The 127,246-nt window shown below is 33.1% G+C and overlaps 2 protein-coding genes across 2 annotated transcripts; one reads left to right on the forward strand and one right to left on the reverse strand.

Annotated features, from left to right (window-relative positions):
- Positions 1–18,961: 18,961 nt before the first annotated feature.
- On the forward strand, positions 18,962–56,951 carry LOC129221488 (ras-related protein Rab-11A-like). The gene is made up of 5 exons (XM_054855970.1): positions 18,962–19,551; positions 20,248–20,443; positions 29,506–29,699; positions 46,517–46,597; positions 55,433–56,951. The coding sequence occupies exons 1-5, from the start codon at positions 19,512–19,514 to the stop codon at positions 55,573–55,575; spliced, it is 654 nt and encodes a 217-aa protein (XP_054711945.1). The 5' UTR covers positions 18,962–19,511; the 3' UTR covers positions 55,576–56,951.
- Positions 56,952–59,732: 2,781 nt separating this feature from the next.
- Positions 59,733–115,301, reverse strand: LOC129221487 (uncharacterized). Its single transcript, XM_054855969.1, has 13 exons — positions 115,174–115,301; positions 84,909–84,970; positions 84,775–84,831; positions 81,677–81,731; positions 77,929–78,020; positions 76,817–76,930; positions 71,319–71,472; positions 70,454–70,506; positions 68,513–68,639; positions 68,333–68,418; positions 65,337–65,450; positions 64,471–64,572; positions 59,733–63,574 (listed from the first exon to the last, which is right to left on the reverse strand). Exons 1-13 carry the CDS (start codon positions 115,226–115,228, stop codon positions 63,521–63,523), a joined length of 1,125 nt encoding a protein of 374 aa, XP_054711944.1. The 5' UTR covers positions 115,229–115,301; the 3' UTR covers positions 59,733–63,520.
- Positions 115,302–127,246: the final 11,945 nt, after the last annotated feature.

The raw sequence follows: 127,246 nt of genomic DNA on the forward strand, positions 1-127,246 counted from the left end.
TCCTAGTAATAACAATGATTGAACTTTGGGAACTATAAAAAAAAAAAAAACAAAAAAATCAGATAGCTAAATTTAAACTTTGAGTCATAAAATACACGTTTGTTGGAAATTTTACATTATTTTCTACGCTCTTTTATTTAAACCTAACTGTTGACACTTGACCCAACTTTTATTTTCGAGGTGGACCTGGCAACGCAGTTAGTAAATACATAAAACATTCGAATGTTATAAAAAATCCAATTGTTTTCCCCAAATTTTCCATGACCCATTTTCCTTGATTTTGTTTAAAATTTAAAAAAAAAATCATTTCTCGTGTAAAATTTCCATTTGCATGCGTATTTTCGACTTTCAATACTTGAAATACGCTTGTAGGAACGAGATAAAACTTTCTGCTGGAGTTGGAAGCTTTCACATGACTTCTCTGATTCCTTGAAACTGCGATCTTACCGCATCTAATTTTCTCGCTTCAATAATAATAGGTATTTTCTTCCCTTTTCTTTTTTTCACACTTCGAGAACTTATTCACTCCACTAAACCGTGCGTTCTATTTTGGTGAGGATGAGAATAAATTTCGATGCTCATTTTCCTGCTAAGCAACTGGCTGGACTGTTGTCTTTATCCTTGCGATCTAGGTGTCGTCCAGACATTGCCCGAGGAATGAATGTTTTCTTCTTCATAATTCAAGTAAGTTTAACTTCATAGTTGGTAAGCAATAATTACTTTATTTTGCAATACATTTAAAACATTATTTCTGTTTTTTTTTTCTTTTTTTTTTTCTTTTTTTTTCTTTTTTTTTTCTTAACAGGGAACCACATAAATAGTGTGATAACGGAAAAAAATAAAATAGGCAGCATTCGAATGAGCACATTAAACTAATTTTTTCCCCGAAAGATAATTTGCCCTCGTGCTCCGTTATCGAAGTATAAGGTCTTAAATCTGCCGAAATTTTAAGAAAAACGCAAATTCAAAGACTAGTCGAGTAATTGAAGGTGATCCGTGCATTCACCGTCTGTATGTGGCAGGAGGCATTACATCCATCTACAAAGTATGTGAAAGATGTCTTTCAACACTCACCGAAACTTACTAAATTTGGCGACTTTTTTAATAAAAATTTCGGCAGACTATAAGACTTTATATTTTGATAACGACAACGGGCACACGAGGGCAATTTATCGATATTTATGTGTCCAGAAACACGTTTTGCTATGCTCTTTTGCTTGCTGCGTATTTAGATTTTTTTTCATTACACCATAACAGGGTCGTCGCTAGGTCAAAAAAAAAAAAAAAAAAAACTGGGGGGGGGGGGGCGGTGGCGGTACGCATTTGGCGTACCGCCCTTAATTATTTCAAACGCATGTTAGAATATGCAGAGAAAGAGAGTGTAGATTTAGGTTCTGATTTAGCAAGGATAGACATATTACTAGACCTTAGTCTAGCAATATAAATTTAATCGTAAGGATAATATTCAGTCAGAAATAAAGGGTGTCGGTGGGTTTCCTCCTCGCATTTTTCCGAAATTGAAAATATAGAAACGTAGATTTAGACCATATTTTAAGTTGGGGATAAAGGGAAGACGAGATCCGATAGCCTTCCCGGATAAATCCCCCCCCCCCCCCAATTTTAGTTCCCAAAATACCATTGTACGTTATATTTGATTATGTTCAGGAGAGGGGGTCCGGGGCTCTCCCCCGGGAAATTTTCAAGATTGTTAGTTGAAAAACACAGATTTAGACGATGCAGCAGTTCCCAACCGGTGGTTCGCGACCCCCACCCCTGGGGGTTCGCGACCCCCACCCCTGGGGGTTCGCGAGAGGTTTTCAGGGGGGGGGGTCGCGAAAAAAATATTGTATTGTTTTAGTTTTAACATGCCTGTTTCATTCATTCGGTTTCAAGCAAATTTTGCTCCTTTTTTACTTCCTTTTACAAAAAAGGAAGTATTGTATTCGCGAAAAAATTTTCACTCAAAAATCGCCCTTAATTTCCATTTTGCTCACCCCCAAATGAATGTTGAGTTTTTTTTTCGATTCGACCACATGCGGAAAAGTGCCTAAGAATGTATAGACACGCGAAATATCCATTTTGACCATCACCGAGGTAATTACAACGACTTTTCTCGTGACGTCTGTATGTATGTGCGTATGTGCGTATGTGCGTATGTATCTCGCATAACTCAAAAATGGTATGTCCTAGAAAGTTGAAATTGGGTACATAGACTCGTAGTGGGGTCTAGTTGTGCACCTCCTATTTTGGTTGCATTCGGGTGTTTCTAAAGGGGTCTTTTGCACCTTTTTGGGGGGAAATCATTGTTAATTTCGATGCAAACTCAAGTGGTGTTATAATTTGGCGGTCACTTGGCGATATATCGCCAGTCTTTTGGTTGCCAAGTTTTGTCGCCAACTTGGCGAAAAATTTGGCGATTTTTTTTTTTTTAAATCTGCTTTCAATGTGGCCATTGCTAGTGATATTTAAAGAGTTAGAGAGAGAATCCCATTAAAATTGCAATAATAGGGAAATAGCATTAAATTGGTGTAAAAGGAAGTCATGTGATGCACACATCAGCTCGTTTATTTATTGAAGCAGTAAAAACGAGATTTAAGACATTTTTCGATGATGTTGGCCCGCGAGAGAGAGGAGGGGGGGAGCTCTCTCTCTCTAAAAATTTACGATCTGTAGAAAATGCAGTTTTAGTAGAATTTTGGTAATGTTAATGGTTGGCGATATTAGGAATCTTCCCTTAGAAAATTTTCAAATTTGAAATTCAATTAACGCAATCGTAGGCGAATTTCAATACTGTTAGAGGGGTAGGGGGTTTGGGAGATCTTCCCCGAAAAATTTTCTGAAGCCTTAACAGTGAAATTTTTGAGGACCTTCGGTAATATTAGGAGGAAGACAGGTTCAGGAGAGAGAGTTTCTTAAATAAAGGCCAAAAGACGAAATTTATTCGACGGTGAATGATGATGAATGATTAATTGAGAAAGCGTTTCTCGGGGATTACGTTGGGAGCACTCTCATGGTTTTCGAAATTGCTGTCCCAAATACTCATGTGCATGCCATCTTTAATGACGTTAGGGCAAGCGATGGGGTTTGAGAACGTTTTCCCAGAAATTTTTCAAAACCTAAGTTTTAAAAACTCAATTCCAGCCCAGCTTTGGAGATGTAAAATAAAGAATTGGAGTTCTCCACTCTACCCTCAGTTTGGCTACGTCCCTATCTTCCTTTTAAATTTTAATTATTGATAAAAATATATTGTGGTAATACTTTCTTCCAATTTATTTTTGCCAAACACAATTATTTGCTTGGATTTTTCATTCTCAATTTCCAGCCCAATATTTTTGTTTTCTTGAAATACACACGCCTGTGGCCCCATAAAAAGAACTTTTAACATCTTGAACGGATGTGGTAATTTTCTGTGATACTTTAAGTCCTATTTATTCCACTTCATTTTATTTTAAATGTTCCTTCCACATCTCTTGATTAAGTTTTGCTTTACTTACGATTTTTACGTTCAAACATTTAGAATTTCTGGTATCAGTTTTCATCACAATACTTTAAATCTCTCTTAGCATTAAACTGTTTTTTTTCTCTCTCTCTCTCTCTCTGTTTTAAATATATTTCGGGGACCCATTCATTTTTCTCCACTTAGAAACGATTTTCAGGACAATATTTTTCATCAAAAAAATTACCTAAGGGAATGTTTCGGCTGCCCCAATGAAACCATCCTATTTATTTATCTTTTTTTTAAAACTGAAGAACCACGAAGCATGGTTTTGTATAACCAGGGCCACCGAGAGACAAGGCGTACGCGTTTTGTCGCCGGTCCTCCATCCCAGTATGCTAATTTTATTCTATGCACAATACTTTAATTTGAGTCGGGCCCAGAGTTTCCGACTAGGCAGACATACCCACTCTGCGGCCTTGTAAATAGTAGACTGAATACTTTTTTTTTTTTTTTTGCATTAAAAAATGTTTGAAGCGTACATTTCCGCAACCCTTACTTAGATAATCTTAATAAAAGAAAATCATGGATGTTCCTAAATTGTATTTTAAGATTGCATTTTCCATTCAAATTTTACAGAAAAAATACTTTTTGTCATTATTATTTCAATTGTTCATTTATATTTACTGTTTTATTTTTTTAAAACAACAAAGAGTTTTCCTTTTTCTTCGTTTGTTGCATCACTAAAAGGAAATTGGCGGCCCCATTTCTGAAAAACTGAAAAATTTTGTCCTCAAAATGCCCGTCAAGCTCCTCAAAAATGTTGTTTCGGAAAGATTCATTAAACTTGATGAAAACATTACATGGATTATGCAATTTGTGTAGAAAATTTCTCTTGTAGTAAGTGAGCTTAAAAATATTTGTTTCGTTGAAAATTATCTTTTGTGTGAAAATTAGATTAAATGTGTGTATTGAAAATAGACCCTTCTATTATTTTCAATATACGCATTTTACACCGCGCTGATAGCATACTTACAAGAAATTTTTTCAACAATCTAACGATTAATGTCTGCAGTATATCTTTATCAAACAGCTAGGATCGTAGTCCTGTTTAAGAAAACTTAAATAACCTAGAGATCTTTCTCGTTTTACTGTAAGAAAAAAGTTCATTTAGTCAATCTGAGACAGTTCCCAGAAAGGTATTTTAAATGTCATCCTTTAATTGACTTCTGATTTAGTGATGATAATACAGTAAAACCTTGATACAACGATATTTCGGGGACCAAAGAAATATATTGTTTCGGAAAGATTCCGAACAATATATTCCGAAAGAATGAAATATATTGTTGTTGAAGGATACATTGGTTATATCGAGGGCCTACATATTTTGGGAATACAATGGGTTTTTTTTTTTATTTTAATGTTATAGTATATGGCGGGGGTTCTCAAACTGGGTGCCACAGCACCCTGAGTTGCCGTAGGAAGAGGTGACGGATGCCGCGAAGTTTCCGTGGTATCAATATATGTGTGAGGTGAGTTTCTACATGGTTCTCTGAAGTTTAACTAGAATCGAAAAAAGTTGCGTACTGTTCTCGAAACCTAACTTATGTAGTTGACGAATTCAAAAAGGAAAATGTCATTACGTGCCGTCATTTTTCCCGAAATTCGATAACCTAGAAAAGTAGATTTTTGCGAATCAAATGAGATTGCGAAGCAATCTTCGGGGGTTGGTGAGCGTCAGCGAGCAGGGAGTGGAGACCCCTAGTTTAAAAAAAAAGAAAATATTACTGAAATCGTTTACATTTTATTCATAAAGTGTTTGAACACAATCTATGGATAACATTGTCGCAAGTTTACGGGGAGGGGGGGGGGGTCATGATCCACATGACCCTCTCCTTGTATCCGCTTCTAGAGTTTACTTGATTATATAAATTTGAGCAGAAAGTTTTTCAGTCAGTAACTTACTTTTTTAAACAAATGTTTTTCCCCCCGAACGTTTTCATCTTTACCGCTGGAAATAAATAATTTTGCACAAGAAAAGCAACAATAAAATAGGAACGCCACAAAATGCCATACAAAAGAGCTATCGCTTGTGTAACAAATCAGAACAAACGACGCAGTAAACGTCCGGAACAGAACTAACTAAAAAAGTTGGTCGTAACGCCGAATGACTTCGTTTTTAGGGCACTTTCAGAAAGCTTTGAAGTAAGATTCAGGCATGCAAAGTTGCTGAACCTGTTTTGCTCTTGAACGAATTTTGTTATGCATTTTAATTATTTCGAAAAAAGTTTTTTTTTTAATAATTTTGCACGGTGTGTGTAAAAATAGATCGGATTTGAAGTTAATTGAGGTCAAGTTAGAACTCGTTTCCCTTCTTTAAATTTAGGTATAGAATGAACATATTGAGTTCTTCTCTATAACCAGTAGGGTGGAACGAAAAAAACAAAGTTTTTATTTTCGAATTGTAATAGTGCAGAAAAGTTGCGATTGGTGATGACTTACAAAAATAAACAAAAATTTTTTAAATCGGATAATATCTTCCGATCCCGCAACGAGCCTAAAAATTTGAAAAAATAGAAAATTTCATGTGTTTTTAGCAATTTTTTAAAAACTTGGCTCCAACGTTTCTTTTTAATACTCTAAGACAAAAAAATTACGATTGCTGAAGCCTTTAGAAATTTTAAAAAACATATTGAAATCAAATAATACCTTCTGATCCAGGAACAAGCATGAAAAGTAAAAAAAAAAAGGGAGAATTTCATCTTTTCTTAGTGATTAAAAATAAAATTGTTCTTCTTGTTTTTTTCCCCGGTGTTACAGGGAAAAGCCTTTTAAAAAACCTTATATTACACATAAACATTAATTTATTTCTTGACTTTTAAGGTATCTTCTAAACATGCAAAACTACCATTCTTTACAACAAGGAAACATTTTCAAATAATAAAAAGTTATAAAATATTTACCAAATTTACAATCCAGTATACAAGTTTTTTAAGTGTTACTTTTTAAAGCTAATTTATAATCAGATTTTTTGGAAAATTCGGGCGTAATTGATCTAGATTTCAATGTTGTTCTTATGTAGCCATCTCTTGATTTAAATCCACACATTTTGAGTGAAGCCTCCGTCACTAGCTTCACACATCTTTCGACAGCTTGCGTATGGCAGGGGAATAGTTTTATATCCCAGTCGGGTATAGTGCCTGTTGCAATAAGATTTTCAATGTCTTTGTTAGGAACTTTTCGAAGAAAAGGTGGAGAAGATAGCTTTGTCGTGTTCCAATTAATAATATCTGTGTAATCTTCTGCTTCGAAATTTAGAGATGAAATGACAAAGTTTCTAATGCTTTTGCCTTTAGAAACAGAGTCCCTGGCTTTTAAGACGTTTTTAAACGCTAGTTCTCTTATGTGCCTCCTTTCATCAAACACCATTGCCATTAATAAGTTTTCCGGATTCGCAAAGAAAGTTTTTCTTTCAATGACAGGGTAAACAACTTATTTTAGATTGTCAGGCAAGTATCGACAGGTTTGAATTGTTCTGTAAACATGAATGGCACCGTCTGTGAAATTTTTGCGGTTCTTTATTTCAAACCACACCGGCATGTAACATCTCAAAATGAAAGTCGCTATGTCTTTTAACTCACCTGATGGGATCGATACACTTACGTACAGTCTAAGGACTCTATTTGCATAAGTGAGCCATCTGGAATGTGAGAATGGGCCGGGGTTACGATTTGACAAATCAATTGGGCAACTGCCACCCTTTATTGCCTGAGATATATCCAAAAGATATCTTTGATCCTTGGTCAAGCACTTTCAGTTTACATCTGGAATTGTACAGTCAATTGCTTGAAAATCTATTACTGGCAGTTTTTCGCAACCTCCGAGTTGTTCTCCTATTGGTCCAGAAAACAAATTTGGGCTGGCGAAAAGGGTACTCAATGAAATGTAATAAACAAACAGCCCATTGTCCCAATAGTCGTCCCAATAGTCGTCCAATATAAATTTCAAATTGACGAATCGCGCCACTTTTCCACCCAGAATTGATTTTAGTACCATCGCAACCTACGATGGCTAAATCATCCAGTGAAATTCTTTGTTCATTTAGATATGAAACAATGCTATTCACTATGTCTTTGGCTGATCCAGAGTTTGGAGACACGTGGCCAATATAAACGGAATCATGTTCTTTGATAATAGAATAATGCTCTTTTTTCACTGTTCGCCGAAATTGCTTTGATTCAATCTTATCTATATATAAAGTATCATCTTTTCTTCCGCAAAATAAATACCCCGAACGGAGTCTTGTTTAATGCCACTTTGCAGATCTTTTCTATTTTGGCTCTTTTCTCTCCTAATTTTTTGTCTATCAACAATTTTGGAAGTATATGTTTCAGTCACTAAGCCAACGTCTTCAAGCACACTGAATGCTATCGTTTGACTTGTAATCATTATCAGTTTCTCTCTTGACTGAACAACTTGGTTGTTCTTCATTTGAAAGATTACATTTAATTTTTTGCGCCACTATGTCCTTAACAATGGAAAAACTCACTTTCGTGTTATTGACTTTTCTAGCTAACTCAAATCTCTTTTGAAAGCAACTTTCAAGTACATTTTCATAAGTAGGGAGCTTATTTGTTCGCAAATCTCTCGGGTGGCCAAATATAGGGCACTCAAAGGACTTTCTCGTAATTCTTTTCTGCAAAGATGGATTCGTGTTTGAAACAGTTTAGCAGAGCAAATCGACTTCACACGCACATTAAAAACATGGAGAAATACTGATGCCAGCACGGCTACTTTATTCATTTAAGTAAGATACCTATAGACACAAGCCAACTAACAAGCTCATAAATTCAAGATCGTGAGGCGCTAATGGGGCGTATTTGATACATACACTGTACTGAGTGGCATAAAAAAAATATAAGTCTCGCGGGAATGAAGGGCATGTGGACAATTTCACAGGCAGGCTAATACTAAAATATCACATTTGTCTTATAAACAAACGTTCTTCCATTAGTATTTCATACCGAACTTATTAGGATCGTTAAACTAAAATAAAAAAAAAAGCTGAAAAAGGGCTTAAAGTTTACATTTTTTCAAACATGTAGGTTCGTTGCACGATCGGAAGATATTGTTTTATTTTAAAAAGATATTTATTTTTTGTTTTGAAGTCTTCACTAAACGTAACTTCTCCGTTCTGTAGCCTGAAAAAGTACATTGAACCAAAAATGTTAAAAATTCGGAAAAAAAACCTGAAATTCTCAATTTTTTCGATTTTTTAGGCTTGTTTCTGGATCAGTAGGTATTATTCGATTTCAATTTTTTTATTTTATTTCTGAAGGCTTTACCAATCGTTACTTTTCCGTCTTAGAGCCTTAAAAAGAAATATTAAAGCAAAATTTTTGAAAAATCACTAAGAAAACACGAAATTTTCCATTTTTTTCAAATATTCAGGCTCGTTGCGGGATCGGAAGATATTATCCGATTTTTAAAATTTTTGTTTATTTTTGTAAGTCATCACCAATCGCAACTTTTCTGCACTATTACGATTCGAAAATAAAAATTTTGTTTTTTTTCGTTCCACCCTAATAACCAGGCTTAGTTTGCATAGGAGCTCACAACAGCCGAGATCCTGCATTCATTTTTGATTTTAGACGAATTTTAACATTTTTGACGGAAATCATGCTAGACGTAAAAAATGAAATGTGGGGACTAAAGGGCTCTTGCACTTTTTTTGGTAAAAATCGAGCCCGGTGTAAATGAGTTCCTCTAAGGGAGCGTCAGCTTTCCCCAAGATATATGGCCCACCTTTCCACCCCCAAGAATAAAAGCCCCCCCCCCCCCACAAAAAAAGAGAAAAACCTTAGAACACCCCCCTAAAAGTTTCAATGGCGCATTCTGAAACATGATTCCTCCTACCCCTTGTCGGCACTTCTCTTTTGCAAACAATCATCGACCAAATAACAATAAAGAAAGAAAAAAAGAAAAAGAAAAATATTATTGTTTTCAAACAATGATTAGTACCTAAAAGAGAAAGATGTACTGGTTGGTATGTTATATTCCGATTCCCTTTAGTGAAATTGTTCAATATGACTGGAGAGTAGGGTTGCCAGGCCGTCGGTCTGTTTCAGTCCCCCCCCCCTTTCCTACAATAACTTTTGAGTTAATAATGCGATGCGAACATTTTTTTTTTTTTTTGTTTGTTCGAAAGATCTCGGCGAGGACACATCATTCAAATATTTCATTTTTTGTTTTAAAAATTTTTTGTTCAATTTTGAACAGTTCAAAAAGACATTAGCGCCCACGGAGAAATTCAAGGCAATTCCAAACTTAGAGGTGAATTTCTTCAAACAAACTTCGTAGGAAAAAGTTTTTGAAGAATAGCGTGTATGGAAAATATCTTTTTGACTCGAACGATCTTTCGTTCAATTTTGAACAGTTCAAATCCTTTAACATTAGTGCCTACGTCGAAACTAAAAGTCAATGCAGATCCCAAACTTAAAGGCAGATTTACTTCAAACAAATTTTGTTGGCAATAGCTCTTTATGAGAAACTTCCTGCTCCGACTCCTGGAATGTTGGAGCAGTCTACTCCAAAGCCGACTTCTGTACCCGAAAGTTAGTCGGACTCTGACTCCACAGCCCCGATTCTGACTCCTTAGCTTTAGCAAAAATTTAGAAATGGAGTGGAAATGACTGACTCCCACTCTTTCAAATTTCGGAGTGACTCCTTTGTCCCAAAATGAGATTGACTCTGACTCCGCAACCATGGTCTTTACTGTTAAATAATTAATGTTGATATATGATTTGTTTTTATTTTCACTCTAAAGTTTCAATCTACGTATTCAGTTTTTGGCGAAGAAATTCGGAGTCCTTTATGTTTTAACAAAGATAAGCGCAGACGATTTTTTTTAATACTGAAAATTGACACTTTATTGCTTAATTTTTGAAAGTACATTTATTCTTCTTAAAAAAATATTCGTTGGCAACAGGGGAAAAACAATCGATTTTTTTTTTCAGCAATCCCGAATTACTTATTATTTTCATTTGACAGCCGTCCTCTGCAGCACTGCCGTCAACCGGACCCTCCCGCAATGCTGCCCCTCTGGCTAAAATCGTCTCCAGATTGCGTCCATATCCTACACACACACACACACACACACACACACACACACGGGCGGGCAGTGCATATTTTAGTTCTTGAAATCAGCTTAAAATGTTAAGAAGTTATGTTCGAAAAAAATTGCAGTTTTAGCTAATTTTGAGAAAATTGATCAGATACTAGAAAGTCTGTATTGGTATTAGGGAAAGTAGTCTCGTTTAGTTCTGGACGGAACTTCTTGTTGTTTTTAATATGTTAACTTTCCTACAAACAAATTTCTGCAAATAAAACCAAACAGTTTTTGTACGGATTGTTTAACTTCAAACAGTTAAATTTTATTCGTTTGGGAAAGCCAATGTTTACACGGCGGATGGACTAGTTTCATTGCACGTAAAAACCGACATGAAGGCTTGCAATGTAGTTTTCCAGTCATAATACTAACATTACTGAGAAAACAACTTGCGACATCCACAAGGAATTTTTGACATGTTGCGTGGACGGCATACGTTATAAGGCGACATTTTTATCTTTGTTGAAACTATTCAGCGGAGAAAGTTAAGTAAAAGAAAGGTTTGCAATAAGTAAAAAATAAATAAAAGGAATTTAATATTAAAAAAGTCTAAAAGTGATATTACTTTTTAAAATCAACTAATTTTATTTTTAAAAGCCAAGGGCTGAAAGTGCACTCTCTTGAAGCAGCCCACTACCGGTGTTCATGGACATGAAAGTGAACCATATTTCTCTTGATGTATTTTGTAGTTTTTCCTAACCAGGAAACATCACGAGTTCAGTAATCACGAAAAAAGTTAAAAATGGTCGCATTCGAAAGAGTATCTTTAGAAAAAAATTTGACCCAAATATTGCGTGCCCTCGTCCTTTTGTTTTTGAGATATGGGGGGTCAAAGTCTGTCGAAATCTTACAAAAATTCGCCAATTTTAAAGACTTGGCAAGAAATGGAAAATACCACGTGATTTCATCGCCTGCGTCTAGCAAGACTCTCATTTCCATTTCTGGTCATCTGCAAAGCGCGTAAACGATGTTTCGAATTAACCCTTTACTTGTGGGGGTAAAATTAAAAGGTAACTATGAAGCCTGTGAAATGGAAACTAGAGAGTTTTATCCAGAGGAGCTACAACTTTATAACGAAATTGAACGTAGGATTTAACTTTGTAATCGTGATAATAATGCATTTCAGAATTTAAGTGCATTTCAAGTGTGTTTTACTTAACTAATTTAAGTTTGTATTCTTGTAATGAAATGTGTTGTAAGTAATTAATAATTATGTACGAGAATTAATATGAATAAGTAAAAAAACGAGCTGATGTGTGCATCACATGACTTCCTTTTACTTCAATTTAATGTCATTTTCTCATTATTGGCAGTTTTAATATAATTCAATAGTTTACTCTCTAAATATCACCAGCAGTGGCAAAAATTGAAACCAAATTTAAAATAATAATAATAATAATAATAACAAAAAAACCGCCAAATTTGTCGCCAAGTTGGCGACAAAACTTGGCGACCAAAAGACTGGCGATATATCGCCAAGTGTCCGCCATATTATAACACCACTTGAGTTTACATCGAAATTAACAATGATTTCCCCCAAAAAGGGGCAAAAGACCCCCTTTGGAGCATCTGAATGCAACCAAAAAAGAAGGTGCACAACTAGACTCCACTAGGAGTCTACGTACCAAATTTCAACTTTCTAGGACATTCCGTTCTTGCGTTATGCGACATACATACACACATACGCACATACATACGTACATACAGACGTTACGAGAAAACTCGTTGTAACTAACTCGGGGATCGTCAAAATGGATATTTCGGGTGTCTGTTAGTTCCTAGGCACATATCCGTGTGTGGTCGGGTCGAAAAAAAAACTCAACATCCATTTGGGGATGAGCAAAATGGAAATTAAGGCCGATTTTTGGGTGAAAATTTTTTCCCGAATACAATACTTCCTTTTTTGAAAAAGGAAGTAAGAACTAACGTAAAAACCCTAACCCCCCCCCCCCCTAACTTCGGTCGTAAGACCAACTGGAAAATGTTTCTCAAAAAACTGCTTGCGCCAAATAATTACTGAATTGGAAGTACGTACATCATTTTAAGCCTAACTTGCATTGACGGCGTAATAAAACAAGTTGGCGAAAAAACTTGGCGACCAAAAGCTTGGCGATACGTCACCAAGTGTTTACCAAATTATAACACCACTTAAGTTTGCATTGATATTAACAATGATTTCCCCCCAAAAAGGTGCAAAAGACCCCCTTAGGAACATCCGAAAGCAACCAAAAGGGGAGGTGCACAACTAGACCCCACTACGAGTCTATGTACCAAATTTCAACTTTCTAGGACATACCATTTTTGAGTTATGCGAGATACATACGCACATACGCACATACGCACATACACACATACGCACATACATACAGACGTCACGAGAAAAGTCGTTGTAATTACCTCGGTGATGGTCAAAATGGATATTTCGCGTGTCTATACATTCTTAGGCACTTTTCCGCATGTGGCCGAATCGAAAAAAAAAATCAACATTCATTTGGGGGTGAGCAAAATGGAAATTAAGGGCGATTTTTGAGTGAAAATTTTTTCGCGAATACAATACTTCCTTTTTTGTAAAAGGAAGTAAAAACATGCTTATTAAAGCTTATATATTGAAAGTAAAATGGATAGTTTTTGATGTTGAAAGAACATGATCATGGATTGTAGTATCCCAGCTCTTATTTATTTTTTCAAAAGTTATTATCATTCATGAAGTTTTATTGTCTGACCACTGCTAGCGAAAATGTTTAATTTAAAATCGAAAAAAATAATAATTAAAAAAAAGAAAACAACGGATAGTAAATGTCAAAAATTTGCACAGCAAAACTAACGATGTCGGAAATTACTTCATAACAGATTCTTATCAAAAATTTTATAGTCGACGTTCATTACAACAACCCCTGTAGTTCGAAAAAGTCTGTCACTGCAACTGAAAAAGTCGCTATAACGTAAATGCACATCATATTGCATGTTATTTAGTCATTTTTAAAAATACTGAAGTCACTTTTACCAATTATGTTTCACGTTAAAAGGGAATTCAAATACGAGCAAAATAAAAATTAATACAGTTTTTTTTTATTTGACTTGTTAGAGGGTTTACACATAACTTGAAAACGATACACATAACGAAAAACACACTGGAAATAACTGACAGAAATCGTTTTTTTTTAATTTGAGAACAGAATTTGAAATCTTTAAAAATGTCGTTTTCTTCGTATTTAAATACTGTTGAAGACTTCAGATTTACGACTTTTCAAAAAAAAAAAAAAAAAGACTTTAAAGTGTGTTTACCGTTTCTCTACGGTTATCATATTTTTTTCAAAACAGTTTCATCATCGAAGAAACTCTTTCAGTGGAAATATTTCACCCGCAGAAGCATAAAAGTTTTAAACATCAGTTTTTTAACAGTCTTAAGAATAACAAAAAATTCCATTGTTTTTACAATAAAATAAAACAAATATTTCGGGCTGTGGCGTTTTCCCCTATACAGTTGCACGTTAATATACCGGAACACAAGCCCCTAAAAATTTCAATGCCGCAATCTGTGCCACGACACCCCGCGCCATGGTAGTCCCCCCGAGTAAAGAATTAATGCGATATTTCTCACACGCTTTGGTGGTGACCAAATATGGAAGTGAAATGTCTTGTCAGATGCAGATGTTGAATTCGCGCCGTACCTTCCATTTCTGAACAAAACTCGCTAAATTTGGCGACTTTACTAAAAATTTCGGCAATTTTTAAGACATCATATTTCGATAACGTGGTCACGAGGGCACGTAGTTTCAGTTCCATAAACATGTTTTCCAATGCTCTTTCGAATGCCACCAATTTGGAATTTTTTTGAATTTCCTTGATCGTGATGTTTCCTGGTAAGTATTTGTAGACCTTGTTTAATTAATTTTATTTTATTGTTAAAAGTTAACGGGAGTAAGAATGCGCTCGTTGCTTTAGCTCATAGACATGAACATGAGTTTAGTAATTTTTGTGATGTATTTTGTAGTTTTGTAGTTATGATTCTGATCCTTCTCCATGCTTGACGAGGAAGCAATATTCCCTCCCCCCCAAAAAAATTACATACGCCAAAACTTGTCGACCATCCCCATTCCCGATTTATCTCAAAAGCAAAGCAAAAATTGAAAATTATTTTAAAAGCCTTGCTTAAAATAATTGCAAACATTTATTTGTTAACAAACACGAGGTAGCAACAGTTAAAAAATTTAAATCATCGCGATTATCTGGTCATCTGGTGGTTTCCAACAATTAAAATCACGAGAAATACGCAGACGACAGTCTATTATGATTTATCTTTCTTATTATTGCAGTTATAAACCTATTTTTATTCACACAAAAAAAAAAAAAATAAGAATCCCCATGGAGCGATTGGCGCCAAAATTGAACCAACGCCAGTTTACATATGGATTGACATTTATTCCAAATTTCATCCAGAACGTAGCATTCCTTCTTGAGATATGGCACGCAAAATGGAAAAAAAGAACGTTCGAGTGCGTCACCCCTTTTCAGCTGTTGACACCAAAATAGAATCAGCTCTTATACCTTCTATGGGCTACTTGTTGATTTTTTTTTTTTTTTTTTGATTTCGTTTATTATTTCTTGAGATACAGAGCAGTCACATTTGACGACAAAAAACGTTCTACAGCTCAACCCCCGCTTGAGCTATTGACACCAAAATGGGATCAGCACCTGTACCTGTTAGGGGAAATTTATGGACCAAATTTTGTTTGATTCCACCAGTTACTTCCGGGGGAATAGTTGGCACGCATAACTCAAAAAACGTCCCATTGCTCCACCTCCCCTTTGGAGGAATTCACGCCAAAAAACAACGGGCACAAGTTTACATCCCAGTAAGCAAAATATCTTGCCTCAGTATTGCATAAAGGTTGACATGCAAGAAAAATCATCTTGCATTAATACTGCCTCAATGTTGTTATGTTACTCCCTTTATGCTGTCAGCAGGCTGCCACAATATTGACTGACAAGGTGTATGCAGCATAATATCAGGAAAATATCAAGGTAGGCTGCTTTTGTAACATTGCATACGTATTGATATGACAGGATAATATCAAGATGTTGTCATGACAGCATGAAATCAAGGTCTAGGCAAGATGATCTTGCTTTTGTAATCTTGCATACGTATTGATATGACAGGATAATATCAAGATGCTGTCATGACAGCATGAAATCAAGGTCTAGGCAAGATGATCTTGCTTTTGTAATATTGCATACATATTGATATGACAGGAAAATGTCAGGATACATTGACATGACAGTATGAAATCAGCACGTTTGCAAGGTGTTTTATCCATTTATTTATTTGTATTATTTTCACTTCAAACTCGAGAATTAAATTTCAATCTTTAATTATTTCTGTTATTCTTCAAGATAGTTTTCTAGCCTGAGAATAATTTCTTAAAGCTGACATCTGATCGGAAATTCATATAAAGATATTAATAGTACTCACAATTTAATTTAAAAAATGAAAGTTTCTTCGTTTTGCGTAATACTTGACTTATTTTTTAAATTCATGCTTCTAATTGTATTATAAAGACATAAAATGCTTAGTTAGGAATAATTGCGGAAGTTTTTATAGCACTAAAGGTAGCAAAATAATAAATAAATAAATAAATACAATAAATAAGTACATTTTCAAATGGATGTCAGCATTGAAAATATCCCATGGACAAAACATATAAATTTATCTTAAAGAATAACATAAATACCATTGAATAAAATTAATCTTACGTGAGATTGAAGTGATAATACGAAATTCTGGGCTTCATGTCCTTTGTTTCAAAGTCTAGGGACGAAAAAAGTTATTTTCGCCATTTCTAACATTGATCGCACATCGTCTGCAATATGACTTGTTTAGTATATATTAATAAACAAATGCAGTTATCAGTCATTCATAAGTTTTCCTAAAACAATACTATTCCAGACTAATAACTAAGCAACCAACTTAACGAAGCAAAAGAATGCAACGCCACGTGCAGCATCTCTGAACCGATTGAGGTCGAAGCAGGAAGAATGTGCCAGCAATGCGAGGGATGCTGGGTAGAAAGAACTGTGCGCATGCGCAAGTATCAACGAAGGTCCACCTGTTCTATTGTGTACTAATTACCTTGACGGCGACAGCATGAAATCAATATCATCTTGACGGCGACAACATGTATGCAATGATGTTATTATTGTAAGGTAATATCAGTATTGATATTTTAAGATGAATGCAATGTTGCATACGTGTTGTTATTGTAATATTGCTTTTTAACCTTTATGCAAGCTTTATGTAGTATGAAACACGTCAATATTGACGCCGTCAGTATAATATCAAGATCTGTCAGGGTTGATGCAAGAAATTTTGCTAGTAGGGTAGGGGCACATAAGTGTAACGAATTTCGTTCGATTTCATGCGGATGCTGTAGAGCGGTCACAAAAACTGGTCACACACATCATACGTGACACACACATAGACATTTTTCAAAAATGGTCGAAATGGACTCACACATCTCAAAACGTTCGAATCCGTCAAAATTCGAAAATGTGCACTCATCCAATACTTTCTTATATATATTAGATATAGAAGAAAGTAAAAAACGAAGAGGCACAGGTTTAAAGGGGCACATGTTCGATGGCGCAGAGTAGGGAGGGTGATCAGGCCGAATAGGGGGCGGGCCAGCCCATGCACCGGCCCGCGGGCCAATGGCGCGGCAGGGACAGTCCGCAACTGATCATGGTGTGTACGTTCTTACGTGATTGCAATTTGTCCTTTGCTTAACATAAATTAATTTCTTTTTTATTTTCGAGCAGTCACATTTCTTATTGTTCTCACTTGACTGTTTTTAGCGTTAAAATGATTTTATTCCCCCCCCCCCGCTTCCCTCTGCAGCACCACCGTCGACCGGCCCGTCCCGATGCTGCTCCTCTTGCGTCCATATCCTGAATGCACACGCATACATACACACCTACACACACACACACACACACACACATATATATACATACACGACTTTTACACATACACATACCAACACTCATGTCTGCACACAGACACAAAACACACACGCCTACACACATATACATACACACACGCCTACACACACATACACACACACATACAAACACACGCCAACACACACATACATACACACACGCCTACACACACAATATGCACACACACACACACTCGTGATTGAGAAAAACATAAATTGAATTCATGGTGTAAAAATTCAAATTATTTTTTTTCTTAAAACATTAATTTAAATTTATTGAAAAGTTTCAAACTAAAATGTATTAAAGATAAATTCCTCCCTCTCCCTCAAAACCAGGGGGAGCAAAGCCACACCCTTAAACTCCGAAATGGGAAGATTGGGCACCGGGAACATTTGGCGCCGAGCATTTTGGGTGCCTAGCATTTTGGGCGCCGAGCATTTTGGGCGCCTAGCATTTTGGGGCGCCGAGCACTTTGGGCGCCGAGCACTTTGGATACCGAGCATTTTGGGCGCCGGGAACTTTGGGCGCCGGGAACATTGGGTGCCCCAGAACATTGGGCACAATGTGCTCGGCGCCCAAAGTTCCCTGCTCGGTGCCCAAAGTTCCCGGCGCCCAAAATGCTCGGCGCCCAAAGTTCCCAGCGCCCAAAATGCTCAGCGCCCAATCTTCCTAGACCGTTAAAATAGTTACTAGCAGCACATATGCCTCGTACCCAGCATTGGCCAATGCTGGCGTGTTGTGTTGGCCAATACTGAACTCATTTTTGGCCATTAGATAGGCCTGCACCAAATGGAAAACTTTTTCAAACATTGGGCGATACTTGTGCGCAGCATTGGCCAATGCTGCCGTGCTGTGTAGGCGAATACTAATACCCATTTTAAGCTAATCGTATAGGAATGAGCTTTTCGTTTCATTTTTTCCATTCAGGGTCATTTGTAGACAAGGCATCTGAATATTAAGACCCGACTATAACTTTTGAGGACGTTGTGCAGTGCACATTTTCGCTTTGCGATTTGAAAACGAGATGAAAACTTTAAAAGAAAATTCAGATTAAGAATTTACAATTCTGCGATATGAGATAAATTCAATTTTTTAAGTCTTCAGATACAGATTTGGTGCCTAATTCAAAATGGTTAGATTTAAGAAATTAGAATAAAATTTTAGATCTCCCAATCTCGTCCTATGACGAAATCCAACCAAACTGAAAACCGGAAGCTACGTCATGAAATGTCAAGCTCTTTTCGAAAATGTATTTCCGTTTGCCAAATCTTATGTGTGCGTGTAACCATAAATAGTGTCACTATTTTGACAAAACGTAATCCAAGTTAAAGTTCTCTCGATTTCCTATTCTGATACCTCGATACATTTGTATGTTTTACAAGTTTTGAAAATATAATTTAATTCTTCCGGTGGCGCTGCATCTGGGAGGTGGCACTAAAACATTTCTTGGGGGCAGCCATATTGATAAGATACTAACTGCGCTGTGAATTTTACAATTACTTTAAAGTTGACGCAATGATAAGTTAACTCCTTCCGTGGTTAAAAAAAAACCAGAAAATTAAATCTTTCGCTGTTCTGGATGCGGTGCCCACTCGTGGACTCAAGTTAGAAACTCGCAATGAATTTTCAACTATTATAATTGTGATAATTATAATACAAGTTGCCGGAAAACAAGACGGTACACGGTTATCGCTCGTTGAAAACCTTCAAAACGCCCAGAAAGTGAATTGAATAATTGGAAAAAGTTCTGACTAACTCTTGCAGTCAGGTTCTTATCTTCCAGTGTTTCTCTTCTTGATAATTTGCAGTCCTCTGTTCACGCCTTTCTTGACGGCCTGTTTTAAAAGTTAATTCTTCCTACTTTTGTTTATTTTTTACAAAGTGAACATTTGACGTAGCGAAATAACAATGGTCACCAAAGATGATGAATATGATTACCTATTTAAAGGTAAGAAAGTTCAAAAGTTTGTCATTGCTTTTTAAATATTTAAATGGTTTGACTCAAGAATATTGACATGACACGTTATTATTCAACTAATTATTCACATTGAAAGGTTATTCTGCGTAAGTAACTCATAATACGCAGTGCTGTGCATTCATAATTGAATTACGTATTTCAGTTCATAATTTGCGTGATTCTTTTTATGATTGTATTACGTGCAAATATTATTATTATTATTTATTTACAGTGCAACACTAACATGTCATTTTTCGAAACCTTTAGCGTTTTGACCTAAAATCGTCGATTTTTGCTGGTATTGTAATTTTGAAGATTATCTTGCATCATTTATTAAGCATATGAGTGATGTTTGCTATTTGAATGTGTAGATGCGTCAATAACTTATTTCTTTTCTGTGTATTTGTGTGTAAGGTTTAACTTCATTGCATGAACCAACTAGTTTTATAAATGTGTTTAAAATGTTATACAGCTATAAAATAGATATATTTAGTGTCAATGTTATGCTTGTTTAAAACTCATAGGTAATAATTTAAAAAAAACTATTTAAAGGAAAAAAAAAAGCTCTTATTTTCAAGTTCATTATTCTTTGAATAATAAATACTCGAATTTGACTATATTTTTTTTCTTTCAAATACTAATGGTATTTTTTTGCTAGTGATTTTTATAAAGTTTTGAATTTTTTAGTGGTGCTGATTGGAGATTCTGGTGTAGGAAAGACAAACCTGTTGTCAAGATTCACAAGAAATGAATTCAGTTTAGAAAGTAAAAGCACAATTGGTGTGGAATTTGCAACTAGGAGTATTCAAGTTGATGGCAAAACTGTTAAAGCTCAAATATGGGATACTGCTGGACAGGAACGGTATCGTGCGATTACCAGTGCGTAAGTAACCTGCATTTATCGAATTTAAAATATTATTTTCATTTGCTTCAGTTTCTTGATACAATGAAATTTTTATTTAATAGCTGTTTGCAAGATGAAAAAATGAAATTTGTACTTCTACAGTAAATTTATTCTAGAGTTCAGTGATACAATATAGCATGAGTGGAGTGTTATCTGTACTATTCCTTTTAACGCCATAGCCTATGAAATTATAAGAAAAAATAATAAAACAAAATAAAAAAATATAAAATTCTGTAAGGTTTTACTTTTTTCCTCCTGGCATGTTCAAAGTTACTTTTTTCTTGCATTGTATATGGGCTGTTTCCACACATTTTACTTTTACGTAACAACGTAAAATTTTCGATTCCTTTCAGGAAACATTCTCTTTTCAATATTTTATCAAAATTTTTTTAGTTTCTAAGTTCTTACTAAGGGGCTGTCCGTAAATATTGCACTTTTTTTTTTAGAAGTTTTTGACCCCCTCCTTGCCACTAAGGATCACATAAACTTACCCTTTGTCATATGTCACACTATTTCCATAAACATATTCAAATTTTAAGAATCTTACTTATTCCCCTCAAGGCATGACATCCACTGTGAACTTCTCCTAAACTAATAAATACACTATTTTCAAAGCAGCTGGAAACTTAATTCAATGAAAGGATTCAGCCAAATGTTTAGCTATTTTTTTTCCCTGAAACAATTAATGCCTTGATAAAAAGCACTGATAACGTGTGTAAATAATTGCCAATAGTTTAATGATCTAGTGCAGGGGTTCCAAACCAATGAAGTTGCGGTACCCTTTTGAAGAATTAGAATTTTCTCAAGGTACCCTCGTATTGATCTCTTACATATATTTATACCATGGACAGGTCGTGACACCCCTCGCCTCTTCCTATGGCAGCCAGTTTGGGAATCCCTGGCGTAATGAATTAGAAATGAGACATCAATATGTTAATTTTGTAAACTGCTAATAGTTTTTATTTTTATAATCATATGTATGTCTACTTGACACAGCTAGACATTGTCTAGCTCAGAGGTTCTAAAGCTTTTTAGATTCACAGCACTTTGTGAAGAATTAAAATTTACCCTTGCCTAGTTCTATTATATACATATTATTGTTGCAATGGACACTTACCAGCACCCCTCATCAGACCCGGATAAAATTAACTTTCTGTGAACTCAAATAATTTAAAAAAACATTTCTGCATAAAATAAGTCTCAAATCATGTAATATATATCTATACATAAAACAAGATGTTTGTGTGTGTGTTTGTGGCGCGCATCCTGGGAAAACGGTAAGGCCTAGGAAGATGAAATTTGGTACACAGGTGCAGTTTTTACTGAAAATGTGCACCTCGGTCTTCGATTTTTGATATTTTAATTAGAAAAAAAGTTATTTAATGTTTTATGTTATTTTTAGCACTTTTTAGTACTCTTGACCTGACAGATCCAGAACCAATCACGCCAGACGGATATTTTTTGTACTATTGTGTAGGAAATTTAATTTTAAATATGATGAATGAAAAAAATTTTGAAGATGGAGCAATTTTTGTATTTTTTATAGATTTTTGAAAAAACCTTTATTTTACATTTTTTTCTGGGTTTAGTTTTTTTCGAAACCCATCCTGCGACAAGTATTGAACCCTCAATTCTAAAATTTTAGTTGGTAATAGTAAAAACATTCCGCCCCCTTCAGAAGAAAAAAGTTTAGAAAAATACGCAATAGTTTTTTTTTACAATTTTTTTAATGGCAGAACACAACGCGAGCTGTTCGCTTGCCTGCTGAGTTCTGAGCTTACCTCATCACGTGATCCAACTGAAATCGTTTGCCTTCTCTTCACCTTTTTTTTTTTTTGCAAGCGCTACTTTTTGAACACTACGGGGAACATAGAGCCTTTGAGGGCTATTTTGATTAAATAAATAAAGCCCGCGATTTTTTGCATGATCTTAGTTTCTGTTACAAATTGACGGTTAGGTTAGGTAGATACAGAGATAGATAGAGGTTGAGTGGACAAAAAATGTTTTTATTTTCAAATTAATACTTATATAAATAGAAAAACATTGTACTGTCAGGAGGTAGATATGCGCAGATCGTATAGATTGATAGATAGACAAATATAGAGTTCGATATAGCAGATGGACAGCAAGAAAGAGGCATGCCCGTCATTTAAGGAATTTCAACGGGGTGTCAGTGCCCCCCCCCCCACACCATGACTTTGAAAAAACAATGCTTTCACATAAAAGTGGAAGTGCTTTTTGTTATTTTTCGACAAAATTTGCATGAAGAGTACGTCGTTTGTGTCTCCCCCTCCTTTAAAAATATTCCAAACGACGGAACTGGAGATAGATCTAGAAAATATTTTATTCAAACTACTAATGATATACATAGATATAGATTGATTGATACCGCCACGAAATTTGTTTAAGCAGCCGCCGAAGGCGGGCAACATCGGTGTGAAAAGGCGAATGCTAATATTGAGAAAAAAGAGAAACATTGATTAATACCATCGCTAAATTGTCTAAGCAGCCGCCGAAAGCGGCAACTCTGGCGCAAAAAGGTGAATGGCGTAAAAAGGCGGACCAGCTGGTCGCCGCAGGCGGCTAGTTTTCAATATTATTATTTGGAGGACCCTCAAAATTGGTGACCAACTTTAGTGATTTGCCAAAATAAATATTTGTTTAAAAAATATCAAAATTGTCTGCAAACTTTAAAAATTTTCTGCTAACAGCATTTGCGTGTTCGTCTCTTATCTGGGTCTGCCCCCTCATCTCTTCCTGTAGCTCCCCAGGTTGCCACGCCACTCAGTTTCTAGACCCCTGGTCTAGCTGTAATGCCTGAAAATCGAGAAAAAGAAATTTTTCGTAAATGGGGAATGTCCATTAAAGAAGTTTTTACTTTGTAAAACCTATTATAATTTGCAATGAAAGCAGAAATAGCTCCAGTTTCACTGTAAGATTTTTATTTTATTCATTCTATCAACATTATAGAAATTTTGTTATACCCCTTTGTTTTAACAAATTAGTCTTCTATAGTTATCTAGGATTTGCAATTATAATTTTATGAATATGTAACCATGGGTGCAAGACCTTCCGTCTCAGGACGGATTTCCGTCTTGGACAAAATTTCCAAGACGGAGGTCGGGACGGAAAGAAATTCGATGACTTTCCTTCAATTTTTACATAAAAGCATTTTTTTCAAACTTAACTTTTCTTTTTATTACTGGACTGTGGGTCGTTCCATAACCACGAATTTACATCGACATTCTGGATTGATTGCTCAATTAAGGGATGTGCATAGAGTGATTTTATCTTCCTATGTGACGGATATTCTCTTGCATGATTCTGCCCCTGTGCATTACAAGATCTAGAATTCTATTATTTGAAGACCATGTAGTTGCCCGCTATTCTCCCTGATTTTTCGAATTAAGTCTCTACATTAAAATTTTAGCCTTTTCTCATGCTATTTTTGATCATCCTTTCGTTTTTTTTCCCATTTGCGTTTTTTTTTTTCTTGCAAACTTTACACGCAGAAATGAAAATTATGTGCACTCTTAAAATGTCTTAAAGTTGAATCTGAATCAACAATTGAGAGTGATTGCTGACGGGATGAAATTTACGCCATAGCAAAAGACCAGGTAAAACGGGAACTATCAGGGATTTTGAAAATTTAAAAGAAAATTGGAATTTTGGAAAGAATCGGATAAAATTTCAAGTTGGTTTGAAACACCGATGGGCAACTGTTCCAGCATTTTTGACATGTTTCTGGTAAATTGTTCTAAAACTTGAGGAATCACTTAATTCCAATTTCATTCAATATAACACAAGATATAATGTATGGGGGGAGGGGGAGAGAGAGAAAGGAAACGAGTAAAATAACGGCAGCCCGAGTTGGCGAAAAACCGCTGCTCTTGCGAAGAAGGTAAGTCCGTAAATTAACTCACGATATACCTTGGACAATCTAAGAGGGGTAGGAGCTACTCAAGCGCTCCAGAATAAAATATCAGAAAATTGAATAAAAGCCATTTTTGAAGCTAGTAGTGGTTCGGAATTTCTCTTCTGCAAACTCTTAAAAATTTAAAAGTCAAAAATGTTTAGGCTGTCTTTGATGGTGTAAAAGTGGGGGGGGGGGGAGGTTTTAAAAAAAATCGGAAACTGGATTCTTAAAAACATTAATTTAGGCAATCTTTGGCGAATTTATGAGAGATGGTTTTGGTGTTCTAACCTGAAAATGTTTTGTAGCTGATGCATTAAAATTTTTTTTGAAGCTATACTTAAAAGACTTAAGAGAAAGGGAATTTGGGACCCTCTTCTGAAAAGTGTTTGTAATTGAAGTCGTAAAAATTTTAGGCTATCTTTGGCAATGTCAAGAGGGGGGGGGGGGGGTGCTCTCTTTAGGCGAAATATTGAAACTGGAGTCTTAAAAGCACAACTTTAGACCTTCTTGGGGTTCAGGGTCCCCTTCCCCGAAAAATATTCAAAGCTAAATTATTCAGAACTCAGCTTTAGGTAATCTTTGGGGGACTTAAAGCTTTCAAATTCCCTCTTCTTATCTCAATAAATTTTAGAACTTAAATTTGCGGTTCCCCCTTTTCATCACCGAAGGTTTAAGAATTTAAGTCAAATTTAGTAAACTTAGGGAAAGGAGTTCGGGGAGGGGGTGGGGGGTACTCTCTTCCCCGAAAATTTCTTCATGCTGAAATATTAAAACGCTATTTTGGCTATTTTTGAAAAAGTTGAGAGTTGGGGAATTTGGGGATCGAAATTGAAGTCTTAAAACTCGGGGTTGTCTTTGGCGATGTGGGGAGGGGGAGTTGCTCTTTCAACAGAAGAATAAATCTTAAACGCAAACTTACACTGCCTTTAGTAAACACAAGGAGAGTGGGAGGGGTATTTTGCCGCCCAGCCCGAAATATTTCGGTTTCTGAAAATTTATGAGCTTTGTTTTGGGCTATCTTTGGATGACTTAAGGGGGAAAGGAGTAAAAATCTTCTTTCAAAAAGTTTCCAAAATTAAAGTATAAAAACTTTTACGCGGTCATAAGTCATGTATATAGGTAAAAAGGGTACTGTTTCCAGGGAAAATAATTTAGAAACTGAAGCCATAACAACTTAAACCTAGGACATTTGTGGTGACCTCAGAAGAAGGGGTTCGGGAGTTCTCTTTCGAAAATTTTTCAATGCTGAAATATTTAAAACGACACTTTAGGCTATATTTGAGTGTTTTAAGAGGGATGTGATTCGGGGACCCTCCTTGGGGTGAGGATTCAGTTCTCCTATTGCTTTTTTAAATTACTGAATACTGGAAAGTGTACCTCGTTTAAAAAATATATCTACTTCACTGAAGCGGTTTTTTATTGCTAATTTCACCACCTGCTATCTCATAAAAGAATTCCTTTTCAAATGAAGACTGGGGGGGGGGGAATGGTGCCAGTTCATTTTCATAAGGCGCCTATACCCTTCCCCCACCTTTTCTTATTTTCTGGTTTGTTTGCGCTATCTTGGGTAGACGTTCCGAAGAGAACTGATTTATGTTGTAAAAGTAAAAATTTTATATCCCAAGCGATTTTATTGCTGCAATAAAAATGTTCAGGATCGTCAAAAAACTAATGGCGAGGAGCCCACCGCTTACATTACCCAACATCGTCTAAAATTGCATTTTTGGAACTTCAATTTCGAAATATTGCCGAAGGAGAGTTTCTGAACTCCGTTTCAATAATGCATTCAAAAAGCGTTAAAACATTATGAAAGATAGAGTACAATTTTGTCTTTTTTTTAAAGCTTGTTTCGGGTAGAGCCCAGAGCACCCCCCCTCCCCCCATTCTCTAATATTTCTGAAGGTCGCCCAATATTGTGATTTTCGGATTATCTGTTTGAAAAATTGAAGTAAGAGTCCCTGAACCCCTCTTTTCATTGAACTTTACCAAAATGACCCATCATTCCATTTTTTGGAATGATTCAATTAAGAAAAAATTCTCGGGGAGAGCCCCCAGACCCCCCTTTATTGACGATTTTTAGGTTTTTGGAATTACAATATCAAAACGCTTAAATATTAGAATTTAAACTAGATTCATGTTCTTAGAAAAGTCAAAAGCTTAAAATTCAAATCAAACACAGATTCCAAAACTGTCATATAATTAAAATCTACAACATTTATACACATAAATTTTTCCTTAAGCACGCATTCAGGGGGGGGGGGGCTGAAAATATTTTCCGTCTTGAACACATCACCAAACTTGCACCCATGTATGTAACATGTGACATTCGCTCTTTACCACCCTTTCGATGATACAGGTTTGACAGTATGCACACTTGGGGAATGTCAAAAGATGGGATTTTACACCATGACCAAAATGTAAAGTGGGACTTATATGGGAACTGCCTGTAAATGGATCTTTGTTAAGTTCAAAATAAAATTGCGAGAAATTGCATGATCTCTCGTCCTGGCTCAGACCTACAAATGTTATACTGTGGAACCTCGAACACGCTTAGAATGAATTACTGCTAAGACTAATTACTTGTGTGATCCTGTCCCATGCTTTGCTTCTTCTTATTTAATATTAGATAAAATACGGTTTAAAAGGAATTTATTTCAAGTTAGGGAGGGGTCACCCCCCCTCCCCCCCTTTCACCAGGTTAGACTGTACACAGGGTTCGCACGCTCCAGGAAAACCTGGAATCGTCAGGGAAAATGACATAGTTAAAAATGTCGAAAAAAATTTCAAATTTTGCCCCCAAAAAATATTTTTATTTCATTCTTTTTAGTATAAATGTTTTTCAGAAATAGTAAGAAGTTACCATCACAAAACTTCACCTAATTTTTTTCATAAAAATGCTCCATTCTTAAATAAAAAAACTACAAACATGCCTTAAACTTTAAGCGATTGTCAATAAAATTTATCTTTGCTCACCTCTGGAATTCATTTGTGTGTTAATTTAATTATAACCATTTAAATATTATTCCCTAACTAATTTGCATTTCATGGCATACAAATTTGCCTATATCTCCTTACTTAGGCCCAGATCATCTGTTATTGGCATAGATGATAACGATAAAAATACTATTATATATAGTTGAGGCAAACCTAACCTGGTAGCATTGTGAAGGCCTAAGCAATATTACTGTTGTATGGCACCAAACTTTTACGGTATGAACTAATAACCACCTCCTTTTTGAAGTCTGTTAAAAAACATAGTAAATTTGTTTTTCTGACACCCCTGTTGTAAATCCAACTGATCCTTTGAATGACATTGTAACATAACTTCATTTTATATGCATAATATTTTCAGTGATATAACTTAATTTTGAATTTGTAAAAGGGTGGTTATGAAGCTAACTTATACAGTTACAGGTCATAAATCATAATTTGCAACAAAGAATTGGTTTGGAAAAATATCATTCATAAAAATGTGTTTTGTTAATGAATTTTTGCAAATATTTTTATTCATAAAAATGTGTTTAAATGAAATTCATAGTAGAATATTGAGTTATAAGGTTTAATTATTAATCTTCATGTGTAGTTAATAGAGACGTACCGAGTAGCACTTTGACCGAGTAGCCGAGTACCGAGTACTCGGCCTTTCACTACTCGGCCGAGTACCGAGTTACCGAGTACTCGGCCTTTCACTACTCGGCCGAGTTACCAAGTACAAATTATGTTTTAAAAAGAACCACCGACACACATGTGATGAATTTTGAACTTATTGGAATAGTTGTATAGACCTCCTTGTCCATACAATAGTTTTTAAAACTAAATTCCTGCTGAAATTTAACTACGCATTATATAAACAATTTTGTTTGTGTCAAAAATTTTACAAAAACATTATTTTTAAAATTGAAAATAAATAAACTAAAGGTATGATTAATCGAGTTGGTATTAAAACAAATTACAGTAAAATCCCTCTAATGTGGACACTAACAGGACAATTTTTTTTGTTCGCAATAGAGAGGTGTCCACAGGACAGGGGTTTAATAATGTTATTTGCATTGGAACTGGGGAATTAAAAATTGTCGGCATAGAGGGGTGTCCGTTAGGAGGGTTTCACTGCATACCAATCAATTATAGTTCTAGTCCGCCAAACATAAATAATTTTTAAAAGCAGATAAAACAAATGTGCAGGAACACTACAGACATGTGTTTCTGCCCCCCCCCCCCCCCTCCCGTTACAAGGAACCTCTATTTCAATGCATACATGTGAGCTAAAGAATGTAAAGACATTCGACAAAAAACATCCGACTTTTGTCGGAAAAAGGAATTTCTTGTAACGCCAAAACACGTGTCTGCAGTGTTCCTGCACTGTGCTTTTAACATTGTTTTATTTCCTTTTATTTTTTCAGCAAAGGTATTTTTATATTTTTTATAACTAATTTTTGTTTGTAGCAAAAATCCATTTTTAATATGAAAATTCCATATTTTCTATACTTACCTCTTTTGCATAATTTTTAATAAATAAGTTTTATTAACTTCGCGGACATTAAAATAAAGATTTTTTCCATTGAAGCATTACAAACTTCATTATTCTCAAAATTTAAATTTGACTTATAAATTTTAATTGTAAATGATTGCAGAATATAATGCTTGCTCTTTTTTTTTTAAATTTTAGTATCTGTCTTGGATAATATTCAATTTTTTTGCAACTACTCGGTATTGGCCGAGTATCTGATCAGAATTTGGCCGAGTACCGAGTACTCGGCAAATTGGCCGAGTAGGCCGAGTACCGAGTAGTTACCGAGTACTCGGTACGTCTCTAGTAGTTAATGTTTATTGGTCTAAGGTTTTGTTCAAAAATGTATTAATTTTATCTTACAAAATTATAATTTATATGGTAAGTTTTTTTCAAGTTTCCATTTCTTCCAGCCGTTTTTTCCTCAGTTTCGCTTTAAAAAGGGAAGGCCAACCTTTGAAATAAAATATCTACTTTATATCAAGTTGCATGAATAAACAGCATCTAAGTAATTTTGTTTATTGAAAGCACGTTGTAGACGTGTTTCTTTCAATTTGAGAAATTTCGAAAATTTGTAGAATATTTTCAGAATACAGAAGTTAATTTTTACCTTTACAGCTATTATCGTGGAGCTGTTGGTGCTTTGTTGGTATATGACATAGCGAAACACCTCACTTATGAGAACGTAGAACGCTGGCTGAAAGAACTTCAAGATCATGCTGACCAGAATATTGTGATTATGTTAGTAGGTAATAAAAGTGATTTGCGACATTTGCGTGCAGTTCCTACAGATGAAGCTAGAGCCTTTGCAGGTAAATGGCTTAAATTTTTTCTTGTATAAATTTTTTCTGCACATGTTTTTAGTACATTATTTTTTTCCTTAATATTTTGAGGGTTATATTGATTTTGACAGTAGTCTCTGCCTAATGTGTTCAGTTCTGGACGTAATGATTTTGATAACAATAGCCGATTAGTAATAATGAACGAATCACAAAATTGGGTAACTCAATTGGTTTAAGGCCCCACATACTGTGCTTCAAAATGAAATGAGAGGGGGGGGGGGAACCCCTCACATTGTATTTATACACAGTATATCTTCAAAAAATATTTTTTCTTTCTGATAGTCCTGAGTTAAAGGTACAACCTGTTGCAGGCGTAATGGCATCTCCCTGCATAGCATCTATGCTTTCATGTATCATCACTATCTGCAAATGCCATATCCACGAGAGTTTTGACCTCAGTTGCTCCACCACATGAAGGAATTTGGGATTTTGATGCAAAATTGCAATAGAAATTTAACTTTGCCACAAGCCTTCCAAGCCAAATCAGTACTTGAGGGATCTTTTACATGCTGCATAATCATAAGACATGGTTGCTGTCGATTTTATGCATCTTGAAAATCCACCGACTTGAGCCAGGCAGCCAGATTCAAACCTATGCCTTCGGGTGCAGAGTGGTCTAGCCTTTACACCATTCTGTCATCTGAAAAGAAATATAAAAATTAGAACTGTAATTTAAAAAAAATAGATTGTGTGCTATTTTTCAGAAGTTCATGGAAAAATAACTTGTAGTCAATGTTGTCTCCCAAAAAAAGATTCTTATCTAGTTACTCCCGACCTCACTACGTGACTGATCTGGAGAATGGCTTTTACGGTTTTCAGCCGCCACCCTCTTGAATACTAGGAGCATTTTTCATTGCCTCATCAGTCTCATCAATCTATCTGCTTTTCTATTCATAATAATAGGTAAATCTGATTATATTAATGCGAAGCAGCAGGGATATTTTGATCCATTTTAACCCATGACTTGTTTTTTTAAGATGTCATGTGTTCAAGGAATTTCCCATCATTTTTCAATTTCCTGGTCGACAGTTTTTGCAGAGTCGTGAATTGGTGGAAAAGTTTTCCATTTCCCTGATCCAGAAACGAATAACATTAAGCAACACAATGATCACATTAACAGGGCTCATAGTCCTCCTATATTTTCTCAATTTATCAGATATTCTCCTATATTTTCTCGCCAATTCCTATATTTTTTTTTGTCGGATGTTAAATGCTACCCAAAAATGCAAAATCCTTAGATTCATTTTTTTTCTTGCTCTCCCGTACTGTGCACTCTTTGGCATATGTACTAAACTTCTGTTTGATTATTTTTATAAAAGATACTAATTATAGATGATTTTATTTGCAACTTTTAACTTGTTTTCAATTATTTTTTTCTTTTAATGAGTTTACTTTGTAATTTTAATGGTATAACAAGTTAACTTTAAGTGTACTGCTGTAAAGATTTTGAAAGCTTTTAATTTTATCACATATAATCTAACATGTTGTTCAAATAACTGGTTGAATATCAAATGATTATTTTTGAAAATGCTGTATACAGATTTTGGTACAAATTCTACTTTGAGTACTTCAATTGTTTCAAAGCTTGTAGCTCGCTGAAAAATGTAACTATCTCGATGAAAAAAGTATCATTTTATAGGATTTTGTCTGCCTTTTTCAAATATGTACTTATTTTGCGTGTAGATTTTCCAAAAGTTTCAGAAGTCCATCTTCATCTCAGATTTTTTTTTTGATTCATTTTTTCCATCTACTCTATTATAGTTACAAATTAGACAGGATAATGGATAGTTCTATCCATTATCCAGTTCTAAGAGGGCTCTTCAAGCATCCCCTTTCATTTGGCAGATTAGGTCAAATTCGCTCTTTATACATGTGTGTACATATATATACACACATTAACTAACATAATGCACGCATTATGGAGAATGCTATTACAGTGAGCATTGGGCAATTGAATCAGCCACTTTAATGAATCAATTCCTCGAAAACGAAACGAAATCCAGTTTTAACCTTAAGAAACTGCTGAATATTTGAACCAAACATGCCACTTAAATGAATCAAGCTGATGAGACTGATCATTTCTCACAAACCTAATGCATTGGCGTAGTCTTTTTTTCTTTGCCTTCGTTTAGTAAAGTTAATTTTTTTTCTGTAAATAGTAAACGGTAGGGGAGGAAGAGTGCAGGGCTCCCAGATGGTTCGCTTTTCCCGCCAAAGTCTGTTTTTTAGGATAAAGTCCGCTTTAGACCGCTTTTTAACATTTTGGTCCGATTAGTCCGCTTTTATGTTTTTTTTACCTAAAAATTGGATGTTAAAAGCTTTCACATTACTTTAAAAGATTCTCTGTGCTGATGTCTGTTGTGCCCAAACACGCGGTCGCGGCGCCTTTTTTCTATTGAACCCAACTTTCCCGTACTATTTCGCTTCAGATTGACGTCAGTACTCTTTCAACCACTGCAGCAATAGAAATCTAACAAATAGAGAGATTCGGGGGGAAAGTTATGACATCAGATCGAAGCAGATCGCTACCGATATTTCTCCAGAGTTCGTGCGCACTTGAAAAACCTTGAAAAGTGCTTGAAATAAAAACTTCATTTTTAAGTTTTTGAAAACCTTGAGTTTTTAAACGTTGAAAAAAATGTGGAAGTTTTTTTGTGCTTGAAATCGGTAGAAAATAATTAAATTGTGCTCTATTTTTTTTCTTTTCAAGAATATTTCATCAGTGCAATTTTCTGAACTTGTGTTCGATATGCAGCAGCACGAAAAATTGCTTCCTGTGTTTGCGAGTTCAATCTTTTTGCATCTTGTAAATATTTGGATATTTTTGGCAATCGGAAGTTATTTTGACATACGTCTCAACAGATTAGCTTATTTTATGTTTAATTTCAATAGATAACAAACTAAGTTTTTTTCAGAACCATGGCAACATTGAACTTACTCGGACTTAGCAGAAAAGTGCTTGTCGTATTTGAGATTTCAATGTTTTTGCATCTTGTAAATATTTTGATAGTTTTGTCAATCGGAAGTTATTTTGATATAGGCCACAGCATATTAGCTTATTTTTGGTTTAATTTTAATACATAATAAACTTTCTCATTTTTGGAACCATGGCAATATTTCAATTACTCGAACTTTGCGAAAAATTGCTTCTTGTGTTTGAGATTTTAATCTTTCTGCATCTTGTAAATTTTTTAATATTTTGTGTAATCGAATGTTATTTTCACATATGCTATCTTAGACTAGCATTTTTATGTTTAATTTTAGTTATATTTCGTTTTAGTAAATAATAATAAATTTATTTTTGGAAAACATACCAACAGTGAACGTACTTTGCGAAAATTTGATTCTCATGTTAAAGATTTCAATCCTTTTGCACCTTGTAATTATTTTAATATTTTTGGAAATTGAAAGCTGCCTCAGATTATATTTAATTTTATTTTAAAATAACTAAAAACTGAAATACTTTTGTACTTTTTTATCCTTATTTATTATTGAAAATACTCATGAGCATTTTCAATTTGAAGATATATCTCCATGATTTTAAACTTGCACATTTACTGATTACATTAAGCTATTCACTAAAAGCAGGCTCAACTTTACATTCAGTGTATTATCACTAAAGCAGTATTGGCAATTTTTTGGGGGTGTGGGGACTTCAATAAAATATTTTCTTTTTTACTAATTTTTATATATACTTGGAGACAGTTACAATACCTTGGTGGCAGAACAACTAATACATACATGTAAAGAAATGATTTGGATAGCATACTAAGAAATGATTAGCAAACCTCTAATAGTTTTGAACTTAGGCAATAGCGTAGCCAGAAATTACGTCCTGGGTTGGGTGTTTGATTACAAACCCTCATATGTATATAAACTACCATATTAGGGTTGGAAATATGTGTTAAAACCAAGGGTTCTAGGGGGGGGGGGGAGATTATATCTTCTTGTTTTGCTGTACCTTATATCAAAATGAATCCTGTTTAAACTGGTTACGTGAAAATTTTTGTAAATGACTATGTGCTAAGGTGTTTACAGTAAGAACTGTATCTAAAAGGACTTAACTAGGTATGCACTGATTCATCGATTACTTAGCTGATTATTTATAATCAACCAGTTTTCACCTGTTAATTAGTAGGAAATTTATTTTTCAATTAAAATTACTCTGTACCTTGGTTTGAGTTGTTTACATGCTTGCTTGTTGCCGACCCCCCCCCCCCCCCCATCTAAATGTTTGTAAATAATATAATTCAATGGAAAAAAAGTTCAGTTCTACAGATGGTGATAAAGGAAGTATATCATTAAAAATCATTATTATATTTAATTAACGAATTTTCTTCACGTATTTAGCATCAGGCAGATAATTTGCTTTTTGGTGTTTCCCTGGGTTTAACTATAAATGGTCCTCCCATGGTCCTCTTTTTACCCTAACTGGTCCTCTTTGGTCCCCTTTTTGATTGAAAATGGTCCTCTTTTACCCTTTTCTAAGGCTAAAATGTGTTGGGAACCCCACAGAGTGTTGCATGCTTTGTGTAATGATTTTTCTCATGAAATGTCCAACAAAACCATAGAGACAAGAGACATGGAGTCGACGGGACTTTTATTCATTAGTGTTAGTATTGAAGCAGTGAGGTACCGGTACCGAGGACTATGTGTAGATTTACGACATTGAAAAAAGAATGTCCAAAATAATTATTACCTAGTTTTAGCTATCAACCAGAGATGCATTTTTCAAAGCATGTAAGTTAAAATCTGAATTTTGTAATTTCTTTTTCATACTGTTATGTGATAAAATTCTTTAAATAATCATAGAATGGATATTTTGAGTGTGCAGTATGCTTCTAATAATCTCGTTTGGCCAAAAATTTATTAAAGTTCTCTTAAATTGTAGGTAGAATTGCACTTTAAAAAAAAAAGAAACATGCGTACACAATTTTGCTAATTTGAACCAAAATCGTCTTAAACAAATGACATAAGCAACTGTGGGTACAAAAATTCATTTGCTCTCACATCTGTGACTCTTCACATTGCTATGATATAGAATTGTATTGATAATGGCTCTCTGTTTTTTCTTTTTTTTTTTTGTACAGTGATCCAAACATATCTACTGTTATATAGTTATAAAACATCCAGGGTTGGGTTCTTCAACGTGTGTGGAATGATAATACCAAAATAAGGAGGACAAAGTAATATGAACGTCTAACTGTTTTTATTCACACTCCATGGACTGACTTTCCCAGCCAAAGCATTGGCAACCGCGCATGCGCTACAAGTCGATGCTCATTAGTATACAATATGTTACACGTCCTTTTTTTTTTTTTTTTTTTTAAACAAAAAAAATTGATTTAAACCAAACACAATTTAAGCATGCTCTAAAGATTAAAATGATAAAGACAAATAAGTGCAAAAATTACTAAAACAATCACAATTTAAACATATACTAAAATACTAAAATATTCAAGAAAAATAAATGTCAAAAGTTTTTTTTTTTTTTTGTTTAAACATAGTCCTGGAACCTGAGGGGTCTTCTTATTATGCGTTTTTCTCGTTTGGGGGTTGAGACATTATCAGGCAGAGTCTCAGTTAGATTTTCAGATGAATCCTCCCTTACTATTTGGGTGGATGGCGATTTTAATTTTTCCTTATCTACATCCAACTCCATGTTTTCTTTACTCTCATCTGGTCTAAGGTGAATTCTATTTCTTTTAAGTTCACTTCCTGCCGCTGTTTTCACTAAGTAAGATCTGGGTGTATTTAACTTTTCTATAACTGTCCCTGGAGCCCAATCTCGGTGCCCTAGCTGTACGAAAACTGGTTGAGTTTTCTTTAGAGTTGACAGTTTTACAGCTGATCTGTCATAATATTCTTTCTGTTTATTTTGCTGCTTTTTTAAAATCTTTATTGTTTCATCTGTTGGGAACTTTGGTGTGAGAAGAGATGTTTTCTGTGGCATTACAGTTCTAAGTCTTCGTCCCATAAGCATTTCTGACGGTGATAACAAACTGGATTTTGGAGTACTGTTGTATTCCAGTACTGCTAGGTTGGGATCTCCTTTGCTTCTAATAACTTTTAGTAAAATTGATTTCATCGTTCCAATAGCTTTCTCTACCATTCCATTTGATTTTGGATACTTAGGTGACGATGTTACAGGCTCTATGTCATACGACTTAGTAAAATTTTGGAAAAGTCTACTATCGAACGGTGGACCATTATCAGAATGCAACCTGCGTGGTATACCATGTGTCCTAAAAATTTGTTTCAGTGCATTGATAACTGGCTCTGCTGTTTTCTTTGTCAATTTCTTAATTTCTATGAATTTGGAATGGTAATCAACACATAAAAGATAGTCTGTTTTTTGTAGATACATGAAATCAATAGCTACCTCCTCCCATGGCAGTGTTGGTATACTGTATGGTAGTAAAGTTTCTTTTACATTAGCACGTTGATGTTGTTGACAAATTGTGCATGCATTAATGAATTTTTTTATATCTTCACAAAAATTTGGCCAATATACGTTTTTTGAAGCTTTGTTTATGCAAGATGTTATCCCTTGATGGGCTGAATGTATGTTCTGCAAAATTTCAGCTTTCATCTTTGTGGGAATTACTAATCTATTTCCCAGAAATATTAAATCGTTGTAACAGTGAAGTTCTGCTTTCTTGTCCCAATAGCTTCTAGTTTTCTCAGGCATCTGTTTAAAACTTTGCGGCCAACCTTCTTCAATGTATTTTTTTATTAAAATTAGCTCCGGATCATCTCTAGTAGCAATCTTTAGAACTTCGGTCTTCTCATCAGTAGCTGATAGGACTGTATGAACAACTGCTGCTCCTGCCTCTAAAAAACTAGTATCTTCACTACCTTTCAACGGTGTCCTAGACAATGCATCTGCGATATATAATTTTTTACCTGGTACATGTTTTAGTTCGAAATCATATTTAAATAATTCTAAAACCATACGCTGTAGTCTTGGGGACAACTTATCTATAGGCTTTTTCAATAGACCTATTAGAGGCTTATGATCAGTTTCAACCAAAAATTTAGTTCCAAAGATAAAATAATGAAACTTTTTACAACCAATTAAAATTGCCAACAGTTCTTTCTCTATTTGACTGTAACGTTGTTGTGTCTCTGTCAATGAGGATGACGCGTATGCAATTGGGTGACCCTCTTGTATCAAAACAGCACCCAGTCCAAATTGACTTGCATCTACAGACACTGTGGAGAGTTTATCTTTGTTGTAGAAAGACAAAACAGGAGAGTTTGTAACACATTTTTTTAAGTCTTCAAACGCCCTTTGTTCATTTGAACTCCATACAAATTCTGCATTCTTTCCAAGTAACTTCCTTAATATACCTGTTCTGTCAGATAAATTTGGTATAAATTTTCCTAGAAATGTAATGATACCTAAAAATCTTTGAAGTTCTGCTTTATTCTTTGGCGTGCCGTATTCTACTATAGCTTTAATTTTGTTTTCATTTATAGACTGTCCATTCTTCGATAAATCAAAACCCAAATATTTAACAGAATCCATTCCAATTTTACTCTTCTCTTTAGATAATTTCAAACCATGCTCTCGAGCTCTATCTAGAACAGCTTTTAACTTGGCATCATGTTCTTTTTGAGTTTTCCCAAACACAAGTATATCATCAATGTATATTAAAATACCATTTATATCAATAAATATATTTTCTATAGTTTTCTGGTACACCTCAGGTGAACTGCTTAATCCATACGGTAATCTACAAAACTTATAGCGTCCAAAAGGCGTGGCAATGGTACACAATTTAGAACTTTTTTCTGTTAGAGGAATTTGTAAAAATGCACTTGAGGCATCCAAGACACTGAAAAATTTAGCTCCCTCCAATTCCGAAAAAAGACTTTGCTGGGTTGGTATTGGGTAATGCTCTCTTTTAATATACTTATTTAAGCCTCTGGGATCCATACAAATTCTTATTTCTTTGTTTGGTTTCTGTACTACAACAATAGGGTTAACCCAGTCTGTTGGTTCAGTAACTTTTTCAAGTACCCCTTTTGACACCATGTTATCAATCTCTGCCTTAACTTTTCCCTTTAAAGACGCTGGTATAAACTCTAGGTGCAGAAATTTTTGGAACTGCATTTTTGTCTAATTTTATGTCATATGTATACAAAAGTTTACCCAAACTGCCAGTGAAAACATCATTGTACATTTTGAACAAATCAACATTTTCAACAACTGAAATTATTTGATTTCTTTTAATAAATCCTAACTTTTCAGAAGAACTCAAGCCAATTAAAATACTCGAATTTTGCTTAACAACATAAAATTCCAAGACTTCAGCTTTATCGCCATATTTACACAAAAATTCACAAGTTCCTATGACATTTAAAGAATGTCCTGTATACGATCTCAAAATTTTACTAGTCTTCTTAATATTTTCAGTTCTTTTAATTACTTTAAAGTATGATAGTGGAAGAATATTGACCTCCGCACCCGTGTCAATTTTACAAGATACCTTAGTGGTGTTAATATGTATTTTTTCTTTCCACTCGGAATTGATTCCGTCAACAACCGATGCTACACTAATTTCATTACTATCGGTTTCATATTCATCAGAGTCATCTGTATTATCCACTAAATTTATCTTTTTACTCTTGCAAACACTAGCGAAATGGTTTTCTTTACCGCATTTGTAGCACCGCTTTCCGAAAGCGAAACATTTCCCGTAGCGATGATAAGAATCACATTTTGAACATTTCTTTTTTACTTCCGCCTTTCTTTCACTCTCGGAATGATCCACGATGTTTTTCTTTTTCGATGACGCACGCTTGTTAATAGCTAAAGAAGCGCTTGAATTCTTTTTCTCTTTTACTGCAAGGACCGAAGACGCATGACTCATTAGTTGAATTTGCTTGGTGCTCGATTCTTTAGCACGGCAATATTTCACGGCCTGCTCTAAATTTAGATCCGATTCTATCAAAAGTTTTTCTTTGACCGCCACATCATTTATGCCAATAATTAAAAGGTCTCGAATTAAATTTTCTTCCTGCGTTTCGAAATCGCAATCTTTAGCCAAAACCTTTAAATTCGTCACGAAAGAATCAACACTTTCGTTTTCCCCCTGAACGCAATTGAAAAATTTGTATCTGGCTATAACTGTATTTTTCTTCGGTGCGAAATAATTATCAAAACTGTTTAGTACAGTGTCGTATTTCTCAGAGTCCGCGGAGCTTAATCCAAAGCTATTAAAAATATCTAAACAGTCTTCGCCCATACATGTTAGCAACAATGCTACTTTTAATTTATCCGCCTTATTTGTTTTTTCTGTTGCCTCTAGATAAAAATTAAATCTCTGTTTGAACTTTTTCCAATTTTCTGGAACGTTACCTTCCAAGCATAATGTTGTAGGCGATTTGGCTTCCATCTCGAAATAAGAAAATTCTACTTACAGTTTTGCAAGGTCCAAATCAAGATTTGTTGAGCGCTCTTAACAGGTTGTTATCAATTTCCACTTTGTTGTTCCGTGAGCTGCCACCATGTTATATAGTTATAAAACATCCAGGGTTGGGTTCTTCAACGTGTGTGGAATGATAATACCAAAATAAGGAGGACAAAGTAATATGAACGTCTAACTGTTTTATTCACACTCCATGGACTGACTTTCCCAGCCAAAGCATTGGCAACCGCGCATGCGCTACAAGTCGATGCTCATTAGTATACAATATGTTACATCTACTAGATCCTATACTTTTTCGAAATTCCTATATATTTTTCTACCAAAGTCCTATATATATTTTTTCCTTTTCAAACTCCTATATATTTTGCTATCAAACTCCTCTCTCTTTTTCCTTTTAAACCCCTATATATATTTTTCCACTTGCTATGAGCCCTGCATTAAATAAGGGTGCTCATTCCTCCCAACAGCAAAGACCTTCCAAACACCATGACTCTTCCCAACAGCAAGCCTCTCCCCTCCCAAAAAAAAAAAAAAACCCCTATAAACTCTCCCCCCTGAAAATTTAAATAGTGCAATCAGCACCATGATCCCCCTCCCCTAATTAGGCATTCCTGCATCAAGTGATAATTTCAGCATTCAAATGAATAAAGAAAAATCAGGATGGAGTGATTTTGATAACAGTAAGCAATTGTTAACATAAATCACAATCATATTGAGATGAGATAAAAAAACAACCAGCACCTTTGTGCTGAAAAGTAAAATAAAAAATAACTTCAAAAAGCACAAATTGCAGATTTTTGCTTTTTGACGTTATTTCTTACTTTACATTGAGATGGTTCTACTAGTGAAGAAAGAATCTGTTGAATTAATTAATCAAGGCTGCATTCGGAAATTATTTTTGGGGTTTTTGTTACTTTTTATCACCCCCAAGTGTTTCACATGTTATTTAGCATTGTTTTTAAGCACTTTTATTCAGGGTTGGCTTTTTGCCGGCAGAAACTGGTTTTTGCCCTGCTGGTGGCAGAAACTCGTTATAACCGGTAAAAACCGGGAGAAACTGGCAAAAACTAGAAAACGTTTTTAATAGCTCTAGTAATTACTTAATGACAGGCAATTAAGTAAAATAAAATATATAACTCATTTCGTCATTGCAAAAACTTAATATAATAGTTATTTAATAATTAGTGTAAAAATATGTTAAATAACAAGACTGACATTTCTAAAGCAAAGTAAAATTTATCGTAGTTGAAATTGCTATGTGTTAGAAATTTTAGCCTTGTAATGTAGTAAGTAACAAATTTTTCAGTTTGTTTATAATTATTTTGTTTGCATTTAATATAAAGTGTGATATATCAAATATTTAAATAAATACACATTTTTTTTTATTTCATTAAATTCTAAAATTCAGAAACTTGTCATTTTACACTTAATATAACTGAATAAAGCTATTCTCAAAGAACTAAGAGCTCCCCCCCCCCATTTTGATTTCTACGGAAAACTAATAATCCAATTATATAAGTACTAACAGTCTTCAACTTTGCTGTGTGTAAGAAACAATATAATTGGTTAGATTCACTGACTCATAAATGTAAAGAGTTTCTTTGGTTGAAACTAGGGGTGCAACATGGATGTCGATGTTTTGGAAACATCGATTTTTTACTTTCAATGTTTTTGGACTATTGATGTTTTGGTTTCGATGTTTTTTCGATGCTGATGTTTTTGCATTTTAATTGAAAATTATCATAAAATTTTGCTCTAATCTTCTCGCTAGGTAATTAATTTTACTTATGGGGTTGCCAAAAAAAAAATCATTTTTTGCACCCGTTTTATAAGAACAATTTTTCTGCGTAGAGAATGATTTTTGGGAAGATCACTACAAGATAGTAAAAGATTAACTAGAGAGTAAAAAAGAGATCAAAGCTATTGGAAGAACCTGACACTGGTGCCAGAACTTGCAGTCTATTTCAAGGCTCCAGTTCTCAAACTAAAGGAAAATCCTATACGCATTTGATAGTGATGGAAACTTCTGTTCCATCGAAAGAGATGTTTCTCAGACTGGTGGGATAGTCTGCGAAAAGAGAAATGCCCTTCTGGGGGGACAAAGTAAGGAAACTTCTTTTTCTCCAAACTGTCAACACCAATATTCGGGCTTACTTATCAGTTTCCTCCAACAAGTCGTCCGTCTATTACCTTAAATTTGTGTTTAATTATTAACTAACAGTACGACACATATTTCTTACTCTTAAAAATTATTGTTAGAGTTAATTTTGTATTTTTAAAATAATTAGCACAACTTTTTCTCATCATTCAACTGACGGTAAGTGCATGATGCATTTTTTCTTAGATTCTTTTTTGATGTAAATTTACTTTTAGTTTAATTCAGTTTGAAAATATTTCCTTATTACTATAACTAGATTGTATTAACCGGTGCTTGTCTTATTATCAATTTTTGCCCAACTATAATACCAAGCTGTTGCGAAATTATTCTTATTAAATTATATTCATGATTTGAGGTTCAGTATTTTCAATATATTCGTCGGATACGTATTCTTTTGTATTGCTTAAATTAGTGTAGTATATTCAAAAATGTATGTTATACATTGTTAAATAGATCGATGTTTTAATTTCTAACATCAATGTTTTGATGGGATTGAAAGAATCTTCTCAAATTTCTCCTTTGTGCACAACAAATTAAGAAATTGTTTAGGTTTAGAAACAGCGTCAAAACTTGTATTTTGTTACAGGCTGCTGCAGTGTGAAAACAATGTAAAATTTGATTTTGAATGGTGATAGTGTTGTAAATAAATTGCATTTGGGTTAATATTTAATTATTTTTCTTATACATTTTCTATTGTATGTCAGGAATTGCATTTATGTCATTTTTTGAGTTTCTGCCATAAATGTGGCAGAAAGGGGTTTTGCCATGCCGGTTTTAACCGGTTTCTACCAGTGGTTTTTACCGCCTTGGCAGAAACCTGCCAACCCTGCTTTTATTATACTTCGCCCGATTGTCACATAGAAATCCGAGGCCTGGTTTTGCTTATATCTCAGCAACTAGACCACTTAGAGACTTCGGGATTTCCCTAAATGATTTGCTTTATCTAAAGGTACATAGCACTGAAAAATTAGTTCTAAAATAAAATAATTATTTCCGTTAGAATGGAAAACAGCAAATTTTATGTAATTTCCTCATTAAATATTTAAATATAAAACCCATTGTTATAAATTGTGTTGCCTTGCAACAGTAATGTTAATAGTAATCATAATGAAAATTTTGAATCAAGGTTTTTCTGAAGCAAGCATGAAATGTATTCAATGAAATTGCTCCCATAGGATTTGTATTCTCACCTACGCCAATGATTGATAATGGGGCTAAGTAAAGAGACATATTAGGATCTTTATCTTCAAGTAACTGGTATGTTGTGAACCACAAATTAGTTTGAGAAACCTTCAATATTTAGATAGACCACAACTCGGCACAAACGTCGTCTGGAAAAAAATCAAGATGAACCTTGAAAACAAGAAATATTTTATTTCTTTGTTGATCACAATTTCTGTCTTGAGGCAACCAATTGACTTTGGCAACAGTTAGAAAATAGAAAGTGTTTATAGTCTAAAATTATTATTTCAGTCGGGATGTGCAAAATTCAAGAGACACTAGTCCAGCGCAAATGTCGTCTGGAAAAAATGAAAAACTAACAGAATTTCTTTAAAAAATACTAAGCATTTTTCATAACCCACTCAAAAGAACAAAATAACTTTTCTGAGTCGGAAAGGACATTTTAAGTATTCCTGTAGTTTACAATTATTCCTAGAAAATGACTCCACAAACAAAAGTGCGGCTCAAATCATGTAAAGAATTACCTAGCTTCCAATGCTTAATTTGAGTGTTGAAACATGCATATTTTTCTGGGAAAGTTAGGTTTGAAATGACTTGGGCTGCACTTTTCTTTGTTTGGGGTCATTTTCTTGGAATAATTGTAAACTACAGGAATACTTAAAATGTCCTTTCCGACTCAGGAAAGTTACTTTGTTCTTTTGAGTGAGTTATGAAAAGTGCTTAGGTATTTTTAAAGAAATTCTGTTATTATAGTATATGATATAAAATAGCTTGTATGTTATTATTAATTGACATTGTACATCACAAAAACTAGTATGTTGTGGCCATCACGAAACTTTCTTCTATATTTTTCCTTTTTCTGATCCCTCCCCATACTTGACGAGGAAGCAATATTCCTAACAAAAACAAAATTACACATGCAAAAACTTGACGACCATCCCAATGTCTGAATTATTGTAAAAACAAAACAAAGAGTGAAAGTTACTTTAAAAGCCTTACTTGAATTAATTACAAATATTTTATTTATTAACAAACATAAGATGGCAACAGTTAAAAATTTTAAATCATTGAGATAATATTTCCGATCATTTCCATACAATTAAAATCACGAGAAATACGCAGACGACAGTCTATTACAATTTATCTTTCTTATTGTTGCATTAATAAAACTATTTTTATTCGCAAAAAAAAAAAAAATCAACACCTCTTGGAGCGATTGGAGTCAAAATTGAACCAAAGCCTTTTTACGTATGGATTCACATATTTTCCAAATTTCAACCAGAACGTAGCATTACTTCTTGAGATAGGGCACTCACAATGGAAAAAAAGAACGGGCGATTGCGCTACCCCCTTTTTAGCTGTTGACACCGCTGAAAATCAGCTCTTATACCTACTAAGGGCTACTTGTCAAAAAATTTTTGTTTGATTCCGTTCGTTATTTCTTGAGATACAGCAGTCACAATTGACGACAAAAAGCGTTCTGTAACTCAACCCCCATTTGAGCTATTGACACCAAAATTGAATGAGCACCTGCTCCTGTTAGGGGCAACATATGGAACAAATTTTGTTTGATTCTGCCAGTTACTTCCTGAGGTATAGCAAGCACGCGTAACTCAAAAAACGTCCCATTGCTCCACCCCCCTTGGAGGAATTTGCGCCAAAAACCAATGGGCACAAGTTCACATACGGGCACATATGTGTACCAAATTTCGTTCAATTTCATGCGGTAGTTTTTGCTGTAGAGTGGCCACAAAAAACTGGTCACACACAGACGATACACACACATACACACAGACAGACAGACATTTTCCAAAAATAGTCGAAATGAACTCGGCACACCTCAAAACGTTCGAATCCGTCAAAATTCGAAAATTTGCACAAATCCAATACTTTCTTCTATATATTAGATATAGAAGAAAGTAATAACATAAAATCATGCACGTCATGTTAGAATTTTTAGCAGTTCTGTTTTATGTCATGCCGTCAAATGTTTGTGCCATGTTTTCAACTATATAATGTCACTATGGCTATCTTCATGATAGAATATTATGTATGTGTAATACATATTTTAGATTGAATGAAAATTACAATGTAAACTATAGAAAAAGGAAGAGAGCAATCAATACTTTAATTTAAATCTTAAATAACGCCATTGTGTTGTATTTTGATAGGAGTTGGAACTTATAAAACCCCGATGTAGCTGAGCTTTTTTTCTAGCCATAAGCTATTTTTTTCACTTGTATGTATGGTTGAGGAAATAGCAAGTTCTTTTGATACCACAATAACTTAGCTTATTTAAACAAATAATTTGCGTGTGTGTTGTGTCAAATTAAAACATTTGAAATTGAGAATATATTGAAAAGAATTATTATTAGCTATACTTAAATGTATTACAACAAAGAAATTTGTTTTTTAAACAAAGTAAACCTTTCAAAATTTGTCGTATTGTTAGTAAGCTGCAAAAAATTTAAAAAGCATCCAATCATGACCAAAATAAAATTGAAAATCATAGTTCTTGGGTCTTTGAATGCATTTCAATATTATAAAACAAGGAGAAAATATTGCATCTGTTGTGCAAATCTAATCTAGTGTGATATTTTTAAAAATCTGTAAAATAACATTTTTCATTCTGTAAGTGAATGTCATTCACGTTTTGGTAACGATTTTAGACACGAAGTTTCTCACTCTGTTGGTATGCAAATTTTTTCTTTATAAAATTTACACATGAATTCTTTTCTTCTCTTCATCATTAAAAGGGTTCTGAAGCAATAATTGCATTTAGATAAAAAAGTTAAAAGCAACATCTAAAAGTTAATTTGTATTGTAAAAACTTCAAAATAACTTTTTATGTTCATTTAACTAAATATGTTCTCTTTTGTTTTAAAACGAAACACTCCATTTTCTTCCATTATCAACAAAATGAAATCTCTTCAAAAAAGTGTGAGTTAAAACAAAATGTAGTCTTCATGAAAACAAGTATTTAAATCTACTAATTTAAATTATCGGCATCTGATTAGTTATTGACAAATCAGTTGTAAATAACTTTATTGCCTAAAAATATTTCAGATTCAATGTTCTTGCAGTTTCATTTCTTTTCAAGAAAAAGGTTCGAGAACTGATTGAACTGTTTTAAAAGCATGTCTGCAGGCACTTGTATTTAATTGTTCAGAATGTTGATGTTTGTCTTGTAGCTCATTGACTTCATGTTTAATTTCGGGTCCCGTATATATATTTGGTTAAAGTTTTATGTTTCAGTATCAGCGTGAAATAAATATCTTGTAACAGTTTGTTAGTTTTTTTTTTTTTTTAAATCTAATACAAGATAACATTTTTTTTTTTTTTTAAACTGGCTTAGAAATAAGTCTTCCCTTTTTTTCTGCTTTGTTACAACTTGGTTTTCATGAACTTTTGTTTCGATCCAATTGTTTCCTTCTTTGAATTCATGCAATGTTTCCCAAAGATTTGTTTCAAGTTTATAGTTGGGCTGTCTGAAATTATATTTAAAAGCAATTTTCAAAAATATCCCTATCATAACATTTATCATGAATTGTTTTTTGGAAAATTTGTTTCTTTTGAAAATTAAGTTTTTAGGCATAAAAGTTGGAATTATTTTTATATATTGGTTAATACTAATGCAAGTTTTTTGACTTAATTCTTATTTTATTTTTTATAATTATTTGTAGATTCGTTAACTACAACTTCAAAAATAAAAACTCCCTAATAAAATGTATATAGTGTGAGAGTCGGAAGTCTGGCAATTGTCGGTATTTGCGGACAGTTCCGTTCAAAAGAGCTCTGCGAAAGACTGAATATTTCTGGTGAATTACTGGGGAAAATTAACATTTCAATTTCGGTCTTTCACAGTAACATAAACAAGCGAGGAAATTTATCAAATATTTTTAAAAATTGAATGTTTTATGTTAATGAGTTACTGAAAAAAAGCATTTAATCAATTAATATTTGCATTACAATGTCACATTGTGTATGTAAAATCTAATCTTTTTTTACAGAGAAAAACAACTTATCATTTATTGAAACCTCTGCCTTGGATACAACAAATGTAGAAGCTGCTTTCCAACAAATTTTAACAGGTTTGTGGACATTGATATTATACTATCATTAAATTAAGACTTGTATTAAAGTTGATCTTGTTAACCGTACATACATCAAGTGCTGTAAAAGATTTCTTGAGGAGGCGAGAGATGTGTTGTTGTAGTCTTCAGTGTCTCCTTGGGTTAGGAAAGTCATGAATTTGAAAATCAAGTCTTGAAAGGTAATGAAAAAGTGCAAAATTTTAAAATGTAGCAAAATCTTGTCACAAAAGTGATCAGTACCATACTTCCTTCCGGAATTTGAAAGTTTCAGACAACAGGGGGAGGGGGGTACTGACTGCCAGAAGACAACATAAACTTTAGATTTAACCATGTACGCATAAACATTTACAAGACAATTGCTAAATGTGAAGTTTTATCTTAAATGGTAAATTCGTTCGCTAAATGTTCCCATAAATCTGGAAATGCAATGAGAATTTAATAGAACATGTTTAATAACTTTTATTTTTTATGTATAATTTTGGAAATTGGAAAAAAAAAAGTCAAAAAATAATTATTTTATTAAACAACTGGCAACTTTTGCAACTATTTTTGACCATGGATGACTCCGATGTAGGTCATTTTTTTTTAATTAACAAGGGTTCAAAAGCTACTATTTTTAAAAAAAAATAGTGACTTTTTAAAATTCTAGGGGAATATTTTTTCAAATTTTGGGATATTCATTGAAGAAAGAAATGTTTTAAAAAAGGAGGTAACGCAGGGACAGTAATTCCGCTCTCACTTGCGACAAAACTATATTTATGTGTGATTCTGTGCCTTTTTTTTTTTGAGCTTTATCTGGTCTGAAAGAATTTGTCACAGCTGCAAGTACTTCATTTTCCCTAAATTATCCAGGTTTTATTTGTGCTGTGAAAATTTGATTTTCCTCAAAACTTTTTTTTTTTGGGGGGGGGGGGGGGATCAGTGTCAAATTCAGTGTATTGAAGGAATTGTCTTTATTGAAGACTTTTACTTAAATGAATTTCTACAATTAATAACTTTATGTTGATTTGTTATTTCATTATTGTAGTTACCTTTTTGGTGGCGAGTGTACTAGGTTTTGTTTGAATGTGCTTGTAATTATTCAATTTTTCATTTACAGTATTTTTTCTAATTTCCCCTTATTGTTCAAAATTAAAATTAAAAATTTTCTGTATTACAAAATTGATTTTGCTCTTTTTGTTGCTCTACCCTTGTGATGCAGGTAGTCATTGATGCCAGTTGTGCGACAGGCGTGAATGGATTTCCATCTTTTAAAAAAAATTCAAAACAAAGTGAGACTGAATATGTTAAATTAATGAATGATCCGCAAATGATTTAAATCTGTGAAGTTGAGATAATTTTTATTTGTTTAGTTTGTATTTTTGTGATCATATTGAAAGGAAAACTGCCACTCAAACCCTAGTGATGAAAACTAAATTATACTTATTGAAATGATTTCTTATATTGTTTCTCAAAGTTTTTTTCCTTTTTTTTTTGGTTTCTACTTTTAATAGTACTTCTGTAGAATATAAGCAGGGTGGCGACAGATCAGGGAGATCAGGGAAAAGTCAGGGAACTTTATTAATCTGGGAAAAGTCAGGGAAATATCAGGGAATTTTTAAAAAATAACAAAAAAAATCAGGGAAAATTGATTTTATGAAGAAACAAAATTTTTTTTTTGCTTTACAAAATTAAGTACTCTAATTCCCTACTCATTTTCTGCCAATTATCTGTTCAAAAAAAAAAGTAAATTAATGAGGCGCGATTGTACACTGCCGCATATTTGTGCATCTTTTTCCTCAACGTCAAAGTATTGAGTCTTACTTATTAACCACAGGATGTACTTCCTAAGATTGTTTCTATGTCTGTTAGGTTTTTATTTTACCTAGCTTGAAATTTCCTTTTACGCTTTCAATGCTACGTAAAATAAACAACCATACAGGCAAAGAGGGAGCCTTCATTAATGCCTTAGCGTCTTTGCCTTTATTCCATTGTCTCGAAGTAATTAGCGTACTGTAATCACGATTTGAAGAAGAAATCTTTAGTTTTTGAATTAATACCATAAAAGCTTAAGTTATTACTTCTTCGTGTTTTTAATTTAATTGCTAAAGTTGAACTTTCAATTAAAAAAAAAAACTTTGTTTTTTGCCGTTATACTATTTGTTGTCACCGCAGATTGTAAAGGTTTTCTTTTCTTCAGACTTAAGTGATTCTTTAATTTTATAACCAAGTTGTATTCTTCTTTTATATATGTTAAAATTAACTAATTGCTTTTTTTTTTTTTGCTTTTTTTTTTCTTGCATTTCAAAGTTGTTTGTTACAAAAGCAATCTAAGAATTTTTTTCGTTACATACTGAAATCATTTTGAAATAGAATTAACTTGTGTACTTAAGCAAATATCTTTATTTTTTATTGTTAAAATGCTGTATTCATTCATTAAAACCTATGTTCTTGATTAGGGAAAAGCTCCCTATGAATGGATGTCAAATGGTTTCATCTGTTTTGCATAAATATGTCAATTAGTTATATAAGAATAACTACATTACTTCTATTCTTTCACTATTGCTTGTTATTCTAGCAACAATTATTATACTGTTTGAGAACTTAGTTCAAAATAATTTCGATTACTTTTTAGTTCTATCATAAATACACATATGTTTTCAAGAGTAATTTTAATAGTTTCTTAAAATTCTTATTCTAAGTGGTTTCTGGAAGTAAAGTTTTTTTTTTTTAATTTCTATAATTTTTCCATGTATAAAAAATTAATATACTGTTTTGTAGGTCCCCCCCCCCCAAAAAAAATTGTCTTGGTTTTTTTTTTTACCATTTTATTAAAAAAGTAGCATCTTTTTAAAATATATCTTTTGTTCAACTTTACACAACTTAAAACGTTTAAAATACTGCACTTTATACAAACATACAATGAATTTCAAGTAGAGCAAAGAAAGAAAACCATTATCGTTGGTAACGTAAATCAGGGAAATTTGGTGAACTTAATCAGGGAAATCACGGAAAAGTCAGGGAACTTTTTTTCACAATTCCTGTCACCACCCTGATAAGGTTTTCTTTTAAAATAGAAAGTGCTGTATGTTATTATTTTACTATACTTAAGTACTGAATTTGAGACACATCTCTTTAGTACTTCAAAGATATCGGTCTTGAGAAATTTTGAAACTTTTATCCTTGTTGTACAGTTTAGAAATTTTGCTTTTCATGTTACTTTTCAAGCATTAAATTTTTAATCAAGTGTTTTTTTTTCCCTTTAAACAAGTTACAATAATCTTATCACAAAAATATCAATATAACATTTTCTTTTGATGCAATTAATGAAAGTTATAAAAGAAGTGAAAAGACTAAATTAAAAAATGCTAGATGAACTGAGTAAAAATTGAAACAAATGTTAGCTCATAGACATTTACAGGGCTCCCAAATGGTCCGCTTTTCTCGCCAAAGTCCGTTTTTTAGGCTTAAGTCCGCTTTAGACCGCTTTTCAACATTTTGGTCCGATTAGTCCGCTTTTATATTGTTTTTACTTAAATATCAGATTTTTAAAGTTTTTCATTTCGTTTTGTTCATTTCATCAGTGCAATTTTCTGAACATAGGTTCGATATGCAGTATCGCGAAAAATTGCTTTCGTGTTTGAGGTTTCAATCCTTTTGCATTTTGTGAATATTTTGATGTTTTTGACAGTAGAAAGTTATTTTGACATATACTACTTTAGATTACATTATTTTTCGTTTAATTTCAATAATTAATGAAGGAATTAGTGTGGAAACCATGACAACATTGAACTTACTCGAACTTCGCGGAAAATGAGTTTGTGTTTGAAATTTCAATCTCTTTGCATCATGAAAATATTAAAATATTTTGCCCAATCGAATGTTATTTTCCCAAATGCTACCTTAGATCAGCATGTTTTATGTTTAATTTAATAGAAAATAAATAAATTTATTTTATGGGAAATATGCCAAAATTGAACTTGGTTCGTGAAAATTTGCTTATCTGAGCTTTCAATCATTTTGCATCTAATAAATATTTTTATATTTTTGGAAATTTGAAGTTGTTTTGACATAATTTTTATTTAAATAACTAAAAAATTGACAATTTTTTTTTAATTAAAATTTCTGGTTTTGCAAACTAAATTTTAATTATCATTAGCATTTTTCGGTCATTACTGTTTTTTATAGGGGGGATATTAAATGTAAACAAAATTGAGTGCATACCATTTTAACCTTAGTGTTTATATTTAAAACAAAGTTGAATTATCAAATTCTATAAAGTTGAATTTATGTACATCATTTCATTGTCATGATGCCTGCTAAAGAGGGGAATTAGTCGCCCCCCCCCCCCCCCATAAAAGTTCAAAGCACTCATTGCCTTGCAATCATGGAGTTTTTTTTTAAATCTATGTTTTATGATTCTTAAAAATATACTTTAAATATGAAAATTGCAAAACTAAGCCTCATGTGATCTGCTTCTCTTTGTGATTAAGCATTTCAGACATTTTTAGGAAAACTTTCAATACAGTAAATCTTTTATCAAAGTGTCTCTTGTAGAAAAGCAGTTTGTTTTCCTATACTTTTTATTTTACTTTCTTTTATTTATATGTTAGCATTAAATGAAATCTGCATGTAATATTTATAGTGTGAATTTAGTGTAGTACCTAGAAAAATATTTTTTTGCTCTTGAAAAGTGCTTAAATTTTTTTTCTCCCTGAAGGGTATGAACCCTGTGATAAGAGATTAAATTTAAAATTCTCCCCCCCCCCCAATAAAGTAATTTTATTATAAATTCAGTTTTGTTGAAAATCAAAACAATACTTTTTAGGTTTCGATGTGAGTCATGAGGAAGTGCAAATTTCTCAATAGATGAAATTGATGAAGATGAGAACAAAATTAGAAACTGGGGAAAACAACAAGAGAATAACGTTTTTTTTTTTTAAACTAAATAAAGATGAAGCGCAGCTTCATTTATCCTTTAGCGAGAATACCAGCAGCCCTGGTTCAAGTCAAAATGTATCATTATGCCTATTTAGTTCTAAAAAGGCAGCCTTAAGTGCTGAACTAAGTGCTCCCCCCCCCCATCCAAATAGTTGTGTAAATAATATTATTCAATGGATAAAAAGATCAGTTTCACAGGTGATAAAAGAATTGTATCTTATTATTATAGTTAATTAATAAAGTATCTTCACGAATTTAGCTGCTAGCAACTAATTTGCATTTTGGTGCTTCCCTGGGTAGAGGTGCAGATTAGCGGTCGCCACTCGCCAATTGGCGACCAAAAATTTTCAATGGCTACCAAAGATTTCAGCGCCGATCGCCACCGGGTGACCAAAGGGGAAAAAAAATCCCCCTAAGTTGAAGTTATCGATTGCACTGTGCTTTCGGATCCAGTTTTTCATGCTGTGGTAGTCACTTACTGACCTTCAAGAAAAGTTGAAATGTTGCCCCTCTCCTCGCCGATTCGTTGACCACTTCCTGTTTGCTACACCTACACTGCGTTCAGGGCTTAGAGCATTGTTCAGGGATGGGGGGGGGGGGGAAACTGACCCCCCCCCCCCCCCCCCGCGGTTTAGCAGACATGATCCCCGAACCCAATCAAGGTCAACACCGCAGCATCTGCAGTGCCTGAGGAGGGGAAACGTAAATACGGCGGCGTAGCTAATTCTGATGACTTTTTAAAAGGTTAAAAATGACGAGTAGAGGTAGCTCAAAGAGAATAAAATTATAACCAGTAGCAAGTAAGTTCATTTTTCATTATCACAGATTTTTTTTTTTTTTTTGGAAAGATTACTGTAACGTGTGTAACAAACTAAACATGGCACCAAATACATTATTTTTCTGCTGTATAATACGCTATCGATTTAAAAATCAATTTTTAGAAGTACCAAATTACTTTAAAGTGGCCGACTTACACCGGTGTCATGAAACTTTTCACGACTTGCTTCGCGAAAATCTGCTTCCCTTGTTCCTTTTACATCTTGCGAATATTTTAATATAATTTTTTTTCAATCTGAAAATATTTTGACAGATGCAGAGTTAAATTAGCTTATTTAATGTTTAATTTTCATGACTTTTTATTTAGGGAGCCATATTAAATTTGAAATCGTACTTCGTGCGAAAAATTGCACTTCGTGATTTAGATTTCAATCCTTTTACACCTTGTAAATATTAAAAATATTTTTTAAAATCGGAAGTTATTTTGCACAGGCTAAATTTAATTAGCTTATTTCGTGTTTGATTTTAATGAATGGATTTATTTTTTGATCCATGCCTCCTTTGTAATCGTACTTCACGGGGAACTGCACCTCGTGGTTGAGTTTTCAATAGTTTTGCATCTTGTTCATTTCTTAATATTTTTGACAAATGAAAGTTATTTTGACGTATACTACCTTAGATTAGCTTGGTCTATGTTCCATTTTAATAAAAGAATTAATTTTTGAAGCCACGCTTCCTTTGTAATCGTACTTTGCAGGGAATAGCACCTTGTGGTTGAGTTTTCAATCCCTTTGGATCTTGTACAGATTTTAATATTTTTGATAATCGGAAGTTATTTTGGCACAGGCTGCCTCTAATTAGCTTATTTTTGTGTTTATTTTAAAGACTTGATTTATTTTTGGAATCGTGCTTTCTTTGTAATCGTACTTCGCGGATAACTATAACCACGTGGTTGAGTTTTAAATCCTTTTGCATCTTATACATATCTTAATATTTTTGACAGACGAAAGTTATTTAGACGAATGCAACCTTATATTAGTTGTTTTATGTTCTATTTTTATAAAAGAATTTATTTTTGAAGCCATGCTTCCTTTGTAACCGCACTTCGCGGGGAGCTGCACCTCGTGGTTGAATTTTCAATCTTTTTGCATCTTGCACAATTGTCTTCCTATTTTTGATAAGCAAAAGTTATTTTGATGTGTGCTACCTTAGATTAGCTTGTTTCATGTTCCACTTTAATAAAAGAATTTATTTTTGGAGCCATGCTAACTTTGGAATCGCACTTTGAGGATAATTGCATCTTGTGCTTTAGATTTCCTTTTGCATCTTGTACCAACATATTTTAATTTTTTTGGCAGTCGGAAATTGTCAGCTTATTTTAAGTTTTATTTTCATAAATAATAAATGCAATTATTTTCGGGAAACGTGCCGACATTGCACACCAGTTTTGCTATTTTTTTTTGCATTTTTTAAACCCTTCAGAAGTTTTGATAATTGAAAGTTATATTTTAATAACTAAAAAGTAATAAATCCTGTTCATATATTTATTTTTACAAGCTTTATTTTAATCAATTTAATTTTATCCTAAAATATTAAATCTAAACATATTTTTTTTTTGCTGTTGAATTTGAAATGTATTATTTCTATAAACGATACTAAATACTTCCCTAAACTAACTATCTAAGAAAATACAACAGATTTTTCTAAATATCACATTGAGCAAAGTATTTTAATATCCATAGTGAAATGTCCCCACCATTTCTATTTCTAGTTTCAAGTTATTCCTTTACGTCCACAATATATTTTTTCGCACACATATATATATCACCGCTTCAGAGCATCAGTAAGATATCTAATACCAGAAATAATATTATGATATCTTACTGTTGCTCTGAGGCGAAAATATATTATCACATATAAACTGTGACTAATCACAGCAAAATATTTTCCAAAAGATCACTAAATAAATTAACATCTGTATACTGCACTAATATATGATGATTTTTTTTTTCTTTTTTGAATGGATCTGCATGCATTTTAAGCGGCATTGATTATTAGTGACATCCTATTTCAATCTAAATCATTCTCAGATTTCTTCAATGAGAGAAGGAAAATACTTACCAATCTTCACTAATACTGATTTTTATTGTGCTAAGATTTTTAATACATAGATATATAAAATATATGTACAGTGAAGCAGAGTTTATACGTTTTTGAAGGGACTGTATGAAAAAAGTGTATAAGGGGAAAAACGTACAATAGGTATGCATTAAAATGTATTGGATTCTGCAGGGACCAATTCAAAAAACGTACCAAAGAGAAATGTATAAACGGTGCTTTTCTGTATATATATGTGTGTGGGTGTATGTTTGGCTACCAAAAATTTGAAGTGGCTACCAGAGTTTTTGGTGTTGGTAGCCACTGGCTACTAAAGAAAAATACCAGTCTACACCTCTATCCCTGGGTTTAACTATAAGTGGTCCTCCCAAGGTCCTGTTTTTGATCCTAACTGGTCCTCTTTTTGATTGAAAATGGTCCTCTTTTACCCTTTTCTGAAGCTAAAATGTGTTGGGAGCCCTGCATTTAGCTTAGATTTTCTTTTTCAGTTTCAACCTTCTACTGCCAACCATGACTCTGAGATCACAACAATTTTCATCATTATCCCTATAAGAGCCTTACTCCTTTGTGGACTGTGTGACACCAATTAATATTTCACACACAGAGTCGCAAATCTATTTTAAAAGATTAAAACTTTGAAATTGTACTATTGGACCCTGCTAACAAAGAATGTTTTCTTATTACTTATAAGAGGAAACATGCCCTCCTCATAAAACTTTTTTTTAACATAAAAGCTGTAGATTATTTAAAAATAAATAACTAAAATAATAATCTCAATTTCAGAACCTTCGGTCCTGTTAGATTTCAAAAAGACAAATCCTGGGTCCTATACAGACTTAATTTAAGAACTTTATACTTATATTAAAGAAATCCCTTTCAGGCAAAAAATTGTCTGCTAATTTATTAATGCAAAAGTCTTCCTAATTTCCATATTTTATTGTTGGGAGCTATGTAATTTTGTGTGATGCTTATGAGTTATAATAACATGTTTATTAATGTTGATTTTTTCATTTCCAGAAATCTATCGTATTATATCGCAGAAGCAAATTCGAAACGACGCAGATAATGATCCATCACCTGGTGGCGAGAATATTAAGCCTATTAGCATTCCACCAACAGACAGTCCAGATATGCGCAAAAAACCATGTTGTCAAGCATAGAAACTTTTTAAGAACTGGCCTACATACATATAATCTGTGCACTTGTTTATGATTAAAGTTTCCTTATTAACTGTTGTGGCCAAAACGAAATTGAAAATAGCCTGCACCCTTTTAATTTTTTTCTCTTGAGTCATGTGGGTTTAAATTTCAAGGCCTCTGTTAAATACGTTGGGATAAATTTAAAAAAAAAAAAATGCAGTCTTCAAGAAGATCGGGTGCATGCAACCTTCTACATCCTGATTTCAACAAAGATGGTGCATAGTAGAGTGTAAAGTCTAGCTTATGTTAGAAGACTGATGTGTAATTTGTACAGTTTTAATTTTGTATTAAGATGGTTTTTATGCTTGTATTTACCATTTTCAAGTCGGAACAAGCAATATCGAGAATATTACATTGCGTCCCTAAAGGTTGCATGCTTCTGTACCAAGAATAATTGCTGTGTAGCATTTTGAATACATAGTTCTATGTTCATATTTAGATTTCTTGCAAGTCATCTATGAATCTTCATCTTGGACATGCTTGTGGGGTTGAAAAATTTCTTTAGCAAGATCTCTAAATTCTAGTTTTGAAAGTCAAAAAAATTCTAAGGGTCCATGTTTCAATCAGACACCGTCTGAGGTATTTAAAACTTTTTTTTTTTTTGTTCTGCTTCAAAATGTTATTTATTGATTCATATAATGTGGGAGCTTTTAAGAATTGATGAATACGAAATGATTTGGTACATCTAAAGTTACTGATTATTTGAACATGCCATATTTTTTAAAAAGTTTGTAGTGGCTAACTATGCTAAGCTCTAAATTTTAAATATTTTAAAAAATTGTTTTATGTAGTTGGATATTTCATTAAACATTGCTATTTCATATAGCCGTTATATCCCACATTGTGTGTTGTGTATTTTTTATAAAGTGAATGAAATTGAGCAGTGAAGTTTAAACATTTCGAATTAGCATACACTTTGAGCTGGTTGCTGCTTCTTCCTGGTTGCAGAAACAGCTGTGCAAAATATCACTATTATATGAAGCCATAAACAGTTTGGATTTATTTTAATGTTGTAACTGGAAATGCAAAATCAAACTTCTAAACTTCTTTTTATATTGAAATTTGTTATTGGTAAAATATTTATTCAAAAATTGTTATATAGTCTAGTTACTTTTTATAAATTGTAAAAAAAAAAAAATAATAATCTTGCATTGAATTTCTTTTTTTCTTGTTCTTGCTAAAAGTCTCATATGCTTTTGTACTTTCTATTTCAAGCTCTTAATTGAGTTTAAAATATTTTTTAAAAATGCCTTCAGTGTTATATCATGACATGCCATATTAGTTACAAAGCCTCACTTTAATATTTGGAAAATAAAGTATGGATAATCTGAAGTGTTCATATTGGTTTTTGTGCTTTTTGAAATCTTTCTTGTAATTTATTTCACGCATTTTTCTATTACTGTCAATATCGATGCGTAGAGTTTAAAATTTTTACCCTTTAAAATAACCAGCAATGTTTCATTTCATTTCTGAAACTAGCTCCTAATACTCCCTTTTATGTACAAAAACATTATGAATGTTTTTAATTCTTGCAATGATATGTTCCAAGAAGAATTTTCGAGTTTCTGCTTTGTTTCAGCATCAGTAGATGTATTTGTATTTTTTTTCTCTAAAAGGTCAAAATGATTCCTCCTACGCTTCTAGGCATAACCCTATGGTTCGGGTTTTAAAAAAATCAATTTTTTTTTTTTTTTGAAAACGTTATATTTTTACACAGCACGATTTATCATCGCTTTTAAGAGAAAACTAATGCTTCTTTTAAAATACTTTTCAAACTTAAAAGTTGTAGTTTTTTAACTTAAAAAAAAAAACTACAAGAGAAATTCCAATTTCAGATCCGGCTGGATTTTCGGCCACTGAATTTTGGGTCCTATACAGTACTAATTTAAGAAAAACCTCTACTGATATTTTATAAATCTCTTCCTGACTTTCCACTGAAATTTAAATTTTATGCATAAATCTTCCTAATTTTCAGCTTTCAATGTTATTAACCAACATCTCTTCAACTGAAAAAAAAGCCTTTCCCCAAAAGTATAAATTCTCTAGAAATCCATCATTAAGAAATTGAAACTCGGATAAAGTGTTAAGAATTAAATGGCTAGTTCAAACAATAAGTTCTTAGTAAGAATGTGCTGTTTATTCTTGCTGCTCTAAATCAGCGGATGAAATGTTTATGCTATTCATTCTGAAGCACTATGAACCGAATGGGGCATTTTCAATCTCTTATTAAGATTTGCAGGAGAGACAAATATCCCATGCGATGCCCACTTAATTTTCCTAAAAGATTTTTTTTCGTGTTAGAATGCTTACGTTCGACGACCTCGACCAGTAGCTACTGGTCAGTTGATCACGTGAGGGCTAATGATCACGTGCTTCAATCAACAGCTTAAAACGTTAAACACTGGGGTTAGTCACCGGTCGACCCGTTGAGGTTATCGAACGCAACCAAGAACACTAGTGTGCAACTTATTTTGGTTTTCTATTTAAATTAGCAGCACTATCAAATTGCAGATAAAAATAATTCAAATTGAGCTAGTTTTGAAGGAAAATAAACCAAGTTTTTCCTTAAATTCACGAGGGATCTTAATTTTATGCCCATAAAAGCACACGTGAGTTGATTGAGCAATTTTTTATATTGTCATTCTTGTATTTTCACAATGGTTGTTGCATAGAAGTGTGGAGTGAGTGTGGTTTGAAGAATTGAAATAAAATCTAGTTATCAAGCCGATTGAGGGAGACACGTTCCAAATCGCTTTGTAGCAGTCTAGTATTGCCTCAAATGTCTAAACTCAATTCCAGTTTACATAATGTAATAGGCTATGAAACACCTTTAAACTGTCTTATCTACATAGATCAGTATTAAAAAAACTTTTTTGTAGTAAGCAACAAGTGTTTCAATTTAAAAAGCACTATATTTTATATTTTGAACTTATTACAGCATTCTCTGGCGAAAAAAATGAGTTATTCATCTATCCACCTTAATTCAAAACTACTAAAAGGAGAAATGGCGAGAGAGTACCAGATTATCTTTGAAAATGCAGCTGCTATGCAAAAACGAGAAACTAAGTTCTAGCAAGCAGTTGTGGACACAAACATTGTACCGCTTTGGGAAGGATAGGTGTTTCTTGCAGAATACAAAAATCAACAAGTTTGGAAAAAAATAATACAAAAAGCATTTTCTTAAGTTTTTAATGACATTCACTGCTCCAAGAAATGATTTTAATTGATACAAATGTATAGGATCAAATAGTAAACAATTAAATTTTAAACAACATGAAAGAATGCTTTTTTGTGCTTTTAAAACTATAGAATTTGCACCATTTAAAGAAATATAAAATCCAAGTTTATACACAAATGTTCCTTATCACAGCAAATAAACATAACGATATCACTTTTGCTTGCTTAACAGAATAAACCATTACTCAAAACTTAACAGAGATTAGGAATATTATGAGATGAAATCTTATTAAAAATTATTTGGCACTTTTTCAGATGACACATTTTTGTCTTGGCAGTTTTAGATTGAGAATTGTGCAGAAATCTAAATTGAATGAATGTCAATCTAGACAGTAACATTAAGTTGAAGTTCTTTTCATATAAAAAAATAAAATTCCATTCATATAATGAAGTCATTGAAACTAAAGCAAGAAACTCCCCCCCCCCCCCCCAAAAAAAAAAAAAAAAACTACCTGAAATTGAAAAAGGATTTAGGAATAGTTTAAATATTATAGTTTTTGAATAACAAACAGTATCAAAATACTTGCTGTATGTATATGAGCTGTTTATTTTGAAAGTGGGGCCAATTCATTTTTTTTTGTTATTACAAGATATTTAAAGATTAGGGTTTCAATAATTAGTTTTATTAGGTAAGAGTTTTTTGACTCAGATTGTTTATAGATAAACATATCATACCAAGTTTTACCTATAATCACCATTATCTTATTATTTTTTCAATAATAGACTTACCCCACTTACAAAATGAATGTCTCATTATCTTGGTATGAAATATTTTATTTGTATATGCACAAAATATTTAATAGTTATTATTTTCTAAAATTAAATCATTCAGTGTCTAGTTTCGGGGTTTGTATCATATGAATATCAATGAAGATTTTCTCATGCCTAAAACAAAGTCTCTCATTTCATTTCCAATATTTTTTTTAACACTCTGATAGAAATTCGTAGACTCGATGAATCTTTTCTGAGCAATTATTTCATAAACTATTTCCCCAGCATCAAAACTCCATTGTTACTATTACTCGATAATCAAGTTTTAATAAAAAGGTTAGAACTAGAGAAAAATCCACTGGACTTAATAAATATTACTATCTAAAACGTTGGGAAGAAACTTATTATACTTAACTCCTTTATTATTCCATTCCATCAAGAACTGCCATATTTTATATTCATTTCTGAAGATTTCTTGCATGAATTCATATTCAATGAAAAAATTAAAAACATGTGGTCCATTAAGTACCAAGGACGAAAAAACCAAACAAATAGATGTTAAACAGTAAAAGCTCTGTTGAACATTACAAGTTCATTTTTCATTGTCAGCAGCAAGTAATAGCACTTGGAATATGTATCAATTTAACTATAAAAATATCAAGAAGCTCAACTAGATTTCTATACAACATGCTTTAAAAGTTAAATGCATGATATAGCACTGTCACCACATAGAATAAACAAAGAAACTGATTTTAAAAAAAAAATGTGACTTCATAATTAGCTACTGATTCGTACTTCCAATCTGGTTTTATATCTACACATGAGAAAGCTACAATAAAAAAAGTTTTCCGCTCTTAAAAACCATTTGTTTTGAGATTCAAATACAAAATGTCAATTCACCACTATACTATCTTGAAAGAAACCTACAGCTTTTCTTTGAAGTAATTTTTTTTTTATGTTGAGGGCAAAATTAAGATTTTAAAAAAGAATTACAAAATATATGTATTTTAATTTTTTAAATTATAAATAACCTCAAAAAAACTGCTCTGTAAATACCATCCAAAAACGGGCAAGAAATGGGAAAACATTTTTAATTTTCAGCTTCCCAGAGGAAGTACAAGTGGGCGTATCTCCAAGGAGACCACAAGACAAAAAAGCACTTCCATGTGCTTCAGCCTGGCATCTAAACTAGTAATTTCAAAATTACAATTATTTAAAAAATAAATAAATAAATAAAATAATTCTAATGATATTCTGTGATGTGTTCTTTATTGAATATAAATTCAATTTGACACATATTTGTGCAATTCGTTTTCCACAACATTTTTTTAAAATTAAAAGTATAAAAATGTTGTGCAGCAGACTCACAAAAGAAATTTTCCATTCATTCAAATTCATCTGATAAATGGGCAATGCAATTCGAGAATATGCAAAGTAGATAGATACATTTCAAAATGGTTAAACAGACTGTGGATGCTAAATTTTACTATTAAAACTCTCTAAAAATTCTTTTAAATTGCTTTTGAAAAAAAAAAAGGAGCTTAAGTCTGATGAGCATCCATATGTGTAAATTAAGAGAGGGGCTAAAAAGACTTATATGTTTTTACGTCTTAAAAAAGAAAAAGAAAACTATTACTTTCATTAGTCTACTTTTTACAAAGCAGTAAAAGAAAGTTAAGATTCATGAAGGTTTTCTGTTTTAAAATTCAGATGAACTGTTAACCATTTTAACGTTTTGAATGATATTTATGTTCTAACTTAGGTAGTCATTTTTTTAAAAAACAATTACTCCCCTTACGAAGGCCCATTTAGACTACATAATATGTATTGGCATCAGAAATCATTACAGCAGATTATTTATGCAGAACAGATTATTGATATAATTATGAAATTTCATTTTAAGATAATTCAATGCTAAAACTTTAAGGACGTGAAAATTAATTTTTCCATAGCCTAGTCCTTGCTTGTCTATGATATTATTTACAGGTGTGCTTGACTATGTAAGCAAAATATAATGATTTAAAAATATTTCTCAGAAAAAAACTAAGTAAAAAAGATGCTGCTAGGTTTCTTCCAGAGATCTAACTTTGCTGAGTTATGGCATTGTAAACCACACTTGTATAATATAATTCAATATTGGTCCAGTAAAAACACTACTCAATCTCTTTCATTTCCTGAAAACAGGACACTTCATCATTTATTATAACTGGAAGTCTTGTCAGCAAAAACATAAGACCCGACAGAATTTTCATACTTGGGTTTAAAATAAACTATGTCTGCCTTGTAACTTGATTTTTACTATGGCAACTTACTACTATAAGGTGGAAACTAAACCCTGACCTTGATGGGCCAGTCATTTCAATCGTCCCCAGAGGGGTCACAGGGTATATAGTCAATGCATATCCTACTGAAAAACAGCGAAATTCTGACCATATAAATGGAGTTACATTGATTTTTTGGTGCCTTGGGGGGGGAGGGGGGGAGATCAATTGCCCTTCTCCTGACCCCCCTGTATGACAGACCTGGATTTTGAGCAGTCTGCTCTAAAACAAAGGACTATTATTGATAAAATTTAGTTATCTCAATAGCACCATTTATCTCAATAAAATACACTACATGAGAGGGAAAATGCAACATGAACACATGTTAGTGCTATACAAACTGCCGGTAGATGTAATGTACCAAGTTAAGTGAATGGTACAAAGTGTTGGCTACTGAGCCCAGGCTACGCGATCTATAAGGACAGCCATCGATAATCGCTGTGCTCTTTCATCCACATCACTAGTCTTCTTGTAAATTAGTACTCTGTAGCACAGTAAGCATTTAGAACCGAGAATGCTCAGACAATGAAGACTGTGGCACTTCCAGTAGGCTTAGTACACCAGGAGTGAGACTGGACTCATTGGGTCCTAGCGGCAAACTAGCAGACTGTTATCTATATGCATTCACTACCAGTTGCTGCAAAGATGATAAGAGGAAGGGAATACAGGACGTTTCAGGGGTGGAAATTCTTTTGCAATGACCTCAATACCATGGACCAATCTCCCAGGTCATTTTCATCAACATTTTGTGGCAATCTAAAACTCTTCAAGCGTGTACAGAGACGTTTTGTTGAATGTATTGTCAGTAAAAATAGTCTCTTACATGAGTCCCCACTAAGCCAGGTATGAGGATCACTGGGACAGCAATTTACAGCGAGGATGGTAAATCAAATTATTGAGAATTGAGATTACCGTATAGTTGCTCCATTTATAATTGTAGCATGTCATAATATCAGTTACCCTACATTACTGTCTCTATCTTTTGGTCAATTTTTGCGAAAGTGTTTTCGGTGTTGCTTTTTCACTGTCACATAGTGTAAACACTTAGATAAACTTAGCAGATGATTACTGCTGTTAGTCTAATAACAATGAATTTTTTATAGAGATATTTAATGCAAATAAAATAAAAAAGAACAATAAAAAAATCAGGAATAAGAAGGTGTCAAAATTAAGTAAAAATATTGAATAAACAAGCATGATAAAAACTACGGAATCATCACTGCAAAAATTAAATTAATAACTGTAAGAAGTTAATAATTTTTAATATTTTGTCATAGGGTTCATGATCCAATTACTTGAATGACAATAACATGAATCAAATACCAGTTTTATACACCTGTATAAGTGAGAACATATAAGGCGCACCCTTTATATTTTTGTCTTCACAATGTCTTCAATTCATCAAAATGGCACATGTATAGTAATTCATGAAGTGGTATTTCCAGCAGACCACACAAATGTCTGCAGCTCAACCGTTCTGAGATACACTAAGGAATGACATCAACTGAAAATTTTGAAATCATCATGATTTAAAACAAAAATACATAACAATAAATAGTTTGTATAAAAACTCTCAAAATCTTCAAAACATTTTTTTTTTTTCAAAATTGTGCCCGAGTGAAAGAATAATTCGTAATTTATATAACAAGTGACCTTGGAAATATTCCCATTGCAATGTAGTCTTCAATAATCTGAAAAAAAAAAAAAAAAAGGAAAAAGGTTTTAAAATAAATTACAATACACTAAAAATCATGAGATTTTATTGAAAAATATCTGCCACTTTTATGTTTTAAAAAATAGGTTTTGTAGTATATTTACTAAATAAGTTTCACATTATAATATCATGCAAACAGATCATACGAAAACACTCGGTGAAAAAAGGAAATGTTGAACACAAAAGATGACCAAAGATGCATTTATTCAAGTATTATCTTGATACTTGAATACCTTTTGTGCAAACTGGTCCGCAATTTGCATAAAAGGCAGAGGAGGCAACACAGTCACTTTAAAAGCTTCCTTCATTTTTATTTAGATACAACTGCATATAAATGTTTTTTATTCGATAAACAATGATCAAAATTTGAATATAAGTAAAAGCAAAGTTAAATTTGAAGAAAATCATGCATTGATGTTAAAATGAGTAATATTTCTTGTTTCTCTACTCCAAATTTAAAATTTATACTTATGTATATATTTATGTTAAAACTTATATTACTATACTTATATTTAAAACTTATATTACTATACTTATATTTAAAACTTATATTACTATACTTATGTTAAAACTTTATACTTATGTATATAATTGATTCAAAAAGTCGTTTGGTGCAGTATAGCCCTAAAGAGCTCTTGCGCCATTAAAAATAAACAAACCGACCAACCAAATTTAAAACAGTTCTGTATTGTTCACTAATCATATTGTTTAAGCCCCATTTCAAAGGTAGCGTGAATGATTTTATAATTATAATGTATCTAGCATATTGCACTTTTTACACTTATAAAACAGAAGTGCCCAACTTTCAACTCAAATATCTGCACTTTATTAGACTGAAACAAAAATTCGGATTGAAGAATACGAAAAACATACTTCTTGGACTTTTTCTTTTGTCATGGTTGGAACTAAATAAGTAAACCCAGTTGATTCAAACTTGCTGCCATCAAGATTCAAATGCTTGTCATAAAGAAGTTCCTAAAAAAAATGTATGGAAAAATATTAAAATACAGTGAAGCGCCGTTTATACGTTTTTAAAGGGACTGTATGCAAAATGCGTTCAAATGAAAAAACTTATAATGGGTATAGGTTAACGTATATTAGACTCTGCAGGGACCAATTTGAAAAGCGTATAATTGATAAAAACGTATAAACGAGAAACATATAAATGGTGCTTCATTGTATAACGAATTGTATTACATATAGTTATCATATAGAGCAATGATTCTCAACCTGTGGTCCTCAAGCAATTTTCACGTAATCGGCGAACAGCCAGTGGAAATTAATCTATATCATTTTTATAGTTGTAATTAAATTTATTAAAGAAAATTTTTCGATTCATCTTACTCCATCCAACATAATAGCTGTGAAAATATTTATATCTTATGTGAACTGCTTAGGATTCGGATGGGTACCAAGTGGTCTTCAGCAGTAAAAAAGTTTAGAATTACTGATACAGAGAATGCTTACATAAAAAAATTGCAATGAGCCAGTTTAATGCAGGGAATAGGGAATTCTCAAAAACCCGCTTACATTACAGCCTAGCTAACCATTTTCTCCCTGCTAAACAGCAGATAGAAAATTACACTTGCAATGTCCCCCCCCCCTCACGTGGGAATCCTCTTCAAATGCAGTTTGGTTAAAGCGTTTTCTTCCAATTTTCGATGTTTTTGTGTTACAAATGAATGAGGCTAGTTTTGGAATTCCAATATGCAAAGAGAAAATAATATTTTAATTCTTACTTGATGCAAATATGGATTTAAAGGTGTATTTTCAATGCCATCTTTTGAACAAGCTTCTGCCCAGGGTCCTAAATGCTTATCATTGATGTCATCAACAAGTGTAGACATGTCTATCTGAGAAAAAAGTTTTAAATAACATTTTAACATTTAGTAATAAATCTGAAAGGGAGAAAGTAACTTCTACTTTATGTAATCCCACTGAGATTTTTTCAGCATTCGTTTCCCAAAACACAGTTGAAACTTTCAGTGAGATGGATTTTTCTCGCAAATAAATAAATAAAAAGATAATTGTAAAAATTCAGCAGATGATTTAACATCAACTGAAATAGAGATCACAAAAATTATTTTAGTTCAAAGAACAAAAGCTTCCAATGTAGGTACATTTACTTATGCATTTTTATCTCAAAACATCTTAGTTATTTATGAACATATTTCACGACTATATTATGAATGTAACAGAAGACAAAACTCCATAAATATTTTTAAACTTTCCATTTTTCAGGATTTTTTTTTTTCAACAAAATGAAAGTTTTTTTGTTTTATTATCAATCCTTCTTATGCTGCACTGATTAAAAGTTATAAATAAATTGCTAAATTTTCTCCAATGCACTGAATAACTTAAACCACTATTTTAAGAAACATTTGTAATTAGGTGCCTTTACAATAAAGAAATAAATAAAAATATAATATTAAAAAAAACATTGCATATGTAAAGCTCAAGATAAGAGATTCATTGAAAGCAATATTAGAAACTTTTTTTTTTTGAGAGTAAATAAGGGTGCATTGGTGATTTAAAAATGTGACTGTATTGGTGCCAGGGCAGTGGTTGTAGATATTTCCGCACCCAAACGGCAATGAAAAATGTTGAATCCTGAATAGATGGTGACAGGTTTGGTTCAGGTTTAAGTGTTTAAGCTGACCTATTCACAAACATATAGATATATTCTATTAAAAAAAAAAAACTTATTAAACACCAGAAGTGCGTTATTAAAGTGTAGTATGTGATTCTATTTCTTTGATTTTTATCTGTTACATTAAGTAGCACTTAATAGGTAAAATTAAGAATGAATTTAGGTTTTAAGAAATAAGGAACAAATGATTTTGATAACATTCAACAATCGATTACTAGCTACAAACAGAATTTAAAATATATATCAATATAAAAATAATTGGTTTTGGAAACTAAAAGTTAAGAATAGAAAACTTAATAAATGTTAGTAGTTATTTTGACATTAAGATGTCTCAAATTTTAAAGCATACTGTAATTTTGAAACACATAAACATTTTGAAAATTCTAAAACACTGCTTTTGCATCAACTGCAGAGTTTCCGACGAACAGCAGATTAAGTAAGAAATAAGTAAAAAAAAATTGCAGATAGATATTTTGAAGTTAAAACTGCACTGAACTAGAGGCATTCTTTTTTGATTGAAAAATACAACTAAATAAAAATAATTACATTTTTTACAATTTCATTAATGGATACAAAGAAGAATTCTTCAATGATTCTTCAGCCATCATTTCCTAAGCATAAATAATTTTCATCCCAAATTTGTACCCTATGTAGAAGGTATACTTCTTCAAAAAAATAAATATCCATAGAAAAGGAAGAACATTCTAGACAAACACACAGGTGTTGATGACAAATATAGAGTTCAACCATTACTTAAGATAAAATTATGCATAAAACTCCTGATTATCCAAAAAAGAGGGAGGAACAGTAACCGCGGACAGTCCGAATAATTGGTAAAAAACGATACTACAGTATACAATAGCTAAAAAAATATGAATAACACTCACACATACGTTTAAATTATAGCTAAAAGCATTGCTACATTGCTTCTACTAACATTGAATGTAAAAAATATATGTAAAAGGTAAAAACGAACAATAACACAATCATAAGTTTAAAAAATTTAATGACAGCTACAAAAAAATTTGAAAAGACCCACTGATAATCCAACCGCTGATAATCGGGAGTTTACTGTACAATTAAAAAAAATTAAATTATAGACAGGGAAAATTAAATTAGCTAAGTTAAAGTTTTTTCTGTAGACCTTTGTTTTATGAGCAATTTCATTAAAGAAACTGAATTTAAGACCCCATGTTCAATGGAAATTAGAGAATCAGCATAAAAAAGATGTCTATTTAGAATTAAATTAGCCTACTTTCCCACACAACTGATTTGTATCTGTAAATATGTTTATCTTTCTCATCTGGTTTAAGGTCTTAATTATTTCAACCATACTTTTTTAACAGTTAGAAACATCTTTAAACAAAAAAATATATGTAAGCTGGTATGAAAGCATTGCTGAATTCATTATTTGAAACTTTTATTTATAAGTTAATGTCTACAAATGAAAAAGAGGAAACATTTGAAATCATTCACATTTAATAAATAAGCATTCAATGATAAAAAGACCAAAACTTAGAATTGAGCATAATCAGAAATTTCAAAATTGAATAATTTATATACAGTACTTTAGAAGGATGCCTTTTCTTGTGCAATTATATAGAGATTATAATATTACTTGGAAAATATTTTTCTTAACAAATTGTCAAACAAAACCTGCAAGTATTAATGTTAAAAATTAACAATGAATATTCAGCTCCAAAACTTTATTTGTATCAAAAATTAATTTATTGTTGTTTTTTTGTTCCCATTAAAAATAATATGGTTCATACTATAATAATTTTGAACTGAATCATGGCTGTATAACCAATCAATCCACTACCTTCTTCATAGTTAATTCAACACAGAAACTTGTTTCGAATTTTATTCATGTCATCTTTATATTGCTTAGAAACACTATACCAAAAACAAATCAAACACTGTATAAAAATGAAAGAATTTTATTTTAACTATCAGAAAGACCATTTTTTAATGAGCACCCCCCCCCCCCACACATAAATAACATAGTATGAAAAAGTAACAACTCAAACAACTGGTTAAAACATTATGTTGTTCTAAAGTTTGAAAGTAAGGATGAATGAGTACCTTTGCAAGAGTCGACATGGCTGTTCCGAAATAATCATGATTAATATTGAAAATGTCGGACACAATATCACTTATCTTCCCTTGAGCTGTAAAACAGAACAAAAACTTACATGTACATTACGAAACAAACATGTAGATAAAACCACCCAAAGTCAAAAAATCAAGAGTTCCTAAACTTACTTGTATCTCCTTTGTCTACAATGTGATAAATTTCTCCAGATTTCCCATGGAGGCAAGCATGCCATATGGCTCTAACCATGTCAAGAACATGCACGGAATGCATTTTAATATCCTTATGCCACAGCAACTAAAATATGAAATTCATTAATTACATGTTCTTTCTAAAATGGGTTTATCTCATCCTAATTTTTTAGAATACAAAAAGTTAAAACTTAAATCAAAAAAAGTAAAAAATGAAAACTTAAAAAAAAACACACTAAAAATGCATTTCAATTACCAAAGGGTTTTATATCATTTTTGTCAATTAGAAGAATTGCATTAAAACTTGTAATGTTTTAAAGGATTTTTTATAATCCTCATATATATATATATATATATATATATATATATATATATATATATAATAGCCGATGATCGAGTAACGCGCCTGTTTCAAAAATGAAACTTGCACCACGGCATGATAATTTGATAATGTGTTTTTGTAATGTTTAACATATAGGGAAAGGCTTTATTGTGACAAGGCTGAACTAGATACAGTAACTGAACTGGTTTACTGGTAAGAATGTGTCATTCCAGGGGTATGACACATTCTTATTCTCCGAAATTCTCATTCTTATTTCTCCGAAAAGCGGTCAACTATGAACCCTACCTACTGGAGATTAGGGTTAATCCACTAGAGTTAGGGTTCAAATTTCAACTATCAAAATATCAACAAACAGGCAATTGCTTTGTTAAAATGTAAAAAAAGAGAAGCAATTTTCACCCATCATACTTTGACAGACGACTTTCTAGTTACATAATAATAAAACAGAGTGTATACATGTGCATGTATGTATATTCTTGATACAGATCTATGTTTTACATCACATCTTTACCCCATTTAACACAGAGGTACTTGGACACCAAGAGTTTGTACCAAGATTTTTTGCACATTTAAAACAGCTCAAACTATTTGAACTTCAATTCTAGCGAAATACACAAAATCTCTTTTAACACAGTAAACTCCCGATTATCCACGTAATAGGGAGACACGGTAACCACGGATAAGCAAAAACCGCGGATAATCGGAATAATAGATAAAAAATGATACTTGGTGTCTACGATAAACTAAAAATATTAATAACACTCACACATACGTTTAAATTATAATTAAAAAATTGTTACATTGTATCGACTGACATTGAATATAAAAAATGTATGTAAAATCTTGTAGCGAACAATAACACAATCATAAGTTTTAGAAAAAAATGATGATCCACGGATAATTTGACTGCCGATAATTGGGAGTTTACTGTACAATAAATTTCTGCTTAGTTTCAATTTTTACATTTCTTTAAAGCTTGCAAAAAACCGCACAAGATAAAACTTGCATGAGAATTTGAACCAAAGAATCATAAGTTTAAAACACTATTATGGAAATTAGTAAAATTCCATAATTTTTAGCAAAACATAACTGTTACTTGAAATGGGGAGAATACTTTGCAGAGGGATATCAATCTTCATTAGGGATTAATAAGTGGACTAGGAAAAGCTTAACTGGGCCTAGAACCTGTTACTGGTACATTTGTGTGTTTGCAGTAAAATGAATAAACAAAACAAATGAAAGAAAACAAAATAAACAAATAAAGATAAATTTTAGTTTTAGATTTTCCATATTCATCATAACAAAACTGCAACTTAAAAAAAAAAAAGTTTATTTTTTTTTTAATCATGAAGACAACTTAAAACGATCCAGAGCATTTTTCGGCACGTTTTGCTTCCTTATCATTAGTAATGAAATAAGTAGTCATGAGTTCTACTAACATGACGAAGATACTTAAAGCCCCACGCTACAGACTTCAGCACAAGAACTTTCAACGTTTGGGGGAAGTAATTTCACTTATTTCACCACAAGATGAAATTGTTAATATTACTAAAATGAAGAAAAAATATTTTACTCACTTTCATCATTTCACCTAAATGTTTGTATACAGCTCCAACAACCAGCCTTGGCACTGCGGGAAATGAAGTGAACTAGTTTTAATAACTTTAAATTCATAGGTAAAACCTTTGTGCATTAAAAGTAAAATAAGAAATAACAACGTCAAATAGCACAATCGCAGATTACTGCAGACACCTGTTTCGGCGTTACAAGGAAAGCTGTTTCCAATGCAAAAGAAATGAGCTTATGGATGAAAAGACATCTGAAAAAAGCTTTGTCGTTGTTAGTTCTTATTTCACTTTAAATTGATGTTTAAATGCCAAATCATAACTAAAAATGCCAAAACATAAATACAAAAATTAAATTAAATTTTTAAATATCAAAAACTTAGTAAAAGACAACAAATTTTCAGTCACTTATTTTTGTAATTGTTAAAGCCAAAAGTATCAGATTTTTGTTAATTTTTTTTAAATGAGTGGCTTTTTTAAATAATAAAACAGCTGTTTTAATATTTAAATTACTCAATTTTATTTGTAATGACGAATTAATTTTTTAAGCCTAAAAATAATTAAAACAAATTTGTTGAACGTTGTGTTTACTTTTAATGAAAGAGTATTTAATTAAGGATATACTAAGTATGTCCCTACAATGATATCTAGAATGAGGAGGTTAGTGTCATATAAGTTAATAAATGTTTTTAAAACTTACATACTTAACTGAAGAACTTTATTCTAATTAGTATAATCAGGTTTACCTGAAAAACTTTTAAAAATACCTTTCTATTTGAAGAGAGTTAACGTAGAAATTAACGTAATATTTCTAATCATTTAATTTGATTAGTCAATACAGAATAGGGCAATTAAAATGCAAATGAAATGCTCTTACTAATGCCATTTTTATCACCGATTCCGTATACCACGGCAGGTCGTAGAACAACGTAATTCAAGTTGGGAATGAGAGAAAGTTCTTCTTCTACTTGAAGTTTGTATCTGGCCATAACTGTCCACGGATCTGGTTTTGCAGTCTCTTTTATGCGCGACTATAAAATTAAGAAAAGAAGAGTTAATATATTTTAAAAAATACTTTTATGCTTTAAACTAGGTTTTATAACCACTGGTCCAGGAACCACCATCAGTGTGGGGAACCATGAAAATAAATCAAAAAACAAAAAGAACATGTACACATAAAACGGATGCCCCCCCCCTATGTGCAAGGGCCCCCCCCCCCCAAAAAAACAGAAAAACACCCCTTTAAAATTTCATTGGCACATTCTGCGCCATGACCGTCCCTAGGTGGGCACCCGTGCATCAAAAGAGTATACATTAAATGTACAGTAGAACCTCCTTCATCCGGATTAATAAGGGATTCAGGTCCTCAGAATTAATGAAAGTACAGATAAAACAAAATAACCTATAAATTGAGCAATATACATAAAAAAATTACTGTGCACAGAAAGCATTGTATTTTGAATCCAAGAAAAGGAAATATAAAAGAATAATGGATCATTTATAATTACATTACATGGTACAATCCAAAAGTAATGAACCTCACATTATACTGACACTTGCACACCCTGCAGCTTGCTCAGCTTGACAGCGACGGTGGTGGGAGTTGTTGGATTTACAGCGCAATGCAGGTCAGTGGCCTCCCAGCTTTTGGAGATGTATCATGAGCTTCAACATTAACCCTGGTACTATGGTGCATGACATGGCGTTATGGAAAGTTTGTCAGAACAACGCAAAGAGATAAAATTCTGTTTCCGGATTCCGTACCAAACGTTCGCAATGCTTCAACCAGCATTTGGGACTGAGTGTCTGTCATATTCGCAAGTAAAAAAGTCGCACGAGGCCTTTGGTATGGCCAGGAAGTGGTAACTGACAAACCCCAGTCTGGACGCCAGTCCTCGGCCCGTACTAACATAAACGTGCAACGAGTGAACGGACTGGTGTTTGAACACGGACTGGTGTTTGAGTCTCTACCAAGTAGCAAAAGCCCTGCATTGTACCGGAGAAGTTGCACAGGCGGAAAGTTTGTGCGAAACTTGTGCCAAGAGTTCTGACTGAAGAAGATCCGAGTCAACGTTCCCGTGGTGCCCTAGCCTTCCTACAGCCCAGGCTTGTAGCTTCCTGACTTCTTCTTGTTTCCAATATTAAAATTAGCCCTGAAAAAGAAATGTTTAGACTCCATCGAGGACATCCAAGTACATGTCAAGAGCGCCCTTGCAGATATCTCAAAACAGGACTTCAGGGATACGGTTGAGTCACGGAAAAGCCGCCTAAAGAAGTACATTATAGCAGGAGGTGCCTATTTTTAAGACTATTAAGCAGTTGTACCAATCAGCTCATTAAATCTCTTTTTAAATGAAAGTTCCTTACTTTTGGATTGCACCATGTATTGAGCTAATTTGACTTTTACTAAAATAGTATGTTCATCTAAATGGCTGCCGGGATTAAGCTAAGTCTGATTTATGAGGGTCCAGCTCAATGAGAGTTAATTGTACAATGTACATCCTTCAAATATTTCACTTGGTCTAGAATAGGCAATTCTTTCAATGAATCACACTGCTAAACTGCTAACAGGTTCAAAATGTTATGTTCAAAATGTTAAAATGTATAGTTACAGATTGCTCTGCAATCTGCAACTATACAGACAGTATGTAAAATCCCAAGAAACTAATCAATCAAAGTTCAGACCATTTTGAACAGGTTACTTTGTCTTTAGTCAGCACTACATTTGAGCTCGTCTACTCTGTATTAAAAAAAAATCCTGAGGAAAATAGTGCTCACCCCATAAATATTCCGCGAGATGGCATACAAGCATGATATTGTATCCAAGAGGCTACTACCATCTATGAAAGTAGATTTTGAAGTAATTGACAAGATCTGCAAGAAAAATTTCAATTCTTCAGGAAAAAGGTGGTTGCCCGTTATCCCCAAGCATTTGAGATTGGAAATACTGCGGCATTTTCACGATGCACCAACAGCTGGCTATCTTGGATTTGTAAAAACCTATGACGGATTACGAATGCGTTTTTATTGGTCGTAACTTCATTGCAGTGTTCGCCGTTATGTACTATATTGCAAAGAATGTCAGTGAAGAAAGTCTGTTCCTCAAAAACCACCTGGTGTCTTGGTGCCTATTCCTCCAACTGAGGCACCTTTTCATCGTGTTGGTATGGATCTGCTCGGATGGTTCCCCAAATCAAGAGAAGGTAACAGGTGGATTATTGTATGTACCGACCATTTTACTTGTTTTGCCATAACAAGAGCTCTACCATCTGCTGAAGCCCCTGAAGTTTGTGGTCGAAGAAATTGTTTTAAAGCATGGAGCACCGAGAACGATCATTACCGATAGAGGACAAATCTTCCAGTCAAAGCTTTTTTCCGAAATTAACAGATACTGCAATGTGGATCCTCAAATGACAAGCTGATATGTTATCAATGTATGTCAATGTAGATCAGAAAAATTGGGACAAAATATTGCCTTTTGTAACATTCGCGTGCAATACCGTTCGTCAAGAGACTACCGGCTTTACGCCTTTTTATCTAGTATATGGACGTGAAGCAGAAACAACATTAGACACCATGTTTCCTCATATTCCAAGTGAAATATTTTCGGACTATATTGTTCGGTTAGTTACTCCAGCCGAAGAATCTACGCAATTCTCTCGTATACATACACTGGAAGCTCAAGAAAAGGACTCTCGATGCTACAATGCAAAGCACAGAGAAGTAAAATATTCTTTAGGAGTTTTTATATGGATTTACACCCCCGTTCGTAAAGTCAGACTTTGGGAAAAACTGCTAAAAAGATATTTTGGACCCCATCAAGTATTAAGACAGCTATCCAACATAACGTATGAAGTACAAGATTTCGACTTGATGTCCTGAAGGCGGAAACTCCGTGACGTTGTACATGTTTTACGAATGAAGCCCTACTACCGTCCAGAAAACCAGGAAACTGAGTTCCAGGTCAATTTAAAGGAATCTCAAACAAAAGAATCATCTCAAAATAGACCCCTGACCAGGACATCCAGACGTAACAAAGAGTACACAAGAACTGTTACACGTTCCCGAGCAAAGACAGTCATCCCACAGTGAGACACTGTTGCTTTAAAGGAGGAGTAATGTCATAAACCGCTCATTAAGCGAGCGCCTGGTTGGCAAAATGGCTAGAACGCTGGACCGGGAATTGGAAGATTGAGAGTTCGGTCCTCAGGTGTGATTTTCTCATTCATTCCTCTTTTACTTTCCTTCCTTTCTCTAAGTTTGTAGAAATATGTAAATATATGTAAATAGTCTTAATTTGCATTGTTCTAGAATGTTCTTAAGTTTCTGTATAAAAACTTTCTTTTGAGCTGAGAGTTGGCAGTTGCAACCTTGTAGCCTGATAGTTTGATTGTTTAGAATAAACCAGTTTTCATCTCCACAGTGTAGTGTGTACTCAATCTATGTGACAATATCATGAGTGAAGAAAATTCTAGCAACACACAAACTACCAGCTGAATATTTCCCCTTGCATACTTGCTACTTTTTACGAAAGACAAACAGCAAATTTCATTTTGAAAAAAAAAAGGGAAAAACACTAAGATATTACATTGAAAATATTTTGAGATAAGCTTTAAATTTATTTGGTTAAGCATATAACTTCATGACATTTGAAAACTCATACTCAAAATCATTACAGAATTTTGTTTAAACATTTCCGAATTGTGGTTTTGATGAAAATAAACAGATTTCATTTGCTATGATTTTACTAGCTTTAACAAAGTTTAATAATGATCTAAAATGAAAAAGGAGGAAAATAAGAAAATCCAATTACAAACACAGATGCAAAGCTTTTGCATTTTTTAATAAGAAGTATGAAAAAGGAAAGTAAAAAGATTTGTGTTATGAATAAAACAATGTAAGAAATTTGTTTTAACCTGGCCAAGGTGAACAATATTAAAAATTACCGACACAATAGTAAGTACTTTTGGGAAATTCAAAAGTAATAGAAAGAAAAATCTCTGATTTGGAAACAATTTCTATGATTTTTTGTCGTGCTTGATTTCTAAAAAATTTGTAACAATTAAATATATATATATATACATACTGTCAGCCCTGCTGAATCGGGTAATGGATGAACGAATACCTGCTTATACAATATAACCGCCTGAAACTGAATATTTCCCCCATAGACGCAATGTTAAGGATCCCCACTTAATTGAATAATTCCCTTGAACAATGGTGATCAGCTTTAACAAATATTCTTGTTGAGAAATCTTTTGAATAAATTAGAAAAAAATTGAGTAAGAATATATATTGACATAAAAGTATTAAGTAATATTTTTCACTGACAACGGGCGAGAAAAACAACATTCATATCATCAAATCATTTCCACAATTCTATTAAATTTCTTTTGTCTTTGCCATTACAAAAAAAAAAAAAAGTGCAGTCAATAATTAAAGTGAATAACACAAATAGATATACGCATTTTAGACGATAATAAACTGATAAATGTTAAAAGTAAGATACAGTAGACAAGAAGGGGAAAAGAGAGTCAGAGAACTGTTTCAAAAAGACCTTGAGCAAGAAATCCACTATTATGGAATTTTTCAAAAAGTAATATACTGGAAAAAGAACAAAGATTTCATAACTCAAGTTGTAAGTTACTTTTTATAATTTTGAGACATACTTGCAACGTATATAATAATGATTAAACTATTTTGTTGTTTATTTAGCTTATTTCAAAAACATTTTCGCCACTAACATTAATTATTTCCTTTATATAGGAATTGAATTATTATTACGTTTTAAGACAAATGTTGTCAATTTAGAAAGGTAAAGAAAATTTCCCTGCTTAATCGAATAATATTTCTTGGAACCGACAATATTTGATTAAACAGGGCTGACATATATCAACTAAATTTTAAAAAATAGAAGAAAATCATGCTTAAGAGAAAAATCAGGAGACAGTTGAAAAAAGCAGAAAGCTCCCGCAAAAACAGTAACTTTGGCAGGTATGTGTTCAGCATTGAAAAGATAAACCTTCTTAACAAAACAAAGTTGATTGGTGAGACACTTTTTTACCCTCTGGAACTTACATCAAAATCAGTGATCTGAGAAATTGTGTGAATTTTTCTCAAAAAAAAAAAAAAAAAAGCTTAAAATATTTTTTTTTAGTTCAAAATATTTCATTTATTATTCATCTTAAACACCATGTATTATAAAAAATAATAGTACTTGATGAAACAAATTAAATATTTGATGACACAAAATAAAAAAAAAAGTTTTTAAGCTTGCTGAAAAAAAAAACAAGAAGGTTGCATATTTCTTCTTGGTGTGAGTATTTTGCTCAGGGTGTGAGTTCTGAAGGGTTTAAGGAAGAAGAAAATTCTTACCTTTTCACTGGAATGTACATGACCAGAAGAAACTTCAATAAACCTCTGGGCTTTATGTTTCATAGCTTCTTTTGCACAATTAGTACTGAGCTTGACAATTCCTTCCTTGTATACCTAATTAAAAAAATAATCAGACATGAAACTAACTTGTTTCCCTTGGAATTTCAATTTTATTTAATCTGTAGAATTTCTGTAGCACATTTGAACAGAATTGTTCTGTAGTTTAGGAATCTGTTCTGCGATGTACACAGCAAAAGCAGTATTCTGCTATCAGATCCATAACTATGAATCACATGAAAATCGCAGGGGAAGAAATTTTTTCCCTTATTTTAATACCTGCTATTTCCACCTAAAGATTAAAAAAAAAAACATTTTATGCTTATTTTTGCTGCTAGGTGGCACTGGAAAGTTCAGGATATTGTTTTCCCTGGCTTGATTTTATCCCCTGCATATTTCTGAATTTGTCTTTCATTGCCTTGCATTTTCTTTGACTCTTGCGTGATAAACATTTATGAAAGATATGGATTTACCGAGTGTCGAGTGTCCTGGGGAAAAAGAAACTGAATGTAAGAAATGATTTTTTTTTCACATTAATGTATATATTCTGACAAAGTAGAACTGAACCTTTTCTTTCTTTTTTTTTTTTTTTGTTTCATCTCAAATTTCTGTAACATTTTTTGAAAGATAATGTTTAAAAATTATATTCATGTTAAAACAAAAAATATTACATGAATTTTTCAACTTATAAACGCTGCCCGCTGAAATAGCGGGAGCCGTATTGTATAGCTTTTGGAAATGCAAAAGCTAGTAAAACTCTTGAATTATTTCAAAACAACTGATAAGGATGTGAATAGTAGCATATATAGGTAAAGGAAATATTTTTTAAAAAATCACCCTATATTTTAGGCTGGAAAGTATAAAAATTGAACTGTACATGGAGGGTTAAAACAAGAGAGAGAGATTTCGATCCGATGTCCAGAAGACGGAAACTCCGTGACATTAAATAGCTGAGAAATGTCTTAAACTCTCTTTTAGTTTGCAGAAATTTCAATTTAGTTGATCTCTATTGAAAATTCACACTAAAGATACAGAAAATAAAAAAAGTTACTTACTGGATCACTTTGTCCCATTTTTGTTTCTGCAGCTAAATTAATCACAAAATCATAAGGTCCTTCTTCATCTACAAAGGCATTTTGGCATGACACTAAAAAACAATAAGTTAAAAACGATTAACAGCTGAAATCAAAGCTTTTGACGATAAACTGACTGATAGATATGAAATTTTAAACTTCTAGCAGAGACAACACTTTTAGAAAATGCCAAACATACATCATATATCATATTCACTGTCGTCACACTGAAAAAATATGAAATAGAGCACTAGATTTTAATTTAAATTATGTCCTTTTTGAACATTTTCTGAAGATCTATTATACTTAGATCTAATTGTTTAAGTTAAATAAAATATAGACCTCAGCTTTCTAAATTTTAAAAATTTGCAAAAAGCACATTTGAACTACTTATAATGCTTTTTTATTCATATATTAAATGTTTCACTTTTTTTGAAACCCCACACCAAGTGGAAAGCAAATTTTGAAAGAATGATATTTTGATTATTAATGCCTCATAATAAAACTTTCTTTTATCCTTACATGAGAAATTATTAAAACTTACAACTTCAGATGTTTTAAATCAACTGATTGTTATGTTGTACATTGCTGTTTTATATGAGAAATTTGATGCCTAGTTTCCCCCTGATCCCATCTGGTTTCTGACAATGCAAAATTTCCAAAGGAATTTATTTTTGTCATGTCAAATAAATACTCAAGGGATCTTTAACATGCGATTTAAAGTATGCTGATGATATTCTGTACCTTGGAAATCCACCAAATGGAACCAGAGTAAGCAGATGGTTAAATATCTTAAATATAATCATTTAATTAGTGCTATTTAAAAGATAAACATATACAGTAAAATCTCGTTACAACGAATACAAATACAACAAAATATCCATTACAACGAACAAAGCATTCAGTCCTGTTTTAAAACCCATTAAGGAAATGTGTAAAAATTTTCATTTTAACGAAACGATTTTTCTAAAAATTCGTAAAACAAAATGTTTTTTTCAACGTCAGTTTGAATACTTCTTACTAATTGCTTTCTTTGGAAATTAAAAAATGACTTTCATAAGTCGTAACATAAAAACTCTGTTTGTACTTCTGAAATCGAGCCATTCAATGTGGAAACCTGCTCATGCTAAAACATAAGCTGATGTGCGAGATAGAGTCACTGTAGCAGCCTTAATGTGAGACGACAAATGCCAATGTCTAGTCATGTGCAATAAATTTCTGCTTGCCAAGCATGAGGCACCTTGGGGATTTGCAAGGGGGTGAGAAAAATTTCAACTTTGCTTGTGGTTAGTGAAGTGTGTGACTTTCATAAACTATAATCTTTTATATATGATATTATAAACTACAATCTTTTATATATGATATTATAAACTATAATCTTTCATAAACTATAATCTGTCATCTGGGAACAAACTTCTCATACAAAAAGAAATAATACACTTTGTGAAAACAACCGATGAATAAAACGTCAGTGTTTAATATTTTTCTCTTTCATTCTTCAGAATAATTAATGTGTTTAATTATATTATCGTTAGTTACGGTAAGTGTTGCAATTTTAATTGTATTAGAGTGTAAATTTGCAAAATTGACACTTTAAAATAAAGAAAGTTTTAAGAAGTTCCCTCTGCAACGAATATTCTGCTGAAACGAAAAACTTTATTCGTCCCTTGGAGTGCACTGTAACAGGATTTCACTGTATAGGGTTCACTGTTTGGTATTCAACAAACCAAAACCAACATTATAAAATATTCAGGGTTCATACCCTATTCGGATGAAAAAATTCCATGACTTTTCCAAGACTTTTTCATGACTTCATAAAAAAATTTCATGACCTTGTTACATGATGAGAATAGTACTATTTAAATTCAAACTGGAAATTTTTTGGAAATGAGCATTAAGGAAACTTCTACGTGAATGCTTCTACCTCATCGAAACACTTACTTGAGATTGAAAAAATCAGTGTACACTTAAAAACTAAACTCTATTCTTATTTGTCTTCATCATATAACTTTTAGTAAAGTTAGTAAAACTACAGTGAATGAAATATAACGGTGCTTAAATGTCTAATAATCTTTATAAACAGGTAAAATGATAATGAATGGGACAAAGGTTGAATGAGTCATTAAAATTAAGTTTCAATAAATTTGCTTCAAAGGTTGCCTTTTAGCATCAGCAGTGCATTTAAGTATACACATAGCTTGACAGTACTTTGGTTCATTAAAGAAAAGCCATTCTTCAGTAAATTCATGTTTCTAAACCAAATATTTATATTTAAAAAAAAGAAAGAAAAACATTCAGTAGCGAATAAATCTTCTGATTCAAATGTACTTGTTTACTTATTTGCACATTTTCAAATGCATATAAATTAATAGGTTCAGAAATTCCTGAACATAGGGTTTGATTCCTGACATTGAACATAGCAGTGGGTCGCATGGATTAGTTCTGCGGGGCGTATGTTGGGCAGTACTGTTTTAGAGTATTAGAATTCCCCTATTTCTGTGTTTTATCACCTGACTAAAGATCTACATTTTCTAAAACTTTCAACAAATTGAGATAAGCTCTGATAAATTTAGAAATAAAGTTTTTACGAGTGATGGAAACAAACTCGGATGCAATTGAATTGCATTTTTTAAGTGGGCGTGGCAAAATCAAGAATGTGCAAGTTCGGTACTACAGAATATAAAAAGTCTTGAAAATAATGGTAAATGCAAAACGAGTGATGTCCAAGCAGTAAAATCACATTGCAAAAAAAGACGAGCGGCTGCTACAGAAGTGGATGTAATGAGATTTCAAAATTCAGAATTGTTTTTGCGATCATTCAAATTTCCAGTTTTAATATGTAAGACTGTTAAATCACTCAATATTTCTGATGTTCTTTTAGCAACTGTTACTTTCTCTTTGCCCAGGACATTTTTTCATGACTTTAAATAATTTTCCATGACTTTGAACGAAAATTTCAATTTTCCATGACTTTTCCAGGTCTGAAATTCACTAAATTTTTTTCCATGACTTTCCAGGACTTCCATGACCCGTACGAACCCTGAATATTCCATAAAAATTCATTTCATTAAGTAACTTAAAGATGCTAATTTGAGAAATTTTCATTCCAATTCATGCCAGGTATAAAAATGGAAAAATTAAACTCTCTTCTAGGGGGATGGCAGGGGTGTTCACCTAAAGGGGGGGGGGTAGGCACAGAATGCCCATTAAAAGTTTTAGAGGGGCTGTTTTGAGGGGTATTTTTTATTTTGTAGGGGAAGGTCTTCACAATATTTAGGGAGGTGCCCTTGCTCTTAGTGATGGTGGTCACCCCTGGGGGAGGGATAATAAAATTACTAAGAACAACAGCTAAATCCAGATTTTCAGAGCCTCAGCCCTCAGTCCTACTCCTATAATTATTTTCACTTATATCTGCTTTGGTAAATTGTCATGCTCATAATACAACAATTGCATCACAATCAAAGAAAACAGGGTTGCATGAAATGCAGATTTTGATGAACATTTTAACATGTGTTTATAAACGCTTAAGAACAGGCACACTAATTTATGTGTTACCATTTTAGCTTCACAAGAGAAATTACATAAATTTCATTCTATTTTATTTCTATTTAGCTGATAAGATTTTAAAAAAGTTTTGAAAAATAAAGATTTTAGAAAACATTCTTTAAGAAGTTTATAATATCACTAAAATCAATTACTTAAAAGAATAGTTATTTGTATTTAAACGTACCTGAATTTATTAAATTTGCACTCTTAAATTCCACTAAATTGCTAGAGAATATGTCCTGCAAAATAAGTCAATAAATAAGTATTGTAAAAAAAAGCATGTAAATATTTAAAAGTAATAAATCATACCAAACAGAAAGGTTATTAGAAACAATATGTTTGGAGTAAGTTCGAATGTGAATATCATTCCGAGAGTGTGCAGAATACATGAAGACGATTTTACCTCATTACAATTTCTTCCCCAAATATACAGGATTCTTGTCATAATAAAACATATTAAATTACATATTACATATAAATAAAAACAATGAAAAATATCTCTTTGCATAAAGTAAAAAGAAAAAATGTACAGAAGTTGTATTATCCTTTGATTAATATCTTTATACTATATTTGCAGCCCCCCGTGCACTTCAAAGTGACAATGGTTCTGAGCTCAGTAATCAAATTGTTGAAGAAGCTTGTACAATGTGGTCGGATCTAAAAATAAAGCACAGAAAATCTAGGCGCAGTCAGGCTCAAGGTTCTGCCAAACGTACAAACCAGGATGTTGAAAACGTGCTAGGTTCATGGTTCGAATGCAATAAAGCTAGTAAAGGATCTGAAGGGCTACGCCTAGCACATTAATGAAAAAACAGGGCATTTAATGAAGGTATCAACCGTATTCCTTACGAAGTAATGTTTGAGGCGCCTGTTAAAAGTAGGTTTGAAAACGTCATATTTCCCGAATGATTCTTTCCAACCTTTAAGCGGAAGAACTTCAGACTTGAATCAAAACAATTAATAATGCTCTAAAAAACGCAAATGGCGAAATTGAGTATGATTCTAATGTGAAAAGTAATGATCCATTGATATATGACTTTCCTTAAGCAAGTAATTTTGTGATCCAGAAGGAGGATTAAAGAGCAGTTCATGCTATACAGAGCCAGTAGCAAAACATCAAATGAATGGTAAAGAAAGTTTATAATTAAGGTTGAAAATGTATTTAAAGTTTTTATTAAGTTCTGAATTAATAATGTTTTGGATGATTTCTCATGCAAATGCAGTTGACGAATTGGTAATGACTTTTCTTGCCGATTCGTCAGTGAGACATCACTCACGTTTTGCTGCAGCATTATAAGTTCTATTCAATTAAAGATAAAAGGAATGTGTTATATGGAGAGATGACCATTCATAGCGTGCTTTGGCATGCAGTTCATATTTTCCTACATGATTTTAACATTTTGATTTTAACATTTGGAATCTACAAATAAAAACTAATGCTTAAAATTTATTCCCTGTCTCATTTTTACGGACTAAAACTCAATAGTTTTAAATGTTAAGTTTTCTTCAGGCATTGTTGGTGACACAATGAAACTAGATGTTGACAGAGCAAGAAGTGATCTACAAAATTTATTATCAGTGTTATTAGAGATTCAAAACAAAGAGGGACTCTTGGGAACAAAAGAAGGAAAACTTTCAGTGTTAAAAGTTCACAATGTGTGAAGATTTTATTTTTCTGACAATGTTCCAAATCCAGTTATATCACTTCTAGAATGTGTCAGAAAGGCATCCCTTTCTAGGGATCATGGATATCAGGGATGCCCCCCCCCCCCAAGTTCAATGGCACAAATCCTCTCCGCTAAAAATATTCTCAACCCTTGTTACCTTTTTAATTTTTAGCTCTCTTTTTTTATTCTATTTATTTTTTTTTTAAATAAATTTATTTACTAATTTATTTATTTTTAATTATTATTATTATTACTTTATTAGAAAAGTTCTGTGCTATGCGAATCACATACCAAATACACACACACACAAACTAAATAAATAAATGAAATAAAATATTAAACAGAATAAAATAAAATAAATTAAAAATAAAGCAAAATAAAAATTTAAATGAATAAATAAAATAATTTAAAAAATCTCCCCCCCCCCAAAGAAAAAAAAATTGGATGTCACAACTTGCGCCATAATTCCCCCTCCCCCTGTGTGGGCACCAGTGATATCAATGACGTGTTTCCAAGGGACAGTGCTAGTCTGGTAACTGCAAATGTAAAAAAATGTGGCAAGCTCTAATTCTGTCATAATAGTCTGTGTTTAAATAAGTAAAATTACAAATAAATGCAAAAAAAAAAGAAGCCTTTTTTTCTCTAGAATACAGGTTTAGTCAGTTCTTCATATTGAATCTTTTTGCATTATAAGTTTTAAAAAATGTATTTAATTTTTGATTCAGGTCTTAATTTGATAAAGCATAAAAGCTATCTATCCTAACTCAAGCATACAAGATTAAAATATTTCCAAACGTGTCTACAATTTTAGCCTCTGCTGCATACTTGCATAAGTATGCTGCCCTTTTATTTTCGAAGAGAAAATGGAAAACTAGCATCTGTTCTTACTTTCAGGAAACAATTGGGAACGTTTTAGCGCATTTGTTGGGAAAAAAAACCTTTTGAAAAGAATAAATCATAATAGGTAAGGTTAAAAGTTATGTTTATTTGAATCTTGATTTTTATAGTTTCGCGATAGCAACTTTTGTGAGTTGTTGCTTTAGTCTAAATTAAAAAGCATGACAATTTTGCTTCTTTTTTTCTCTCAAATGAGGTTAATTTTTTCCACAATTTCCTGTAAGAAAAATAAGCTTATTTCAAACTTGTTGTTTCTTGCACTTTGGAACAGGTGAGATCATCATGTAAATAAAACCGTTAATCAATCGCCAGAAGTAATAAAACTATAATGGGATGCGTCAATTTATTTTCTTTCTTTCATGTTTAGGTGACAAAGGGTAAACAAGAATCGGGAAAATGTTCAGATCTTCGAGTACTAATCCGGAAAAAAAAATGTCTGACGTTTTGCCTTGCGTATAATTTACCTTCCACTTTCATATCTCGTTTCTTGTATTGAACTTCATGACGTATATGTTAGTAAGTACTACTCATGAAATATTTGTTTTTTTCCCTTTACTTTATCATCTAAATCTTTCGTTATAATCTTGATTATAAAATGTAAAAAAAAAAAAACTTTGAAGGGAAAAAAATCAATTTTCCACGCTGAGTGAGATGACGTGTTCATGTTAATGAGACTTGAAAGTATATTGACTACTAAAATACAAAAAAAAAATCTTACTTGGTGATGCTTATTTAACCAGGCTGTCTGTGGAGGTACTTTATCTACTACCCTAACCTATGCAAAAGAAAAGTTAAAATTAATGCGCGAAAAAGTGTTTTAAAAATAAAAAATGAAATTTCCACAATAGTTACCTTTGTAACAAGTTTATTTGAAACTAAATATTCAACTATATGTCTTCCAATAAAACCACAACCTAATGTAATAGAAGGAAAAAAGATTAAGTTAGAGACAAATGGGGGAATACGGAACACATCTTAATAAAACATTCTACAGAAAATTCTTATGCAATAAAGCATTAAAATAAATAAAATACCCAATAAGTTCGCAAAGATTTGAGCAAAAAATAAAACAGATAGTTCTCAGGATAATGATTCCTAGAGTTATCTGAAACACGATCTACATATTTAAACAGGAAAAAAAAATCATACTAAAAAGTATTAACAGCAAAGAATAATGAAATTATTTAGATCTATTATTACATAAAAGTACAGCACTACTTTCGTACTGACAATAACGCAAATAAAAATCATCCATAACTTAATCACAAATAGTACGGTGCAAATAGACCGAAAAAAGGTCTAACCTCAACATCCAAAGTAAAAGTTTCCCGTCAACTCCAAATTGTTGTGTACTGTCCACATATTGTTTGGTAAAAAGTTACACCGTTTTCAGCGTCGGGTTTTGGGGGGAGGGGGGGAGAAGTTGGTAAATTAGTAGTTTTTACCAGTTTTTTGGAAATATTTAAAAAACTATGGCGTTTAGCGCGAAAAGTGCCTTATACAAAATAATCTACACTAAATTACGAACAAAATGGTCCTAAACATTATTTTGTTAAGTGAACGATTTTAGAGTTAGGGCGGGTGTAAAAGTAGAAAATTTTCGCATTTTTTTAGATTTTTCGGAAAAAAAATTCACTATCACTCTGAAAAAATTCACTATCACTCAGGAAACTAATTTTTTGTATGAGGAGTGTTTTGTAAAAGCAAATTGCGATTTATGGTGCTGGTGGTATGTTTGTGATTAGCCCTTGAAGGAACGACAACCTCACCACCTACTCAAGGGGCTCTACTTTTAAGGGGAAAAAAGCATTCATGGACCGTGGTTATGTAAATCTGTGGCACGGAGAAACCCAAACTTTCTCTAGACAATGCCGCAATAAGAATGAATATATTTTAAACATAGATGATTTTAAATTATAAAAATTCATAACAATTATGATTTATAGTTATATCATTTTTAATAACATTTTTATAAGTGCTGCTTTTGAAGTTTTTTCTTTAGAAAATAGGCTTTTTTGCCTGTATATTGCAACTATATTTTATCAAACTTTTTGACGTTCGTAAACTGAGTTCAATACTAATATTTAATAAAAATGTAGAATGTTGAATGCGACATATTGTGATGCAAAGTATTCACCAGTATTCAGTCCTCTTCAAGCATACCACCGTCCTCTTCTAGATCTTTGTCTATGATATAAGTGCCCCTGTTATTACTTCCTAGACCTGAACAATTACTGTACATGCTTGAGCAGTTTAGACCATTACTTCTGCACTCGCCCAGTTATGGACGCATTCGGCTTTTTAAACGCGCACTATGAGGGAAAGTAATTCCTTGGGAGTTGCAGAATGCATTGTTGTAATTAATTAAAGTGAAAAAAACCAACGTAAATAAAGCACAAATATTGAAGAAAATACAGCATATAACTATTTCAAGGCTACAATGGAGTTTCTTCATCGGTGCAAAAAGCTCACCAGCACAACCAGAAGTTGCGAGAGAACTGACAGCAACCAAATGGACACCGGTATTTATACCAAAGAGGACCAACTAATAAGATTGTTGTAATTGGTCTCAGGTATTCACCAATCTTCTTTCACCCCCACTGGAGGTAAATTCTTTTTTTCATCCAGCCGCTGCTGAACTTGGTGGTAGGTTCTATATGAATGCTGCCTGGTAGCTGTTGAAGTGAGGGTAAGCCAACTTGTGTGTGTGTGAACAATGAATGTATGGGCTGCTTTGCAATAGCCTGCAAGTAACACTGGTATCGAAAGCTATCTAGATCTTCAGTATTCTTTCAAGAAAGAAATACTTTTCTGCGCACACCTTCTCCTGCTGATTGTCTTTCTTTGGTACCACCATTTTCAATTTGTTTTCTGATGGTGTGTGAACATTCAACAAGACTAGTAAGTTCATGTCATCACCGATCACACAAGCTTCAATTCCATTCTTAGCTTTATTAATCGCTGTTAAAACTATAAATAAATCATCGTCACGCGATGCTTGATGAACTGTGCAACCGCCTCTTTGCAAGTACATTGTCAGGAGAGAAATAAGGCACATTTTTTTCTTAGAAATTCACTTTGGTTGATAGTTACATCGATTGAGTCTTCAACTTTGACTTCAATGTTAGTGGTAGAACGTGATCTACGTAATTGTTCTTCATCTTTTGTGGTTCCTTGCTCGTATTCATCAAAAACAAGTTGCTGGCCTATAATGAGCAATTACGTAATTTATGCATTGCTCGCAAATCTGTCTGAAAATAGCTGGGAGACGTCAGAAAACACGATGAAGAAGGTGATGTTCATCAATGATGTAGGACACTTTTTCTAAATAAGGGGTGATCGATGATTCATTTGAATCTGGAACCAAGGGTGGAGGATATGCACATAATTAAAATTAAAATACAGGGCGAGCCCGCTTATTAGAATATCGGTTAAAAGAATATCCCGCTTAATATAATACATTTTCAATGTACCAAACCAATGTAATGTGTTATTTTTATCCCGGTTTTTGGAATATCCCGCTTATTAGAATATTTTTTCGTGGCAAAAACAGTATTTCTTAAAGTCTCTCATATTTTCTTACAGTGCACACCATCCGATGTGAGAGAGTATTAGGCAGGGGTGCACGTGGACTCAAGTAAAATTTTCTGAAGGCAGTGTGAAATTTTCTGAAACTATGAGGAAGCTCGACCCTTCTCCCTCCCCAGTAAAAACTCTTCAAATTATGCATAAAAAAATCATTTAAATCATAGATAAAAATTATTTTTCAAGTTTTTTTTTATTTTTTAGAATAATTTTTCCGTTTTAGAATGTGTTGTCAACCAAAAAATGTCGGAAATTTCTGAAATTTCGGATCACAAACACCCCTGGTATTAGGGTTCACACATACAGTGGTGTTGCTAATTGTCATAGACTTGGTAATAGAGGCTAGAGACTGAACAGCTAACTTTCTTTTCTAGTCTATCTCTGAATGTTTTGTTTTCAATCTTTTTTGAAGCTAGTAGTCTAACTTCAAGTGCTTTATCACAGTTAACGCAAATTGCAGAAAACCGGTTCTCGTTCCCAGTATTTCTACATTTCTAACTCCATGTGGTGCCTCTTAGTTTCTTTTAGACTAGAATACGATTGTACAATATTACTTTTTAATAAAATTGTTTAGTTATTTCTGTTTACGGAGGAGGTAGAATTGCATTTTCCAAAAATTCTTTAAAATGCGAAAATTTTCTACTTTTACACCCGCCATAACTCTGGAATCGTTCACTCGACAAAATAATGCTTAGAACCATTTTGTTCGTAATTTAGTGTAGATTATTTTGTATATTACACTTTTCGCGCTAAACGCCATAGTTTTTTTAAATATTTCCAAAAAACTGGTAAAAACTACTAATTTACCAACTTCTTCCCCCCCCCCCCAAAACCCGACGCTGAAAACGGTGTAACTTTTTACCAAACAATATGGGGACAGTATACAACAATTTGGAGTGTACGGGAAACTTTTACTTTGGATGTTGGGGTTCATGTCTAATTGCACTGTACTAAAAGAATGGTACGGCAGTCAAGCGCAAGGTACTCGAATCAGAATCTAATCTAAGATACAGAACTTTTGTACCTCTCCTTTACAGCTGAACCAAGAAGCTTTTTTTTAAAAAAAAAAAAAAAGATATGTATTAAGATTTTTTCGACACCTTGACAACAGGGTTGGCAAGGTTTCGGACACTACAGTAAAAACCACGGTAAAAACCCTGGTTTTTACCGTCCTGTCCAAAAGTGTCCAAAACTATGTTTTTAGAAAAATTGTATTTTGTGAAAAAACATTAAAAACAGAATAAAATGTATTAAAGTAATGCTTTAGATTTAACATTTATTCAATAAGAACATTAAATGTATTTGTGCAGCTGATTTTAATCTAGTTACATAGAAGTTGAATTCTTGATTACAATTTCAATTTGTATGCATGAGTCTATTTCATTTTTTATTTATTATTTTTTTGATAATAGTAACCAAATTTACCTATGTTTATGCATGTGTGCAAATGAAAGCAGGATTGGCAAGGATTTTACCATCCTGTTCAAAACTCTTGTGTCCGAAAGTGCCTAAAACTATTTTTTGAGAAACTATATTTTGTGAGAAAATATCAAAAACAGAACAAAATGTGTCAAAACTATTTTTTGGATTATTTAATACATTTATTCAATGTGGATATTCAAGTATGAATAATAGTATATAACTTATTTATGCAGCTGATTTTAATCTAGTTACGTAGAAACTAAATTCTTCATCACAAATTTCAATTTGTATGCAGGATTTTTTTTTTTTTTTTTCATTAACCAATTTTTTTTTTAACATTTATGCATGTGTGCAAAAGAAAGTGTTCAAAATATAGTTCAATAATTGACTTAAATGCAATAAATTACGAATTTTTGTAGTTACAGAATGTACTATATTAAAAATATGAACTAAAAAAAGAAGAGCACAAGGGTTTTATAATTAAGTGTTTAATCATCAATTTCTTGTTCTTTAATCTATGATTAAAAAAGTAATTTTCATTAAAACATTATGTAAAAATTATTTGCAAAAACCATTAAAAAAATAAGCTTTTTTTTCACCACAATATTTATTGCACATTTAATAACATTCCTTTGAGTTATAAATGGAACTGAAATTAGTTATTTTGGTAGTGTTGTGTATTTCTTTTCATAACTCTACCAACTGTTACATAAGGAAGTTTTTACGTGCTAGTTACTGATATTTTTTTAGGTAAAATATTTTTTAAACGAACATTTGGGGAAAAATATTATCAAATACTCATTAATTAAACCTCATTAATATCTATATTTATGTATTACGAATATTGCATTAAAACAAATTGATTAGATTACACTCCTTTAGCTTTAGCATAGTTTTGGACAGTTTAAGACAGTTTTGGACAGTAAAACCCACCTGTCCTGTCCTAAACCAGTTTTGGACAGTCCAAAACCCAACCCCGCTTGACAATCTAATTTCGTCGCACCTAAATCAAAATAAATGAATTCTGTAGATGATGTTTCTTTGCCAGCATCATATCAATGCAGGGAAAATAACCTGCAGTACACATAGCAAACACCTAGGTAACTGCAGGCGGTCTGCAATATCTACTGGTGTTGCTACTTGCAAAGGGGGGAAAAACGAATGCATTCCAAAAAAGGCAAATTTCAAAACAGTAGTGCAGAAATGAACATTTTGTTTCTTATTTTAATTTTGTTTGCATAACTTTTTTTCCAGGGTTGGTTTAAAAGTTTTTTTTATTCTATTATATTTTAGTAGTCAAATAACATGATTTTTTGGTTTTAACCAGTTTTTTTTTTATAAAACACTATTTGCAAGAAGAAAAATTCTGATTTTTGGGAAAACATGAAGACTTTAGAAACTAATAGTTAATAAATTTTTAATACTCACATTTGTACCTGATTTTTTGATGATCAATAAAATAGTTAAGGGATAATCTTGTAATTTCATTTCTTCATAAATAGAGCTTTCCATAAGGGAAAATATTGTTTGAAAATCTATAACTACTAAAAAAAAAATACTACACGTAAAAGGACCTTGAGGTAAATAATCAAAGAAACAATTTTCTGTGAGAGTTAAAACATACCTAATTATAAATAACCTAGAATAAAATATTGTAAATCAATTTCCTCATAATCGTAGATTTTTGCTATAAATGAATAAATAAAAGTAAAATTAAAATCCTCTTCAGGATAAGAAGTATTTTGCAGTGTCTACAAACGAATCACAAGTATATGGACTGTACATTACACAACTTTAAAAATCAAAAGATCAACGCATATTTTATTTAAAGACAAGAAAAAAAAAGGGGTACAGATCATGTAATAATTTACCAAATGTATCAATAAGAACAATTATAAAAAGTAAAGAATGAAAATTGAAAATCATTCTAAAAGCCTTGCTCAAAATAATTACAAACATTTATTTGTTAACAAACACAAGATGGCAACAGTTAAAAAGTTTAAATCATAGACTAATAATAAGAGTAGACCGAGCTATGGCAACCCTTTTGCTGCTCATAAACCAAACCATGTGACTGGTGGATATCCTAGCAACAGCGGGCATTGATCGTAGCAGACGATCAACGCGAGCGAGCAATAAAATAAATAGAATTGATGGAACACGGAAGAATGATCTTTTATGGAGTCCGATTTGTAAATTTGTTGTTCTAAGTTGTAAATATTTTGTTTATATAGTGAGATTTTCGTTTAGATAGTATTGTGCATTTTCTTTATTCAATTTCAATAACTCTCTAAACAATTAAAGGTTTCAAGCGCCCAAAAAGAATTGGCAAACAGTAAGATTTTTACCTACAATTTCAATTTAAGATACCGATTAGTACATTTTTTGGGTTAACGCAAAACGTTTACGCCATTACGTTTACGCCAACGCTGACGTAGTAGTTCCGAATGAAATAAAAGTTACTGAAAACTGTGATCAAAAACTAATTACTAATGTCAAAATAATGCACAAACTAAAAGAAAAACAGTTCAATCATCTCTGCACCTGGAAAAAAAATTATAATAAAAACACATTACATCTTAAAATACATGTCGAGAGCTAAACTATAGATAATCCTGCCATCTAGCAACCATGCTGCCAAAGTTTTCGTCAAGCCTCTTCCACTAGTCACATGATGTATCCATGAACCAATTTTTTCCATAGACTAATAATAAGAGTAGACCGAGCTATGGCAACCCTTTTGCTGCTCATAAACCAAACCATGTGACTGGTGGATATCCTAGCAACAGCGGGCGTTAATCGTAGCAGACGATCAACGCCAGCGCGAAATAAAATAAATAGAATTGATGGAACACGGAAGAATGATCTTTTATGGAGTCCGATTTGTAAATTTGTTATTCTAAGTTGTAAACATTTTGTTAATATAGTGAGTTTTTCGTTTAGATAGTATTGTGCATTTTCTTTAGTCAATTTCAATAACTCTGTAAGCAATAAAAGATGCAAGCGACCAAGAAGAATCAGCAAACGGTAAGCTTTTTACCTACAGTTTCAATTTAAGATACCGATTAGTACATTTTTGCGTTAACGCAAAACGTTTACGCCATTTCGTTCACGCCAACGCTGACAGCTCCAAATGAAATAAAAGTTACCAAAAACTGATCAAAAACTATTACTAATGTCAAAATAATGCATAACTAAAAGAAAAACAGTTCAATCTCTGCACCTGGAAGTTTTTTTTAATGAAAACACATTGTCTTAGAATACATGTCGAGTGCCAAACTATAGATAATGCTGCCATCTAGCAACCATGCTGCCAAAGTCTTCGCCAAGCCCTTCCACTAGTCACATGATACATCTATGAACCAATTTTCTTTATCAGTAAGAATGAGAAAGCTCAGTCTACTCTTATTATTAGTCTATGATTTTTTCATCAGCAAGTCCGGAAAAGCTCGGTCTACTCTTATTATTAGTCTATGGTTTAAATCATCGCGATTTTCCGGTCATTTTCCGACAATAAAAATCACGCGAAATAAGCAGACGACAGTATATTACGATTTATTTTTAACACGCTTTTATTAGCTTCACCCATAGACTAATAATAAGAGTAGACCGAGCTTTCTCATTCTTGCTGATAAAGAAAATTGGTTCATAGATGTATCATGTGACTAGTGGAAGGGCTTGGCGAAGACTTTGGCGGCATGGTTGCTAGATGGCGGCATGGTTGCTAGATGGCAGCATGGTTGCTAGATGGCAGCATGGTTGCTAGATGGCAGCATTATCTATAGTTTGGCACTCGACATGTATTTTAAGACAATGTATTTTCATCAAAAAAAACTTCCAGGTGCAGAGATTGAAATGTTTTTCTTTTAGTTATGCATTTTTTTGACATTAGTAATAGTTTTTGATCAGTTTTCGTTAACTTTTATTTTATTTGGAGCTGTCAGCGTTGGCGTGAACGAAATGGCGTAAACGTTTTGCGTTAACGCAAAAATGTACTAATCGGTATCTTAAATTGAAACTGTAGGTAAAAATCTTACCGTTTGCTGATTCTTCTTGGTCGTTTACATCTTTTATTGCTTAGAGAGTTATTGAAATTGACTAAAGAAAATGCACAATGCTATCTAAACGAAAAACTCACTATATTAACAAAATATTTACAACTTAGAATAACAAATTTACAAATCGGACCCCATAAAAGATCATTCTTCTGTGTTCCATCAATTCTATTTATTTTATTTCGCGCTGGCGTTGATCGTCTGCTATGATTAACGCTCGCTGTTGCTAGGATATCCACCAGTCACATGGTTTGGTTTATGAGCAGCAAAAGGGTTGCCATAGCTCGGTCTACTCTTATTATTAGTCTATGATTTCACCTGTATGTATGTATGTATGTATGTATGTATGTATCTTGTAACGGAATCTTGCAGATCAAATTTCGCCCACTTCCTGCGATCGGATTCTTTTGAAATTTGGCACGCGACCTGAGACCCGATGGCAATGCAATATTCTATAAACAAATTAATTAACTCTTTTAATTGTTAGTTCCTCCAATTTTAATGAAAATTTTGGCATAAATCCAACAATGTGAAAAAGGAAAAATATAAAAAAATACATTAATAAATGCTCGCAAAAATTATTTAAAAATATCTACAAAAACCTTTCATTTTTCTGTATCAGACAAAATTTGTTCCAATGTTCCAAGGTAATTAGAACATGAAATATAATTGTTTTTAACTAATTTCATGCCAAAATTTAGGTGAGCCTTCAATTGGAAATTCATTGCTGATCAGACCATTGTTGAACAAAACTTTTATTCCAATGCATCTCAAAATTTCAAAGTAATATAAATATGATTTCCGCAAATATACATCGATGACTCACAGTAGCTTCCCATCGGGGTGCCCTTGTCTTGACTTTAAGATATGACCTCGCACTCGTTTTATAAATAATTTCGTCGCCTGATAATTCTCCAACATAAGACTAAAAAGCAGAAAAATAAAATAATAGTTTAAAAAACTAAAAAAACACGCTTTCGTAGCAAAATGAACTAAAAAGTGAAAAATAATCTTTGGATGATAGTAGTTGACCAATCACTTAATTTTAATGTAATACAAAAAAGCGTGGGGCGCTCTTATCAGTTGTCTTGAATTTCTTCCATTTGTTGTCCAAGCAAAAATGTAAATAGACAGCCCCCCCCCCCCCCACGCTTTTTTTATTACATTAAAATTAAGTGATTGGTCAACTACTATCATCCAAAGATTATCTTTCACTTTTTAGTTCATTTTGCTACGAAAGCGTGTTTTTTTAGTTTTTTAAACTATTATTTTATTCTTAATGTTGCATTTATACCTAGTGCTATTTTTATTAACACAGAAAAAAAAATCATCCCCCCCCCCTCCCCCCCATGGAGCGATTGGAGTCAAAATTGAAGCAAGGCCTGTTTACATATGGATTCATATTTATTCCAAATTTCATCCGGAACGTAGCATTACTTCTTGAGATAAGGCACTCACAATGGAAAAAAAATAACGTTCGACTGCGCCACACCCTTTTCAGCTATTGACGCCAAAATAGAATTAGCTCTTATACCCTCTAAGGGCTACTTGTCGATACATTTTTGTTTGATTCCGTTCATTATTTCTTGAGATACAGCACTCACAATTGACGACAAAAAACGTTCTATAGCTTGACCCCCGTTTGAGTTATTGACACCAAAATTGAATCAGAACCTGTTTCTCTCAGGGGCAACATACGGACTAAATTTTGTTTGATTCCGCCAGTTACTTCTTGGGGAATAGCAGGCATGCATTACTCAAGAAACGTCCCATTGCTCCACCCCCCTTGGAGAAATTCACGCCGAAAACCAATGGACACAAGTTCACATAGGGGCACATATGTGTACCAAATTTCATTTGATTTCATGCGGTAGTTTTTGCTGTAGAGCAGCCACAAAAAACTGGTCACACACATACGGACATACACACACAGACGGACAGACATTTTCCAAAAATGGGCGAAATGGGGTGAGCAGACCTCAAAATGTTCGAATCTGTCAAAATTCGAAAAATTGCACGAATCCAATACTTTCTTCTATATATTAGATATAGAAGAAAGTAAAAATAGGGGAAATTGGCTTTAAGAAAATCATTACGTTTTTCATTGTAGACATTATTTCTCTTAGTTAAATGCATTTAGGAATACAATTTTTTTCGAATTAAAAAAAAAATCAGGGTAATTAAAAGCCTCTAATAAAAAGACAAGTTCTCAAATCTTTTTTAACCTCAATGAATTCTTCATTTTTGATAGTACATACCTAAATAATGAAAATATTCATAAACGCATATGAATGTTGAACACATTTCAGTCATAAAGATTTGGTCATAAAAATTAATGTTTTTTAATTCTTCCAGCATTCACTGATTTTCACTTTTTTTTAAAAATTATATCAGAAGCAAAAAAGTTCTTCGAAAAGTGAAAATTAGGCATTGAATTTTATTATAAGAGCACACATTGTCTGTTGTTAAAAATTTTTTTCCTAGCTCTGGCAGCATCATCTACCGTGGATGCCAAAAAAATTGAGATTATGATAGAGCTATTTTATTTCTACTCTAAGTGCTCTTCGACTTATTTAGTTTTTTTTTTCTCTTGTCATTTAAATATTCTACAGAGTTAAGATATTTATATTCACTACGAATTGCTTTAATGATACATGATTTACCTCTATAAATCTAAGTAATCAAGTAAATTAGGTATTAAGATGAACTTCTGGCTGAAATATACTTTCAGGGCTATTTTGAAAAGTTATAAAAAAGAAATTAAAGAAATATAAATAAATTAATTAAAACAACAAACTACTTGGTTTTTTTCTTCGTGGAATTTTAGAAAAACTAAGGTGGTTTGTCTTGTATATTTATTTAACTAATAAAAAAAAGTTTAAAATTGATTATAAACGTTGCATTGATTAAAACAAGCTGATGTATGAACCACATAACTGCTCCAATTTAATGGTTGTTAATCAACAGTTTCAGAAAAACACCAACACCATAACGTCACCTGATTTGGGCGCGTCATACACATTAAGGAATCTAAAATCATTTCAAGTATTAGCTAGTTTGTCACGAACTAATGCAAAACAAAAGCTTTTTACAGAGATTGCGTTTCCCAATATCGACAATTTTAACGTGATTCAATGGATAACTCTCTAAACATCGCCCATGGCGTGCGAAATTAAAACTAAATTCTATATATATATATTATATATTTTTTTTTCTGCCAAATTTGTCGCCAACTTGACGATATATCGCCAAGTTAGAAATGTATGAAAACATTTGGGGGAAAACGATTCCGTTTTTCAAAAACACCATTTTTAGAAAAACCACATATTTATAAAAAATAAAAAAATAAATAAAAAACATTCGGTTTCTATCGTGGTTTAAACTAAATAACCATCATTTTTTTTTTTCTAAACTTATACTTATGTTTTCAATTTTTAGCGCAAAAAAAAAAAAAAAAAAAAAGCTCTACTTAACAGCAGCTTATTGAGTGCATACAATACTTAAAAATTAACGTTATCTGTGAGAAAAAATCTCTTAACAATGTTTTAAAGCTCAATATCAGTGAAAATCATGAAGCTCCATTTACTCTTAGAGTTCCCTATGTTCTTCAAAGTTCCAGTTTTATTCCCAAAAATTTCCATTTTTAGCAATGTTGAAAAGATTTTTAGAGAGATTCATAATATAAATATCGAGTTGTAACGCTGGTTTTACGCTAAATATAGCCAATACCGTCAAACCGGCACTGGATTCGGCATCGCGTTTTTGTAGCCTAATTTGCGAGGATATATCGCCAGCTCGGCTACAAACAATAGCAACAAAAAGCTTAACGATATATTGTCAAGTGATCGCTAATTATTGACGGCACTTCAGTTTTCATTGAAATTAAGACCGAATTCCCACAATAAACGAGTAGACCTTTTGGAACATCCGATTGCAATTAAGTAAATCCATCTAAACTCTAAAAACTTTATATGCCAAATTTCAACATTCTAACTGTCGGGTGCCAATACGTTTGCAGGTGACTATTTATGTATGGACGTGACTAAAACACTAGAGCCAGAGATAGATGTACTCGTAGTATAATAGGTGCACAACTCCGTACAGACAGCCACTAGTCGCCATTTAACGCGGGAAACTAGAAGCAAACGGGCAAATGCGTAATGCAACGTTATGCGCAGCCTACCATAAGGCTGCGGCAAAAAGTTTCTTGCGCGCATGCGCTTTTCGGACGCATCCCGTCTACTCGCGAATACTCCTTTTTACTTCGTACAAGGAAGTAAAAAGCGGAGTCACAGCAAAGAGAAAGTGATAACCCAGCTGGCACACGAACATTGGTCGAACGTTATCATATTACATTGGACCAGCGTCGGCATCTTACGTCGGAACCAGGGCTGTGGAGTCGGAGTCGGACTGATTTTTGAATGAAGGAGTCGGAGTCGTTGGAAAACATGCCGACTCCGACTCCGGGCTTCTTTTTTTCTTTCCTTTTCACTGACTCTCCTTGCATTTTTTAAAAATTGATTACCAATTGGTTCGATTACATGTATAAAAAGATACTAATGAGAAAATAACTGCCATTATGGTAATCAGCTAGCTTGAATGCTTACCGAACTTTCTGTAGCCGTCCCCTGGTTTGCTTGCTTTTTAACTTAACTAATAGCAAGTGCCAGCAAACGGTTTTGTTGAATAACATTTTCAAGTAATCACTTTCAAATAAAAATAGAAATATAGTGTTTTGTTCTATCTCAGTTTAAAATAGTAAAAGAAACGTAACAAATTAGTAAGTCGACGCCTGTAGCTAAGGTTGAAACGTTTAAGTGTGATCGGCAAATTCAAAGAAGTTCTGGCTCGAAAGCACGAATCCAAAAGATTCGATGAAATAATCTAATGTTTTTTTCTTTATTAAGACTATTTCTGTAAGCTTGGTTCTCACTAAAAAGTATGGAACAAAATAAGTGTAAAAAATTTCTTGATTACAACACTCAAGAATTGCAGTTAATCTTAAAATCTTCATATTTAGGTTAATTCTAAAGCAGCCAATAAAATTTAAATTAAAAATTTAGCGAAGAAGAAATATAGGTATAGTAAAAGCTATTCGTACAAATTTGTATACCGCCGCGTTTTGTGTAAAATTAGCTCCTGACGCATATGTGCCCTATTTTCGTTGAAATTTTATTGATGAAATATAATTTAAAATATATTCGTGAAAATTTTCAGAATTAAAGTATTTATATTTTTTATAAACTCTGAAATTAACTTTGAGTGTCATCTACTAGATGGATGTCACCAGGGACAAACCACTCCCTCTCAAGAACTTGGATTTAGAAAAAAAGTTTTTTTTCTCTCAAGTTACAGCTTTCAAAAATTGAAAGCACACGATTTGATCAATATATATTTGTTAAACATTAAAGGGGGGCAAATTACAGATAATCATTTTCAAAATTTTTAAAAGGGATTTTTAAGTCATCTCACTTTTTAACTCGTAACTATTGGAAAGTTTGATTTTTAAATTGAATTTCTAACGTTGTATGACGTCTTGGGTTTACAATAAAAAAACAAAATGCTAAATTTTCATAAAAAGGAATTAATATTTCAATCTCTGTTAAGAGGTTTCCCCCTTCCCTTGAATGGAGAGAGGGAGTTTAAAAAATACAATTAAAAAAATTTTTAAAAAAATCCGGAGTCGGAGTTGGAGTCGGAGTCGGGCGTTTCAAAATCCAGGAGTCGGAGTCGGAGTCGGCCATTTTCCTTCCGACTCCGCAGCCCTGGTCGGAACGTACCTTAAAACGGTACGTCGGAAAACGGTTATCCAACGGTTGGTTATTGGTTAGTTTCCAACGTTATTCTAATGTAAAATACAACTGTAAACTAACCATTTACAAAGGTAATTTCGATGTAAAATACAACGTTCAACCAATGTTATTCCAATGTAAAATACAACAGTAAACTAACCATTTAAAAACGTAATTTCGATGTAAAAAGCAACATTTAACCAACATTTTCTAATGTTGTTCCAATGTAAAACACAACAGTAAACTAATACTTTCCAAACGTAATTTCGATGTAAAAAAAAACAACGCTTAACATACATTTTCTAACGTCATTTCACTATGAATTTCAACGCTAAACCAACTATCTTCCAATGTTATCTACTTTAACTGTAGCATTTCATTAATAAAATAAGTATTACGAAGTGCTCTTAGAAGAACGAGTGTAAAGAATAATTTTCAGTCATATTAACATAAAATGATAAAATGGCTGAATTTAATACAATTTATCATTTCCCTATCATTTACAAACGTTTCAATAAAATATGAACAAAAATTAAGACATTGATAATTCTTACCTTTTATTTTTCTGAATAATTACTCCAAAATTATCTTCATAAGCATACATTAGTTTCTTTTTCAGGAAATATTAATTACCAGCAAGGTTATTCTTAAGACAGAATAAAATTTTTGACTTTAAAATTCTGCTATGAAAAATAACCTAGCTTGTTTGAAGGTTCAATTTTGCTTTGACCTGAAATAAGAAAAAAAAAAAAAAAACATACGCGCAAATATTTAGTTAGTAAATCTTCATAGCAATTTAAATGACGTGGGTGAAACTTGAATATTATGAAAAGTACTTATTTTATTGTTTTGCCGAACTATTATACTCTCCCATTTCATTCAAAAGTTCATGTTCACTGATTTTTTTTTATTATTATTAGGGAAGGAATTTTAATGTATTTTATCTATCAACGAGAAAAGCTCATTCAAAGACACAATTTTATTTCTATGGTAAATTGCACATGTAGTTTGTATGATGAGGAAACTATTTTTAAATATTATGCGTTTAAAATTACCGAAGCTAAACAAAGAACAACACGAAATTCTGAAACGAATTCAAAGCATTCACAAAATTCTCCAGAAAACTAGTTACAGCATCTATCAAAAAAAAAAAAAAAAAAAAAAAAAAACAGTTTGAATATGCGCAAAAATTTTAAGAATTTTGATTCATCGGAGACCCCCCCCCCCCCCGAAAAAGAGAAAATACCCCTAGAAACAACCTCTCCCTAAAAACCCCTGCCAAAACGAATTTGTAGAAAAAATTTAAGTAGTTTAAAACGAAAAAATCTGGGCCTGCACACCCACAATGATTTGTCGTGCTTGGAAAACAAATAAATGTAGAATGCATTTAATAATCACACACACACACACACACAAAAAAAAACACAATATTTTATTTTAGTTTTAAATTTATTGAAAGAAAGAAAAATAGTTGGAAAAATGAATTGATTTACTTTGAAAGACTTGAGTACTTGCGAGGATTCAACACTCGCCGTTAGCAAGTACGCCACGTGTGAATGTGTATGAGACCCTGGAATGAAGAAGAAAATGGCTATGCTCCGGCGCACCCCTTCCTCACCCCTTTCAAGTCCTGGGGTCTTAACAAAACTGCAGAGGGGGGGGGGCTTATGGGACGCATTACGCACGCTTCGCTGAACGTGCAAATCAGCAACGAGCTTGTAATAAATGGGCGTAAATGTGAAACAGGTTTGAAGGTTAGAAATAAGTTGGGAATGCGTTTAGTCGGATATAGGTTGGTTTTAAACCATCCTCCGATGCTTCGAATGATCGGATGAGCGTATAAAAAAACCAATATCTAACCAAAACATATTTCCAACCATTGCGATGCAAATTTCAACCTTTCTCCAACGTAAATCCGATGGTTTGTGCAACCTGGGAACTACAACATTCAAAGTGTCTTTGATTCTTCACACTAAATTCATCTTAATTCGAGACAAGTCCTTAGGTAAGAACAAATAAAATTTAAGTGGATGATAAAATGTAAGGCAACAGCCAATAACAAAAACTCAACACGGACACAGAGCAGAAAAATGAGCACAAAGAATGGCTCATATGAATTAGACATTTTTTTGCTTAGAAAACATAAAACCTACTAAAAGGATGCATATATGAGGCAGAAGCAAAGCGATGTAAGTGGCAGAAATTAAAAATTTGGTGATAACCAGTGCAAATGGTACGTGAACCTCTCGACCGTCTTGGAGCAAGAGATAGTACTTGAAGCCCTGGTACCCTGGTAGATGCTCGTGCTGTTATGCAGCATGATTTAGAAAAACTTTTCAATGAAAGCCTACCTAGGACCTTTATCTCTAAATGCGTTTTACTAAAAACTTCAAAATGTCCACTTACATCCCTTTGTTTCTCACTGCCTCATATGTTGTTAAACTCAGTTGTTAGAAATGACAAAAATTCAAATTTGTTCATACTAAACGTTTTTCATAAGAAACGTAAATGAGTAAAATTTGGGGAGGGGGGGAATATCAGGAAATGCTAAATAATATATAAAAAATAATTTCTACTATTTTATTATTTTTAATACATACTTTGTAGTTAAATTACATGATAAAAAATGTTACTTCTTAAAACTTAATATTTTTGAAAGAAAAAATATATATATATATATATATTTCGATTTTTTTTTTTTTTTTATCAACATCATAATTGGCTCGACAGCCCGTTGCAGGCCTTGACCTCCTTTAAGAGATCCCGGCAGGTTGTCCTCCTCTTTGCCGTTGATTGACCTTCAGTTTTTGATTTTAATGATATCAAAATCAGTGTCCACACAGTCTACCCATTGGTTGCTGTCCAAAAGGGGCTGCATTGAAGTCCTTCAATGCAACTCCATCATTTTCCATTCTCAAAAGATGACCAGACCATCTCATTCTGCTTAGTTTGGTAAATTAAAAAAAAAAAAAAAAAAAAACAATATATCTAAAAAGTGTATAAAGTTCAAAAATGTAATCTTCGTCAACAATTTCCAGTCATTGATACTAACACCAAAAATAGTTCGCAGCACTTTCCTTTCGAAGATTTTATCGAAGATTTCGAACATTTTCTCTTCCCTTGCTGTTAATAACCATGTTTCAGAAGCATATGTTAAAACTAGTCTTATGAGAGTTTTGTAAGGTAAAATTTTAGTATTTAATTTTTTTAGGCCTATTAAATTTCCCTATTCACATATCTCGGCGTAAAACGCATAGTGTCATTTGTTTATCGACATTTTCTGGCCGCACGTCATAAAATTGTACTAAAGTGGTACTCTAGTCTACAATGAAATATAAAGTTTTATTCCAAGCAAACTGAAACAGCCACAGTGTGGGTTTTATTCTATACACAAAATGATTTAAAATATTAAAAGTTAAGAAAATTGTATTCAAAGTTTGTATCATACACACTTTTCGATAGCTACTGGGCTTTTTACAACAACCCCCCTCATACAACGCTGAATAATTTCTAAAAAAAAAAAAATCTCTCATAGAAATATTTAGTGACAAACTCAGACGTTTTAGTTTGTCCTACCTAGCCGAAACGTGCATTTTAATGCACATGTTACACGAGAAATTTTTTACGCAATACAATAGCAAACAAAGCTTTACTAACAAAATCGTTTCAGCCATGTTCGCATTAAGAGAGATCAAAGTTATAGGGGCGCCCCAAACTTAAATTTTTGGGCGGACGGAAATTTTTAATCTGCAGAATGAAAAGCAAAATTTTGCCGAATGAAACTCCAAATCTTGCAAAATAATGATAATTTTGCCGAATCGTCGGACAAAATTTGCGAACGAGGAAATCTTTGGAAGGTCACGGTGACTTCAAATCTAGGCGCTCCTGATGGTAGATCGAAAAGTATTTTTTTTTTTTTTTTCAAAGAAACAAATTTTTACAAGTTTTCATTTTAAATCAATGATGCACTTATCCATTCAATCAACAACCTTAAGACATTCAGTGTGCAAATTTTCAGTTTCAGATCGGCAAAAAGTAATCGGTTTAACAACAAAACATTTGGAAATGGTGTTGTGGATATCATAATCTGAAAGCAAATGGTTACCTCGTGCGATTTTCGTGATACAATTACAGGAGTTAGTGTTTCTGAAAGGTGCACGAGAAAAACGAATTCGGATGTCGGCACCCACGAAAATGGTGCAGGGGGGCAGAAGGCGGGAGGAATTATAACTTCGCTGGGGGCAAGTGGTTTTCCATTCCATTTTTGTGATACAATTGTGGAAGTTAGTTTTTCAGAAAGGTATGGGTCCGTAGAAAACGAATTTGGATGTTGCCAACCCCGAAAATGATGCGGGGGGGGGGTGCAGGGAGGCAGTTATAAAAGCGCTGGGGGGCAAATGCTACTCCGTTCAATTTGTGTGATACAATTATGGGAGTTAGTTTTTCAGAAAGGAATTGGCACGAGAAAAACGAATTTGGATGTTGCTAACCCCAAAAATGCCGCAGGGAGTAGGCGGGGGGGGGGGGGGTTATAACTGCAAACATAAAAGAGTCATATATTCAACATTTCTCGGTTTATTACAACAAGTTTTCATAGTGTAAAATTCTTAAATTCGCCAATAGCATTATTATAACGTATAAACAGCCGAATTAAATTACAGACACGTGTTTCGGAGTTATGTTAAGAGCTCCTTTTTCATTGTAAAAGATGTGAGTTTATGAATGAGTTTATGATGATTTGTAGAGGTGTTCCTTTCGGTTGCAGATAATAAAAAGTATTTTTGAACGAAACAAAACATTCCATCTACCACTTTCTCATATTTTCTTTTTATTCCATTCACAATTCTTATCATTCAGAAATGGGGGACCGTATACTTCAGTCGAATGTTAGGGGGTTGTATGTACATTACAAGAAACGATTTACACGTAACGTTATTAAGACAATTTTAGATGAAAGATAATGGAATAAACGCCAAATATAGCTAGATTACAACAAATAATTCATAAAATAATTACTATTTATATAATTTGTAACAATATTTTATTAGGTAAGGAAGATGTTTATCACTGTGAATTTTTGTAAACGTATCAAATATATATTATTGAATAAAATGAAAACTATTTAACTTATACCCAAATTACCCCAACAGACCCTATACAAAATCATTTCAGAAGAATATTTGAATATTTTTCTTACTATGCCAACATAATAAATTTAAGGTAAAAGATCAGAAAAACTACATATTTTCCGTTACGGTCATGTGCTACCAAAACAGTTAAATAAAAACAAGATTATAGAATTATATTTGTAGATATCAACACATAGGCACTTAAGATAAATAAATACCTTTGTGCTGAATAGTAAAGTCAGAACAAACAACGTAAGTAGAAGCACAAATTTGCATCATCCAGATCTAAACATTCGCACATGTCCGTGCACGGAAATCCGCTGCGTCTGCATTTGCATAAAAGTGTTGAGCATTTATTTTTTTTTTGCATGAGCATTTTACCAGTTATAAAATCGCCTGTGGAGCAGGTTCCATTCTGGTCATCAGGGAAACAAATGTGTTGTTATGCTTTTCCCAACCATAACCAGCATCTGGTTGCGGAATCTTCGGACATGCAATGATATCATTTTGCCAAATCATGGCTGGATAGTGTGCTCTTATGATAGCATAGAGAAGAGCTGATTGTGTTAGAGGCATTTTCTCTGACTCGGCAATTTTCTTTTGAAATAAAATGAACCGAACAGAGGCTGAGCCGATTTATAGCAGTTTTGCATATAAAGTTTTCAAACATACCGCTCTAATGCAGCAAACACATCGTCAGAGGGCGTAGAATGCAATTCTAAATTTCCAAAAGCTTGCAAAATATTTGAATCACATTGCTGCAAAGGCTTTCGTAGTGTCGCATCCAGTAAATGGATTCGGATTTTTAGGCATTATAATGTAGTTATTAGTGGATTTAAGTATTTTTAGCTTTGAAAACTTGTTTTAAACTGAGAAATTATGAATACATAACTGTTTTATGTTTGCAGTTATAACCCCTCCCCCCCCCGCAACCTGCAGCATTTTCGGGGGTAGCAACATCCAAATTCGTTTTCCTCGTGCCAATACAACTTTATAAAAACTAACTCCCATAATTGCATTACAAAAATTGAACGGAAAACCACTTGCCCCCAACGCAGTTATTACAACCGCCCCCCCCCCCGCACCATTTTCGGGGTTGGCAACATCCAAATTCGTTTTCCACGGACCCATACCTTTCTGAAAAACTGCCATAATTGTATGACAAAAATTGAATGGAAAACCACTTTCCCCAGCGAAGTTATAATTCCTCCTCCCTTTTGTCCCCCTGCAGCATTTTCGGGGGTAGCAGCATCTAAATTTGTTTTCCTCGTGCCAATACCTTTCAGAAAAACTAACTCCCATATTCGTATCACAAAAATTGAACGGGAGCCAAAATGTGAGCGTTTGCTCCTCCACCAGCCATATTTTCAATTTTTTTAACCATCACCTAGAAAAAGCGTCAAAAAACCATTGGGTGTGAGAAAAAATGACGATAGAAATAAAAGAAAATCAGATGGTGCAATATGCCGATGCAAAACCGTATTGCTCAAGATCCAGCGAACCACAGGTAAACAAATGAATTACCGACATACTCACTCACCATACTCGTCGGACATTGCATCCTCGCATTTTCCTTTATTCCAATCGCCATGTGACAAAAGAAGTATTGGCTGTTATCCAAAGCGACATCTTTGGATATTTTCCTCCAAAACCAATTGATTTTTACCGATCCGACAAATTTAATTTGCATGGGAGCTCAGCTTCTGCTCTTCTTTTCAGATTTATGCAGATTTTTACATATTTGACGGAATGCAGGCAATTGACACACGAAAATAAATTAAGATGATCACAGGGCTCCTGCACTTCTTTTGCTAGTCTTGCGATCAGATAATGAAAATTTGTATACAGTAAAACCTGTGAAGTTGTACAAGTTGTAACCCTTGTAAGTTGACCACCTGTCTAAGTTGACCGCTTTTTTCAGGCACGGAATTAGCCCTTATCATATAAATCAAGCTTTGTAAGTTGACCACCTGTTTAAGTTGACCACTAAGTACAGTGCGGAGTTCTCTCGCAACTTTTGGTTGTGTTGGTGAGTTTTCTGCACTGATGACGAGGCTCCATTGTAGCCTTGAAATAGCTATATTCTGTATCTTCTCCAATAGTTGTGCTTTATTTACGTTGTTTTTCACTTTAATCATATTTTATTGTTACCTGTCCTTCTTTGAAAAAAAAAAAAAAAAGAAAAGAAAACAGAATTGACATGTTTTAATATAAATGTATTGCAGCACATAGTTTATTTCATACTTTGTTGGTGTACTCTAAGTATATGATTTCTTGATTGCAACACCCAAAAATTGAAGTTGATTTTAACATATGTATGTTTATGAAAATTCTAAAGCAGCCAATAAAATTAAAATTAAAAGTTTGAGAGAAGAAATATAGGCGGTATATTAAAAGCTATTTGTACCCAGCTGTACACCACCTTTTTCTTCTCTCAAAATTTTAATTGCCTACTTTGGAATTTACAAAACATGCATATATTAAGATCAACTTTTGGGTGTCGCAATCAAAAAATCATATACTTAGTTTATTTCATACTTTTTAGTGCAATCTAAGTTGATAAGAAAGTCTATAGAATTTAAAAACATTTTTTATATTTTAATATCCATAAAAATCACAAAATTGAAATTTTAAAATAAAGCATATTCGTGAAATATTTTTGTACAGGTTCAGAGTATAAGTTGATAACAGTATAACATTTTCAAGTAGCTGCGACACTTAGAAGCATTTCAAAACTCAAGAAATGCAAAAACTAATAAAAGCTATCAGTCCGCTGCCCGATTACGCCACAGTAGCTTCGCAACAGATGAATTTTTAAACTATCTCATATAAACAAAGCTCCGCTCATGCGCATCAAAGGTAGCAGGTGGAATGTTTTTTTATGTCGCTTCTTTCCTGTTCATTCAGGCCGCAAAGTCTCATGAGCACCCCCTGATTACAAGTTGCACATTTTGCTGCACATGACAATACAAACAAGTATTAAGAATGGGGTTGTTTCCTACAGTCAAAAGTAGTTCTTTTTGTCACTGAAATTGATAGAATAAGCAACAAAAAAACATGGACCCAGAAAATTCTTTCATTTTCCCAACAGTTATTTTTTTTATTAATTTTTTAAGATGTTCGATTTTTCAAACAAGGCGTGGTCTAGATGACGTCACAAATGATGCTTTTTGGCGCATCTTTGTACCGCGTTTCCACGTTATGATAATAAAGAAGCGAATTTAAATTGCGCTCTATACTTGCTATCAACCATATCGTTGCCAATACACGTGAGTAAAGATGCGAAGTAAATATTTTGTTCTGAGAATGGCAACACAGAATGGCATTTCATCATTTGTGATGCCATCGGCAAGAAATGTAAACAATGAAAGATCACCAATTTAAGTAATTTTTTTAAAGATATTAAACTTAAACAAATTATTTAAAAAAAGGTTAGATCCTATGTTTTTAAGCATGTTCTTTCAGAAAAAAATACTTTTAAAACATTGGAAACGACTCCATTGCGACACATTTCATTGTTTAATTTTTTAAAAAATGCTTCCTTAGAACTTTCGAGCTATTTTGACATAACTCGTAAAAGTAAACTTGAATTGAATCACAAAACATTTCCCAGCACAGGAATTTATGGAATTTAAATAAAATAAAAATAAGTATACTTTCCGAATGTGAGCAATAAATGATATTTCCGGGTTCAAGTTTCATATCCGCAAAACGCGGATGTTTCCAAAAATCTTTTTCCTGTCAACTTTAGCTCAGTTGGAGAAGTGAATTGAAGCAGCAAAAGAAAACAGAGTGGGAATACAACGGGAAACCAAACAATATTTAATCCAGAAGACGTTAAGGGGTGTATTAAAATTCATTGCATGAATTCATTCTGTACTTTAGAACAACAACAGCCAATGTTGAAAAATGTCTGTTTCGCAATAAGGTGTCAAGTTTCTTTTTTTTTTTCCCCGCGCTATTTAGTTTTTAAGCTCGAGCCCAGCAAAGTTTTTAACACATGAAAAGGTCATTGTCTCATGCTACATAATGAACATACATACATACGATCTTAAATCCTCATGTATATAATAGCGAATTCGCTGATCGAGTAACGCACCGACGTCATCAGCAATTAAACTCGCGCCGTAGCATGATAATTTGATAACTGGTTTCGGTAATGTTTGACATGCCGGGAAACGCTCTATTTTGAAAAGGCTTAACAGGATCCGGTAACTTAACTGTCTTACTGGTAAAATTATCATTTTAGGAGAGTGAAGAAACGAAAAACGGGTCAACAATGAAAGCTATCTACTGGCGTTGAGGGTTCATCCACTGGAGTTAGGGTTAAAATTTCAACCATTAAAATATCACCAAAAAGGCAATGGCTTCGTTCAAATGTAGAAGCAATTTTCACCCGTCATACCTTGACGGGCAATTTTCTAGTTATTTTTGTAAGACTTGAATTACGTAGCTTTAGTTCTAAGAGTTGTTTCACGTAAATTGGCCTAATTTTTCGAATCGTCCATCGGATCATCTCCGATTTTGATGAAATTGAATGGAGGCAGGGATGCTACGGGGGAGGGGGGGGGGGGTCATGGCGCAAACTGCTCGATCAAAATTTTTAAGGGGGGTGTTTTGAATGGTATTTTTCTCATTTGGGGGGGGGGCTCTTGCTTTTTTGGGGGGCACCCCTGATAGAGGGGTACACATGCCTTTGAAACCAACAAATGAAAGCTTTCAGCTTCCGAGATCCAAATTTTGAGGGTGTAAGATCCCTCAAATAAAGGGATTCAAAATGTCGAAGCAACTTTATGAAATGAGTTGACATGTTTAGGCTGAGTTTGCAGAAAATATTAGGGCAGAAATTTTGGGAGCTTAAAGTGTGTTTAGTTGTTTATACATTCTCAAGTGTCTGGCCTGAGGAAATATAGGTCCTTTTAAGAACCCCTCACAAAAATCTAATCAGTCGAAAAGGACCCTTCACAAAATTCTGATTAACCAATAGGACTCGACCGATGCATCGGCACCGATGGTTCAACAATTTAGCCATCGGCATCGGCAGCCGATGCTAACTTGCAGGAAACATCGGCCCATCGGCCTTAAAAAACATCGAAAAGCCGATGGAATGGGCCGATGTTTTCGAAAAAAAAGTACCTTTACTGTTTTACTTTTTAATGTAAAGTAAAGGGAATCATTGCTTTCATATAAAATTGTTTACTTAAATTTCAGTATGAATTTCTATTTTAGTTACTCCTGAAAGAGTTTTTAATACTGCATTCAGGTACCAAACAAGTTAATTATTGCGTTGTTTTTCGCGGTTGGATGTACGTATGTATCTCTCATAAGTCAAAACTTAAAAATGGTAAGCTGTAGAAGGTCAAAATTTCGCATGTGGGGTGTGCGTACGTTCCAGTTGTGCACTTTCCTTTTTGTTTTCTATCGGGTGTTCTAAAAAGCCTATTTACTCATTTTTTTTTCTTTTGTGGCTATTAATTACTTATTTCAATGCAAAACTAATAAAGCGTCTCGGACTGGCGATCATTTGGTGATATATTGCTGAATCTGAGAACGACAATTCTGCCCCGTTCAAACTCCAACATTTGCTCAAATTTCGCTTTCTTTCGTCGAAGAAACATAGTAAAGATTCAGTTAACGTTTACTCTAGCATGTAACCACCGATAATCACACGCCTCGCTACAGCCATCTATTTATATTCGGTTCGATCCGCCGTTCAGAGGGTGTTGCTCAGCAGACGCATGCGCTACTGGTTTGCAATTCTAATCATTTGCATATCGTGCACTACTTTACATTTCTTTCAATTTTCAGCTCACATGAGTAAGTCCTTCGTGGTGTTGCAATTTTCACAAACAGGAGTGCATTTATCTCAACTGAGGATTAATAAATTTGCACATGCCTACCTCTTAGGTAATCAGAACTGGAATTGTAGAGCCCTTTGTCCAATACAAAGTTGAAGGTAGCCTTTAGAAAGTTGAAGAACCAAGACTGCGGGAATTTACAAAAACTGCTTTTAAGCAGTCTATAATTTTTTTTTCTTATTTAAGGCGGGTATATTTAATTTCTCTCGTGTCCAACGATAGTAATAGGACGAAAAAAATGAGTAATTGTATTCTCAAACGAAAAATCGGTCTTGATCAGCACCGAAAACTTGGGACTTCAAGGTTTATTCTTTCAAAACACTCTACAAAAAAATGTCCTTTTATGTCCTATTAGAAATTAATAAAAATTAGTCATAAATGGTCAGTAGAAAGACCCTGAAAAGGAATTAGCAGCGTAAACCTCCTAACTTTGAGCCCTGAGCCCAAACAAATCGAAAAAAACCTCATAATAACATGCCTGTGTAAGCAAATAAGCGAGAGAGGTTCAAAAACATTTTTAAGCGCTTCTTGGCGTTTTCGCCCCAGAGTGTGACGCAGCAGAAACCCGGAGTCGGATTGTTTTTGAACAACTCCCACTCCGACACTTTTACCCCAAAATCAGTTCGACTCTGACTCCACAGCCCTGGTCAAAACTGAAGTGAATGCCAGGGCAGCTGGATTATTTTTTATTTATTTATTTATTTCTATTTAATTAAATAATTTTGTTTCCTGCTGTGCAAATTGTTTTTTGTCACCAGCATGTGCATGAAAAAAACTTCCATTCTATTGCTTAGCCGAAAGATTATATTTTAGTGAAATTATGTTTCTTCAGTAAAATATTTAATAAATGCTATCATTTTTCATCAATAAAGCCTTAAACCTAAGAATTTCAAACAAAATCACAAGAACTCAAGATTTCTATTGAAAACCCAAGATCTAAGGGATAAATCCTAACTTTTGCAGCTCTGCACGTAAGGATTGCTATGTCAACCCGAAAGTAAGACCTATTGGTTATTACACACAACAGTTATGGAAGAGTGGAGGTTTTATTTAGAAAACAGTGGAGATACTACCATTTTCCAAAAACTCACCTTAATATTTAAAGCGACAATAGGGCAGAAAACGAGTTTGGAGTTTGAATTCCATGTTAAACAAGTAACCTGATATGGTAGATAAATCAGTATTTTAGAAATCATGAATGGTGCAATATACCGACAGCCCGATTATCCCATCCAGAGACTGCTGTTTTGCCTTTTATGGGCTCAACAGCCTGGAATAATGAACCACCGAGTTGGTGGCAGATGTCATCTTATTAAGTAGTTCTGCCTTAGCCATGGCTTCAGGACGGTAAGCTGCAGCTTAATACACAAGTTTTGGAAATTGTGTAGTCTCTGAAAGTGATAACCGGGCTCCGGTAAATTGCATGTAGTTATGCCTTTGCACTGGTTTAAGGGTGGTAACTTACTGCTTAATACCATGAACAGTGTTTGGGTAATTGAGGAAGGCTGTCAGATGTATAAAATGTATCTTCTTCCAGACGCCCAGCATGAGCATAAACCTTTATGTTCTAAGGTGTGTTATCTTGACATAGCCTTTGTTGTCCCCCCCCCCCTTACATGATCTCACTTATCATTTTACATGGGAAACATCAAAAAATGTCTTAACATTTTGGCCTCTAACCCAGTCTTTATCAGTTGTGTTCCCATAGGATATACTCCATATATGCCGTATACTCTCAAACATTTTATAGACATATAGCGTTATACCCTCAAGCTTCAAAAATGTTCCTATTATGACATACTATGTATATGATCACATACACAAATAGGGAAGTTTTCGATTTTTCAATTTTATTTTTATATGATAGAGTAACATGTATGAACATCATAGGTGAAAAAAATTTTGCGATACGATAAGTAGTTTTTTTTTAAATTAATTTTTAAAGTTCAAGCGCCTGTGACGTCAGATGGCATAGGAAGTGACGGCATGCGCCTTCCGGTAGGGGAGAAGCCGAAAGTCACGCATTCGACTTCAAAGACGAAACGTAAAAGGCTTATCTCCTCGCATTTAACTCCTCGCGTTTCTGGAACATTAAACCTCTCATCCTCTCGGAAATATTCGAATATCCTCATTGATGTTACATGAGGAAGATTATTTAGATTGTGCTTTAACTAATCCGCTCTCCATTGTGTGTTCAAAAGGATTATTGAATTTTTTAAAAATAAAAATATCAGCGCGCTCAAAATGTTCCTAGCGAAAACAAGGGATCTTCGGCGGAAAGCTGCCCATTCGCGCCCTGTGACGTAGGCTAGTGACGTTTCAGAAGCGCGCACTTTTGCGCGTGGATTTTTAAAAATTCATTAAAAATCAACTACGGTGTTTTAAAATTCGGCGATGGTGAATTTTTTAGTTTTGAGAGTCAATTAACAATATCCAATAGCCAAAATATGAACATTTAATAGGTTGCAACTTCCCTATTGTGCATAATGGATTACTGGAAGTATACCATTAGAAAAATTGATGGGAACATCACTGGTCTTTATTCCAGACAGCAACCACTCTTTGAAGCCAACTTGACTCAATGTGAGCAAGAATGGTTGCAAGAGCATAACGATGAAGTAGTGCAACTTGTTTGGCATCTGAAGATTTCAAACAATGATATTAGTTGTGCATATATGTGGATAAAAAACATGCATTCAATTATCTGCAGACAGAGAAACTTCTTCAATTACAGTTGGCTCATCAGCAAGGCTGCCAAAGATTACATTTTTAATCAAGATTTTGGGTTTTAATAAAAGACCTTGGGTCAAGGACAGATACAGCCTACCATTTGGGGGGAGGATGCATGCTGAAAAATATAGATTTCCGATTCGTGGCACCCTTTGAAGAATTGGAATTTCCTCACGACACTCTAAGTCTAGTGCTACAGTAGAATACCAATATAACGCCGACCTAGGTAACGCAATTCTCTATAAACCGCACAACTTTTCCGAAGTAAACAATAGGTTTTTAAGTTTAAAAAATTCCTTTTGTTTTGCCTTGCTAACACAAAAATTGTTAGGAAAATTAAATTTTGAAACAGTTTTTCATCTTTCCAGTTTAATTCAAAGCTTTTAAATGAAAATTAATATTCACAGTAAAGGGAAAAATATGAGATGGCTCTTGAAAATGCAGCTGTTATGCAAACTATGAAGCTGGCAGAAGTGCAGGATAATTCACTTTCTTTTAATTGTAAAGCATATTTATTTGTAAATGATTAGTTGTATAATTAGTGTTTTAATACTAATTGCAGATAGAACTAATTCTGAAGTGCTAATATATATATATTCTGAATATTAGTTTCAAAATTTGTGAAATGACCTATATAACGTAAAAGCTCTGGTCCAAAGGTGTGCATTATAATGGTCTTCTACTGTATTATATACACATTATTGTTACCATGGACACTTTGTGGCACCCCTCACTTCTTCCTGTGGCATGCCAAGGTATTGTAGCACCCAGTTTGGGAACCCCTGATATAGAGTTTTAGGTGCAAAACATTGCAAGAACTGTTTGGGTGTCAATAAAAAGTTCCGAAATTGGTCCAAAATAATTCACCTACTAGGGCATAAACGTTGTTAATGAATTTCAGAAGCAATGAAAGGAAGTATTGTTTCAAATATTTACGTATAGTAAAAATGAGGCAGTGAGAAGCAAAGGGATTAAGTGGCAAAATTAAAAATTTGAAGAGAACCAGTACACACGGTAGGTGAACATCTCCTCTGTTTTGGGACAAGAGAAGGTATTAGTAGCCCTGGTAGTTGCTGCTATACAGTATGATTTAGCAAGAAATTTCAATGAAAGCCTACCTAGGATATTATATTTAAATGTGTTTCACTCAAAACTTGAAAATTTCTACTTACATCCCTTTGCTTCTCACTGCCTCAAATGATAAATAACTTTAAAAGATTACAGCAAACACGTTACACAAAGCCTGATAATATATTTGCATAACATAGGACACCTATCCATCTCATATGAAATTGTTAAATTATGTTCATATACAATAATGATGGATGGATTATATTGTCAACAGTTTCAATGGGTCAGCCCCTCTCAGCTCCTGCCTTGGTTTTTTTGCATTCCATTTGAAATTCTTGAGTTTTAGGATTTATTGATGAAAATGATATGATTATTATATTTTTTTACGATAAAACATATTTTAGCTAAAATATATATTTTTAGCTAAGCAATCTAGAGTAAGTTTCTTTTATGCACAAGCTGCAACTTATAAAAATGTAACATTGGGAAGAAAAGAAAAAAACTACTTCGCTCTGGCTGCTGGATGTCATTTTGTTGGATGATTGTTATCAAAATAAACATTACTACTATTACATTATTATTTTCAGAGCAGATGATTTTAAGAACTTGTCCCAAAGCAGTAATTATTGAGTGACCAATTTCAGTCTGTATTCTTACTTAATACTCTTTAGAGACAAACTACATTTGTAGGAATTACAAAAGAAGAAAAAAAGTTAATACATTTTAAGAATTATTAGTTACATGATCTTGTGATTTTCTTCGCAGATTTTTGGAACCTTAAAAGCTCAATTAAGAGTTTTGTGAAAAATCCAATGGTGACCCTGCTTTATTTTGCATATTCCTTTATACTGAAGTGCATCTATCCCACATCACATGCAATGTTAATTCAGGTAATGACAGTCCACTCTTATGCATCATTATTTTAAAAAATATATATTTAAAGAGGAATTTGAATTATTTGAATTGGTACATCTGTACCAACTCTTTAGAATTTCCAGATGGGGGGGATGCTTCTCCTAGTGATCTCTATCATTAAGTAAATTCTGTTGATTGTAAAATGAATATATAATTTTTATATAAATTTCTACTTAAAAGTTAACTACTGCAGATGACAACCGGCTTGCAGTCTTGTTCCAACAAAAAATAAAACATTTTTTTAAGAAATAGAAGTATTTGAAAAAAAAAAAAAAAAAAAATGAACCAAGCAACTTGAAAAATATAGCGAAATGCGGATTTGACTTAACTTCTTTTACCCCCTTTTTTGCTTCTGGTAAGCAACATATCAGCTTTGTTTACCTTTCTTACTTAATATTTCATGCAAAATAAAACCAACAGCAGTATCTTTGCAGTTCGGTTATTTATCCTTTCAGCATTATGATACCAGATTATCCTTCCCATGCTTTAAAAGGCACTAAATAAATTGCTTTTCTTCAAATGCAAAAAAAGAAAATGAATTACAATAGCTTGAAACATACCTCCCAAAACAAGTACTCGATATTTTGTTGCACAATCACCTTCCAAATTTGCCATTTTACTAGCTAATATAAGATGCCGGTACTTTCTTAAAAATAAATAACAACACGAACCCTGTCAAACTTTAGACAACACACCCCAAGAGACGGCGGTTTTGCTGCTTAAAATCTATCTTTGCAAGGAGCATAGATTGCAAAAGAAAATCACAACATCGCACGGTTAACTTTTTTACCGCAAGATGACTCTTCCAACGAATTTGGGACGTCGCTAAGGAGACCAGTAGAGTCCCTGGTTTTCATATAAGGAGACACGCGGTCGAGCGGTTGGCAAAATATTCAGGATTTCTTGCACGCTTTACGAGTTACGATTAAAAGCCAATGGTTTAAACATTATTATGATTAACAAATACATTTATAATTACCACAACAGCATAACAAATGCATTTTATAATTCAAATTTTAATTCGACCAATCCTGGGTTTCAAATATGGCATAAATGGTTCAATGCTTATGTAAAAATCATGTATCATTTTTGAGTAATGTTCTACAAAATTAAACATTATGTATGAATGTGCCCTTAAAATATATCAACTATCATAGAGACAACGTCCCATGTTGCCTCAACAACGAAGAGCTGCGAACAAGGCGCCTTGCCTTCACTTTTAATATACAATAAATGTAAAGGAACCGACGAAAAAAAGGGACCGACTTATCGCAAGTTCGACTTACCGCGAGTTTTGGTTTTCGACATTTTAATACTAAAAACTATCGAATATTTTAATTAATAGGTACATATAACAGACAAAATTACATAACTTAAAAGTTTTTAAGCACAATATGCGCAGTTTAATCAAAAATATTGAGAGAAAAAAATCAAAAGCATGGTTTTGATTTCTATACTGCTGGAACCACTTGAGTAGAGCTGATTCTACGTTACTTCAGGAGAAGTGAACATTTTCATTCTTTTCAAATTCGGATTCATGTATTCTACCACTTTAAATTTTCATTTATATCATCGACAGAGTACTTGCTTAGACATCTTTAATAGTAAAGAAAACTCAGGAACTTATCAGCAGGAGCGGACTGGCTGACTTCGGCTCAATCGGCAGAAGGAAATTTTGGCTCACCTCTGTAAATTAAAAAAGTTGAAATAAACAGCGCCGGACCTCGATTCCTACGAGGACGAGCAAAATATTAAACTAACGCTAGTTTCTTTTTTTTAAATTTTTTTTTAAAGTTTTTAAATCAAGTTAGTTCGAGAAAAAAAATGCGAAACATAAAATAAAGCTGACACTGACAGATTTTTTATGTGCCTTGAAAGAAGGATACTAATGGTTACAAGTCTTAAAGACACATCTTCTTGAAAGCATAGGAAAGACAGGAGGAAAGGAGGGGATTAGGTAAATCTGGAAATTTTTCGAAATTACTAGTTGATCTATACAGGCTCAAGGAGAAAAGAGTCGGGAGAAGGGGTTCTATTTCCCTTTCAAGCGATATTTTCAAAATTGATGTCGAAAACCGCATTTTTTTTCAATTTTCGATAGCGATAGAGGAGAGGGAAAAAAGGGGGTTCCCCACGATTTCGTTTTCTTTTTCTGTTTTCTTTTTTTTTTTTCAAAATTGAAGTTTACTTTTGTCTATCTTTGCTTACAATAGAATGTCGGGGGCTCTTCCCAGAAATTCTCCGAAATTTGAAGTTTTAGAAATTCAATTTTAGGCTACACTTTGGTAAAATGAATGGAACAGGGAAGCATCGGGGGCTCTCTATGAAAACTTTTCGCACTGAACTACTAAAAACTCAAAACTATCTTTGGTTACGTTAAAGAGGGAAGGAGTCTCAGCGGTCTCATTTGGAATCATTTAAAAAGTGAAGTAAACTCGACCTAACTTCAACTCCATTTAGTTACTATAGGAAATCCGAGGACTCCTTCAGAATTCTTCAACTTTTAAAATTTTAAAAACATAATCTTGTAAAATGTTTGGAAACATTAAAGGGAAAGGGGACAGGATTCCCTTCAAAATTTTTTTGCAAAGCGCCATGCCCCTCCGTTTTTAAGCTAACTTTTGACCCTCAACTTAATCAACCCTCCCTGCCTCTTAAAAGTCTCAACACAACTTCACAGAAGCAAAAATTTTTTGCAGAAGAAAGATTTACACAAGCCTGTCCTTGAAACGTCACACCCTCGTTTCAATCACTTTTTCACAAGAACCTGATTGGAATACATCTGAATCTTTTTTGCATTATTTTAAAACTAAGCATAAAAAAGTTTTTCAATATTTTAAAAATAAGTACTGTCAAAAACATTTGGATTTCGTTTGCAGCTAGTGTACCAAAAAGTGAAACTAGTATGTTGTGGCCATCATGAAACTTTCTTCTACATTTTTCTTTTCTTTTTTTAATGATCCCTCCCCATGCTTGACGAGGAAGCAATATTCCTAACAAAAACAAAATTACACATGCAAAAACTTGACGACCATCCCAATGTCTGAATTATTGCAAAACCAAAGCAAAGAGCGAAAATTGAAAGTTATTTTAAAAGCCTTGCTTGAATTAAGTACAAATATTTTATTTGTTAACAAACATAAGATGGCAACAGTTAAAAATTTCAAATCATTGAGATAGTATTTCCGATCATTTCCATTCAATTAAAATCACGAGAAATACGCAGACGACAATCTATTACGATTTATCTTTCTTATTGTTGCATTAATAAAGCTATTTTTATTCGCAAAAAAAAAAAAAAAAAAAAAAAAAAATCAACACCTCTTGGAGCGATTGGCGTCAAAATTGAACCAAAGCCATTTTACATATGGATTCACATATATTCCAAATTTCAACCAGAACGTAGCATTACTTCTTGAGATAGGGCACTCACAATGGAAAAAAAGAACGGGCGATTGCGCTACCCCCTTTTTAGCTGTTGACACCAAAATAAAATCAGCTCTTATACCCACTAAGGGCTACTTGCCGATAAATTTTTCTTTCATTCCGTTCATTATTTCTTGAGATACAGCAGTCACAATTGACGACAAAAAACGTTCTATAGCTCAACCCCCGTTTGAGTTATTGACACCAAAACTGAATCAGCACCTGTTGCTTTTAATGGCAACATATGAACCAAATTTTGTTTGATTCCGCCTGTTACTTCCTGAGGAATAGCAAGCATGCGTAACTCAAAAAACGTCCCATTGCTCCACCCAACTTGGAGGAATTCGCGCCAAAAACCAGTGGGCACAAGTTCACATAGGGGCACATATGTGTACCAACTTTCATTCGATTTCACGTGGTAGTTTTTGCTGTAGAGCGGCCACAAAAAACTGGTCATACACAGACGTGACACACACACATACACACACACAGACAGACAGACATTTTCCAAAAATAGTCGAAATGGACTTAGCACACCTCAAATTCCGAAATCCGTCAAAATTCGAAATTCGAAAATTTGCACGAATCCAATATTTTCTTCTATATATTAGATATAGAAGAAAGTAAAAACATCATTTTTTTTATGAGAAAACTTCTATCAAAAAGGGCCCTTTTATCTGAAAGCGCACTACCCCTTTTTTGGTCTAGTGAAAACACAAGTTTCCTCTGGGCATTTTTGTTCTTAAACTGAAACCAATTTTTCCTATAGTGCTGATAAAAGGGCTCTCTCACGGAAATTTTAAGCTATTCTTAGTGACTTTAGGGAACGGCGAAGGTTCGAAGACTTTTTTTCGACATTTTTCGATATTTAATTCTAAAAAAACACAATTGAGGGCCTTGATGCAAGAACCAGGCAAGTACAGATTCATTCATTTTTGGTAGGACCAATACAACATCAGGGTCAGATAGAAATACTTTCCACATTATTAACTACAAAACAAAGCAGAGGTCTGATGTTACATTTTTGTCCCGTTGTTGCACCAATCGAACATCTATAATGTTCACACGCAAATGAATTTAAAAAACAAAGAAAGAAATTAAAGATTTGGACTTGTCTGGTTTTTGCATCAAGATACTCAATTGTTGACTGTCGTCTGTAGTTTTTCGAATTTGACGTTCTAAATACGTGGTTTTAGGCTTGGTTTGGAAACGACAGGTGAAATAAAGGGTGCGAGGTTTTGGCTTCTCGAACCTTTAATCATAAAATATTTCTCAAATCAAAGTGAATATCAAATCTTTTAGAGTACTAAAGGGTTCAAGGATGCTTTTTTGAGATTTAATGCCTTATTTAAGCCATCTTTGAGGACGTAGAAGCGTTAAGATGTCTCCAGCCATTTTCGGCATTGGAGATTTTAAAAATGCAATTTTTGTCTGTATGGTGAAACGCTACAAGTGTATGTACGTTAAAGTACTCACTGTTTTAAGTAAAGTACATGTACTCTCTCTAAGAAATTTTTCACATTGAAAGCCTAAAATACGTACTTCTATGCTACGATTGGCGAAGTAAGGGGGAGGATTCTGGGGCTTTCTTAGAAGATGATTTGACATCGAGGCTACAAAACAAAAGCAGGGAAACTGATGAGAGATTCGGGAGCTCTCCCTTCTAAGTCAAAATTTTGTCCTGTTTCAGATTCAGTTTATCGTAGTCCAGACTTGCTTTCCCGTATGCGATTCTGAGATGAAAGTATTCGTAGCGTTAAATTACAGTGGACCAATTAAATCTCTTGCTATCTTGCAGCATTTAGTTGAATCTGTCACAAATAACTGATTACATAGTGACTGTTACGGTTGTCTTTTTCCAATTTGGTTCAGCAATCCAGGATATTGTCCAGTCATATTCGTTGCCCCAATTCTAAAGGACAGTCAACGATTTTCGAGGCTGCAGAGAGCAAATTTTCGATTTCTCTGAAAAGTTGTTCCCTTATTCCAAGTGCTTCTATTGTTGTCTTCTTGGCTATTAGATTTTTTAAGAACCTTAAATTCATTTCACCATGGAATGGATGCACAATGATTGCTGGTCTACACGAAATATCGTGTATAGCAGTGGTGTACAACATACGGCCTGCGTACTACACGGGGCCCGCGAAGCTGGTCTATGTAGCTCAGTGTTGTGTTCAATGTTATGAAACGTAAAATATATTCTGAAACATTTCAAACAGACTGATCATCTTCATTCGGTCTTATGAATGATAGTTGCAAAATTTAAGCCAAGTAGTCATGTATTTGTTTTTTAAAAAAAAACATCCAAAGTCCGTATTAATAAAATAAGCAAGAAGTAATAATGGAAGCAAGTTTTGGTTTGTGATTGCCTTTCATTTTCCTTGTTTTTGCATTATATATAGAAAAAATTAATACATTTTATATTTGTTCTGGTCCGCGATATCCCTTTTAATCCGAGGTGTGGCCCGAGGTAAAAATAGAAAAGGTTGGGCACCTTTTCGCGTTTTACTTTATACACAATTTCGACTTGAATTTGGAGGGTAAGAACTTAAGAAAATTTTTGAGGGAAATTTGTTTGAGAAAATTGGGTCAATTATTTAAGTTGGCCCCTCTAAGCAGTTGGCCCAGTCGGGGATCCCCGACTAGCCAGTCCGCCCCTGCTTATCAGCAAAGGACAGAATTAAAGAATGAAGGGGGGGGGGCGCATCTTAACTTAGGTCAGTCTTTGAATAAAGGTACAATCAGTTGACTTGATAACTTGACAGCTTAAAAGCAATTCGTTTTCCGGAAACATGTCAAAGTGTAAACAGTATAGACAGTACAGCAAAAGAAAACAAGCTAACTCATTTCCGCACGTGTAACTCCTTTATCGCACATTGGCTCAAAAGGTGCTCTTCTTGCTTTAGAAGTCTATTGCGCAGGAATTCTCTCATAGTCACTTGTTTCTTTCTTTATTTTTTTTCTTTTTCGTTCTTTCAAAATAAATTTCGAGTCATCTTTAAAAAAACTTAGAGTTAAAGTTACTTCGAGATATTAAAAATAATTAGCATGGAATTAAAAAAAGGGGGGGGGGTCGGGACTTGATAAAAATTTTGAGTTATAGTAACATATGAGTTATCGGACTTCGAGTTATCGCGAAATTATATATATATATATATATATATATATATATATATATATATATATTAACGAATTCATATTTTTGTTTTCTTAAGAAGGCAAGTGAAAAATTGCTATCTAAAATACATTGTTACTTGCTGACACCAAGGAGGATAGAAGAAAATCGCCGCGGACAGCGGTGGGTAAGGGAGAGGGGAAGGGGAAAAATCTACTAAACAGAAAACAGTGGTATCCAACGTGAGGCACTTGGGAAAACGTTCATAAAGAAAAAGAAATGTGTCGCACTTCCATAATTTTTATTGTCAGAGCGTAAAATATGCTTTACTTATCACATACAACAATGTAAAAAACTATGTATTTAAGGGGGGCGAGGGTTCCTATTTTTATTCGTTTTTGTTGCTAGTGAATACAATTTTGGAATGTAGAGTAGTTATTTATTTCTCCACTTTATCACTCGATTTCGGAAGCTTAAATGCACTTCATTTATAAAAAAGTATCTGAAACAGTGTTTATTTGGAAAATAGTGCAGTCTTTAAATGTGTATAAACACGTAACATATAAATTATACTTTAAAATGAAGATTCTTTTGATCTAAAATTTTGAACATTGTTTGAAAGAACTACAGAATGCAAAGTACAGAAAATATCTTTATTATGCACAATAAATGTTGACACATTGAAAGTAAAACAAATGTATGAAAAAACTTTGATTTCTCAAAAAATACTCTTAAAATAGTCAAATTTAAATAATTTTTCTGTTTCACTTTCTTCGTCAAGAGCTCCCCTCAAAAGTTTTGTTCAAAAAGAAAAAAAAAATCTGCCTATTAGTTCACGATTTATATGTTGCTCAAGCCATTTGCACAAATGAGAAATTGCTACCTGTATATTTGCATTATTTTTGCAGGGGAGCCCACCTCCCTAAGGGCAGGGGCGTACCCCCTCAACGTCATGGAGATCCCCCCAAAAGCAAGAGCCCCTCCCCCAATTGAGAAAAATACCCATCAAGACACCCCCACTAAAAATTCAATAGCGCAGTCCGCACCACCCCTCCCCCCTCTAGGCAGGCACCCTTGATTTCTGGGATTTTGAGTTTTTCTTTTAGTTGTAATATATTCGAATGTAATGAATCATTGTGTATGATAGTATTAAGTAGAAACTTTATAAAGTTTACCTGCATGCAAAAAATCAAGATTTGTGTATCACAATTAAAAGCCAAATTTCAAAATTTCGAAATAAGGTGCAAATGTATGCCTAAAACATCACACCACTGCAAATGGATTGAGCATATGCCTTTTTTGATAGGACTGGTCGTTCTGTCAGCAAAAGATTATTTTTGCTAGAACAGTGGCAAAAACTGGAGAAAACCTACAAAAACTGAAAAATTGCCAGACATAAAACGTTACAAAAGAACAATATTATTTCGTATGTAATTTTATTGAAGCTTGAATCAAGGCAGACAATTGAGATTTAACTAGGTTTTTCAATAATATAAATTTATAATTAAAACAATTTAAAGTAATGTTACAGGAAATAGGGAATGTTTTAAAACTTTACAATCGCCATGCAATGTTAAAAAAAAAAAAATGTCCTGCTGTACAGAATTCAATTTAATTTATATGTGCTTGAACTATTTCATGAGTAATTTTCAATAGTAAAAGTATTATTTAGTATGAGTTAAACATTTTTTCGTATGTATATTTCACACTAGATATAATCATAGTTTACGTCTTTTTTTTTTTTTTTTTTTTGTACAAAATCAGTGAGTTATTTTATTATTTTTCCACTTTCTTTCGCTCTGCATTCAAAGTATTTATTAGGAAAGTATTTTACTGAAACAGTATAATCTTAACATGTGGATTACTGTTTCACTGATGCAGTTTAATATTTTAGGCATAAAAACATAAAAATTATTAGAGTACAGTTAAAATTACTGTAATATTAGACTAATTACAACCAATCCCCATAAATAAAGCACATTTAGTTTTGCCACTTTGGTGAATATGGGCAAAAATATTTTTGCCAGAACAGTTTTTACCTTTTTTTTTGTTTTCTAACTTTGGCAGAAAGTGCCAAACCTAATTTGGAAAAAAAAAAAAAAAAAAAAAAACTTTTCCCAATTTTTATCATTAAAAGAACTAGACTTATAAAAATGTTTTCTACGCAAACTTACTTAGCAACATGTTGTATTGCAGATTTAAAATGATTGCTTTTGTTACTAAACGCAGATTTTGCAATTTATTAATAAGTATAATTAATAATAATATTGATAGCTGAAATAATTTATTTACATTGTATTTATATCATTATATTTCCTTAATTAACCGAATTCAATTCAACTTTCTTATTCTGTTTTTGCCATTTTTCCACTCTACTAGCTCAAACGCGTTATTACCGGCATTTTACCCAAACCTTAGATTTAAATATTCTTCTATAAATACACGAATGAAACGGGAATCAGGGTTTCCTAATGGACCTTGATAAAAAAAAATGACTGTTTAAACTTTGAAACAAGGATGTATTTAACTGAGCGCAATACCTTGGCTTCAGTCTCTAGCAAAAATTTCGCTTCATCTGCTTGGATATTTTTCCTAAAAACTGATTCTGTAGTTCTATAATTTTGAACACAATACATCAACAAATAGATACACCAATCCACCTCTAGTTTTGAAAGATATTAAAGACTTCAAAAAATAGGAATCAGTGGTAATAATAGCTATAGCACATATCAAGCACTTTAGAGCCCGGGACAGCTTTCTGGAAACAAACCCTACTGCTATTTATTACATTATGTGCTCAGCAAATTTAGTCGAAAATCCAGGATGAAAGATGTAATCATGATATGAAATAATGAATAGAAAATATTCACCATTAATAACACAGCATTACACTACCGTTTCTAAGCAAACACCACTGTTAAAGACCTTTAAAGCCGAATGTTTTTGGTAGACTTTTCGCCGCACCAGTTAAAACCGGTTATGGTTTTGGCTACACGTTTCCCCGCGTTGGGCGTCTCCCCTTTCTTCTATTCGCAACTCCAACAAACTATAGGGGGCACTGCAGCCACCGTCTAATGGCGGATGAAAAAGGTAAAACAAACGCACGCCGTAGCGTAAAAAATGCTCATAAGCCTAGTAAATTTTGTTCGTATGCATGATATTTTCGCTTTATTCTTTTCAAATTAATTGTCAAAGTCTTGTGGATATTCTGATCCACGTAGAAAGAAATGAGAATTCAAGAAGCACTACTAAACGTCAAAAATTAATGCAAATTAAGTAGTTCGTAGCTCTAAGCAGCCATTTCCACGATGTTGAATTCGATATTTATCAATTCTTGATAAAACTAAATAATAATTGTGGCCTAACAAGAATAACAATTATAGCTAGATAATTTAATTATATGACATTACGAATTATTATCAAAAGAAGATGATACTTCTTTGCCTTGCTTGGCTAGCGCTAATTGCTTTGCATTTGTAGCTGAGTTATTTTGCTCAAATTGCCGAATTTTCTAATTTCTGCGTTATGATTTAATTATGTCATGCCATACAAATCATCAACAACATTCTCACGGATATCTCTCACGGAGTTTTCTTTTCAATTGATCAAACATTATTTCTTTAAACTTATCGAATTCTGTTAATCTTTCCACCATTTTATTCCACTTATGATAAAAAATAAATATGGTTTAACTGACATGCGAAATCTCGCCAAATGTTCTTCTCGCACAATACTAAAAACTATAACCATAAACTATAATCCCACTATTTTGGCGAAGAAAATTCTCAGCGTTAAACATTTTTCATTTCGTTCTACGATAATATATTCAAGAAAATATTTTGCATACTGCCCATTCCAACTAAATGCTGCAGTAAAATTAGGTTGGTTAAATTACTTATTTTTAAACTAGGCGGAGATGAAAGCCCTAATTCTTCTGCTAATGTTATCAAATCCTTCTTTCGAACTTAACATTGAAAAAACCCCATATTCTTACAAATTCACACAAAACAATTTAAAAAAAAACTTACCTGGTATATCGTTATCCTCTTTCAAAAAAAAAAAAAAAAAGAAAGAAAGAAAGAAAAATGCATCGAACAGAGCAAATGCGAAGTTTGTTAACCCAGAGTTTTCTTGTCTTTCTCCATTTACGACAATCATCACACTTTTTAGAGGGAAATAATGAAAACTAACATTATTTTGAGAAGATCGGGAATACCATTAAGGGGACGAAAAAATTTCTTTTGCTGAAAGCAATCTAAGACACATCGAATGCGTTAATAAATACATACTCCTAACAAACTGCCTGTGTTTACGTCAACAGACACACATGGAACGCAACGTGGCAATGTTTTAGTTTTTTCGGCAGTTTTGTAAATCACCGCAAGGAAGCGTATTCGAGCGTTGGAGTTGCGAATCCTCCTTGCTTACAACAGCAATATTAATAGTAATCTTAATGGAAATCTTGAATTAAAGCTTCTATGGAACAAGCATGAAATTTATTGCTTTCTTATGAATTGTATCCTCATCTATATACATAAATGGCTACTTCTGTATGTATGTCCGGGGTAAACTTCAAAACTACTGGACGGATTTTAATTATTTTTTCACAATAGATAGCTACATTATCAGGAAGCAACTTAGGCTTTAATTTATTCCTAAAAAATTTAGTTTAAAAAAGTTGTGATGGAAAACTAAATTTCATGAAATTTTCCCAATAAATGATTAAATATAAAACCCGTTGTTACAGAAATTCGTTGTTTTACAACAGCAATATTAATAGTAATCGCAATGAAAATTTGGAATCAATGCTTCTCTGGAGCAAACATAAATTTAAAGTTATTTAAATATTTAGAAACTCTACTCTTTGCACTCTTTCGGAAACATAGTAGAGACTTCTTTTTTTCATGTGTGTGCGTGTACTATTTAATTAAATAAATAAAGCTCATGTTTTTTTTTTTTTTTAGTGATCTTTGTTTTTGTTAATTCATAATTTGGGAATTCTTCCAATTTTTATATGCTCAAATGTAGTGCTTTCGTTTCTAACTGAATACTGTTTCGTTCTTTATACTTATTGCTATTTGACTTTTATGGGTAAGGAAGAAGCTCGATTTTTAATCACGTCAAAGCGGTGTGTTTTGAGTTCTTTCAGTAAAAACAGAAAACGAATGAAAGTAGCGATTGTTTCTCACAATTATTTCTGACCCAGGCGACGCCGGGTATTTTTGCTAGTGTGTGAATAAATTAAAGAAGTTCAATAACTCGAGGCAATGTGTGGCACCCAATCTTTCGATTATTATTAACTATGGGCACGTAAGCAACAACAGTAGTGTTATATGAACCAAGTGCAACAATCTTTTTTATTTTATTAAAAATATGGCATTAGACCGGAAAAGTGTTTGTCCTTCAACCACGCTCATTCCGTCACAACACATAAACTTGAATTAATCATCCCAAAGCAGGAAAAAATATTTAAATTAACAGTTTCTTATTTTGTTACCTCTCTATCTTGAAAGTATTTATTAGTTCGAAAATTGATTTAACGCACAATTTCACAGAAATATCATTTTGTACTAAGTCCAGAAGTTCAAAGACTTGGTTCGGCACAAAGCAGAAAATAGCGTAAACATTGGGAAAATTATTTTTTTCTGTTTTGTTTTTCACATCCTCATATAAATGATAGCCGATGATCGAGTAACCCGCGTGTTTCAACAATGAAGCTCGAGCCACGGCATGAAAATTTGATTGTATGTTTTGGCAATATTTAACATGCAGGGAAAGGTTTCATTGTGATAAAGCTGAACTCGACTTAACTGTTTTACTGGTAAGACATTTTAGGGGAATGAAAAATCAAAAAAAGTGGCTGAAAATTCAAAATTAGCAAAGCTATCCATTGGAGTTTAGAGTTAATCCACTGGAGTTGGGTTAAAATTTCAAACATGAAAATATCACATAACATGCAATTGCTTCGTTCAAGTGTGGAAGAGCAGAAGGCGACTTTCTAGTTTTAAATATTGACGATGAAGTGCAGAGAAATAAAATATCAGCTTCTATAAAAATAATTTTTACTGTAACCGTTTAAACTTTAAAAAAAA

This window comes from Uloborus diversus, chromosome 4 (assembly GCF_026930045.1).
Source record: "Uloborus diversus isolate 005 chromosome 4, Udiv.v.3.1, whole genome shotgun sequence".
Taxonomy (NCBI): Eukaryota; Metazoa; Arthropoda; class Arachnida; order Araneae; family Uloboridae; genus Uloborus; species Uloborus diversus.

Excerpts from the sequence above, each read along its gene's own strand:
- LOC129221488 (XM_054855970.1), top strand. The coding sequence starts at position 19,512 with ATGGTCACCAAAGATGATGAATATGATTACCTATTTAAAG. Across the intron at positions 19,552-20,247 it reads ATATGATTACCTATTTAAAG|TGGTGCTGATTGGAGATTCT; the intron begins GTAAGAAAGTTC and ends TGAATTTTTTAG. Across the intron at positions 46,598-55,432 it reads TTTCCAACAAATTTTAACAG|AAATCTATCGTATTATATCG; the intron begins GTTTGTGGACAT and ends TTTCATTTCCAG.
- LOC129221487 (XM_054855969.1), bottom strand. The coding sequence starts at position 115,228 with ATGGCAAATTTGGAAGGTGATTGTGCAACAAAATATCGAGTACTTGTT. Across the intron at positions 64,573-65,336 it reads TAAATCCATATTTGCATCAA|GAACTTCTTTATGACAAGCA; the intron begins GTAAGAATTAAA and ends CATTTTTTTTAG. Across the intron at positions 63,575-64,470 it reads CAAAAGAAAAAGTCCAAGAA|ATTATTGAAGACTACATTGC; the intron begins GTATGTTTTTCG and ends TTTTTTTTTCAG.